We start from the raw sequence: 141,223 nt of genomic DNA, 5'->3' as shown, positions 1-141,223 counted from the left end.
TTCTTCCCAGGCTCAGCCTCACTCCTGACTTCTTTCCCTCCTTCCCCCAAGCAGCACAGGGGGATGGTGAATGCAGGCTGCAATCAGCTGATAATGCTTTGTCTCTGCCGCTCCTTCCTCCTCACGCTCTTCCCCTGCTCCAGCGTGGGGTCCCTCCTGCGGGATCCAGTCCTTCATGAACCTCTCCGGCATGGGTCCCTCCCATGAGCTGCAGTTCTTCACAAACTGCTCCAGCATGGGTCCTTTCCCCGGGGTGCAGTCCTTCAGGAACAGACTTGCTCCAGCACGGGTCCCCCACAGGGTCACAAGTCTTACCAGAAAACCTGCTTCTGTGTGAGTTCCTCTCCACAGGCTGCAGTTCCTCCCAGGAGCCTGCTCCAGCACGGGCTGTCAGTGGGGTTAAACCCCTCTTCAGGGCACTTCCGCCTGCTCCAGTGTGGGGTCTTCCATGGGTTGCAGTGATAATATCTGCTCCAGTGGGGACCTCCAGGTACTGCAGGGGCCAACCCATGTTGTTGGAGGACAATTTCCTAAGCCAGGTAATAGACAGCCGTACCAGAGGGGATGCAGTACTGGACCTGGTGGTCACCAATGTAAGTGAACTCATTGGTGATGTCTGGATTGGAGGCAGCCTCGGCTGCAGTGATCATGCACTGGTTCACAGTCCGGAGACATAAGGGTCAGGTGAAGAGTATAGTCAGGACCCTGAACTTTAGGAAAGCAAAATTCCAGCTCTTCAAGGAGTTAAACAACAGGACCCCTGGGAAATCATCCTCAGGGGCCTTAGGAGCAGAACAGAGCTGGCAGGTCTTCAAGGATGCTTTCCATAGGGCACAAGAGATCTCAGTCCCCAGGTGCAGGAAATCGGGCAAGGGAGGGAAGAGGCCGGCATGGCTGAGCCATGACCTGCGGGGTCAAGCTAAACGGCAAGAAGAGATTGCACAGACAGTGGAAGAAGGGACTGGTAGCTTGGGAATAGTACAGGGATGCTGCCCGGTTGTGTAAGGATGGGATCTGGAAGGCCAAGGCTCGGCTGGAGCTGAACCTGGTGAGGGATGCGAAGAATAACAACGGCTTCTACAGGTACATTAACCAGAAAAAGAAGGTTAAGGAAAGCGGACCCCCTCTAATGAGCAGAAGTGGCGAGCCGGTAACAACAGCCGAGGTGAAGGCTGAGGTACTCAACAACTTCTTTGCCTCAGTCTTCACTGGCAACCTCTCTCCTCACACCTCCCGAGTCGAAGGGTCATTTGATGGGGATTGGGGGGTCAGAGGTCCTCCCACTGTAAGAGAAGATCAGGTTCGTGACCACCTGAGGAGCCTGAAGGTACATAAGTCTATGGGTCCTGATGAGATGCATCCCAGAGTCCTGAGGGAATTGGCTGATGTACTTGCTAAGCCACTCTCCATGATATTTGAAGAGTCATGGCAGTCAGGTGAAGTCCCTGGGGACTGGAAAAAGGGGAATATTGCAGCCATTTGTAAAAAGGGTACAAAGGACCCTGGGAGCTACTGACCTGTCAGCCTCCCCTCTGTGCCTGGGAAGATCACGGAACGCATCCCCCTAGAAGCTATGCTAAGGCACATGGAGGACAGGGAGGTGATTTGGGACAGCCAGCACGGCTTCACCAAGGGCAAGTCTTGCCTGTCCAACCTAGTCGCCTCTGTGATGGAGTGACTACATCAGTGGATGAGGGAAGAGCTACGGCTGTCATCTATCTGGACTTCTTTAAGGCCTTTGACATGGTCCCCCACAATCTCCTTTTCTCTAAATTGGAAGGCTATGGATTTGATGGGTGGACTGTTCGCTGGATAAGGAATTGGCTGGATGGTCACCTCCAGAGGGTAGTGGTCAATGGCTCGATGTCCAGATGATCAGTGACGAGTGGTGTCCCTCAGGGGTCCATACTGGGGCCAATGCTGTTCAAGGTCTTCATCAATGACATAGACAGTGGGATCGAGTGCACCCTCAGCAAGTTTGCAGATGACACCAAGCTGAGTGGTGCAGTTGACACACCTGAGGGACGGGATAGCATCCAGGGACAAGGGATAATGGTTTTAAACTAAAAGAGGGTAGATTCAGACTAGATATAAGGAAGAAACCTTTTACAATGTGGGTGGTGAAACACTGGAAGGGGTTGCCCAGAGAGGTGGGAGATGCCCCATCCTTGGAAACATTCAAGGCCAGGCTGGATGGGGCTCTGAGCAACCTGATCTCATTGTAGATGTCCCTGCCAGTTGCAGGGAGGATGGACTGGATGGCCTTTAAAGGTCCCTTCCATCCCAAAGCATTCTAGGGTTCTATGATTCTTCATAGCAGCCATATGGGGCCATGCTTTGGATTTGTGACCAAAACAATGTTGATCACACAGGGATGTTTTAGCTGTTGCTGAGCAGTGCCTGCACATTGTGAAGGCCTTTTCTGCTTCTCATCCCACCCCACCAGCGAGTAGGCTGGGGGTGCACAAGAATCTGGGAGGGCACAGAGCTGGGACAGTGGACCCCAACTGACCAAAGGGGTATCCCATACCATGTGATATCATGTTCAGCAAAAAAAAGCTGGGGGAAGGAAGGGGGAACATTCTTGGTAACTTGGGAAGACAAATGCTTCCTAACCTAACCCTGAACTAACCCTTTTACCTTAAACCTTACCCTAACCATTACCCAAAACTAGACGTACCCCAATCATAAACCTCAACTCTAGCCCTAACCCTAACCCTAACCAAACACTGCCCACAACCTAACTCTAAACCATGTGTAACCGTTACTCTAACTGTAACTCTTAATCCAACCCTAACTCTAACTCTAACTCTTACCCTAACCCTAACTCTAATTCTTACTCAAACCTGAACCCAACCCCTGACTAACCTAACAGGTATCCTGAAGCATCTTGCAAGGCAAACAGCACCTGTGTAACAACATCTGTAATATCGTCTCAGGCAATGATTACTATGGTAACAGCATTAGAAAGAAAAGATAATTTGGGTAGATGGGATGGACAGACGAGCATCCTGGTATCATCCTGTCAGTGCTGGTTCAAGGCCTGGCAGCATGAGCAGCTGCCCTCTGCTTCCTCATGAACTGGAGGCACCGTGGCTGTGGGCACCACTGTGTGTCACCCAAATCAGACTCAGGTCAGACGAACCATTTTGTATTTCTCATATACCATATCCATTGTTTCTCTGTTGGGCTCTAATCAGAGCTTAGATATGTAGATAACCAGGCTTTGGGTGGGATATTTCTCCTGGAGTAGCTTTGCTGACCCCGGTCTCTCTCCATATTTACAATCCTACAGCTCTGACAGGAGGAAGGCACCCTGCAGTGCCTGGATTTGTCCAAGCCACAGCACTTCATAGCCTTTCTGACCATTGGGTCCTTTGGTCCTGGTGGGAGATGATCTTCTTGCCTTAATCCTGACTTTGTTGGGTAACCCGAAAGGACAGACTGGAGGCTGTTGAGTCACATGTCGGGTTTCAGAGCAAGGAATCAGGGACTGCATTTACCTCACACAGTGGTGGGAGATCCTTTCCTCTGGAGGGGTTATTTGTGCTATTGGCTATAAAGCCACCAAGTCTACCTAGGTCAGAGTCAGTCAACCATTCCTGAGGCATTGGGGCCAAATTATTCTGTACAGATACAGAGATTTGCAGCGTAGTGCCATGACACAATCCTTTTTTCCTTCCCATGCAGATGCCCCAAACCCAAGCTTCCTCTCCAAGCTCTTTCTGGATGTGAACCAGCATGCAGACACCACAAGCAGTCAGAGTTCAACCTCTCAGGGCCACCTCCGTCTTGAGGATAACATGGGCCTCAGGCACGGGTTGGGACCCAGAGAGGTGGAGGTACAGGGAAGCCTTTTCTGTTGCTGCACAGTGAAGTTAAGCACAGACTGAAAAGGCTTACGTTCTGCTTCCCTGCTTGCCTTTTTTGTATTTTTTGTTTTTCCTCCCACAAGATTAGCACTTGTCCTTTGAGCAGCTAAACCTCATGTCTCAGTTTTTCTCTTTCTAAAGACCTATAGTTATGGTGGAAGTTGCTTGTCAGGCTGGCGCCCGTGATTCTGACAGTCTTTCTAAAATAGTTCCTGGTGCCGTGGGTGTCCAGGGAGGAGCAGTGGCAGCACCAGCATCCCCACCTTCTCTCCTGAGGCTGCTTCCTAACTGTCTCATAACCAGGTGAGAGTGACAGAGACGTGTCCGGAGAGCCATGGCCAGGTGGTTTTGAGGGGAATGGAGGAGAGAAAAAGAGGTCACCACTGCCTCCTGCAGCACCATGGACTGAGGAGGGTGTTCCTGCCTCTTGGCTCCTGGCAACAGTAAATCCCTTTTGGCATGCCCTGAAATGCTGAGATAGTGTGGCAGCACAGACACCGCCAGAAGCAGCTGCAGGCATCTGTCCAGCTTGGTTGGGCATGGAAATGGGCTTCCTTCAGCTTTGAAAAGTGCCGCCCGTGAGATAGTCACCATCTAAGAAGTACTCTGGCGGTTTCCCATGAGCAAAGCTAGCCTGAACCATGCTGCACCCATGATCTTGTGAAGCACTGAGACATCGGAGAGTTAAAAAGAACAGGCTGTATGTTTGAGGACATTTTGAAACAAGCAGGAAATGCTGGTATGTGGGTAACCTGCAGGTAAATGGTTGCTTTGAGTGAAAGCCTTAATTTAAAATAAATGTGGGTATCAGAGAAGTATTTTATTTTTCTGCACATTTATACGAAAAAGTAGGTAGGTTAGAAAACAATCATGGTGACTTTTCACTCATGCAAACCCTAATTTTATCTTGGAAATTTTGAATGGCACCTCTATGAGATGGAAAAAACTCACAGGAAAAAGGCAGGAACACCTTGGGAAAAGGATCACACCGTTAGGACCATGTGTTTCTGTGAATTTGGGTTTTTCTCTTGAGAAAACCGCCCTGTGTTTTTCACTTGGCTAATCTGAATGCTTTTATCACATGTTTTCTGACCGGCTGTTCTCATCCTTAGTACACCCGAGTTGAAGAAGACTCCTCAAAGGGAGGTAGTGATAGACATGGCCAGCATCCTCAGTCCTCTGCCTGGAAGAGGGTATTCTTTCCCCATGTCAAGCTGAGAATATAAAACATCCTTCAGCTGAGTCTCTTCTGCAGAAGCAGCAACCTGCTCTTGCAGCACTGCTTGCTTGTAGCTCCCATCCCTCAAGTGTGCCCAGCACGAAGTCTTTATGCTCTGGGAAGGTGGGAAATGCCAAGGGAAGGCTCAGTTCCCCAGGCAGCAAGAGCATCGCTCTGCTTCTGTGAGGGCTTGCAGGGGAGTGGGAAGCATTGCAGGGTTGGGGTCAGAGCGAATGGGCCCTCGGCTGGATTTCTAAGCTGTCAGAAATCCAAGCGACAGAGCAGCAAGTTCAGGAATGCTGAATTATTCAGGGCTCATTCAGAAGTTATAAAAGCCTGGCCTGCTCCGGAAAATTGGATATCGTAAGGAGATTGCCAAATTTTAATCACTTTCTTCTCTGCATAACTGAAAAGTGCATCAAGCAGTTTGATTGCTTGCATAAAGATGTCTTTTAGGACCCTGAAAACTTGAGATTTATGCATAAACTGCGGCTTATCTGTCTTGTTCAAATGTCCCCTGGATGCACCAGTGTCACTCGATTCATTGGCAGACAGAAGCCTGTTGTACTTCTGATGGGATTCACCCTTCGCCATGTAAAAAGTAATGATTCAGGTCTCAAATAGTCTCCAAGATGCTTGTGTGCAGACACGGCGTCAGGGGATGAGCTCTTACATGTGAGGAGAGCTGGGATGAGTCTCTCTCGTTGAGATCTAAGAATCAAGTCAGGCCTTGCCTCGCTTTCTTTTGATTGCCTCTCCTTGCCTGGCCTTGCCTTGCTTTGTCTTCCCCTTTTCATCCCTTTCCTCCTTTTCACCCTATTCCTTCTTTCTGTTCTTACATTCAATGCAGCTCTTACAAGATCTGGACAAGGAACGTAAGCAAGACTGTTCTTAAAGGGGTGAGTACTTATCCTTTTTCTTTCTTTTTTTCTCATCTCTCACCAGGTATTCTGTTTAAGAAAATCAACTCTGAAAAAGAAAGTCAAGTTTCTTTTACCCATATTAAAAAATCCCAGTCATTCAGGCTGAAGGATTCTGTTCTTTCCTCTTTTTAACCCTCCCCCTGCAGCAAGCAAACCATGTTAGATTTCCAAACATTCAGGCAGATCTTGGTCCAGCTCGCCTAATCCTGCAATCACGTGCATGCTGATGTTCATAGGCTTTCTCTAGGCTTGAAGTGTGTGGGATGGTGGACAAGCCATTAGCATCCTCTAAGAGCCTGTTGTTTGGATTGCTCTGTCTAGGGAAAATGCCCCAAAGAAAAGGCTCGGAGAATCACACCGTTGGATCCGGATTCTTTCTTCTGGGATTTTCTGACCACTCCGGCCTGCAGGGCCTGTGCTTCACAGTATTCCTGGTCATATACCTCATGCTCCTCACAGGGAACAGCCTGATTGCACTCATCACAGTGGTGGACTCAAGCCTCCACAGCCCCATGTATTTCTTCCTGAGGAACTTGTCCATCCTGGAGATCTGCTACACATCAGTCACTCTGCCAAAAATGCGGGTGGGTTTCCTGCGGGCGGATGGCAGGATCTCCTTCCTGGGCTGTGCTGCCCAGCTGTATTGCCTGGTTTTGCTGGGCAGCATTGAATGCCTTCTCCTGGCTGCCATGGCCTACGACCGCTGCATAGCCATATGTGACACCCTGCACTACACCCTCGTCATGAGCAGGGGTCTCTGCATCAGACTGGTGGTGGGGTCCTGGGTGGCTGTCATACCAGTGCAAGTAGGACAGACCTACCAGGTGTTCACTTTGCCCTTCTGTGCATCCCATGACCTCCATCACTTTTTCTGCGATGTCCCCCCTCTGCTGGAACTGGCCTGTGCAGACACGTGCTGGAGCCAAGTGATGCTGTACACCATCATCCTGCTCTTCGCAATCCTTCCCTTCTCAATCATAGGTACTTCTTACATTCAAATTATTAGGGCAATTCTGAAAATGCCTTCAGGTCGGGGCAGACACAAAGCCTATTCCACCTGCTCGTCACACCTCGGGGTGGTGACGCTCTTCTATGACTCGGCCACAGTCATCTACTTAAAGCGACGGTCAAGGGATTCAGTAGACACCGACAAATACCTTGCCCTGTTTTACACAATTGTGACCCCCATGTTTAACCCTGTCATCTATAGCCTGAGGAGTAAGGAAGTGAGAATTGCCTTGAGGAGACTCCTATGGACAAAGTGATGCTACCGAGGATGTAAAATAATCCCAAGCAGTACCAAAAGTCCCACTGGGTTATGTGGTTGCCTGAACAAAGCATCCCATATTTGCTCAGACAAAACCATGTGTCCAGCCTGGCTTTCATCCTGCTCAAGAAGGGGAGAGGTCTCCTGAGGCATTCCTGTTACGCCATGCCCCACCATGATATCTTTGTACTCTAGGGCACCTTCAGTGCCCCTCAAGAGTGTGATGCCAATAGCTACTTCAAGCTGCATCTGACCAACGTAACGTTCAAGGGAAAAGAGTCAAAGCATGGTCAGTAGTCAGTAGGGCCCAGAGGGTGACACAACCGATGAAGAGATGACTGCCCTCAGGCTTGAGAAATCACTTGCTAGATGCCACAGACTATCTACAGTGTCCCCGTGTGGAATCAGCTTAAAAAAGTTAAAAGACATGAAGGTCATCTTCCCCTGCTATGATGTCTTGCACTGAGCTGTGTAATGCTTGACTAACTTGACATAAAGAATAAAAAGAAAAAAAAAATCACCACGGGGCCAGTCCAGCACTGGAACAGGGGCCCAGAGACCTCTGGAGTTTCTGTTTGTCGTGGTTTAACCCCAGCCAGCAACTAAGCACCACACAGTCGCTCGCTCACTACCTCCCTCGGTGGGATGGGGGAGAGAATCAGAAGGGTAAAAGTAGAGAAAACTGAGGGTTGAGATAAAGACAGTTTAATAGGTAAAGCAAAAACCGTGTGTGCAAGCAAAGCAAAGCAAGGAATTCATTCCCTCCTTCCCATCGGCAGGCAGGTGTTCAGCCATCTCCAAGAAAGCAGGCCTCCATCACGCGTAACGGTGACTTGGGAAGACAAACGCCATCGCTCCAGACATCCCCCTGTTCCTTTTCTTTATGCAACTTTTTAAAATCATGAGCACAATTGGGAATGGTTGAAACTGTGGGGGATAAATGTGTTTGATACGCAGACAATCCAAAAAGGTTGTGAAGGTGAATGGGCAGAAGAAACAGGAAAACTGCCCATCCCATGGAGCTCTGCAGAAAGCGGACGGAGCTGTACCCAGCAGGAGGTGATACCAGTGGGATTAGCATGTAGAAAAGGCTTTTGTGGGGAAGGCTTTGCAAAGGAATACCCTGACTTCCCCCAGATGAAAAATAGAGACCGGGCAGTGTATTGAAGTGATTGTGAGAAGTGTCCTGGGGTAAAAGACCTTTGATGAGAGAAGGCTGGAGACATTTGGGTCGCAGAGATTTGAGGTAGTCCTTTGATGATCTGAGTAGGTGGAGCTTTGGAAATGAGAAGAATAAAGCAGCTCTCAAGGCTGTTTAAGGAATGAGCGGTACTATCACTATAATAACAGGAACAGCACAGTGCTGTAAGGGAGTTCCTTCTTATTCATCATTATGATTAATTAAAGCACTTTAATTTCATTCCAACATTCATTTTGACTTGAGAAAATAGCCATAAGTGCTCAGTAGTTAGCTTCTGGCACGAAGTTCTTAGAACAGTGCTTTTTCTCTCACTGCTAGCTCTCTGTTATCATTTAAATATTACATTTAAATATTACACTTCTTAGACAGTATTGCCCTTAAATTACCCCTGCTTCCTATCTTTTCTCCCTGTTTTGTGGAGGAGGGGGTGAAAGAGGGCAGCTGTTTCTTCTTTAGCCAAAGGCGGCTGAAGGACACATCCCAAATTAGTGCAAAGGCACAAAGGAAGCCAACATTTCCATGTGCTGGACACTGACACAACACTGTTACCTGTATTTCTGGTCTCTGAAGTCCTAACTGGGCAGCAGAGAGCCTGGAAGCTCTGAGCTCCCTTCATCTGCCCTGCATTTCAGCACGAAAAATGAACCTAACCTGGTCAAAAAGATTCTTTTGATTCTCTCCACAGCCTAAAGCACCGCATTTGCCAGGAGACTGGCAGGACACCAAAGGAGGACTCACACTTGTCGGCACACAAAGCTTAGGTGTCCCTGGGAATCTCAGGAGGCATGGCATACCCATTCCTGGGTTCAAGGAGCTGGTCAAATGCCTCATCTCCGTTTCCATAATGGTGGCAGACTTTGTACAGGGGTGCTGACATTTATGGAGCAACCTGCTCAGACCTCAGAGCTGGCCCTGCTTGGAGCCAAAGGTAGAACTAGAGACCTCTTGAGTACAAGACCATTCCACCCTGAATTGTCCTATGACAATTGCAGACGACACCAAGTTGGGTGGAAGTGTTGATCTGCTGGAGGGTAGGAAGGCCCTGCAGAGGGATCTGGACAGGCTGGATCGATGGGCCGAGGCCAACTGTATGAGATTCAACAAGGCTCCATGCTGGGTCCTGCACTTGCGTCACAACAACCCCATGCAACACTACAGGCTGGGGGAGGAGTGGCTGGAGAGCTGCCTGGCGGAAAAGGACCTGGGGGTGTTGGTTGACAGCTGGCTGAAGATGAGCCAGCAGTGTGCTCAGGTGGCCAAGAGGGCCAATGGCATCCTGGCTTGTATCAGGAATAGTGTGGCCAGCAGGACTAGGGAGGTGATAGTGCCCCTGTACTCGGCAGTGGTGAGCCCACACCTCGAATCCTGTGTTCAGTGTTGAGCCCCTGACTCCAAGAAGGACATCGGTGTGCTGGAGCATGTCCAATGTAGAGCAACAAAGCTGGTGAAGGGTCTAGAGCACAAGTCCTATGACGAGCGGCTGAGGGAGCTGGGGTTGCTTAGTTTGGAGAAGAGGAGGCTGAGGGGAGACCTTATTGCTCTCTACAACTACCTGAAAGGAGGTTGTAATGAGGTGGGGGTTGGTCTCTTTGCCAAGTAACAAGGGATAGGACAAGAGGAAATGGGCTCAAGTTGTGCCAGGGAGATTTAGATCTGATATTAGGAAAAACTTCTTCACGCAGAGAGTGGTTAGGCACAGTATTCAAAAAACGGGTGGATGTGGTGCTTAGGGACATGGTGTAGAAGTGGACCAGGCTGTTAGGTTAACAGGTTGGGCTCGGAGATCTCTGAGGTACTTTTCAACCTTAACAATTCTATGATGCTATGATTCTAAGCTTTTAGGAAGGTGAAACCAGTCTTGTAACTGTATTACTGGGCAGGATAATGATCAGCAATCGATAGATATTGAAATAAGGAAGTTTCTGGCCAGAGATAAGGAAATGAGATATCTGCAGGGCATGGGGTGCTTTAGCCTATAAACTGAATGTAAACAAATCCTCTGACTTGGGATCTCACTCAATGGAAATATTCAGTATTTGTCATGACAAGGTCATGAGCACCTGATCCAGCTGGAGCTGTCTGAGAATACGCTTGGCTGAGAAACCAGCTGTGGCAAGAGCTGTGGGACTTGGTGTGTAATGGCTGTGAGGAGGAAACTGCATCCCTTTTTATTAATAATGGCTGTGCAGTTGGGTATGACTGAGCCCCAGAGGAGGATGGGGGTGACCATGCAGCAAAGGTCCTTCCTCAGAGCTGGGATGTATGGCCAGAGACGGAAATGGCTGGTGGGTGGGACTGGTCTGGGACAATTTCCTGCAGCAGCTTCCCCAGGGTTTCAGGGCACATGGCACAGACCAGGACCCTCTCTTCTGCACCTTTGATGCCTTGCTTCCTTCACCATGACACCTGGTTCTGCACTGGGAGTGCTGGCTGCCCCTACCCTGCACACTCACACACCTTAGCTCTACACTGGCATTTTTCTCTCCCGGGCTCTTTCCAGCCCAGCCCAGACCCTCCCCACCTCTCCCCACCTCCCCTGCCCTCTCCCCAGCTCAGCCCAGCCCAGCAGAGCAGCCCAGCCTGGGCTGGCTCCATGGCACTGCCCAGCGCAGGCTGCTGCAGAGCTCTGGGCACTCACCCCACAGCCCCAGCCCCGCTGAAGGCCACAGCAGCTGCTGGGGGGCAGACAGCAGGGTTCAGGCTCCCCATCAGCCCCACGGCTGGTGCTGGCCACATGAGGAAGCAGAGGCTAGGCACTCTCTGGCTCTCCTAAAATCTTATTTTAGTTGATCCCCAACCCCGAATGAATTTGCCCCCTCCTCTGCTCCCACCAGCCTGACTCCCCAGGACAGCACCAGCGTCCTGGCCCTGGGGGTCCTCAGGCAGCTCTGCAGCTCTCCACTCTCCCTTCCCTGTGCCTGCTGAGTCCCCACTGACTCCCATGGCACTGCAGAGTCCTTCTTCGTGGATACTTCGATTTACTGCTTTACTGAGGGGGAACTTCACCTCTGAGGGTATTCCACCTTCTGAGTCTGTATTCATTCCAACCCCAGGGCACGTGGGAAGTCCCCCTCCTCTCCTGACCCATCCAAATTCATTTCCAGAGAGTCTGGTACATGCCATCAGTCCTGTCGTACATGAAGCAACCTGAGGAGATAATGGGGAGCTGATGGAGCATCTCCCCTGCCATTGGACACCAAGAAGAGAGCCTTTAAAACCAGAACTTTTGATCCAATGGAATTCAGTGTTACCAGTTAACGTCAAAACAACTGAGAAGGAAGAACAGAAACTTTAGAAGACCAATTCCTCGGACATTTTCTTGGAAACACCAGTGGAGGAAGAGCCCAGCTTTCAGGCACTGCGCCCAGGAGATGACCTTTTATTGAAGAGCTGCTATCGGACAGGCCACATTGACAGAGTGTTGTGCAAGGGTCAGACACGATAAGATCGAACGTCCACAGAAGGAGAATAAACCAGGCAATTTATCTCTAACTAGAATTATCACGAGAGAAACGATCAGACTCATGGCCTAAGATAAACTCTGGGAAATGTGGAGAGGAGGGGAGGCAGGTTATTGTCAGAGAAACAGCACCCATTGGATAACTTTCCACAAGGCACCCTTGATTTCTTTGTTCCTCATGCTGTGGATGAGGGGGTTCACTGCTGGAGGCACCACTGAGTACAGCACTGCCACCACCACATCCAGGGATGGGGAAGAGATGGAGGGGGGGGCTTCAGGTAGGCAAACATGCCAGTGCTGACAAACAGGGAGACCACGGCCAGGTGAGGGAGGCACGTGGAAAAGGCTTTGTGTCATCCCTGCTGTGATGGGATCCTCAGCACGGCCCTGAAGATCTGCACATAAAACAGCACAATGAAAACAAAACACACAAAGTCCACAAAGACACTGACCAGAGGTAGCCCAACTTCCCTGAGGTAGGAGTGTGAGCAGGAGAGCTTGAGGATGTGGGGGATTTCACAGAAGAACTGGTTCACAACATTACCGTGACAGAGGGGTAGTGAAAATGTATTGGCCGTGTGCAGGAGAGCATAGAGGAACCCAGTGCCCCAGGCAGCTGCTGCCATGTGGACACAAGCTCTGCTGCCCAGGAGGGTCCCGTAGTGCAGGGGTTTGCAAATGGCAACGTAGCGGTCATAGGCCATGATGGTGAGAAAATACAACTCAGCTGAAATGAAAAAGACAAACAGAAAGACTTGGGCAGCACACCCAGAGTACAGAATGGCCCGAGTGCCCACAGGGAATTGGCCATGGCTTTGGGGAGAGTGGTGGAGATGCAGCCCAGGTCAAGAAAAGAGAGGTTGAGGAGGAGGAAGTACATGGGCGTGTGGAGGCGGTGGTCGCAGGCAACAGCAGTGATGATGAGGCCGTTGCCCAGGAGGGCAGCCAGGTAGATGCCCAGGAAGAGGCAGAAGTGCAAGAGCTGCAGCTCCCGTGTGTCTGCGAATGCCAGGAGAAGGAACTGGGTGATGGAGCTGCCGTTCGACATTTTGTCGCTCTGGCCATGAGGATCTGTTCAAGGAGGCAAAGAAAGGGAGAAGTTAGGGCTGACTGCTTCAAGAAAATTCTACCCAGGTTATCATAGAACCCCCCCCAAAGAGCCTTTCACTTTTCAGGAAGAGCTTTGCTGAGCTCTGGTTGGTGCTGGCTGAGGGTGCCCCAGGGAGCAGGAGGCTCTGCTGGGGGCTCTGCAGGACTCAGTCCTGCCCTACAGCAACAGCTAAACAGGAACTCGGGGTGCTCTCAGATTAAATCTAGTCGTGATGTCAAAGAGCTTTTCAGCATTGTCACTCCCAGTTCACCTGACGGCAGAGCAGAGCTGTGGGGAGTTTGGGTTGTGCCTTCTGCTCTAGTTGCCCCAGCACAGCTGAAGAGTGGTTTGAATGCAGCAATGCCCGGTATTTCTGCTGCACTGCAAGGGAAACCTTGTGGGTGCTGAGACTGGGCACAGGGACTGTCCCTTAGTGCAGAGTGAGGACAGCCGCTCTGTCCATCAGCCCTGCTCTCAGCTGCCCTGTGCTGGCAGCTCTTCCACCGGGAGGACTATCGCACTCGGGTGTTCTCCCCAAAAGAAAGAGGCCACTGCTGGGAGCAGAGGAAGCCAGTTTCCCAGTGCAAATCTCCAAACCCCTCACCCCATCCCATCGTACCTGAGGAGGATCTCAGCTCTGCCCTCCCAACCAGGGGCACAGAGGGCTCATGACAGCTGCCCACATGCAGCCACCCAGCAGCATTTCAATGGCCTTAGCACCGAGGTGTCTTCTCCAGGGGGCTCCTGCAAAACACAGAGATGCCCTGGGAGAGCTGTGCCCTACGGGAGGGCAGCCTGCAACCCTGCAGGTGTGAGTGAGGAGACCAGGGGGCTGCTCCTGGGAATGCACCTGCACTGCAGGGGATGGCAGGGAAATGCCTGAATCCCTCCTCCCACAGCAGTTCTGGCAGCAGTTCTCCCTTAATTCCTGCCCATGTCTCTGCTGCCTGGAGCTCTTCTTGGCCACGACCCCTTTCTCTGTCCCCACATCTCCTCCCTCTCCATGCTCACAGACTCCATCCCACCTGCTGTGTGCTCAGCTCTGCCCTGCAGGCTCCTCCTGGCAGCAGGGCACTGAGGAGAAAACCCAGAGCACAGACTCCTTCCCCTTCAGTTGATCTCCTACTTTGACATACATCTTTAAAATGACCCTCTGCAAATGTCCTCTGGATAATGTAGAAGTCTGAACAGCCCTGACCCATGCTGCAGCGTTTCAACAGCAGAAGGACCTCGCCTTGCTGAGGGTCAGTCTTTCCACCCACAGCTTCTCCCTGCAGAACCACGGTGAGCTCCCCGGGCAGGCTGAGTTCTGACCCTGGCAGGCAGCAGAGTCCCTGCCCCAGCACACAGTCCCCTGGGGTGCAGGGACCCTGCTCAGAAGGACAGCCCTGAGCACCCCGGATGCACACCTGGAATAATATCCCTGCTGCCGGGAGAAGGCAGCCGTCATGTCCTGTCTGAGCAACCCTGACCCATGCAGCACCCTGCCCTGCCCTGCTGGGACTTGCTCCTTCCACCCACAGCTTCCCACAGTCCCACAGGGAGCACCGCAGGCAGGCTGGGCACTGACCCTGGCAGGCAGCAGAGTCCCTGCCCTGGCACACAGTCCCCTGGGGCACAAGGGACACTGCTCAGAAAAACAGCCCTGGACACCCTGCCTGCATGCCTGCCTTCATACCCCTGCAGCCATCTCCAGGAGAGTCGTGATGTCCTGTGCCTCTGAAGGTGCAGCAGGAAAGCCCTGCGCTGGAGCATGACCTCCTCCTGCACACCGGAAAACCCAGGAGAGCCATCCTGACAGGTCCTATCCGCTGTGGCATGTGCCAGGTCACAGAGACACTTCCAGGAACCCATCTGCATTGCCCTGCAGCCAGGGACTTACCGTGTCAAGGGCTGTGAGGATCTCTCCCACAGTGAGCTCTCACCTGTCCTCCCACTCCTGATTGCCTTTAACCTCTCTGTTACTTCTCTCCTCACCCATTGGTGCCTGCAGGCAGTGCCCTCAGCCCTGCCGCACTTTGCAGAGGAGCTGCTCCTGGGCAGAGCTGTCTCTCTGCAGTGCTGCCCACTTGCCAGCAGCTCCCTCCATGCCAGGAGCCCAGCCCAGCTCAGCAGCAGAGGCCCAGCCCAAGGCACCACTTTCTCTGCCCCTCTGGGCTCCCTCCAGGTGTCCCTGGGGCTCCTGGGAAACCTGCTGGGAAACAGACTGAAGTTATAACTTGTGGTCCCTCTCCCACCTCTGGAGAGATGATACTTCTTTCCAGCAATTTCTCATATCAGAGAGAGAGAATTGGGCATGAGAATCACCTTTCCTTACTTCTGGTATGGGACAGGAAACCTGGACAGTGACAGAGCTCCTTTACCCCTGCTGAGGGAAGGGATTCAGCTGAGTCAATTGAGGCTTCTCATCCTTTGATTGTAGTCCTGGGGCTGGAAGGGACCTCAGCTCTCACCTGCGGCTGCCACAAACCAACAGGAGGTGGGATTCCTCTTGCCTCCGTTCAGGTGGACACAAAATAGGAACCTGGTGCCTGGGAGCCTCTTGTCTCAGCTCGCATGGTAATTGCTGGGGATGGAGGCAAGGAGTGAGCTGCTCAGACTCAAACACCTGGTGACATCTGAGGTGCCAGAGGTGGTCCAAGGTAACTGCAAGCTGTAATGCAGCGGTTTAGAGAGAGGGCAGTATCTGGAGGCATCATCTTTGAGCTTAGTGGGGACTTCCTTTGGCCAACAGCAGATGCCCATGTTTAGGACATCTGAACTTTTCCCTACTCCTTATGTTCAGGGCAGCCTATTGAGGTAGTCGGGGGGGCAGATGTAGCCATTGCCATAGCCATCAGCCATCTTCTCCATCAGCTGCATATACTAGATCACCATGGACTGTAATGGCAGAAGTCTCATGGACATCCCTACGTTGCCTAACCTAATTCAGGGCAGCTACTCAACAGCCAAATACAGGCCTGTAGTGCTATGCGAGATGCCAGGGCTCTCCAGCACAACTGCGTGTTTGACACCATTTGACTCTGTTTTCCACAGCATTCTTCCGGAGAAACTGGCTGCTCATGGCTTGGACACACTTACTCTCTGCTGGGTAAAAAACTGTCTGGATGGCCAGGCCCAAAGAGTGGAGGTGAATGGAGTTCAATCCAGTTTGCAGTTTGTTACAAGTGATGTTCCCCAGGGCTCAGTACTGGGACCAGTTCTGTTTAATATCTTTATCAATGATCTGGATGAGAGGATCAAGTGCACCCTCAGTCAGTTTGCAGACAACACCAAGTTGGGTGGAAGTGTTGATCTGCTGGAGGGTAGGAAGGCTCTACAGAGGGATCTGGACAGGCTGGATCGATGGGCCGAGGCCAACTGTAGGAGGTCCAACAGGGCTAAGTCTCGGGTCCTGCATTTGGGTCTTGAGTGATGGACGCTCATGGGCCCCTCGTCCCTGCAATCTGGCCTCACACAGAAGAGGAGCCACCCTGCTTGTGAATTAACCATCACCCTCGGTGGTGCACATGGTTTCACTCTTCCAGTCCAGGTGGATGTGTGTAATATGGACAATTACTCACATCACACTCTCCGCATTCTTCACTTCCCCCTACTGCCAACCCTTCGCAAACAAAGTGCTGTGGTCAAAATGGGTCTCGAGATGTGGGAAGACTGGCTAAACATCTCTGTGTGCCAGCTCGTCACAAAGTGGCACGTTGGCTGGAAGTGCAAAGACATGGGTCCATCTTTCCTGGAAGACTTGTGAGGAAATGGAGGGAGCAGTGGGTTCTATCAGCCCCTGCTCTACACCCCCTGCCTGCACTGGAAATGAAGAATGGGTTGGAAGGAGAAGTGATCTGGGGCCCGGCTTAGACAAGTGCAGGGTCATCCAGTCCACTGCGAAGTCGGGAGATCAGGAAGAAGTCCATGGTGGGCAGAGGTTTGTGCTCTGCCAGACAGCGCCAGAGGATGGGGCTGGCCTGCCTACACGGAATGCAAAGGAGGTCCTATTTTCATGAGCCCTGTGGAGAAAGGGGGACTAAGAGGCCATCTGTACTCAGGGAGAAGGAAAGTCTTCTTCCATGTCATCAGGGAGGAGACTCCCAAAGCCTTGAAGAATGAGATTCCTCTCTCTCAGCTTTAGGGGAACAATTCCATCCAAAGAGAGATACCTTGTCCTATTTCAGATGCACTAAGATGGGCAGAGAGGCCTTCACAATGTTGCCAGTTTTAGCACCAAACCCTCAGGACATCGGCTTCCTTCTGGACTGGAAGGAGACAGTCAGGTGGCCCCTAGACAGCAAGGAATGATCTCTGCAAATCTCCCAGAGGTCTGCAATGAAGAGGCCAGGTGTCAACTTGTCAGTCAGGGCTCCCCTTGCAAGTGCAGAAGAGGAATCGACTCCTCTCCTCTACCTTTAGAAACCCATTTCTGCAATAAGTTGAACTGTGTCCTGAACTTCATTGGCAAACCCAAGGAAAACTAAGGAGATTACTCTGACACCTATCCTGTCCAAAAAGACAAGGCAGGTAGCATGGAAGTCACTCCACAGAAGCTGCTTTCACCGTTAAACATCTCTTGACAGCACCTGTTAAGATTTGGTGCTTCTCCCTCACAGAATACTTCACAGAATGGGTCTCGACTTCTGCAGGGGTTAGGTCACCGCGCTGCCAGCTATCACTGTCATTAATCTCCCCTCACTCTCTCAGAGCTGCTCTGCTGAGGAACCCTTTAGCACCCAAGGCCACGACTCCTCGGGGAACATACCGAAGGCCTTAGAAATGTTCTCCACAAAAGGGGAAGAAAAATGGGAGACTCCTTCGGTCTGGAGGAAGTGCCTCAGCACAAATGGCATTCCCAGCTCACCCACAAAGGCTTTACAAGGGCCTTGAGAGGAGCCCTGATAGACTGTTCTTTAGGGGTTGTGGGAGGAAAGGAGATGGTGCTTCACACAAAGTCTGCTGGGCTTCTCTTTCCCCCCGCTAATGCTCCCAGCACATCATAGATTCATGTCAGTGGTTTGTCACATTTCACCTCGATTTTCATTGATTTGGCTGTTTTTTAATTCCTGGCCTGCCTGCCTTCTTACCTGCTAACCTCCTTTGACATTCCTCCTTTCCCTGTGATATTTCTCGGGAAGCGAGACCTGTGTCAGGATCTCTGCCCCTTCCTTTGATGTGGGCTTGTTGGCCCATCTCAGCTAAGCTGCACAGAGCCAGATGGGTCTAAGGTTTTCAGGCTTGTGTAGGTTTTGTGAGCAAAACCAGCAGGACAGGAAGGAGATGGCCCGCATAGGGGAAGGCTGTTTGGAAAGAAGCGCTGCACCAAGAATTCAAACTTTCCAAGCCCTCAGATAATAAATTCTTGACTTGGTAAGGATGAACTCCTTACCAAACCAGGCTTCATTCCACAGGAAAGAAAAGAAAAACAGAAAAAGAAACAAAACCCCAAACACCACAGGAGAGAGAAGGCTCAGTCTCTCATTAGTTTGTTTAGTTTCTTTATTTGTTTGCTTTACAAGGTAATTTTTATCCCCCAACTGAATGAATTTCCCTTCTCCACCTCCCTCTCCCCCCATCTTTTTAAATCTTGTTATGCTCTTAGGTTTTTCCTTTGTTTGTTCCCCTCTTCTCTGCTGCTTTTCAAATCTTCTTTTCTTTTTCCCTCCGACAGCCAGAAAGGTTTATCAAAACTGTTTTTCAGCAAGTAAGTTGTCAGTGACAGAGGAGGAATCTGTTTATAAAGCTTTCTGTTCTACCCGACAAAGTTCAAGCATGGATGGAAGGACAGTCCTGGAAATGGACTAGTTTTAAACACGGGATGTTTGTCTTCTCCCTCTTTGGCTCTGACTTTCCCTGAAAACCAAACCTTTCCCAGGGAATAAAACTTCCCTCTTCTCTCACTCGCCTTCTTACCTTTACTTCCCACACGCCTCTGCATTTCTCACCATCTTCATGCCGCCTTCTCTCTCTTTCTGTCCTAATCAAAAGGTTAAAGGCACTTGGCTGAGCTGTTTTATCTTGCACTAGAATGCATTGTAGTTCATCCTAAAAGATACCTTTAAACAGACTAGAATAAAACCGGTTGAGAAACATCTATTTCTTCCCCACTGCCTGTAAAGGGACTGTTGGGTAGAGAGCTCAAATACAATAACTTGCATCGTGTTTATGGTGGATTCCTGCTCTAACCCCCATACTACATTTGCTCCTAGGGCATAAAATGGGGCCTTCTTGCTCTAGGTTGATTCTTCTCTCCTCTCTTCTGTTTTCCTTCCAGCCTTTGCGTGAATGTCTCCGTGAATGCCTTTTCTCGTCCTTCTACATACTTTCGCTCTGTCTCATCTTCTTGTAACCTCCTCAGGCGTTGTTTCCTCCACTGACCATCTGCCCTTGCTCACTGCAGCTCCGATGCAGAAATGTTGAACCACACAACTGTCACAGAGTTCCTTCTCTTGGGCTTCCCCTCCCTCCACCATCAGCAGCGCCTAATGGCAATCCCTCTCCTGGCTTCGTACCTGGTGATCTTAGTGGGAAACTTACTCATCATTGCCCTTGTTCTGCCTGAAAGAGACCTCTGCAGGCCCATGTACTTTTTCTTCTGTAACCTCTCCTGCTTGGACATCTTCATCGCTACATCCATCATACCCAACACCATAGGAAACTTGCTGATGGGCAGCAAAGCCATTTCCTTCCCAGGCTGCTTAACTCAGGGCTACTTCTACTCCCTTCTGGGCTACATCAAGTTTGTCCTTCTGGCTCTCATGTCCTATGACTGCTATGTGGCCATATGCCACCCTCTGCAGTACCCCATGCTCATGAATGGTCAGCTTTGCCTTCAGCTACTCTTGGGCTCGTGGGCTGCAGGCTTCCTGGCTGCTGTGGTCTCCACTGTCCTGGTTGTCAGGATGCCCTTCTGCAATGCCAATCATATTGACCACTTCTTCTGCAGCAGCGTGCTTTTGATCAAGTTGTCCTGGGCGCAAACACAGATTGTTGAGCTGATCACCTTCATGGCCTCATCCATCATCCTACTTGGCTCACTGGGCATGACAGCAGTGCCCTACCTTTACATCATTAACACCATACTTAGGTTGCCTTCAGCTTCCTCATGGCACAAGGCATTCTCTACATGCTCCTCTCACTTCACCATTGTCATCTTGGGCTACGACAGCTGCACATTCATGTATGTCCAGCCTTCAAGTCACCACATTACCTACAACAAGGCAGTGGTCCTTCTCAACACAGTGGTAACTCCTTTGACGAGTGCCTTTCTTTTCAGCCTGAGGAACCAGATGATGGAAGATGCTCTCAAGGCACGCTTGCAGAGAAGGGTGATCATCTTCAGGAAACACTTTTTGCATCTAAGAAGAGTTTTTGTAAGTGGATTTTGAAAGGGGACAGGGGTGGGGAGGACAAACACATGATGATGACATATTTGCAGGAATGAGACCTTTCTTCCTTAGCAGTGTAAAGTTTCCTGAAATGAGTATCACACCAGGTTCTCTCCTGCAATACATCACCATAAGAAGGCCTTACCTAGCAATGCCTTTCAAATGACCTACAAGCACTTTACAAACCCTGGTGAATACCACAATGGCATTTTCTACGTGTGGAAACCGAGACAGAAAGCAACAAGCAGAGGGCTTCAGCCCTCCATTTCCCTCCCTCCCTCCATGGCACACCCAAGTCTCAATAAGCTTCACCCTCCTCCAGTCCTGATGCAACTTCTCCTTGCTTCTAAATCTGGTTTCCTGATTATTTTGGTGGCAGATCTTTCTTGAACCTCTTCATCTTTAGGAAATGACAGAAAAGAGGTGGAACACAATGAAAAGAAGAATAATGGCTTTATTTCTCTACCAAGTGGCGCTTACATCTCCATTAACCTCCTGGTTAGAACAAAAACATGCCTGAAATCAAGTCCAGTTTAACTGCCTCAGATTACCTCTCTTCCGCTTTGGTGCAAAATCTTGAATATTGGTCAGAAATGTAGTTTTGAGTAACAAGGCAGCTGTCTCCAGATCAGGTCTGCTGAAGTAAATGTCCAGTCCTTGACGCAATGCTCCCACACCCAATACTTCAGCTGATCTAGCAAATTCAGGGGGATTAACTTATTCCAACATAGACTTTTATGACTGCAATGTCTAAAATGATGAGTTCATTGCCTGGTCTCCTTTGACAGCGGGGAGGAAGGAGCAGTACAGAGGACGGTGTCATCTCCTCCTATAGAGGTCTATAGCACCTCAGGGGAACTGTACTTAGCACAGGCTCGGCAGCTTCACTTTTCAATACCTAATGCCAGGTGCACTGACCCACGTGCTGGGCAACGTCTGGTGATTTGCACAAGCGAGGGACTCTTGCTCAGTGGGGGTCATCCTTTGAAGACACGGGGGTTACAACTGTACCTTAAGATCTCTCCAAAAGTAAACAGAAACATCGCCTCTAATCCCTGCCACAGTGTTGCCATTTTGTAATTTTCCTGGATTACTTTTCACTCATGATTCGCAAGAAAAATATTCTCTTTTGGAAAGAGGATCAAAACCATGATTTGCTCCTTCAATTACGTGAAAATATGGGATTGTCATGCAATGTGAGAGATTTTTTTGCATTTGAACTGAGAGAGTTTTCTTGCATTGAATAAATAACTTCCCTGCCAAGCCACGGAAACACTGAAATACATAAACGATTCCATCAAGATGGCACATGTATTACTAATACAGAAAACTAAGATGGATGAGTGTAGGCTGAAATGCCTAAGTTAGGGGGATGAATCCTATCCCATCCAAGCTGGCAATGAATGCCACCAATGTTTCTTCAGTGAAGAGATTTTGAAATTACAGGTGATGATTTAGCTTAGCTGTTTCAGGCATGTTATTGTGATAAATCCTACCCACAGCCACTTGTGCATCAATGGCTCTGATATTTTGGGGTAGATAGCTTAGGTTTGACTGAATCCCCACTGGTACCTCTAGGCAGCAAATACCTGAGGCCCTTGTCTTGCTCTAACGGCATGTCCTCCAGACTGATCACCTTATCCACCTCCTTCACGCCAGGGAAAGGGCTGGGTGCAGCTGTGGGCATCGTTCCTTCAGGAAAGTGCTCCCTAGAGTTAAGGCACAGCTCCCTCCAAGAGCTCTTCCTTACAAGGCGTAGGAACAAGGCTGTGCCAGGCGCTGCTTCCTCTAGTCTACGCAGACACCAAACTGTATTTCACGCCACACGTGCATGCAGAACATCCTTACTGGCAGCCTACAAAACAAAACAAAGCACACCATACAGACCTCACTTGATTTCATGTACTCGGGGTGGATGAAACACAGAAGTACAGGACTATGTGTCTGGGCTGCAGGGAATGCTCATGAGGCCAGATGAGACCCAGGAGACATGGAACTGGTGCGCTATGAGCAGCATGGCCTGAGGAACAGCGTCTCCTCCCTGTCATGGATGTGGACAGCAAATACCACACTTCCTTAAGTGGATAGAAGTCCCCTAAATAACTGTCCACCTCCCTGGCAATTGAGCAGGATGAATAATGGAATTTTTTTTTTTGGTTTTTTTTTTTTTAGCGACTAAATTGAAAATGCACATAAATAAAGAAAAGAAGCATCCCAGTTCACGTTGAGGACTTTATTAAAGGAACAAAGAACTCTTCTGCTGCACTTCAAACCAGTTCTTTCTTTTGTACAGCCAGGAGGTTAGTACCTGTTCTGTAGGTTGCCAGTGACCTGAAGACAAAACCCGTCTTAGTCAGCTCAGACAAATTTTACCTTGAAAGTACCTCTTTCTTTTGATTGATGAGACTGACTCATTGCAAATGGCTTCTGTGGAGACATTTACAGCTGTCTGAGATGAATCCCTCCCAAATCACCTCCTCTTGGTTCCTCCTGCTACCCAGGGGAAGAGCAACATTTCCCTTTCATGATTCATGATCTCCTAAGGTGAGTGACCGTATGCTCACCACTTAACAGATCTCTCTCCACTGGCCACAGAAAGGGGCCTCAGATCAGAGGCTTAATTTAGAGATTAGATGTGAGCTTAGGTCTTCATGTAGGTTAAGTTCAGACCTAAGATTTTGACCTTTAGACTATTACTTTCCGATTCATCTGTGCAGAACATCTCTGATAAGCTACCCCCTTCCTAATCTTTTTTTCTGTTAGCCAAGGGGACCATGTGTTCATACGGAGGAAGAAAGATGCAGCACAGCACTAACTGCTTTATGCACAATGGTCTTCTCATCAGCAGCACTGCTCAGGTTTCCCTGTGAGAAGTCTGTGCCCCACTAGCGTGCCACAACTGAGGCGCTGCAGCCCAACTGTGCACTGCCAGGAGGAGCTCCATGTCTTGCCACAGGACTGTGACATTTTTGGATTACATGAGATGTGATGGGACAGCTTGCTGAGCTGCGGTGCTGCAGTGGAAGGATACAGGTTCTGCAGGAGGGAGCGGTGGGGAGGATGAGGGTGGGGGGATGCCCCCTGTGTGAAGGAGCAGCTCAGATATATGGAGCTCCTCTACGAGCTGGGCAACAGGTTGAATTAACTTGTGTGAGTGAGGATGAGAGGAGGAGTGAGTAAGGATGACAGTGTCGGCAGTTACCAACTACTTGACCAGGCAGAGTAGGCAGAAAAAATCTTCTGACAGCAACCACAACAAGTCTCCAGGTTAATGCGCAGGTTTCTATGGGGAGCTGTAAGTGCCCTGGCATTCAGTGGCCAGGCAATGCAAGAGGGTGCCAACAGTCCGGAGGATCTTGGGATGACTTAGCATAGCTGCCAGGTGCGCCAAGAAGGGTGATGCTCGCCTGGACCTGGTCCTGGCCAACAAGGAAGAGCTGCCCAGGGATTTGATCATCAGTATCTGCCTCGGCTGCTGTGACCAGGAAATAGGGGAGTCCCAGATGTCAAAAGAAGACCAGCAGCAGAGCACAGGCTGTTGGACTCCACAGAAGAAGACTTTATGTTGCTCAGGGACTGATACAAGTGGTGCCATGGGGAGCAGCTCTGAAGGGTGAAGGATCTGAGGAAATCTGACAGGCATTACAGAACAGACTCTTCCAAGGACAAGAATGATCTCTCTGAGTTGCCATGAAAAAAAACATTCATCTTGTGAGGCTGCTTGCCTGAGCTGTTGGAGCTCCAGGGCAAAAAGGCAGCACCCAGGAGCTGGAAGCAGGGAAAACTGCAAAGAAGGAATTAAGAAACCTTGCCCCAGGATGTAGGGAGGATGCCAAAGCCAAAGCTCCCATAGGCTTGAGACTTGCAGGGATGGGTAGCAAAAGCAAAATGAGCTTATAGATGCATGCCTCAGCCTAGCAGATGGGGATTCCCCCTGCTGGGGCTGGCTGTGCCAGTCCATCCCCATGGGTCTCAATGGTGCAGACTCTACTTGAAGACATTCCTGTAACCCAAGTACGTTGGGATTCATGCATACTGGCTATTCTAAATCAAGCATTTGATTCACTTTGCCTCTTTGCTTTGACGTCTTTTCACTGTGACCACACTCCTGAAATCTCTCTGATAAGCCACATAAGAATTGACGACTAAAGGAAAGTTATGCCCAAAATTGGCTCCTCGAGGTGCTTTATGTGGCAATGAGCCCTCTGGTGCCGAGTTCCTAAACTGCAGCTCCTGAAAGACTGACCAAGCCTCCAGAGAAGTAAAAACATCACAGCTGAAGGTTTCGGAGAGTGTTAGCAGGCCCTGCTGCAGTCTGTCAGTAAAGAGACCATCTAGGGAATGAGCAGACAAGGCTCCTGTCCCTGGGGGCTGGTGGAGACATGAAGTCACAGGCACTTGGCACAGAAGGAAATTTCGATGTGAGGTGTTTTCTCACTGTGAAAGCCCTTGGTGTGCTTCACCAAGCAGGATGGCCAAGCCCTGACCCCCATCCCCTGCAGAGGGGGCTCCTTTCCCTCTTGTGATGCTCTGGGCTCTGCCTGGGGGCATTGTGATGTCGGAGTGTGTGACGGCAGGTGCAGGTCAGTGGTAAGACACCTGCCAGGCTCTATGGAGGGTGGGTGAGGAGGAGGCAACGAGGTGCTGGAGCTGTAAGGACCTCATGTCCTCTCGTGGGTCTCAGTGGAAGAGACAGAAGCCATAGCTGAGTGGACAAGGGTCCCAGTTCTGTTGGGGTGTCAAAGCCCCACCAAGGCCCTTGGCCCTCCCCACCACAGCTACACTGACCTGTGCCTGTGCCTGCTTCCTTGCTTCCAGCACCAAGCTCTGTGTTTCTGAGCATTTGCCAATGCCTCTGAGTTCCCCACAACCCATCCCGTTTCTTCCAAAGCCTTGCTAGTGCTGCTTTATCACCCAAGAGTTCCAAGGCCCAGACATGCTAGAATCTTCTGTTTAGTTCCCCATCCCAGCACTCAGCTGCCCATCCTCCTTCTGCTGCTGCCTCCAAATCAAGACTCAACCTATTTCACTTCAGCATGACAGCCCCCGACATGTCAAGTCTTCTTCCTGCCTTCAATGCACTCACTGCTGCACCTGCACTGCTCTCTCCCTGCATGCCCCTGTGTCTCACCAACCCTTCCTCTTCCCCCGCAGTGGTGGGACCTCACCCCAGGAGGGCTGTGCATCCTCCAGGCTCAGGGAGGTTTCCTGACACCCACCCAAGTGTGAGGAGTGAAGGAGGGGAGAAGAGCCAGGTCAGCTCATGGGGCATGAGTGAGCACAGACACCCCAAGCAGTGGGCATTCCCCATCTGTCAGGCTGAGCCATGCACATGCGATGGAAATGCCTGTAGCATCCCTGATTTGCACAGGAGGGGCCTTCCTTCCTGCCATCTTCCCAGGACAAACTTCTTCTTCCTCCTCCACCATCAGACATCCACTGCTTTCCATTGCTGGTTTCAGACATGGTTTTAAGGATTCGCAGAAGCCATCAGCCACCCTCTCCTTTCTCACTGACATCCCCCGACCTCTCTCCCAGACCTACACATGGCCAATCACTGCTGCTCAGGGCCACTCACTCTTCAGAAGAGGCGTTCAGCACTTTGGATCATCCTGGTGCTTTTTATAGCCTTCCTCTCTCCCTCCAGATCTCGTGGTGAGCTTTCTGGACCATGACTGGGCTTTTTCACCATCTCTTAGGAAAAAGTTTTGTTTTGTTCTTTTTTCAAATAGCTACTGCTGCTTTTAGGGAAATCACAGAAACACCTGGTGGATTATTGGTGCATCATCCGCAGAAATCTCACCAGCTTTGCATCTCAAGAAATGGGATGCCAGAGGCCAAGGGAAGGATGGTCTGCGCACTGTCATGGCATTTGGGTACCTGAAGTGTGCTCTCTTCTCCCTGTCTCCCGGACAGCTAAAGAGGACTCACACTTCTCTGCACTTCAAGTTCAGGTGTTCCTGGGAATCTCAGGAGGCATGGCATACCGATTCCTGGATTCAAGGAGCTGGTCAAATGCCTCTGGTCTCTTTCCGCAATGATGGCTTCAATGCCAGGCTCATTTGTAGACTCTGTACGTGGATGCTGACATTTCTTGAGCAACCGGCTCTGAAAGGATTAACACAGTAGGCTGTTATTCTTGGAGGGTATAAGGATAGGAAAAGAGAAGAAGCTGGCTTTGGGCAAAGGAAAAGGGAAGCAAAGGATGTGCTCAGGGCTGTTTGGGGACACCTGTGAAGCAGCCCTGAACCTGATGTGAATGACTCCTGGGGTCAGGGAGAACCTGAGAGCTCTCCCGAATTGGAAAACATGAAGGGGAAGGAAGGACAGCATCATTCAGGCTGGAAGGGACCTCGGGAGGTGTCTGGACCAACCTCCTGCTCAAAGCAGGCTCAGACAGAGTACTCAGGCCTTTATGCAAACACATCTTGGTCACAGTCCAGGACAGAGCCAGTGCACGCTCCCTGGGAAACAGCTTCCAGCACTTGACTATCCTTATGCTGGAAAAGTTTCTCCCTCTATCTAGGCTGACCCTCTCTTCTTTCAGCCCATTGCCTCTTGTCCTAGTGTCATGGACATGAGCCTGACTCCATCTTCCTGGGAACCCTGCAATGCTGCTGCATGTTTCCCACAAGATCCTCTTATCTCCTGTCTGAACAAGCCCAGCTCTCAAGCCTCTTCTCACAGTACAAGTTCTCCCACCCTACTGACCTTGGTGGCCCTTCACTGAACTGGCTCCACTATGTCAAGGTCTCTCTGGCAGTGTGAGATGTCAAAACCTAGGAAAATGTTCTGGATATGGTGTCTAAACTGCTCAGCAGACTGGCTGTGCTCCAGCTCCTACAGCCTAGGATGCTGTTGGCCTTCTTTCCTGATTGCTCCTCTTTTGCCTAATGCAACCCAAGGACCACCAAAGCCTTTCCCACAGAGCTGCTGCCCACCTGGACAGTCCCTGGCCTATGCTGTGTCATGGGCTTAGTCGACCTCAAGGGCACAACTTATTGGCTATCCTGAGGTTCCTGTTGGCTCATCACTCCAGCTTGTCATTGTCCTTTGGGATGGCCACCCTGCCCTCCACTGTAGTGTCTGCTCTCCTCAATGTGTTGTCTTCTACAAATGTTATGAAAAAGCACTCTCTCATCTCCTCCAGATCATTAAAAACACATTAAACAGGGCGAGTGGCAGGACCCTGCTAGCTAGATGCCTCCAGGCACAGTACCACACTTACCACGTCCCTCTGAGCCCGACAATCTGTCTGGATAATTACCCACCTACTTATCCACCCAGACAGAGCATAACATCCGAAATTGGGCACAAGAATATTGTGGAGAGGTAATGTTGAAAAGTTCACTGACTTCTAGGTCAAAAGACAACCACTGCTCTCACTGGGCCCAGAAATGCTGTGAGGATGGTGAGAGACAATCTCCCCTGGGTAAAGCCAGTCTCCTTCTTGTTCAGAAACACAGAAATAGGATTTGAGTGATTACGATCTGGGCCTTTCGCTCCTCTGCATATCCTTTGGGCATTTTTGAAAGGTGCTTGCAACGTTTGGATTCTGTGGGTCATCAGGGAGTACACACAGCCTCCATGACCATTCAAAGATGCTGGAGAGTGGCCTGGCTGTGCCATTGGCCAGCTTACTCAGCTCCCTGTGATGCTGCCCCTCCTGTCCCATAGACTGGGAAGGATGGAGTTTGCTCAAATGATCCCCGACTTGATCCCCATCCACCCCTGGCTGTTCTCCTCCAGAGTCCTGTCCTGAGTCACAGAGGCCTGGGAGACCTTGCTAGGGAAGACTGAGGCAAAGAGGACACACAGAATCTCACATCTATCTACACCTGCTCTTCCTGAATTCAGCAGTGGCTACACAGGATCTTTGTTTCTTCTTTAACTGTTCCTGAAGCAGTAAACACTCCTTATGGTGCCCTTCAATTGCCTTTCAAGTTTAGACTGAGTTTTGATCTGGACCCTTGCTGAGCTTGGAGGATGCTGTCCTTGAAGAGCAGCTGTCCTGAGCTCTGCCACCATGTCACAGCTCTGTCTGCTCAGAAACAGCTCCAGCCCCTCCTGCCTGTGCCCCTGGCTGAGGGCACCGCTGCACATTTGGGCTGAAGCACTGCAATGTGCAACCAAGCAAGCTCTGATTTGTCATAAGGAATCCTGGTGCCAAGTGTCCAAGACACTTTGAAAATGCTTTTCATCAGAGCAGAGACAAGGCATGGAAAAAAGAGAGCTGCATGTCTTTCTAGCACCAGGTCTAAACACCCAGCATGAAATGCCTGTTTCACTCAACTGAAGATATCCCCCTGGCTTGAAGAAACTAGATCTTTCATTGTCACCTTCCTGGGTGTCCTGCCTAATGATGGGACAAAAAAAGGGGATTCTCATGCCCAAATATTTCTGATAGGAGAAATGACACTGAGGGAAGTAAGTGTCTCTCTCTGCAGCAGAGGGAGGGAAAATCAGTGATGCCTTCAGCCTGTTTCACAGCAGGTTTCCCTGGAGCCCCAGGGACACCTGGAGGGAGCCCAGAGGGGCAGAGAAAGTGGTGCCTTGGGCTGGGCCTCTGCTGCTGAGCTGGGCTGGGCTCCTGGCATGGAGGGAGCTGCTGGCAAGTGGGCAGCACTGCAGAGAGACAGCTCTGCCCAGGAGCAGCTCCTCTGCAAAGGGCAGCAGGGCTGAGGGCACTGCCTGCAGGCACCGAGGGGAGATGGGAGAAGTAAGAGGGATGTTACAGGCTGCATGAGGTGGAATGATGCTGAGAGCTCACTGAAGGAGAAGTCTTCACAGCCCTTAACACAGTAAGTGTCTGGCAGTAGGGAAATGCACATGACTGTCTTAGAAGTGTCTCCTAGACATGGCACATCGTGCTGCAGACAGCTATTGGCAGGATGGCTCTCAGGAACATGCTCCAAAAGAGGGATACCCTGCCACACTCTCAGAGGACAGGACATGATGAGTGCCTTCTCTCAGCTGCAGGGATGTGATGCTGGGTGTGCATCCAGGGGTGCCCAGGGCTGTCCTTCAGAGCAGGGTCCCTGCACAGCAGGGCACTGTGTCCTGGGGCAGGGACCCTGCTGCCTGCCAGAGTCAGCATTCAGCCAGACCATGGAGCTCCCCATGGTTCTGCAGGGAAAAGCTGTGGGTGGAAAGAGTGATCCCCAGCAAGGCAGGGTCCTTCTGCTGTCCAGAGGGTGCAGTGTGGGTCAGGGCTGCTCAGATTTCTACATCACCCAGAGGACATTTGCAGAGGGACATTTTACAATGGATGTCAAGGTAGGGGATTGCCTGAAAGGGAAGGAGTACGTGTTTTGCGTTTTCTCCTCTTGGTTGGCTGGGTGGGCAGCGGGAGATGGGCATTTATTTCTCTGCCCTGGAGTAGGCAATGAGACCCCAGTTCTCGCTAGGACTTGTCTGAGCTGCTCCTTAGCCCCTGCACACACAGAGATGCCCCTGGGCAGTGCCCTGCTGCCAGGAGGTGTCTGCAGATCAGGGCTGAGCATGCAGCAGGTGGCATGGGTTCTGTGAGCATGGAGAGGGAGCAGAAGTGGGGACAGAGAAAGAGGTCATGGCCAAGAAGAGCTCCAGGCAGCAGAGCCATGGGCAGGAAGGGAGACAGGTGTGGGAGGTGAGGATTCAAGTGCAGCTCAGACACCAACACTGCGTGTGCTGTCATGCACATATGGCCATGGAGGAAAAGCATCCAGCTCGCACCCTGTTCACCTGTGGGGCTCTGGGGACTGCACTGTGTGCGGCTGGCAGGGATCTCAGCCTCCCTTCAGGACATAACAAATTCAGGAGAGTTGACTCTGTCCTTGGGAGGTCCTGCAGGGCTGCAGGCTGCCCTCCCGTAGGGCACAGCTCTCCCAGGGCATCTCTGTGTTTTGCAGGAGCCCCCTGGAGAAGACACCTCGGTGCTAAGGCCATTGAAATGCTGCTGGGTGGCTGCATGTGGGCAGCTGTCATGAGCCCTCTGTGCCCCTGGTTGGGAGGGCAGAGCTGAGATCCTCCTCAGGTACGATGGGATGGGGTGAGGGGTTTGGAGATCTGCACTGGGAAACTGCATTCCTCTGCTCCCAGCACTGGCCTCTTTCTTTTGGGGGGAACACCCGAGTGCGATAGTCCTCCAGGTGGAAGAGCTGCCAGCACAGGGCAGCTGAGAGCAGGGCTGATGGACAGAGCGGCTGTCCTCACTCTGCACTAAGGGACAGTCCTTGTGCCCAGTCTCAGCACCCACAAGGTTTCCCTTGCAGTGCAGCAGAAATGCCGGGCATTGCTGCATTCAAACCACTCCTCAGCTGTGCTGGGGCAACTAGAACAGAAGGCACAACCCAAACTCCCCACAGCTCTGCTCTGCAGTCAGGTGAATTGGGAGTAACAATGCCGAAAAGCTCTTTGATATCAGGATTAGATTTAATCTGAGATCACCCCGTGTTCCTATTTACCTATTGCCGTAGGGCAGGACTGACTTGTGCAGAGCCCCCAGCAGAGCCTCCTGCTCCCTGGGGCACCCTCAGCCAGCACCAACCAGAGCTTGTGACAGGGAGCTGCCAAAGGTCTTCCTGAATGGAGTGAGAAAGTGTGCAGAGGGGTTTCCATGAGAACTGGCTTTGATTATCCTCAGAGAAGTCTCCCATAACTTGTCGCTGTCCTTTCCTCCTTGGCAGTGCCCCATGCCCATAGACAGCAGATGTCCAACAGCAGCTCCATCACCCAGTTCCTTCTCCTGGCATTCGCAGACACACGGGAGCTGCAGCTCTTGCACTTCTGGCTCTTCCTGGCCATCTACCTGGCTGCCCTCCTGGGCAACGGCCTCATCATCACTGCCATCGCCTGTGACCACCGCCTCCACACCCCCATGTACTTCTTCCTCCTCAACCTCTCTCTCCTCGACCTGGGCTCCATCTCTACCACTGTCCCCAAAGCCATGGCCAATTCCCTCTGGAACACCAGGGCCATTCCGTACTATGGTTGCACTGCACAAGTCTTTCTGTTTCTTTTTTTTATTGCAGCTGAGTTGTATCTTCTCACTGTCATGGCCTATGACCGCTATGTGGCCATCTGCAAACCCCTGCACTACAGGACCCTCCTGGGCAGCAGAGCTTGTGTCCACATGGCAGCAGCTGCCTGGGGCAGTGGATTCTTCTATTCTCTCCTTCACACTGTGAATACATTTTCACTACCCATCTGCAGAGGCAATGCTGTAGATCACTTCTTTTGTGAAATCCCCCACATCCTCAAGCTCTCCTGCTCACACTCCTACCTCAAGGAACTTGAGCTTATTGTGGTTAGTGTCTTTGTGGGCGTCGGGTGTTTTGTTTTCATTGTGCTGTCCTACGTGCAGATCTTCAGGGCTGTGCTGAGAATCCCCTCACATCAGGGACGCCACAAAGCCTTTTCAACGTGCCTCCCTCACCTGGCCGTGGTCTCCCTGTTTTTCAGCACTCTAGTGTTTGCCTACCTGAAGCCCCCCTCCATCTCCTCCCCATCCCTGGATCTGGTGGTGGCAGTGCTGTACTCGGTGGTGCCTCCAGCAGTGAACCCCCTCATCTACAGCATGAGGAACCAGGAGCTCAAGGATGCCTTATGGAAACTGATCCAATGGATGCCGTTTCACTGACAATAACCTGCCTCCCCTCCTCTGCATGTTTCCCTAAGTTTATCTTAAGCCACGATTTTCCTTTTTTTCTCCTGTGATAATTCTAATTAGGGACAGTTTTCTGGTTTTATACTCCTGTGGAAGTTTGATTCTGTTGTGTCAGACCCTCGCACAACACTGTGTAAGATGTGGCCCATCAAATTGTAGCTCTTCAAGAAAAGGGCACCTCCTAGGTGCAGTGCCTGAAGGCTGGGCTCTTCTTCCAAAGTTCATTCCAAGAAAATGTCCAAGGAATTTGTCTTTTAATGTTTCTGTTCTACTTTTGTTCTCGGTGGTTTTGGGGTTAAGCTCAGGGTAACACTCGGTTCCAGTGGATCAAATTTTCTGGCTTTAAAGGCTCTCTTCTTGGTGTCCAATGGCAGTGGAGACGGTCCATGAGCTCCCCGTTGTTTCCTCAGTTTGCTTCATGTATGAGAGGACTGATGGCACGTACCAGACTCTCTGAAAATGAATTTGGAGGGGACAGGAGAGGATGGGGCCTCACCACATAACTGACGTGGGATTGGAATGAATGGAAATGCAGAAGATGGAACACCCTCAAAGGTGAAGTCTGTTCAAAAGTAAAGCACTAAACTGACATATCCACGAAGAAGGACTCTGCAGTGCCATGGGAGTCAGAGGGGACTCGGCAGGCACAGGGAAGGGAGAGTGGAGAGCTGCAGGAGCTGCCTGAGGACCCCCAGGGCCAGGACTCTGGTGCTGTCCTGGGGAGTGGGGCTGGTGGCAGCAGAGGAGGGGGCAAATTCAGTCGGGGTTGGGGATCAACTAAAATAAGATTTTAGGAGAGCCAGAGAGTGCCTAGCCTCTGTTTCCTCATGGCCATGGTTCCAGCACCAGCAGATAGGCTGATGGGGAGCCTGAACCCCGCTGCCTGCCCCCCAGCAGCTGCTGTGGCCTTCAGCGGGGCTGGGGCTGTGGGGTGAGTGCCCAGAGCTCTGCAGCAGCCTGCGCTGGGCAGTACCATGGAGCCAGCCCAGGCTGGGCTGCTCTGCTGGGCTGGGCTGGGCTGGGCTGGGGAGAGGGGCAGGGGAGGTGGGGAGAGGTGGGGAGGGTCTGGGCTGGGCTGGAAAGAGCCCGGGAGGGAAAAATGCCATTGTAGAGCTAAGGTGTGTGAGTGTGCAGGGTAGGGGCAGCCAGCACTCCCAGTGCAGAGCCAGGTGTCATGGTGAAGGAAGGAAGGCATCAAAGGTGCAGAAGAGAGGGGCCTCAATTGGACAGGCAACATGTTAGGTGAGAGCTTGTGTTTGGGTCAAGGGAGAGACCAGAAAGAAGGACATTGGTGTAAGAATTAGCTTTCGTTTGACCCTGGCCAGACAATGAATACCCAGAATCGATTGCTCACTCACCGCTTACACTCCCAGCAAGATGGGGGCCAGAATCAGAAGTGACAAAAGCAAGAAAACTCATGGGTCAAGACAAAGACAGCTCAATATGGAAAGCAAAAGCTGTGTGTGCAAGCAAAGCAAAATGAGGGATTAATTCACTGCTTTCCATGGGCAGGCAGGGGTTTAGCCGTTTACAGGAAAATGGGGCTTCATCACGTGTCTCAGTGACATGAGATGACAAACATCATGACCATGAATGTCCTCTTTTCATCCTCTTTTCCCTGAGTTTTTATTGCTGAGCACGACATCTTGTGGTATGCAATATGCCTTTGGTCATTTTGGGTCAGCTGTCCCAGCTTCTTGTGTCTCCCCAGCCTACTTGCTGTGCAGGCAGAGTGTGAAAGGAGAAAACCTTCATGCTCTGCAAGGAGTGCTCAACAGGAGCCAAAACGCTGGTGTGTTATCAGTACTGGCTTAGCTACAAACCCAAAGCAGATCCCCTCATGGTCTGCTATGAAGGGAGTTAACTCCATACCATAGCATCCACAGACCTTCATGGCCATGGTCACACCTCTGTCTGTGGGCCAGGGAGACCACTGAACCCCAGGCCTGAGTTTCAGCCCCAGCTGGCAGATGTTCCCAGGAATCTCAGGAGGCATGGCATACTGATAGCTCTGTTCTGCGAGGTGGTCAAATGCATCGTCTCAATTTCCGTAACAGTGGCTTTGATGCCTGGATCGTGCGTAAACTCTCTCTGTGGATGCTGCCATTTACTGAGCAACCTGGTCTGGCCTCAGAGCTGGCCCTGCTTTGAGCTAGGCTTTGGACTCGAGAACTCCTGAACTCCCCAACACTCTGAAATGTCATATGATGTAGAGACCCTCACCTCCAGCTTCCTCTCTTCTCGTCCAGCACGTGGCAAGGCACAGGTTCTTGGAAGGGTTGGTGAGGAAAAGACTGCTGGCGTTCTCTAGTCCAGCCTCCAGGCTGGCTGTGACCTTGTGGAGCTGAAACCTGAAGAACTCCAAAAGTCAAGATCACAGCAATGCTCCTCCGAGTCCATTTTATTTTTCCTAAGGCTCAGCCTAAAGCTCCCAAGAAACAGTTTGTGGCTGTTGCTTCTGTCCTATCATTGGCCACTGAAGAAGGGAGCTTGGCTCCGTCATCTCTCCAGGTTGTTAAGAGGGTTCCCCATGCCTCCACTTGAGCAGGCTAGAGAGGGACAGACTCTCCTCACAGCTCGTGCTTTAGGCCCCTAGCTCCAACTTGGCAGACCTCCTCTCAACTCTCTCCGGTTTATCCACTTTTCTTTTGAAATGTGAGGCCCACTGATGCCTCTGGACTGAACGTCCAACAGTCCAGCTTTTGAAGTCCGTGTGCTGATGTTCATCCTGAGTCGTGGTGCCTCTAACAAGATCAGAACTTCAGTAGCTGCAGGACACTACAGCTAAGAAGACGGTACTAGTGTAATGGGGTTGCTAATCAAGGTAGAAAGCACTGTGGTAACCATCTCAGACACCAAAGGAAGGTGCAAAGCGAGCAAATCTAGGGTCAGTGAAGAAATGGTGAAAAGGGGTTGCATTTTTGCATGGGAGGGGATAAGGATGGTTAAAGAGCAAGACTTGAGTGAAAAAGGGAGTGAAAGGTGCAGCAAAGGAAATGATCAGTGCTGTTTGGGGATACCTGGGAAGCACCCCTGCGTCTGAGCAATGCTGCGTAGAGGAGGACAAGAAAGCTGCAGCCGGTCTGACTGGACTAACATCTGACTTACTTCCATGGTCACAGGGAACCTGAGAGCTTTCCCTACTGTCCTCAAGGGCGGGCCCAGAGGGGAAGGAACCACAGCATCCTTTATGTTCCCAGTCTCCTGAATGAGACTTCAGGAGGTCTCTGGTCCGGCCTCCTGCTCACAGTGGGATCAGCTGTGGAGTCACAGCACGTTGCTCAAGGCTTTATCCAGTGGGAGCTGGAAAACACCAAAGGACAGAGAAGGCACAGTGTCTCTGGAAAACCTGCTCCAATGCTTGGACACCCTCATGGAGAAAGAGATTTTCCATATCTCCATCCTGAACTATCCTTATTTCAACATCTGACTGTTGTCCATTATCTTTCTGCCCAGCACCACGGTGACAAGACTGCTGCACCTTCCTGAAATCCTGCCCCTAGGGAGTGGCAGGCTGCTACAAGGTTCCCAAGGCCTTCCTTTCTGCAGGCTGTGCAAGGTCCTTTCCCTCCATTTCTCTTCCCAGGCAAGTGCTCCAGCCCCTGGGCAGCTCTCTGCTGAACCTGCTCTGAGTTATCAGCATCTTTCCTGTTGTGGTGGGTTGACTCTGGCCAATAGCCCAGCAGCCACACAGCCTCTCACTCTGTTCCATTCCTCAGTGGGATGGAGCTGAGAACAGGAAGAAATAAAGTGTGAAAAGTTGTGGGTCAAGACAAAGACAGTTTAATAGCTGAAGGAAAGAGATAAAAACCCAACCAACCATGCAATGCAAAAGCAATTACTCGCCGCCTGCTACAAGCAGACTGATGCCTAGCCAGTCTCCCAGCAAGAGAAACCTGGAACGACATAAAAAGCCCACCTCTTTCTTATTCTGCCCCAGTTTTTGTTGCTGAGCACAACATCATACGCTATGGGATATCCCTGTGGTCAGTTGGGATCAGCTGTCCTGGCTGTGTCCCCACACCAAACTCTTGCCCACCCCCAGCCTACTCGCTGGGAGGGAGCAGAGTGAGAAACAGAGAAGAACTTGATGCTGTGTAAACCCTCTTCAGCAACAGCCAAACCACTGGTGTGTTATCAACAGTGGTTTAGGCACAAATACAAAACATATCGGCATTCTGGCTGCTATGAAGAAAGTTAACCCCATCCCAGCCAAACCCAGCACACTTGAACTGGGGGCCCACAAACTGACACAGTTGTGTACTGGTGGTCTAACAAGTGATGAGCAGGGGGAGACCATCACTGCCCTCACTCTTTTGGTGAGGCTCCTCTTTATATACTCCAAGACTCTGCTGGCCACCTTTGCTACCAGGTCGCACTGCTGGGTCATGTTTTGCCTTCTGTCCCCCACCACCACCAGGGCCTTTTCCACAGAGCTGCTCCCCAGCCAGGCAGTTCCCAGCCCCTGCCACTGCAGGCTGTTAGGCTGTCCCAGGTGTAAGACCTGGCCTTTGTCCTTCTCTCTCATGTAGTTCCTGACAGGACAGTCCTACTGCCTATCAGGTTTGCCCTGGACGGCATCCCTAAGGAATAGGAATGGTCTTCCCAATTTAGTGTCATCAAGAAACGTGGTGAGAATTGCCTCCTCTGGGTCATGGATACAGGTGTTAAACTGCACAGGGCCCAGGCGAGTCCCCTGTGCTGCCCCGCAATGCCCCAGTATGGCCCACTGGCCTCCAGGTAGGGTATGACCCCTTCAGTGCTGCTCTCTGCGCCTCATCATCCAACTGGGGTTACACCCATCTGTTTGTCGACCCATCCAGACTGTAATGGCCTAACGTGGGTACGAGGCTATCGAGGGAGACCATGCCAAAAGTCTTTCTGAAGCTGAGGTAAACGACATCCACTTTTTATCTCCTCATGCACAACTGCAGGCTGTCAGGTTGGCGAGGCATGATTTACTCTTTGTAAGTCCCTGCTGACAGCTGTTCTCTTTTAGGTGCCCAGAAATGTCACCTAAGAGGACTCTAACTGATGGCCCACTCCTCAACAATGGGAGCGCGTACAGCCTGGGGCTCCCTGGGCTCCACTTTTTCAAAGATGGGTGCAACATTTGCTTGTCCTCTCTCCCAAGAGACCTCTGCCAATCCAATGGCCTTTCAAAAGGGATGTCCCAAAGAAAGGTTGATTTTCCCTTGTAACTTCACTATCACTATTCTGCCTGATACGCCACGTACTGAATTTCTCCAATCTTTTGTATATTTTCCCCTGCCCAGGATACAATGACCATCTCTAAAGGCATCTTTTTAGCAGGCCGTCTACGCAGAGGCCCTTTCCGTTATTCTCCAGTTTTCTCTTGCCCTTACTCTTTGTTCATTCAGATTCCTCTCACTTATACTGCTGCTTTGAGCTTCGGGGAGTAAAAGCTTACATGTCTTCCAACAGCCTAATTGTCTCCTTAGACAAACATCCTTAAATGATGTTTATATCTATCTTTTTGTATCTATCTAAAGCATTTCCCATAAGATTATCCCTTGCAGGAACGTAACCTCATTAGAGGCAGCTTGTACTTTGCATGTGGTTGCAGAGTGTATTTTCTTGTTTAGGAAACTTCATCATGCTTTACTTTTCCTTGCTTGCAAATAGGAAAAACCCTGCTGTGCCTGTGCGCAGCTGGTGCAAAGGAGCTGTAACAACCAGCTGCAAACTTAAGTGGAGAAGTCTGATGTAAGGAAAAGCGACGCAGGTCCCAGGTGGCCGATGCGAGAAATATTGGGGCTGGGGAGGTGAGGAGTAAGGTTGTCTGTCAGTGTTGGACCTTAAGGGCCTACTTTTCCTAACTGTCCAGGCCCCTTGAAGAGACTCTCTCGATCAGTATCAACTGAATATAAATTTCTAAACTGAAAAGTAATAAAATAGACCCTTTAAAATAATTTTTGTTAGGTGCTCTTTGCAATCTTTCTCCACTATGAAACCTCCCCCCTTAGCTGTACAAGTCTTGAAGACGTGAAAAAAATGACTGGCTGAGACATGGCTTGTCAGTATTTTAACGAGCCCCATGGTGTATTTGGGGCTGAGTCCATGAACCTCAGGTGCTGTCAGGCAATTGAACAAAGCTCTCAAGAAGTCCAAGTCAGAAGCAAAACCCAAAGTACCCTGAAGCATTAATGGGCCCCACTGAGGGCTCTTACTGACAAGGCTTCCCCAGGGACTCGTTAGAGCGAGTAATTGGAGGCTGTGATTATAGGTAGACAAAGGCAAAATGCAGGTGTCCCTGATGGTGAGAAAACCTTTGGTTAGTTTTATGAAGCAGAAAGGCCAAGCCCTGACCACAGCCCTTGGGAAAGCAGAGCCTTAAACCCTCAAAATAAAGGTTCTCCTCATAGGCCTCAGTGGCAGAAGCAACTGCCACAGCCAAGGGGACAAAGACCCTGGTTCTATTGGGCCTTTCAGCCTTGCCAGAGCCCTCAGTCTGCAGGCTGCCCTACCCTGTCCCATGCCTGCACCTCTTCCCCTTCAGGCTGCTGACATCCATCTTGCTTTCCCACTTAGCCCTCACCCTGGCATTTCTATACCTTCCCTGATGGCTCTCCACCCATCGCTGGCTGTTGCTTGAAACACAAAGCCATGGGCTGATCCAGACTCTCTCTGGGGGACCTCTTGCACCACAGGTCTACCTTTTGAGTGACATTTCTTTTTCCTCACCTCCAGTCTGAACCTTCCAAGCTGCACTTTATGCAGAGCTTTCCTTCTCTTACCACTACCAAGAAAAGATCCATCATCTCGGAAAGCACCCTTCAAGTAGCTGTAGGCTACTCCTATAGTGTCACTTCACCAGGTTGAAGAATACCCCTCAGCCTCTCCACACAGGCCTCAAAACCCATCCTGGCAGATCTCCTCTGGAGCCTCTCCAGTTCCTGCTCTTTCCTCCAGAACAGGGAGCCTTGCACGCAGACAGACTAGTCCAGGTTTTGTTACACCAGTGCTAGGTCTAGGGGGATAGTAACTCCCTTGTCTGGGTGGCCATGCTCCCCCTAAAGCAGCCCTAGATGCAGTTGGCTTTATTAACTTTGAGCATGCGCCACTGTGTCATATGGAGTCCCTCGTAATGCCCAGGCCCTTCTCCTCAGGGTCACTCCTGAGCTGTTGAGGTCCCAGCCTGCTCTCATCTATGGGGTCATTCTGCCCCCCAAAGAAAGGACTGGCCACTTTGCCTTGTAAAACTTCTTGAGGTTTCTATTGCCAAATCCCAGTGTTTCTCAGGGTCCCCTAGGAGTGAATGTCAATTGGGCCAGCTGTTAATGTGTGCATGCAGATGGCTCACCTGACTCTTGGTGCCTCAAACAGGATAACAGCATGAGGAACTGCAGGGCACTACAGTTAACAGAAGAAGGTACGAGTTTAATGGACCTAGGTAGGACCTAGGTAGGAATTGCCATGGCGCCAAGCTCAGAAACACCAAATGAGGGCACAAAGGAAGCCAAACTATGGCCAGGGAGGAAAGGGTAAACAGAGATGGGCTGTCTGCACGGGAGGGTACAGGGATGGTGAAGGGGAAGAAATTGAGGTGGGAAAGAGGGAAAAAGAAAAGAAAAGGTGAAGCAAAGGAAATGATTAGGGCTGTTTGGGGGTACCTGCCAAGCAGCCCTGCCTCTGAGCAACCGTCGTTATCTGACCAAACTTCTTTCTGGTTGACCTCAATGGCCACCAGGAACCTGAGTGTTTTCCTTCCCATCAGGAATGAAGATCATTGGTGGATGGAAACAGAATCATTTCTGCTGGAGCCAGCCGCATGAGGTCCCTTCCTTCACAGCAGGGTCAGCTATGGGGTCAGACCAGGCTGCTCAGGGCTTTATTCCTGTTGCACCTCAAAAGCTCCAAGGATGGAGATGACACAAGCTCTCTGGGAAATCTGCTCTTGAGCGGCTTAACAGATTTTTTGAAGTTTTTCCATATTTCTTTCAGCTGATGCCCTTTGGCCTTTGTCTTCCCATCATGCACATCAGTGAAGAGCCTGGATGCATTTTCCTGATGACATCCAAGAAGATATGGGAAGGCTGTTCTTAGGTCTCCCCAAAGCCTTCTCTTCTCCTGGCTTTGCACCTTTGCCGCAAGGAAGTCCAACAGCATCCTGGGCTGCATGAGGAAGAGCGCTGCCAGCAGGTTGGATGAGGTGATCCTTCCTCTCTGCTACAATTTGCACTGCTACAATTTGTCTTGCTCCCTTCCCACAGGGTTTTCTACCCTTTAACCTCACTCACACTGCAGCCAAAGCTGCCCTCCAACTCTTCCACCAGTCCTGCCTTCTTTCCCTGGGAAAAACAAGTCCAGGAGAGTATTCCACCATGCTGGGTCATGGAACACCTTCGACCTTCCCTTCAACTGAGGCCTTCTAGGTCTTCAAAGTCCCCAGTGACTAACAGGGCCTAAAACTGTGTCCTTTCCTCCAGCTGTCTAAGGGAAATCTCATCCTCTTCCCAACCTTCCTCAGGCAGTTCAGGGATCCTGACCAGAAGACTATGGTACATGGAGGAGGGAGTGATTCCAGTAACAGTAAACCTGAGCAGACACAGGCCTGTGCTGTGCTCCACGTACAGGCTGACCTTCAGGCTGTGTTGTGCTGAGCATATCCCTATGCAGGATAAACTTGGTTGTAACAGAGAAGCCTGCAGGAAGCTCCCACCTGGTACCAGCAATCAGGCCACCTGCATGTCCTTACCTGTATCTAAAACTGCAGAAACAAACATCCCCTTCTGGGATAGTAGCAAGGATGACTAGAATTGTTTTCTTGTAAGAAACCACTGCAAGAGCTCACAGGACCAAAATGGGATAAGCCTTACATGGGTGGGATCTGCATGGCTTGGTGCACAGTGATCAAAGGCACCTCCTGATGCAAAACGACACACGAGTCTGCTGCGAGCCTATCAGGGATGCTGGCAGATGTGACCTCACAGCCACCTTCACAGCCATTTGCCTCCTGCTGGCCCATGAGATCCTGAGGCACCGCTGACCTCATCATAGCATTTCCATCCATCTCTTCCTGGTGGCCTAGGAGCTGATGAGATCCAGGTCAGCTCACATTCCCCTTCCAACGCCATGGGACTGCTTTGGGACCTCACCACCCCTGCCCTGTCCCAAGGGGCCAAACAGCATAAGTTAGGGCTAGGAGAGGGGTTCAAGGTGAGGGGGTAAGAGCATGGGAATGAGGGCTTCAGGTGTTGGGTGTTCAGGTTAGGGTTCAGGGATTAGAGCTGACCTTTCCGGGTTAGGGACTGGGAAGGGCTTAGGGTGATGGTTTGGTGTCCTGCTTAGGGTGTCTGGTCAGTGCTTAGGGTATGGGCTCACTTTGTGGATTAGGGTTTTTTTAGGGCAGGGGTGGGGGCTAGGCTTAAGGCCAACTTCTTAGTGCTAGGGATATGGGCTTAGGGATTATCATGAGCAGTAGGGTAGCAGTCACAGGGTAAGAGTGATGGTAGGGAGTTAGGGTCTTGGGATTGAGCTCAGAGGTAAGGTTTGAGGTAAGGGATTAGAGTAGCAGATTCCCAACAGGGTGAGCGGTACCATGTAGGGGTACGATTGTGAGCTAATGTAGTAGATGGTTAGAAATAGAGTAAGGGCTCAACAGAAATGGGGAGACAGGAACCTCATGAAATTCAACAAGGGAAAGTGTAAAGTTCTGCCCCTGGGGGCGCAATAACTCCAGGCACCACGATGTGCTGGGGGCAACCCAGTTACCTGCAAAGCTGGAACAGAGTTTTGGAGAAAATGTCCTGGTGGGCACCAAGTTGACCATGAGCCAGCAATGTGCCCTTGCTGCACAGAAGGCTGGTATGCTGGCTTGCATTAGGCAAAGTATTGCCAGCAGTGCAAGGGAGGGGATCCTTCCCCTCTGCTCAGCACTGGTGAGGTCACACCTGGAGTACTGTGTCCAGTTCTGGGCTCCCCAGTACAAGAGAGACATGGACATACTGGAGAGACTCCAATGAAAGGTCACTAAGATAATGATTAAGGGACTGGAGCGCCTCTCCTGGGAGGAAAGGCGGAGCAAGCTGGGACTATTCAGCCTGGAGAAGGGAAGGTTCAGGTGGATCTAATCAACCTTAGAAGTACCTGCAGGGCGGGTGCAAAGAAGAGAGAGCCAGGCTCTTTTCAGTGGTGCCCAGTGACAGGACGAGAGGCAACAGGCACAAAGTGAAACACAGGAGGCTCCCTCTGAAGATCAGGAAACACCATTTTTGCTGTGAGGGAGACCAAGCACTGGCACAGGTTGCCCAGAAAGCTTGTGGAATCTCCCTCCTTGGAGCTATTCAAAAGCCATCTCAACACTGTCCTGGGCAAGCAGCTCTAGGTGGCCCTGCTTGAGGAGGGGTTTGGACCAGATGACCCCCAGAGGCCCCTTCTATCCTGAGTCATTCTCTGATTCTGTCACTCTGTGAAATGCTGTTAAGGATGTCTTAGATCTGCATGACAAGTCCCACAGGATGAGCAAGACCATCTAAATGAGCCTTCTAGATGAATGAGTGATGCCACCAATGCAGAAAATTAAGCACCATGGGAGAGCAATGGGGAAAGCCAATGGTCCAGATTAAGAACTTCCTGGAAAGAGCCAATGGGAAAGGCTGGGTCCTTGGGTGCAAGGTACCTCATGCTCTGGGGGCAAGGTCCCTCATTTGGGACAGCTTCCTTAGCAACACCTGCATCCCTGGAGGGTGATTCCCTGGACATGCACCAGGCAGCAGCTGTGTTTGTCAGGAGCACTTTCTATTTCCTCCTCTGGTAATGACCTTGTCTCTCCAGTCCACATTCATGGACCCCAAACTACCAGTTGGGGAAGCACATTTTGGTGAGGGGAGGACCTCCCTGAGGCACATCTGCACTTTGTGAGTTCCAAGGGCTTGTGCAAGGCTCGGGGTGGAGCTCATTTAGTACTCACGTTTGTACTGCAGATGGTTGGGGAGCACCATTACCAAGCAGGAAGCGAGAGATTTGGTCCCCAGACAAGATCTGCCTGATGGAGGTGGAGCTTACAGCTGCAGTGTCTCGGAGTCATTGCCCCACATAGCGTGTTTGATAAATGGCTGTGTTTCTATAAATAATTCAGTTTGGGTGACAGTCTCACCATTAAAACTAGGCAGGATGAATCCCATCCCTTGCAAAGAGCGTGCATAAACTGAAGGAACTCCCCTCCAGCTGCCTATCTTTGGCCTTGGCATGGTGAGCTCCTTCTGGGACCAAATGTACAAGCACTGCTGTACCCTGCCTGCAAAGCTGAGGAACTGTTCTCAACTTCTAAAGAAAACGCAAACACATGTTTTGTAAGCTGAAATGCATCGAACACTCTTCCTCCAGAAACAATGTTTTCCCATGATGCCAACATGGACATTTCCAGCCCATGTACTACACTCGGGAGAAGAAATATTGATTTTCCCCATTACACCCCTGACCCTGCTCTGCCCAGCGTACTGTGTGTGACTCTCAACACTCTTTCACATGTTTCCACATGTCCTGCTTAAACTGACCACTTCTAAAGGCATCAGCTCAGCAGGCTGCCTGGGCATACGCATTTTCCAGTGTCCACCCAGTTTTTCTCCTCCCATTACTCCTTATTTGTTCAGACACCTCTCAGCTGCCCAGGTGCTGCTCTGAGCTTCAAGGAGTTCAAAGTTTGCCATGTCTGTCAGTAGTCTGTCTGGTGGTCTCTTTAGCCAGCTCTTTAATTGGCTTAATTGTACCTCTTCTTTCCTAGGTATCTCACTTAAGATTTTCTACTGAGGTTATCCACTGTGGAAAGGGGACTTCAAAGGAAGCAACTTGGACTTCATATAGAGCAATGTGTTTTATTTTTTAGTGAACTATTACTTTCTTTTTCTTTTTTTTCTTGTCAGTAAGAAACATCCTTCTGTGACTGTGCACAGCTGGTTTTCCAAATAAAACAGGTGGGAAATTTTCCCAAATGGGGGAGTGGGGCTGATTTACAACAGTTAGGGAATCATTGATGGAGGTATTAGCAAAAGTGGTTTTAATGTGATGTTGTAAAAATGCGACTTTACAAATTTTGATGGCAAGGTTCACTCTATTAATTACTTCAAGAAGAATCATACAGAGGGAAACGGAGTTACTCCAGTTATCAAACTCCAGTTTGATTCACAGAGAGACTGAAGATGCAGAGAGTAAGGAGGACCGTCCCATTGAGTCATGAGGTTAAGAGTAGACCCCCTTGCTTTCTAAACGCCTGATGGAGCTTAGGTGCAGCTGGATCCAATCCTAGTCTCAGACTTGGTCAATGGTTTATGTCTAAAGGATTATACATGCAAAGCTTATAGAATGTTTCATTAGCATCATTCAGCATACAATCAAAGTTACCAAGGCAAAAGTTTATGCATGATATCGGTCGCTTACCAAAGATCCATCATTGGTAAAAGGTCTCTCTGCCTCGAGGAATGACCTTGAGAGGTGTCCCAGGGAGGGGAAGATCATGGCCAGGGATCTCTAGCAGGGAGAGCTCCAAATAGGCTCCCTTAGGCCGTCATATTTATAGGATAACATGGTTGGTTTGTAGTCAAATTACAAGAGATAGAAACGGTATTCAGGACACTCCTTGTACCCACAACTTTCTTTGCTCCTTGAAAAATGAGTCACTCTGTTCCTTTGCGTGTTTTCAGAAAACAGATTGAAACTAGAGGAATTCATGGCCTGTTGAAGCTCAGGCCTTTCACTCTTTTGGAGCCTGCACCAAACCACCGCCAGTCCGATCAAGGGGTTGAGCATATCTGTCACACTCTGCCCCACTGTCAGCCCACAGGCACCACCTCAGTCCCTCTGTGCTGGTTGTTGGGTGTCTCCACGGGCCCTCCCCGTGGTTATAATTGTTGTGGTGGGTTGACCTCAGCCAGACCCACCCTGGTTTTCACTCACTGCCCTCTCCTAGAGGATGGAGAGAAAACACAAGGAAGGCGAAAAGTCTCATGGGTCAAGAGAATGAAACCTTAATAAGAAAAGAAACAGCTATGTGTGCAAGCAAAGCAAAAAGAGGAATTCATGCACCAGTTCCCGGGGGCAGGCAGATGTTTAGCCACTTGCTGGGCGGCAGAGCCTCAGCACACATGACACTGGCTTGGGAAGACAAACACCGTAACAATGAACAACACCCCTTCCTCCTGCTTTTGCCAAGGTTTTATCACCGAGCAAGACATCCTTTGGTATGGAACAGCCCTTGGGTCAGTTCGGGTCTGCTGTCTGCTGTCCCAGCTCTCTTCACTCCCAGTTTCTTGCCCCGACCCCCCACCCCCCCCATAGATCTGACTTCTGTGGGAGGTGTCTGAGAAAGCCTTGATGCTCTGCAAGCAGTGTTCAGCGATAGCCAGAACCCTGGTGTGGTATCAGTGGCAAAGGGTGTATTTGGTGTGAGGAATAGGTTCTCTTGCATGATCTCCATGACAACCCTTTGTGCCCTGTCCCACTTCTGTTCCTCCTACTTGACACAGCCTCCCCCACGTCCTGGAACCTACCCAGCCCTATGCACACCGCATGTAAGATTTTGCAGACATCACTGCTCCGGGGTCTGCCAGGGTCTGGACAAGGAGAGAGGTCGAGCAGGGCTGGCCATTCCCCCAGTGCAGGCCCTGAGCCCAGCAGGAGGAGGCAAAAATGACCATGCAGCAAAACTCACCCATAAACCTGTGGAGAGTGGCCAGTGCTGGACGTGGCCAAATAGGGAGGCCACCACTGAAAGCTCCCTCCAGTCCCATGCCCTAACACATTGCCCTGAGCTCTGCTGCCCTCAGCCCATGAAGAACACCAGCACAACAGCATAGACACACGGGCGCAATCCCTTTAGCCTGTTCCTGACCTCAGCTTTGGAAGAAGAGCCCAACTTCCAGATTCTGGCACTGAGGAAATCCCCTTTTATTACAGAGATGTGACATGGGAGGCCATCTCTACCATCGGGCCAGACACATGTGCAAAGACTTTTTGGGTCAGACAGACTGGGTTCATGCCTCTGGAGAAGCGGACTGCATGCAGATATTCCTGGAGAAACACAGTTATCACAGATAAAATGCCCAAAGCACAGGAGGTTCCCCAGATACGTTGGAGATCACTTGGAAAGAGACATGGGCAGCTTATTGCTGCTGAAAGACTACGGATTGAATGAGCTTCTTCAGTGCGTCTTTGAGCTCCTGGTTCCTCATGCTGTAGATGAGGGGGTTCACTGCTGGAGGCACCACTGAGAACAGCACTGTCGTTACCAAGTCCAGCGACGGTGAGGAGGTAGAGGTGGGTTTCAGGTAGGTAAATATGGCAGTGCTGACTAACAGGGAGACCACAGCCATGTGAGGGAGGCACGTGGAAAAGGCTTTGTGTCATCCCTGCTCAGAGGGGATCCTCAGCACGGCCCTGAAGATCTGCACATATGACAGCACGATGAAAACAAAACAACCAAAGTCCACAAAGATACTAACCACAAGAAGCCCAGCCTCCCTGAGGTAGGCATCTGAACAGGAGAGCTTGAGGATGTGGGGAATTTCACAGAAGAACTGGTCCACAGCATTGCCCTTGCAGATGGGTATGGAAAAAGTATTGACAGTGTGCAGGAGAGCATTGAGAAACCCAGTGCCCCAGGCAGCTGCTGCCATGTGGACACAAGCTCTGCTGCCCAGGAGGGTCCTGTAGTGCAGGGGTTTGCAGATGGCAACGTAGCCGTCATAGGCCATGATGGTGAGAAGGTAATACTCTGCTACTACCAAGAAAGCAAACAGAAAGAGCTGGGCAGCACATCCTGTGTAGGAGATGGCCCTTGTGTCCCACAGGGAATTGGAGAGGGATTTGGGAATAATGGTGTAGATGCAGCCCAGGTCGAGGACGGAGAGGTTGAGGAGGAAGAAGTACCTGGGGGTGTGGAGGTGGTAGTTGCAGGCAATGGCAGTGATGATGATGCCGTTGCCCAGGAGGGCAGCCAGGTAGATGGCCAGGAAGAGCCAGAAGTGCAAGAGCTGCAGCTCCCGTGTGTCTGCGAAGGCCAGGAGGAGGAAGTCGGTGACAGAGCTGGTGTTGGACATTTGCTGCTTCTGTGCATGGGGTCCTTTTCTTAGAGGAAGAGGCAATGAAGCGTTAGGGGAGACTTCTCTGAGGAAAATGAAAGACTTTCTCCTATACTGTCATCCTGCTACACTCTGCTCCCCGCCCCGTCCCCCTCCACTTACTCCTTTTCCAAGAAGACCTTCCTTCAGCTCTGTGGCTGCAGCTCTGGATGAGTGTGCTGTGAGGAGCAGGGCCTCTGCCCGATGGCTGCCGAGGACTCAGTCCTGCTCTGCAGCAGTGAGATCATGGGAACGGTGGGGGCAGGGGTCAGTCCTGTCATTCGACTTTCTCAGATGAAACTGCTCGTAATGCAGAAGGGCCTGTCAGCATCTGCACTCCCAGTGCTAAGGAACAGGGATAGCAGAAGGCACTTTGGGAGGTTTGGGGATTTTAATGCTCCACCCCCATCTCACCTGGGCAGTTTTCATGGATTTCAGAAAACTTCAGCGTTTTGCTGCACTCAGGGAGAACAGAGGGAGTCCTGGGAAGCAAAAGGATTGCCTGGGGCTTAGTGTAGAAGGAGGGGAGCTGATCTGTCTCTCTGTCTCGTTCTGAGTTGCTGTGGGCTTGTTCTCCATGAGATGCGGGGTGATCACACTGTTTTGCTACCCTGAAAACCAACCAGAGATTGCTGAGAACAGAAGTATCCCCCAGAGACCGCTCTTTCTCAAACTCTCAGCACCCCACTTCTAGCCCAGGACACACAGGGCTCATTTCACCAACCCAAGAGCATTTCCGCCATTGTAGCATCTCTACACTTCTGCATGGGGCTTTCAGATAACACAAGGGTGCTAGGGGACAGGTTTGCATTCTGGAGGGACATCTCACAGCTTGAAAAGAGAAAGCTTCTCAAGCACAGCTTCTCAAGGACACAGCCAAGTATCCTAACGATACCATCTGAATAAGGAAAAAACAGCTTATTCTCCAGCCCCATAGACCATATTGCCCACAGCCCCACACGTGAGATGAAAGCTGGGACACTTGTTCCCATGGACACAGCTGCGTGAAAGCACCCACAAAATCAGTGTGTGACTCTGCAGCTGAAACTCCACCTCCCCAGAGAGCCTGGCAGCAAGAACAAGATAACAATAGCAATAACACAGACCAGTGGAGGAACAAGGGAAAATCCAGTGAGGGTGTGGCTGAGAGAGGCCAGGGCAGAGGCATTGGGGCACTCAGACAGCGTTCCCCTTCCCCAGCTGTGCACGCCACCTCCCAGACACCACCATTGCCGCGCAGCTGCTCTCAGCCCCTGCGCCCTGCAGAGGGAACTGGGCCCGTGGCTGCAGAGCTGCACCACGTCTCTGCTGGAGCTCTGGCTGCAGAGGAGGTGGTTCACGCCTTGGAGCCCCCAGCCCTGAGGGCAGAGGCTTTGGTGGGTGGGAGAGGAGGCAAGGGGGCTTGCTCAGAGGAAGGGGTCTGCATTGGGGGGGATCATACGGAGGTTTCTGAATTCTCCCTCCCAAAACATTTCTTGATTTAGTTTGCTCTCATTCCCAGATCATATCCCTGCTGCCTGGAGATTTTCCTGCTGGGAGGTGTTTCCCTGTCCCATGTCTTTTCCCTGCCAGCAATCACAGACCCCATCCCAACCTCTGTGCACTCACCTTGGCCCCACAGAAACCTGCCTGTTTGCAGGGCACTGGCTGGGTGCATGTTCCTGTTTGCAGGTGGAAAAGGGCAGGTCAGAAGAACCCTGAGGGGTCCAGCAGAGGTGATGCTGGTGCTGTCCATAGGCAGAGCAGTGGCTGAGGGCACTTCAGGAGGCTCCTATCAGACTTAGTGATCACTCGCTCAGCAGTCTCAGTGGCTTCTTCAAAGTTGACAGCTCCTTTTCCATTTATCCCTTTTCCACTACACCACCACTCCAAACAGGAAACTGAAAACACAAAGTGAGGAAATCTTCATTATCTTTATGGCAATCCCTGCCAGGACCTTCTCCTTGAAACATCCCTTAGGAAATATTCTGGGGCTGAACTGGAGCTGTGAGCAGCCCTGACCCATGCAGCACCCTCTCGACAGCAGAAGGACCCTGCCCTCCCAGGGGTCCCTTCTTCCACCCACAGATTCTCCCCACAGCGCCGTTGGGAGCTCCCTGGGCAGGCTGAGCACTGACCCTGGCACACAGACCGCTGGGGCACAGGCACCCTGCTCTGAAGGACAGCCCTGGGCATCCCTGGCTGTGCACCCGGCTTAACATCCTTGCAGTCATCCCCGGAGGAAGGCAGCCATCATGCCCTGTTCCCCTGATGGTGCAGCAGGGAAAACCTGCTCTGGAATGTGCCTTCCTCCTCTGCACTAGAGAAGCCATGAGAATACTCCCTAAAGATCCCACAGGCTGTGGGATGTAGCAGCTTTTGGAGATCCCACCCGCAACTGCAGCTTCACTGCTCTGCTTCCAGAGACTTACTGTGTCAAGGGCTGTGAAGATTTCTCCCACAATGAGCTCTCAGCTCAAAGCATTCCCACTCCAGGCTGAATTTAGCCTCTCTCTGCCTCACTCCTCTCCCCTCACTGCCTTCAGGCAGTGCCCTCAGCCCTGCTGCCCTTTGCAGAGGAGCTGCTCCTGGCCAGAGCTGTCTCTCTGCAGTGCTGCCCACTTGCCAGCAGCTCCCTGCATCCCAGGAGCCCAGCCCAGCTCAGCAGCAGAGGCCCAGCCCAAGGCACCACTTTCTCTGCCCCTCTGGGCTCCCTCCAGGTGTCCCTGGGGCTCTAAGGGCTGACAGCGCCTGAGAGGCAGCAGGGTCTCTCCTGCAGAGCGAGGGCTGACACAGACTGATGTCATCACTGCCTGTCCCTCTCTGAATGCTGGAGAGATGCATTTTAGAAGTGGCATTTTCCCAAACATGGCGTGGTGGTCTACGAGAGGCGGAAATGTTCCCGTCCCTTTACCCCTCTCCCCATCCCATTGCCAGGCGGGACACCTCGGCAGTGGCAGGCAGAGATCACTTCCCCCCAGCACAGGGCTGGGATTCAGCAGAGCCCTTAAGGTGTCTCCGCTCTGGTGAGGAGGCCAGAGACTGCAGTGGGGTTCAGCTCTCCCCCATGCACCCCACAGACCCACAGCACCTGGAATTCCTCTTGCTTCAGCTCAGGGTGCACAAAATAGGTGCCTGCAGACCAGCCCCTGCCCTGAGCACCCCCTGGGATCCATGGGGATGGGGGGTGGCAGTCAGCTGCTCTCACACAAACTCCTGGTGGCATTTGAGGTGCCAGGGGTGGTCCAAGACTTGTGGATGTGTCTGCAGGCTCTGATGGAGCATACCTGGGACACCCACACCTGCCTGAGCATCAGCTGTGGGGCTGGTGAGGAGGGTGCCTTGGCCACCTCACATTACACCCAATGTTTAGGGCATCTGAATGTCTATCAGACCCACATTTCCATGGCAGCTGCTGGACTTTCAGCTGACCAAGCGGAGGAGTGCACGAGAAGGAGGGTCAGACCTGCCTCGCAGCACCATCCTCTGCACTCCCTAGAGCTCAGCTCACTGCAAAATTCAGGCACGTGCACATCCCTGCAGTGAAGGCACCTACCTTGTTTCTAGGCTCTGTTTTAAATGGCATCAGAAAGGCCTCTAGTGCCATGCCAGGGGAGGCTGGGGTGCCCACTGAAACTGCCTGTGGCTGGCAAACATGGCACAGGACCTCCAGGAAAGCCATGTCCCACTGGAGGGGGGTCTGGGCAGACACAGCAGGGCCTCCCAAAGGAGTCCGGTGCCTTTGTGCCAGCACCTGAATGCCAACACCCCGGCAAGGAGGCAAGGTCCATCTCGTCTACACCCACATGTGCTGCAAGACTGGGAGGCACATCACACCAGGGTCTCCACTCATGTCCCTGTACTCTCAACCCCTGACAGTTCTCTTCTCCCCTCTCCTCTACCCGCCTACCTGATGATACTGAAAAAACCCCATGCCACTGATGACCACAGACTGGCTGGAGTGCAGGCTTACCTCACCTAGGGACTTTCTCAGGGGTACCTTGTGTTCCTGATGATTGGCACAAGGTGCTGCCGAGTCAGCTCAGGCAGCAAACTTCTCTCTTGCAAGGCCATCATGGCCCAGGCCTGCGTTTCTCTGCCTCGGGGACTGCAGGGCTTGTTGTCTTCATGAGCATCTCATTTCATCATTACATTGCCACCTGCCATCCTTCCCAGCCCATCTTTGCTCTGAAGGAAAGCCTTTGCATACGCGGGGTCCTGGGTGCTTGGTTCCAGTTTTCTCCATGAGAAGCCTTTGCTGAGCTGCTGCAACCAGAGTGTGCACCAATGCCCTCATCCTGGGACACAGGCAGGAGCATCTGGAGCCCCTTATTCCATCACGGAGCTTCTGAGGGAACCATGGCGGTGACGTGGTGGGAGAGGTTGCACAGCGTTGGTACTGTCATGGCTAGATACAGGCTCTTTAGGAGACACTGAGGGTGATTGATGAAGGTGGGAGAATGAGACCGGGGCACGCCCTCTATGAAGGATGGGGCAGGTCGAATGTATGGTGGGGCAGAAGACAGGCTGCATGAGCATTTGTGGGTGAGGAACAGAGGAGAAACCAGTGAAGGTGACATGAAGGTGGGAGTTAGACCCACTCAGTCAGGGTGAGGAAGTGGACAAAGTCTTCTGTAGGCAGCCCGAGGAAGTCCCCATATCAGCGACCCTTGCACTCACTGGATGGGCAAAGTGCTTGGGTGCAAACAGTCCCATGGGGTCCTGGAGAATCTCAGGTCAACTTCTTTTCCCAGCTGCCAAGCTGGCCAAGAGGGTGAGTCAGGGCCGGTCAGGGATGTTGAAGTGTCAGCCTTGGCTGTGATGACCATGAAAATGTTGCGTCCCAGTTCCCAAGGGATGTAAGGCAGGAGACCATCAGAGCTCAGGTTTGGGATCTCTCTCTGAGAGAAGCAGACATTGTCCTGCTCAGAGCTCTGGTAGCAGGAGATCCCATGTAGAGGAAGCCCTGAAAGGGAATAATCTACGAAAGCTGAGAGGCCGTTAAGGACATCTTCCTCTGGGCACAGGAAGGGTCTGTCCTCATACGCAGGGAAACAGCCCTTCACCTCAGGAAACCCACTGAGCTGAACAGGAACCTCATGGCTGAGGTTCTGCGTCAAAGGCAGCACAAAAGGAGGCAGGACGTGGAAGCAGGGAGAGGCTCCAAAGGAGGAGTTTAGAAATGTTGTCTGGAGAAATAAGGATTGTGTTAGGAGAGTCTAAGCTCCCCAAAAGGTCAAGCTTGCAAGGGATGTCAAAGCTGCTACATCTTCCTTAACCATGACAAAACCAAAGAAAGGTGAATTTAGGAAGAGTTGATAAAGCTCGGTCTGAAGTACACGATGTCTTCTTTTCCTCTGTCTTCACCAGCAAGCTCTCCCAGGTCTTTGTGCCCTCAGGCAGGACTCAAGGAGGAGGAGAACAACCAGCAGTGGACGAGGATCAGGTCAGGGGCTCCTTAAGCAAACTCACCCCTTCGGAGTCTACTGAGCACATGGGCTGCATCCAACGTTTCTCTGCCGTCCCAGGATGGGCTGTTAGCAAGCAGAAGGCCAAGGGACGTGACACTGGAGAGTGATCCATGACACCCTAGCTGAAACACCCCATGTCAAGTTTAGTGCAGCAGCCAAACGCAGAGGCATATGGAAATGTGTCAGGGTCCTACTGAGCACTTTCCTTGGTCACAGGCCAGTTGGGAAGTGGAAGAGGGAAAGGGGCTGAGCAGCAGTGATCCCTGCCTGGCTGGGTCTGCTTCTCACCCTGACCAGCATGGCCAGTGCAGGGCCACCCCATGGCCCCAGGGCACCACAGTCCCCTCGCTCTGCAGAGCAGCACCACCAGCTCAGGGCCCTGTGGGGAGCGTGGCCAGGGGTGCAGGAATGGCCGGCCAGGCCAGCATGGACACACTCCCCTGGGGAAAGGCTCTCTGGGGAGAAGGGGTGTCCAGGGAGAAGAGCAGGGCACCAAGGCTGTGGAGGGGAGAAATAAAAAGAGCACCCCATTCCTGTGTGTCCAGCTGGGGCAGGCTGCTGTGCTGCTGGGGCAGCAGGAGCTACTAGGGGAGCCCCAGGGCCAGGACCCTCGCACTGTCCTGGGGAGCAGGACTGGCACAGGGGGGAAGCAGGCTGCTGGTGGTGGGGATCTCCTGAGCATGACGGCAGGAGGGACACTGTCACAACCTTCTGTTTCCTGCTGTCATGGCCAGCCTCCAGGCCTGGGGCTTTTGGGGAGGCTGAGACACCTCTCTGCCCTGTAAAAGCTGCTGTGCCCTTCAGAGGGGCTGGGGCTGTGGGGTGAGTGCCCAGAGCTCTGCAGCACCCTGTGGCTGGCATTGCCATGGGGCAGCCCAGGCTGGGCTGCTCTCCTGGGATGGGATGGGGAGAGGGCAGAGGAGGTGGGGAGAGCTGGGGAGGGGCTGGGCTGGAAAGTTCCCAGGAAACAAAAACACCAGCATACAGCTCAGCTGTGTGAGTGTGGAGGGTGGGGGCACGCAGCAGTGTCCTCACACAGCCAGGCCTGGCAGAGACCTGAAGGGCCAGCAGAGCAGGACCCGGTCTGTGCCATAGTCCCTGCACACCGCGAGCAAGCTGCCCCAGGGCGATCATCACAGACCTCCACCTATTCTGTCTTCAAAAACCTCTCCAAGGGAAAGATTCACTGAGCCATAGAATAAATCGTGTCTGAAGAGAGCCCTGAACATCATCTTGCCTCACTCTCCTGCTCAAGGCAGGGTGAACCAGATGAGGTTGTTCAAGGCCTCCGCCCAGCTTTACATCATCCAGAAAGGAGCTGAAAGTGCGCTCCATCACATCATACAGGGGGATAATAAAGACGTTCAAGAGTGTTGGCCCAAGTGCTGGTCACTGAGGGATGCCATCAGTAGCTGGCTGCCCAGAGGACTTTGTACCACTGGTGACATTTGGGCTTGATCATCCAGCCAGATTCCTGCCCAATGTCCGCTTCTTCAGCCCGGATAGCACTAATCTAGCTACAAGGACACCACGGGAGACCAAGGCCTTGCAAAATTCCATGTACACAACACGCCTTTCTTTCCCCTGCCCTTTTTGGTTCAGCAATCCCTTTCTTGTCCTTCAAGTGCCTGGAAACCGCTGCAGGAGGACGTCTCCCATCCCCTTCCCAGGGACAGAGGTAGGCTGACCAGCCTGTAATTCTCCCAGTTCCCATTCCTGTCCTTCTTCAAGATGGGATTGATGTCTGCCTTTTTCAGGGACCTCAGAACCTCTCTGATTGCTCTGGCACTTTTGAGAGCACAATCCAGAATCACGGGCAAGGGTGACTTAGCAGACAGGAGCCCTTGCAAGGAGCCTGTCCCAGGCAGCTGAGATGAATCTTGCTGGGCCAGTGGGGTTTGTTCCTGGAGTCACACACAGAAAGAGCAGTGTTATTTCGGGCGTCCACATCTGAGCTGGCCTCGTGGACTCCTTATGCACCCAGGGGTGTTCAGAGACACAGTCTTTCCCTCTTAAACACAGAGGCAGGGCACTGCAGGAGTCATAGGGACTCTCTGGCCTCCTGCTGCCACTGCCAGAGGCTGGGAGGCACCTCAGCCCTGTGGTGTATCACCCTGCTCTGCACTCACCTGAGATGCCCCTCGTCATGAGGAATGGACACAGGGACCTCGGCTCAAGGAAGCACATCCCAGTGCTGCATTCAGGTGGTTTCCCAGGGGATGTTGCTCCCAATGAGAAGTGACCTGGAGGCGCTGTCTGTCCCACAGGCCTTCATGGAACCCCAAGGAATAGCAGATCGCATTTCTGCTCACTCAGGTTCATCTCAGCTCATGTATGTGATGTGCATGCTTACATTTCCTCTGTACAATGCAAACATGGACTGCTGACCTACTCCTTTGGTGACCTTCCACGGAGGGACAAAGAACCTGTTCAGGCTGGGGTGAGAGGCCAGTGCTGGCAATGGTGGTTGTGAGGGGCTAGTGCAGGATGACTGCCCTGGCGCAGCTTCCCCAGGGTGTCCAGAAAACACGGGCACAGACCAGACCCAGCTCTGCTGGTCCTTCAGGTCTCTCACAGGGGGCCCGGCTGTGCGAAGACACTCCTGTGTGGCCCAACCCTGCACACTCACATTGTTTAGCTGTATACTGGTGTTTTCATCTGCGGGCTGCTTTCTTGGGCATGATCTTGAGAAAAACTTTGTAAGAAGACCTAAGCCTTCAGGCACTGTCTGAGGAAATCACCCTTCTTTATGGAAATGCTGTTATGGAGGCCAGCTCTGTCACAGAAGTGTCCATTGCCTGTCCCTGCCTGCAGTCAAAAGACTACCATGCAGCACAACTGTGACCAAGCTGCCAGAGCTCTCAGGGCTGGCACCAAAACAAGGGATCAGAAATAGTGTGTGGAAGTGGAAAGAGAACAGCCCTGGAAGACAAAGTGTTGGTGCTCCCTGGCAGTGCTGCCATGCTGGGACTCTTTTCCCCTCCACCCATGCATAAAGGAACTGTCCCTGCAGCTCCAAAAAGTCCTTGGAGGAAGGATCTCAGGAAATAAAAAAAAAAAGTCACTGAAGGACCCTTTATTTTGTTGAAACACACAGAGACCATGGCTCCTCATTCAAACAACCACTCAGTCAGAAAAGAAAAGCAGAAAATGAATTATAAAGGTGAGGACAACATTATCACAAGTAAAAACCCACCACAAACAACACAAAAGACAGAAGACAGGCTGGGCCTGTAATGAGTTACGTTATAATTGCTATGCAGAAGATGATGGGCAATTTATTGCTCCAGAAAAACATCCTGTTATCAGTTTCCACACTGCATCCTTCAGCGCCTGGTTCCTCATGCTGTAGATGAGGGGGTTCACTGCTGGAGGCACCACTGAGAACAGCACTGTCGTTACCAAGTCCAGCGACGGTGAGGAGGTAGAGGTGGGTTTCAGGTAGGTAAATATGGCAGTGCTGACTAACAGGGAGACCACAGCCATGTGAGGGAGGCACGTGGAAAAGGCTTTGTGGCGTCCCTGCTCAGAGGGGATCCTCAGCACGGCCCTGAAGATCTGCACGTAGGACAGCACAATAAAAACGAAACAGCTGAATGTTACTAAGAGACTAACCACAAGAAGCCCAGCCTCCCTGAGGTAGGCATCTGAACAGGAGAGCTTGAGGATGTGGGGGATTTCACAGAAGAACTGGTCCACAGCATTGCCTTGGCAGAGGGGGAGTGAAAATGTATTGGCCGTGTGCAGGAGAGCATTGAGAAACCCAGTGCCCCAGGCAGCTGCTGCCATGTGGATGCAAGCTCTGCTGCCCAGGAGGGTCCCATACTGCAGGGGTTTGCAGATGGCAATGTAGTGGTCATAGGCCATGATAGCGAGAAGGCAATACTCTGCTGAAATGAAAAAGACAAACAGAAAGAGCTGAGCAGCACATCCCAAGGAGGAGATGGCCCTGGTGTGCCAGAGGGAACTGGCCATGGATTTGGGGACAGTGGTGGAGATGCAGCCCAGGTCGAGGAGGGATAGGTTGAGGAGTAAAAAGTACATGGGGGTGTGGAGGCGGTGGTCGCAGGCAATGGCAGTGATGATGAGGTCGTTGCCCAGGAGGGCAGCCAGGTAGATGCCCAGGAACAGCCAGAAGTGCAAGAGCTGCAGCTCCCTCCTGTCTGTGAATGCCAGGAGAAGGAACTCATTCATGGAGCTGCCATTGGACACCTGCTGTCTCTGGGCATGGAAACTGCCAAAGGAGATAAACCAGAAAAATTCAGAGAAGCTTCTCTGAGCAAAATTTGATTCATTCATTCGAAATACCTAAGGCAGCTTTTCTTTCTTGGGGGACTGTTATGCAGCTCCGAGGCTTCAGCTGTGGTTTGTGCTGGCTGAGTGTGCTGTGCAGAGCCGTGCCCTCTCCCCAGGGGCTCCTGGAGGGTCAGCCCTGCTTTACAGCAATGACCCATGGAGGCAGCAACAGCCCAGTGTGTTTGGAGGGAGGCTTCCTGGGGAGGAGTTCCCTGTGCTGCACTAGAGCGCAGGGTGAAAGCTCTGAAGGACACTTTTCGCACAGAGGCAGGTGGGAGATGAGGTGCAGGAAATGTGTCTCGTTACGCTGTGGTTTAGTATTCAGACACCCCCATCCCACTTGGGGAATATTCTGGAAAGCATAAAATTCCCTTGTTGCCCGGTTGCTCTCAGTGTAAACCTGCATCAGTGCTCCCATGCAGGAGGGCTGCTCTGTCCATCAGCCTGGTGCCCAGCTGCTCTGTGCTTGCACCCCTCCCAGCTGCAGGAGGACTGCACCCAGAGGTTGCTCCAACAAAAAACCCTGGACTGTCCTGGGAGCAGAGGGGTCCTGTTCAAGGTGCAGATTTCAAAACACCTCTCCTTTCCAGCACAGCTCTGCAGAGTATGATGGAGAGCACAGGACAAGGATGCTGATTGGCATGGGCAGATTGGGCGCTCTCAGATATCACCAATGTCCTACAGGAGAGCTGTGCCCTTCTGGAGTGATGCTCACAGCCCCGCAGGACTCCCTCTCCAGCCTGATCAGGTGTCTGAAGGTGCTGTCTGCTAAGGGAAGCAGTGTCTCAAGCCTGGAAAATGAAGAGAGGGCTTGGGCACCTTGGTCCCATGGAAACACCTCCAGGGCAGTGCCCTCCAGGTCAGGGCCAGAGCAGGCACTCAGCACCCCCACCCCTTGCCCCACACCACCACTGTTACTGCCAGGGAGCCCAAGAGCAGGAAGAAGAGCAGCACAAGCATGTGGAGAAACAAAGGAAAACCCTGTGACTCTCCTCCTAAGGGAAGCAAGGAGAGGAGAGGCAGCCAGGCACTCAGGAAAGCCTTCTGCTCACCCAGCAGAGCACAGCACCTCCCGGTTAGCAAAAGCCCCGGGCAGTCGCTCTCAGCCCCTTTGCCCTGCAGAGGGAAGCGGCCCCGTGTCAGGGGAGATGCCCCTCTGCTGTGCCAGAGCTCTGGCTGCAGAGGAGGCACCTCCTGCCCTGGACCACACAGCCTTGAGGGCAGAGGCTGTGCTGGGTGGGAGACGAGAGCAGGGGTCTTGCTCAGAGGAAGGTGTCTGCATTGGAGGGGATGACAGGGAGCTTCCCAAAGGCTCCCTCCCATGACATTGCGGGTTGGAGTTTCCTACAACACTCTGCCCATGTGTTTGCAGCCTGGAGCTATCCCTGGTGGGAACTGTTTTCTTCCTCCAAGTTTTCCCCGTCAGGGATCACAGACCCCATCACCAAGTCCCGTCTGCTCAGCTCTCACCTGAAGAAACCTCCCCGCTGCAGGCACTCTCTAGAGGTACTCCCCGTTTGCAGGCAGTGAGGAGCAGGTCAGACAAACCCTGCTGAGGAGAGCAAAGGTGATGCTGGTGCTCTCTGGAGGTAGAGGAGGGGATGGAAGCAGTTGACTTGCCTCCCACCAGACCTACTGATCTCTCAGTGTAGCAGCTCAGGACTCTCAGTCTCCCTCTCCAAACATAGCAGTGCCTTTTCCCTTTTTCCTGAAACAGCAGGAAACTGAAAGCATAGACTCAGGAAAGCTCTTTACCTTCAAGGGATCCCCTGCCACGGTCTTCCTCTGGAAAAGTCCCCTCTGAAATGCCCTGGGCAGCTCTGGATGCACAACCTGGCATCACCCATTCCCCCTTGTCTATCATGAGCCCCTGGGCTGGGAGGCCTCCTGACAGATCCCGTAGGCTGGAGGCTCTGATAGCTTTAGGAGACCCTTCCAGGAACGGCAGCTGCATTGCCCTGTACCAAGAGACTTACTGTGTCAAGGGCTGGAAAGATTTCTTCCCTTGCAGCTCGCCTCTCTCCTCCCCCTCCAGGCTGCCTTTAATCTCTCTCTGCCCTACTCCTTTTCCCAGAGCCCTGCTGCGCTTGGCAGAGGAGCTGCTCCTTGGCAGAGCTGTCTCTCTGCACTGCTGCCTGCTTCCCATGAGCTCCCTCCATCCCAGGAGCCCGTCTCAGCCCAGGAGGAGAGGACCTGCCCAAGACATCACTTGCTCTGCCCCCCACCCCACTCGGCGCTCCCTCCAGGTGTCCCTGGGGCTCTCCAGGAACCTCCTTGGGAAGAGACTGAAGGAATCACCGATGCTGCCTGTCTCACCTCTGCAGAGACGTTTCTTTGCAGCAGTGCCCTTTCTCCTCTCCGAGACACAGTTAGGTCTGAGACTCCCCCTTCCTTGGCCCATCATGAGACAGGACACCTGGGCACTGGCAGGGAGGCATCTCCTTTACCCATGCTGAGAGAAGGCAATCAGCTGAGGCAATGGAGGCATCTCCTCCTGGATTTGTAGTCCTGGGGCTGGAAGGGACCTCAGCTCCCTCCCATGCCTGCCACAAACCCACAGGAGGTGAGATTCCTCTTGCTTCAGTCATGGTGTCTACTAAAAATAGGCACCTGCACTCCTTTTCTGTGGTCCCATGGTCACTGATGGAGATGGAGACCAGGAATTCACCCACAAACACCTGGTGACATCTGAGGTGCCATGTGTAGTCCATGATAAAGGAGCAGTACTGAGAGACTGGGAAACATCTGGTGGCAGCACCCCGCAGCCTGGTGAGGATGCCAGCTGAAATGATGGCAGATGCCCACATTTAGGACATCACCACCCGTCCCTACTCACACTGTTCAGGGCCGCCTAGAGAGGTGTCCAGCTGACCAAATGGAGGTCTGTGCCAGAGGGAGAAGGAAGTCTTTCTCTTTCTCCCCTCCTTTAGCTGTATTGACTAGCTGTCCATTGCCTGTAACAAGAGCTGTCTCACACAGCCCCATGGAGCCTAACCTAATTCAGGGCAGCTGCTCGTTGAATGGCCAAACACAGGCCTGTATGGCTCTGTGAGACGCCAAGGCTCTCCACCAAACCTGCCTGTGGCTGGCAGGGACAGCACAGGACCTGCAGGGAAGCCATGTCCCCTCCGAGCGGGTGCGTGACAGACACCCCAGGCGCCATCTCAGATTCCTTCGGTGCTTGTGTGCAAGTGACTGATTGCCACCCCTGCAGTGAGGCCAGCCCTGTCCCATCTCTGTTCAGCAGATGCAAGGCACTGCATGAATAAGAAACACATTGCACTGGGCTCTCCACTTGTGGGCCTATGTTCTCAGCTTCTCCTTGTTCTCCTCTGCCCCATCCTTTACTCACCCTCTGGACGATACAGTCTTCAAAGAGCCCAGTGAATTTGGAGTGTGCCTAGATCACAGGATGTCCACACCCAAGGACGCTTTCAGCAGCACCTTGTCCTTCCAGGAGATCAGTGCCTCTCTCCACCAGAGTCCCTCCAGGGCTGCAAAGACACCACAGACAGCAATGGCCTCTCCTGCCAGGGCTGCCCAGCCCAGCCCTGTTGCTCTCTGACCTTGGGGACAGCAGGCATTGCTCTCTTTTGGGGCACCTCAAGTCTGTCTTACTATGCCATGTCTCTGCCATGCAGCAAAGCTTTTGCGCACATGGTGTCGTGGTTTAACCCCAGCCAGCAACTAAGCACCACGCAGCCGCTCGTTCACTCCCCCCCAGTGGGATGGGGAGAGAATCGGAAGGGTAAAAGGGAGGAAACTCGTGGGTTGAGATAAGAACAGTTTAATAATTGAAGTAAAATAAATTAGAACAGTTAAATAGGCAAAGCAAAAAACCGTGCACGCAAACAAAACAGAACAAGGAATTCATTCACTACTTCCCATCGGCAGGCAGGTGTTCAGCCATCCCCAGGAAAGCAGGGCTCCATCACGCGTAACGGTTACTTGGGAAGACAAACGCCATCACGCCCAATGTCCCCCTCCTTCCTTCTTTTTCCCCCAGCTTATATATATTGAGCATGACGTCATATGGTATGGAATAGCCCTTTGGCCAGTCTGCGTCAGCACCCCCGTGGCTGTGCCCCCTCCCAGCTTCTTGTGCCCCCGGCAGAGCAGGGGAAGCTGAAAAGTCCTTGACCAGTGTGAGCGCCACTTAGCGCCTATTTAGAGACAGCTTAGCACTACTTAGCAAGAACCAAAGCATCAGTGTATCATCGACATTGTTTCTCATCCTAAACCCAAAACACAGCCTCATACCAGCTACCAAGACGAAAATTAACTCTATCCCAGCTGAAGCCAGGACACATGGGCTCTTGGGTGCTTGGTGTCCCTGTTCAGCATGACAAGGCTGAGCTTGGCCTGGAGCCACGGCTCAGGGGCTGCAGCCCAGATGTGCAACACTCTCCTCTGACTGGGAACAGCCAGGAGGAGCTGGAGCCCCGAGGTCTGTCACAAGCTGTGACTTCTGAGGCACAGTGGGACACCTCCCACAGCTGGCGTGCTGCGATGGATGGATAAAGGTTCTTCACGAGACACAGGCTGGGAGCACCAGAAGAGGAATACTTTCTGTGTGAAGGAGTTGCTTGGATGTATGGAGCTCCTTGCTGGGAAAGTCAACAGGTTGGGTGAGCCCTTGTTGGTGAGGATCGGAGGAGAGGCCAGTTAGGGCGACATCGTGATGGGAGATAAAGAACTGGTGATCAAGGGGAGGAGGTGGACAGGCTCTTACTTAAGCAACCTATGGAAGTCTCCAGATCAGTGACATGGGGCTCTTTGAGGGGACTTTAATGACCCTGACATTCATTGGAGGGGGAACACAGCACTGTGAAAACAGCCCAATAGGTTTCTGGAGGGTGTTGGAGCAATTTCTTTGCAAAGCCACCAGCTGGACCAACAGAGATGATGCTCACCTGGATCAGGTCCTTGCAAACCATGAAGAGTCAGGAACTGAGCTTGGCCTGCAAAGATGAGGACATTTTCTCCACATTTATGTAGTATGGGAAGATTTTCATCAGCTGAAATGTTTGAGTACTGTTCATAGAGAGAGAATGTTTTCCTGTGCTGCCATCATGAAACTCTCCAGGATGTGTACTGCTCTCGGGAGAAGAAACCTTGATCTTCCCGGCACTTGCTTGGCCACTGCTCTGTCCAGTATGGAGTGTACTGAATCTCACTAATCTTCTAGGTATTCCCACATGTCCTGATTCAACTGACCCTTTCTCAAGTCATCTTCTCCAGCAGACTGTCTGCACAGATGCCTTTTTGAGTGTCCCTCTGGTTTTCCTCCTCCCATTACTCTCCATTCCCTCAGACCCCTCCCAAGTACCCAGGTGCTGCTTGGAGCTTCAGGCAGTTGAAAGCTTGCTGCTCCTGTCTCCTGACTGTCTCTGTAGCCAACTCCTTCATTACCTTTCTCTCTGTGCTTTTCCTACTAATCTCACTGAAGATTTTCCCCTCAAAAGTACAAGTGGGATTTAGTGGAGGCAACTGGGACTTCATGGACAGCTGAGGAATGTAATTTATTTTTTTACTGAACTATTCTTTTCTTTTTGATTTTTGTTGTTTTTGTTCTTGTTAACTAAGAGAAATGCTGTGTGTCTGTGCAGCCACTTGTCCAAGGAAAGCAGAAGGAAATGGAGGTTGAGACATCAGCTCCAGCCTGAGTGGGAAAAGCTTCCATTTGAACATGAGTGATGTGAGTTTCAGGTGACCGGTGAGAGAAATGGCAGGTTGGGGTGGGGTGGGGTGGGATGAAGAGTGTCTCTAGAGTGTCTGACAGAAAGGGTCTTGTTTTTCCTGCATGTTCATACTTCATCTTGAGACCCTCGGGATCAATATGACTTGGAGACTGTCTATATCATTTATTCTGTAAGCAGAAAAATAATGAAAATGCATAAATCTTTTAAAAATGTTATTTCTTTTTGACATCTTCTCATTTAGACTATACTTCTGAACTCTCCCTAATGAACCACACAAGAAGGGAGGCATTAAAGAAAACTGCAGAGGGCCATGGCATGTTAGGGTAGCTGCATTTCCGTGAGCCCTCTGCTGCCAAGTTCCCGAACTGCAGCTACCGAAAGGAGATGGAACAAGCCGCTGAAGAAGCCTTTAAAATGTGATTCAAATCTCCAGGACTCTGAGGGTGTCAGTGACCCCCCTGAGGGCCATCACAGGTGAAGCCATGAAGGGAAGCACGGGTGGAGGTACCCCTCCCTGGGGGCTGCCTTAAACTGGCAAGAGGTCAGCACTGGTTCCAGGTGACAAAGGCAATGTGCAGGTGGCTCTGCTGCCACGTCAGCCCTTGATGGGTTTCATCCAGAAGGATGAGCAAGCTCTGATCCCTGGCACCTGGGGAGGGAGATCCTTTTCCTCATGCGTTGCTCAGGGCTCTTGATGGAGCAGTGTGATGTGGGGGTGTGCAATGATGAGTGCAGGACAACCCTAGGAATGCCTGGACTCTAGGGGGGATGAGGAAGCATCGAGGCCATGGGGCTGTAAGGAAATGGTGTCCCCTTGTGGCTCTTGGTGGCAGTGACAATACTCATAGCTGAGAGGAGAGAGACCTTGGTTGTGTTGGGCAAGTCCCAGCCCCACCAAGGCCCTCAGTCATCTCCACCATGGGCTCTCCCGTGCTGTCCCATGCCTGCAGCAGTTCTCCTGCAGACTTTGGCCACCCCCCAGATTCCCCACCTCACTGTGTACCTAGGCTTTACATATGTCTTTTTGTGCTCCCTGCCTTTTGCTTCTAACACAAAGCAGTGGTTTTCTGGGGATTTGCCAAAGCTGTGAATCCCCAAGCAACACTTCCAGCTGCTTTCAAAGCTAATGCTCCTCAGTCACCTAAGATATCCCAGCACCGTACTTACTTATCACAGAATCATAGAAAGAATCATAGAATGGTTTGGGTTGGAAGGGATCGTTAAAGGTTATCTAGTCCAACCCTCCCTGCAGCGAGCAGGGCCATCTTCAATTAGATCAGGTTGCTCAGAGCCCCGTCCAACCTGACCTTGAATGGTTCCAGGGATGGGACATCTCCCACCTCTCTGGGCAACCTGTGCCAGTGTTTCACCACCCTCATTGCAAAAAAAGTTCTTCCTTATATCTAGTCTCAATCTACCCTCTTTTAGTTTGAAACCATTACCCCTTGTCCTGTCACTAAAGGCCCTACTAAAAAGTCTGTCCCCATCTTTCATGTAAACCCCCCTTTAATTACTGAAAGGCAGCAATAAGGCCTTCCCTGAGGCTTCTCTTCCCCAGGCTGAACAACCCCAACTCTCTCAGCCTTCCCTCACAGCAGAGGTGTTCCATCCCTCTGATCATTTTCGTGGCCCTCCCTAGATTCACTCCAACAGGTCCATGTCTATCCTGTACTGAGTGCTCTGGAGAAAAATGAGAAAAAACTTATTTTTTTCACTAATTTTCCAGGAGAAAAAAATTGCTTGGGGGTTATTATGAATGTGCATAAATATCTGATGGGAAGGAATGAAGACAAGGGAGCCAAACTCTTCTCGGGCCACTGTCAAGATAAGGGCTGATGGACACAGATAAAAACCCATGACATTCCCTCTGAACCCAAGAAAACACTTTTTCACTGTCAGGGTGCTCAAACACTGGAACAGGTTGCCCAGAGAGACTGAGGAGCCTCCATCCATGGAGGTATTCCAAACCCACCTAGACAAGGTCCTGAGCAACCTGCTCTACTGACCGTTTCTCAGCTGGGGAGTTGCACTTCATGAACTCCAGAGGTGCCTTCCAATCTCAATATCAATACACTATATAACAGGCAGAATAGTGGTAATGAAGTGACACTGGAAGATCGATATTTCTTTGGAATATCCCTTTTGAAAGGTCACAGGATTGCTAGAGGTCTCTTGGGAGTGAGGACAAGCCAATGTTGCAGTCATTGTTGAAAGAGGCCAAAAGTGCAGCCCCGGGAACGCCAGGCTGTACAAGCTCACTTGGGGGAGGAGTGAGCCTTCCCATGAGTGCTCTTGGGGGACATTGCTGGGCACCTCAAAGAGCAGAAGGTGTCCAAATGCAGTCAGCATGGATTAGCCAAGGGTAAATCCTGCCTCACCAACCTGATGGCCTTCCTGATGAAGGAACTGCTTTTATGCATGAGGGGACAACAGTGGATGTCCTTTACCTCCACTCCAGCAAGACTTTTGGCATGGTCTCCCTCGATATCCTGGTACCCACATTGGGCCATTACAGTCTGGATGGGTCAACAAACAGATGGGTGAAACACCAATTGGAGGATGAGGCTGAGAGAGCAGTGGAGAAGGGGTCATAGCCTACCTGGAGGCCAGTGGGCCATACTGGGGCATTGTGGGGCAGCACAGGGGACTCGCCTGAGCCCTGTGCAGTTTAACACCTGTATCCATGACGCAGAGGAGGCAACTGTCACCACGTCTGTGGATGGCACTAAATTGGGAGGACCATTGCTGTGCCCTAGGGATGCCATTCAGGGCAAACCTGACAGGCAGAAGGACTGTCGTGTCAGGAACTTCAGGAGATAGAAGACGGACCACAGCCTAACAGCCTGCAGTTGCAGGGCCTGGGGAGGCCTGGCTGGGGAGCAGCTCTGTGGAAAAGGCCCTGGTGGTGGTGGGGGACAGAAGGCAAAACATGACCCAGCAGTGAGACCTGGTAGCCAAGGCAGCCAGCAGAGTCCTGGAGTCTCACCAAAAGAGCGAGGGCAGTGATTGTCTCCCCCTGCTCATCGCTCCTTAGACCACCTGTACACAACCGTGTCCATTTTTGGGCCCCCACTGGGGAAGGGGAGGAGGGAGGGAGCGCCTGTGGGGCTGCTGGGCTCTTGGCCAGAGATCACCAGCACAGCAAGGGAGGTGTTGGTAAGTGGCAGGGAGTTGAGTGGAGAGTCATCGAGCTGCTGAGGGGCTGGAGCACTTGCCTGGGAGGAGAAAGTGGAGGAAAGGGCCTTGTTCAATGTGCAGAAGGGAAGGCATTGGGAACCTCATCGTGACCTTCCAGTCCCCATGGGGAGGCTTTCAGGAAAGTGAAACCGGTCTTCTCATGGTATTGCTTGGCAGGAGAATAATAGGCAAGAGTCAGATGTTGAAATGAGGAAGTTTCTGGCCAGAGATAAGGCAATGAGATATCTGCAGAGCATGGGGTGCTTTAGGCTGTAAACAGAATGTAAACCAATCCCCTGACTTGGGATCTCACTCAATGGAAATTTTCAATATTTGTCATGACCAAGCCATGAGCAGCTGATCTAGCTGGAGCTGTCCGAGAAGAGGCTTGGCTGAGAGTCCAGCTGTGGCAAGAGCTGTGGGACTTGGTGTGTAATGACTGTCCCGTAGGAAACTAGTTCCCTTTTTATTATTAATGGCCAGAGATGGAAATGGCCGGTGGGTGGGACGGGTCTGGGACAATTTTCTTGGAGTAGCTTCCCTGGGCTGTTCAGGACACATGGCACAGACAAGGACCCTATCTTCCACACGTTTGATGCCTTGCTTCCTTCACCATGACACCTGGCTCTGCACTGGGAGTGCTGGCTGCCCCTACCCTGCACACTCACACACCTTAGCTCTGCGCTGGTGTTTTTCTCTCCCGGGCTCTTTCCAGCCCAGCCCAGACCCTCCCCACCTCTCCCCACCTCCCCTGCCCTCTCCCCAGCCCAGCCCAGCCCAGCAGAGCAGCCCAGCCTGGGCTGGCTCCATGGCACTGCCCAGCGCAGGCTGCTGCAGAGCTCTGGGCACTCACCCCACAGCCCCAGCCCCTCTGAAGGCCACAGCAGCTGCTGGGGGGCAGGCAGCGGGGTTCAGGCTCCCCATCAGCCCCACGGCTGGTGCTGGCCACAAGGGCATGAGGAAACAGAAGCTAGGCACTCTCTGGCTTTCCTGAATTCATCTTGTAGGTGAGCCCCAACCCTGACTGAATTTTCCCCCTCCTCTGCTGCCACCAGCCCCACTCCCCAGGACAGCACCAGCGTCCTGGCCCTGGGGGTCCTCAGGCACCTCCTGTAGCTCTCCACTCTCCCCTCCCTGTGCCTGCTGAGTCCGCACTGACTCCCATGGCACTACAGAGTCCTTTTTCGTGGATACCGCGATTTACTGCTTTACTTTTGGGGAACTTCACATTTGAGGGTGTTTCACCTTCTGAGTCTCCATTCATTCCAACCCCAGGGCACGTGGGAAGTCCCCATCCTCTCCTCACCCCTCCAAATTAATTTCCAAAGAGTCTGGTACATACCATCAGTCCTGTCATACATGAAGCAACCTGAGGAGATAATGGGGAGCTCATGGACCATCTCCCCTGCCATTGGACACCAAGAAGAGAGCCTTTAAAGCCAGAACTTTTGATCCAATGGAACTCAACATTATCATGAGCTTAGCCTCAAAACCAGTGAGAACACAAGGAGAACAGAAACTAATTCCTTGGACATTTTCTTGGCACTGCACCCAGGAGATCTCCTTTAATCAAAGAGCTGCTATCTGACAGGCTACATGTGGCACAGTGTTGTGCAAGGGTCAGGCACAACAGGATCAAACCTCCACAGAAGGAGTATGAACCCAGACAATTATCTCTAAGTAGAATTATCACAGGAGAAGAAAGCAGACTTGTGGCCTAAGATAAACTCTAGGAAACATGCAGAGAAGAGGAGGCAGGTTATTGTCAGGGAAACATGATTTATTGGGCCCGTTTCCATAGGACATTTTTTATTTCCTTGTTCCTCATGCTGTAGATGAGGGGGTTCACTGCTGGAGGAACCACCGAGTACAGCACTGCCACCACCAGGTCCAGGGACGGGGAGGAGATGAAGGGGGGCTTCAGGTAGGCAAACATGGCAGTGCTGATAAACAGGGAGACCACGGCCAGGTGAGGGAGGCACGTGGAAAAGGCTTTGTGGCGTCCCTGCTCAGAGGGGATCCTCAGCACGGCCCTGAAGATCTGCACATAAGACACAATGAAAACAAAACACACAAAGTCCACAAAGAGACTAAACATAATAAGCCCAACCTCCCTGAGGTAGGAGTGTGAGCAGGAGAGCTTAAGGATCTGAGGGATTTCACAGAAGAACTGGTCCACAGCATTTCCATTGCAGAGCAGCAGTGAAAATGTATTGGTAGTATGCAGGAGAGCATAGAGGAACCCAGTGCCCCAGGCAGCTGCTGCCATGTGGACACAAGCTCTGCTGCCCAGGAGGGTCCCATAGTGCAGGGCTTTGCAAATGACAACATAGCGGTCATAGGCCATGATGGTGAGGAGAAAATACTCTGCTGAAATCAAAAAGACAAACAGAAAGAGCTGGGCTGCACATCCTGCATAGGAGATGGCCCTGGTGTTCCAGAGGGAATTGGCCATGGATTTCGGAAGAGTGGTGGACATGGATCCCAGGTCGAGGAGGGAGAGGTTGAGGAGGAAGAAGTACATGGGGGTGTGGAGGTGGTGGTTGCAGGCTACGGTGGTGATGATGAGGCCATTGCCCAGGAGGGCAGCGAGGTAGATGCCCAGGAAGAGCTAGAAGTGCAAGAGCTGCAGCTCCCGTGTGTCAGTGAATGCCAGGAGGAGGAACTGGGTGACAGAGCTGCTGTTGGACATTTTATCACTCTGGGCATGAGGATCTGTTCGAGGAGGTAAAAGAAGTGAGAAGTTAGCGCTGACCGCGTTCAGAAAAATCTATTCAATTTCTTATAGAAAGCCCCAATACCGCCCTTCACTTTTCCAAAAGTCCTTTGGTGAGCTCTGGTTGGTGCTGGCTGAGGGTGCCCCAGGGAGCAGGAGGCTCTGCTGGGGGCTCTGCAGGACTCAGTCCTGCCCTACAGCAACAGCTAAACAGGAACTCGGGGTGCTCTCAGATTAAATCTAGTCGTGATGTCAAAGAGCTTTTCAGCATTGTCACTCCCAGTTCACCTGACGGCAGAGCAGAGCTGTGGGGAGTTTGGGTTGTGCCTTCTGCTCTAGTTGCCCCAGCACAGCTGAGGAGTGGTTTGAATGCAGCAATGCCTGGCATTTCTGCTGCACTGCAAGGGAAACCTTGTGGGTGCTGAGACTGGGCACAGGGACTGTCCCTTAGTGCAGAGTGAGGACAGCCGCTCTGTCCATCAGCCCTGCTCTCAGCTGCCCTGTGCTGGCAGCTCTTCCACCTGGAGGACTATCGCACTCGGGTGTTCCCCCCAAAAGAAAGAGGCCACTGCTGGGAGCAGAGGAATGCAGTTTCCCAGTGCAGATCTCCAAACCCTCGCCCCATCTCATGGTACCTGAGGAGGATCTCAGCTCTGCCCTCCCAACCAGGGGCACAGAGGGCTCATGACAGCTGCCCACATGCAGCCACCCAGCAGCATCTCAATGGCCTTAGCACCGAGGTGTCTTCTCCATGGGGCTCCTGCATAATACAGAGATGCCCTGGGAGAGCTGTGCCCTATGGGAGGGCAGCCTGCAGCCCAGCAGGACCTCCCAAGGACAGAGTCAACTCTCCTGAATTTGTTATGTCCTGAAGGGAGGGCGAGATCAGTGCCAGCCACAGACACTGCAGTCCCCAGAGCCCCACAGGTGAACAGGGTGCGAGCTGGGTGCTTTTCCTCCATGGCCATATGTGCATGACAGCACACGCAGCGTTGGTGTCTGAGCTGCACTTGAATCCTCACCCCCCCACCAGCAGCAGTGAGTGTAACAGTAAGAAGAAGGGCGTCAGGGAGAAGAGGAGAACATGCCAAAGGAGCCCTGCCAGGGGAGGCAGGAGAGGAAGACACAGTCAGACCCTTGAATTTTAACTCTCTTTGGTCGTCAGGCTGATGGGAAGGCAACCCATGGCCAAGTCTCCATGCCATTAAGGGCAGAGGCTCTGCTGTGTGAGTGAGGAGACCAGGGGATTGCTCCAGGAAAGCATCTGCAGTGCAGGGGATGGCAGGGAGATGCCTGAATCCCCACATTTCCTCCCTCTCTATGCTCACACAGCCCATTCCACCTGCTGTGTGCTCAGCTCTGCCCTGCAGGCACCTCCTGGCAGCAGGGCACTGCCCAGGAGCATCTCTGTGTGTGCAGGGGCTAAGGAGCAGCTCAGACAAGTCCTAATGAGAACTGGGGTCTCATCGCCTGTTCCAGAGCAGAGAAATAGATTCCTATTTCCCACTGCCCACCCAGCCTATCAAGAGTGGATAAACTCAAAGCACAGATTTCTTTCCTTTCAGGCAATCCCCTACCTTGACAGCCATCTTTAAAATGACCTTCTGCAAATGTCCTCTGGGTGATGTAGAAGTCTGAGCAGCCCTGACCCACGCTGCACCCTCTGGACAGCAGAGGGATCCTGCCCTGCTTCCACCCACAGCTTCTCCCTACAGCTTTGAAGGGCGCTCCCTGGGCAGGCTGAGTGCTGACCCAGTCAGACGGCAGAGTCCCTGCCCCAGCACACAGCCCCCTGGGGTGCAGTGACCCTGCTCTGAAGGACAGCCCTGGGCACACACAGGTGCACACTGATCTTCAAAACCCCAGAAGGCAGCAGCTGTATTGCCTTTTCTTTCTGATGGTGCAGCAGGGAAGTCCTCCTCTGCAGTATGTCCTCCTCCTTTACCCCTAGGGGAACTGCGAGAGTCCTCCTGAATGATCCCATAGGCTGTGGGATGTAGCAGCTTGTGGAGATTCCTCCAGGAACACCAGTTACATTGTCCTGCAACCAAGGACTTACCATGTAGAGGGCTGTGAAGATCCTGCTGTGAAACAGAACCTGCTGTGAAACAGGCTGAAAGAAAACACTTCTTTTCCCTCTCTCAGCTGGGGAGACACAATTATTCCCAGCACTGTCATTTCTTCTATCAGGAAAAGACTTGGGCAGGAGAATCAGCTTACCTTGTTCCATCATGACACAGGACAAGCAGACAGTGACAAGGAGGGATCTGCGTTACCCCTGCTGAGGGAAGGGATGCAGATGAGTCAATAGACACATCTCATTTGTGGGTTTGCAGTCCTGGGGCTAGAAGGGGACTTAGCTCCCTCCCACGCACAACACAAACCAACAGGAGGTGAGATTCCTGTCGCATCGGGTGTTCAGGTGGGCACAAAAGAGGCACCTGTGTGTGAGCTCCTTATCGCAGTTCCCATGCCTGTTAATGGGGATGGAGGGCAGGATTGGGCTGTTCAGACACAACACCTGGTGACGCTGAAGGCGTCAGGGGTGGTCAAAGATCTGTGCAGGGAACTGCAAGCTCTAATGGAGCCGTTCATACAGACAGGCCAACATCTGGGGGAATCCTCTTAGAGGCTGCTGGGAATTTTCTTTGGCCAACTGAAATGACAGCTGATGCCCCAATGAGGGCACCTGAACCTGCCCCCACTCATTACGTTCAGGAGCCTTGAGAGGAGACATGTGCCACAGGGAGAGCTCAGGGTCCCTCTTTCTCTTCTCCATCAGCTGTATTCACTAGGTCTCCACTCACTCTACTGGCAGTTGCCTCATGTTCATCCCCACATTGCCTTACAGAGATCCGGGTGTCTACTCAATTTAATTTATAAATCCAGGCCCACAGAGCTCCATGGGATGCCAAGGCTTGCAGAGACAGCACAGGAGCAGTGACGAGTGGTGTTCCTCAGGGGTCAGTCTTGGGACTGGCGCTGCTTAACATCTTTGTCGGTGACTTGGACAGTGGGATTGGGTGCACCCTCAGCAAGTTTGCCAACGACACCAAGCTGTGGGGTGCAGTTGACACGCTGGTGGGAAGGGATGCCATCCAGAGGGACCTTGACAGGCTGGAGAGTTGGGCCCGTGTGAACCTCATGAAGTTCAACAAGGCCAAGTGCAAGGTCCTGTACATGGGTCGGGGCAATCCCAAGCAGAAATACAGGCTGTGCCGAGAATGGATTGAGAGCAGCCCTGAGGAGAAGGACTTGGGGGTGTTGGTTAATCAGAAACTCAACATGACCCAGCAATGTGCTCTCGCAGCCCAGAAAGCCAGCCGAATCCTGGGCTGCATCAAAAGAAGCATGACCAGCAGGGCGAGGGAGGTGATTCTGCCCCTCTACTCCACTCTTGTGAGGCCCCGCCTCAAGTACTGCATTCTGGTCTGGGGTCCCCAATAGAAGACGGACATGGACCTGTTGGAGTGAGTCCAGAGGAGGGCCATGAAGGTGATCAGAGGGCTGAAGCAGCTCTCCTATGAAGACAGGTAGAGAGAGGTTGTTCAGCCTGGAGAAGGGAAGGCTCCGCGGAGACTTCCCAGTACCTGGAGGGGGACTTTATATAAGGGTATGTAGTGCTAGGACAAGGGGTAATGGCTTTAAACTGAAAGAGGGTTGCTTTAGATTAGATACAAGGAAGAAATTCTTCTCTATAAGGGTGGTGAGGCACTGGAAGAGGCTGCCCAGGGAAGTTGTGGATGCCCCCTCCCTGGAAATGTTCAAGGCCAGCTTGGATGGGGCTTTGAGCAACCTGCTCTCGTGGAAGGTGTCCCTGCCCATGGCAAGGGGGTTGGAACCAGATGATCTTTAAGGTCCCTTCCAACCCAAACCATTCTGTGAATCTATCATGATTTTATGACCAATAGGAAAGCAATTCCCGTTCAGGGTGGGTGTGTGACAGACACCCCAGATGGCATTGCAAGCAGTGTGATTTGGTGCCTGTGTGCCATTGACTGATGCCATCAGTCAGAGGCATCAGTCATCAGATGCCATCAGAGAGGCAAGGTCCCTTCTCTTCCCAAGAGCTGCAGGCATTGCCTGAACACAAAGCACATCACACTGGGGTCTTTACTCACACCCACGATGATACAGCCAAGGAACAGATGAACCATTTTCACCGTGTGCCTGGATACACCTTGTCTTCAAAGAAAGTATCCCCCAAGCACAGCAATACGTCCTACTCAACTGAAACTGAAAAGGGCATGCAAGGGCACCAAGATGAGCTGTTTCTACTTCAGGAACAGAAGCTACAGAGGAATCAGAAATACTGTGGGACCACTGCTAAATGTAGTAAGAGTAGGTGTAGGTAGGCTGAGATACTCTAACACGCTTTGCCTCAGTTGCCACCAGCAAGATCTCCCAGGCCTTTCCGCTCTGAGGCAGAACTCTGGAGAAGAACCAGCAGTGGATGAGGATCAAGGCAGGGGTTACTTGAGCAAACTACACCCTTACCAGTCCATGGGACCAGAGGGGCTGCACTCAAGGGTGCTGAGAGAGTGTATTTCACCAGGAGGCACTGGTTCATTGTAATTCCAGTAAGAAAGGCACTCGGACGCTGTGAGGGATCTTGTAAAATGCTGCTCATTAGCACTAACCCTGTAAGCAGAGAATCATGCAGATCATCTCAGGTGCCTTTAGATGGTGGGAACCCCAAGTGGCGTAGCACTGAACAGGCCTCTGACCCCCCCACAGCATGCCCTGCAGACCCACCCATAGAAGACAGTCTCCTGGTTTGGTCATTCAAGCTGCTCTTAAATTTTCTTACAAGAAAACAACTCTTTTCCTCATCTCTACAGTCAAAGAGAAAGGAAGTTCTCATGAGAACTCCTTGCTGCACTGTTAGGTACAGACAAGGCCACGCAGGAGGCGTAAGGGCTGGTACTGAGTGGGAGCTGCCTGCAGGCCCCTTGGGACAATGAGCTGCTGAGGTTGTCCTGTGGCCAAGGGATCTGTGCAGCACAGCACAGGCGTGAAGGCCAGGCTGTACGTGCAGTGCAGCCCAGCTGGCTGTACCGTGGTCTTCTGGTCAGGGTCACTGCTCAGGTTTCCCTGTGAGAAGTCTGCGCTCCACCCAGGTGCCACAGCTGAGCTGCTGTGTCCAAACCATGCACAGCCAGGAGGAGGTGGATCAGAGGCAGGAGGAGCTGGACCCCCATGGCTTGTCACACAACTGTGATGGTTTGGGATGAAATGAGATGTGGTGGGACAGCTTGCTCGTGTGGGGTTCTGCAATGGAGGAAAACAGGCTCTGCTGGAGAGACTGGCAGAGAGGATGAGTCTGGGGGATGCTTGCTGTGTTGAGGGGATGCCCCCTGTGTTCTCCGCCATTGGAGGACAAGAACCAGCAGTGGATGGGGATTGACCCAAGGGTTCTTTCAGTAAACTCAAGCACCGTTACAGAAATGGAGATGGGTCAGTTGACCAGGTCCCTGAACACAAGTATTGGTATGCCCTGATCCCTGAGATTCCACTTTTTGGTCCAGAGGAATATGATGCCCCTTGAGAAGTCCTGGAATATCCCCTGACCCATGTGGTGGTTTAGGCTGTGAGGGGAATCCAAACAGCACCTCTGACTGGAGCAATTTCACCTTCGATGCTGACGCACAGGGCAGATGGAGGGACTTCAGACCTTCCAGGCACTCTGTGCAAGGGTTAGGCCTTCAGGTATCCAAAATGAAGATAACGGTGTTGTGTCAGTGTCCACCACAGAAAAATTTGCCTTGCTTTCTCCATTTCACCAGTTTGGGATCTGCCCCTTGACATTTTTTGGTAAAACAATGAACTCCTCACACACACACACACACTTGAAAGAAGGATGAAAGACAGACAGCAGAAATGAATTAAGGGCAACATTGTCAGACAGGTATTGCCATGAAATGGTAAGAAAGTGTTAGCAATGAGAGAAAAAGCAGTGTTCTAAACACTTCATGCCAGAATCTACATACTCTTAAGTTAGAGCGACCTTGTGAATTCAGAATGAATGACAAAAATAAAATGAAAGGAATTAAATTTATCATCATGAAGAAGAAGAGGAAATTTTAGAGCATGGTACTGTTACTGCTTTTAATGAAAACAGAAATAAGTCTGTAATGTGGCCTCTAAGCCCCCAGCCAGTCACTCACTCACTCTCGTCTCCTGAGGGATGGGGAGAGAATTGGAATGGCAAAGTGAGGAAGAACTCATGGGTCAAGATGAGGAGACTTGAACAGGTAAAGCAAAAGCTGTGCCCACAAGTAAAGCAAAATCAGGAATACATTCGCTCCTTCCCATCGTCAGGCAGGTGTTTAGTCACTTCCAGGAAAGCAGGGCTCCATCGTGAGTAACAATTACCTGGGAAGAGAAATGCCAAAACTCCAAACGTCTTCCTCCTTCTTCCCCCAGCTTTTATTGCTGAGCATGATGTCATATGGCGTGGGACATCCCTTTGGTCAGTTGGGGTCAGCTGTCCTGGCTGTTTCCCCTCCTAACTTCTAGCGAAAAACCCAGCCCACTCATTGGAAGGGCAGCGTGAGAAACAGCATGAAAAGGCCTTCCTGTTGTTTAAGCACTGTTCAGCAATAGCTAAAAGAGTTTTCATCAGAAATCTGAAACTTGGAGTCCTACGGGCTGCTATGAAGACAATGAACTCCACCCCAGCCAGCCAGGGCAGGCTGGCCTTTTTGGAAGGTGTGAGAATGAGAACAGTGAAGAATTTGAGAGGGGGAAAAAGGGAAGCAGTAAATTAAAGGTGAGGCCAGGGATGGCCTCGGGACTGTTTGGGGTGCCTGTGCTGCTGCCTTGTACCTGATGTGAATTATTTCCACAGTCAGAGGGAACCTGAGGGCTTTCCCTCATGTTGAGGACACGGAGAGGTGAGAAATGAGAGTGTCATTCAGGCTGGTAGGGACCTGGCTAGATAGCTGTAGAAAACATCCTCCTCAAAGCAGGATCACACCAGGTTACTCATGGGTTTATCCGATGGGTCTGAGAAACTTCCAGGGATGGAAGCAGCGCACACGCTCTGGGAAACAGCTTCCCATGTCTGGCTGTCCTCACATTGAAAAACTTTCTCCCTATATTGAGCCTGACCCTCTCGCGTTCCAGCTCATTGCCTCCTGTGCTCCTGCCTTGCACCACGGTGTCTTCTTGGGAACCTCACCGTAGGCAATGCAAGTCTGCTCCATCCTCCCCACAAAGCCCTCCATTCTCCAGGGTGAACAAGCCCAGCTCCCTCAGCCTCTCCTAACAGGACAAGTGCTCCAACCTTGACCATCTCTGTGGCCATCCACTGAACTTTTGTGGCCCTCCAGCTCTCCAGTGTCCCTCTGGTATAGCAGGGAACTAAAACCTGGGCAAGTATTCTGGATGTGGTGTCACAAGTGCTGATCAGAGGGAGAGATTCACTTGCCCTGGCTGTGCTCCGGCTCACACAGCCCAGGCTGTTGTTGGCCATTTTGCTGATGGCTCATCTTTTGCCTAATGGAACCCAAAGACCAGCAGACCCATTCCTGTGGAGCTGCTACCTGCCTAGCCAGTCCCTGTCCTAGGACATTTCAGGGCCTACATCCACTTCAGGAGCAGGACTTTGGTGGAATCTTTACTGGATACCATGAGGTTTCTATGTTCTTTGGGATGGCAGCCCTGCCCTCCAGCCCTGCCCTGCTCTCCTCACTGGGATGTCTTCTACAAATGTTATCAAAAAGTACTCTCTCCAATCCTCCAGGTCACTCAAAAGATGTGAAACAGGGCAGGTTGCAAGCTAGACCCCTGCAGGACCCTACTAGCTAGATGGCTCCAGGCAGAGCACCATGCATGTACCACACTCCTCCAAGCCCAACTGCTCTCCAGCTGGTTTTTTACTCAACGACTTGTCCACCCAGGCAGCCCATACTGTCCTAACTTGGACACCAGAAATTTCTGGAGGGATGATGCTGAAAGCCTTGATGACTTCCAGGTAAAAGACCATCTCTGCTCTCCCCGCATCCAGCAATCCTGTCCTTTCATCACAGAAAGCAAAGAGGATGGCCAGGAACAAGCTCCCCTGGGTAAATCCAGTCGCCTTCTCTTTCAGACACCCAGAAATGGGATCCGAGTGGACATGCTCTGGGGCACAGCCTTTCATTCCCCTACTCATCGTTTGGGCATTCTGGAAAGGTGTATGCATTGTGCAGGTGCTGCCAGTGACCAGGGAGTTCCTAGAGTCTCTGTGACCTATCAATGATGCTGGAAAGTGGCCTTGCTGTGCCATTGGCCTGCTCACTCAGCTGCCTGCGATGCTGCCCCTCCTGTCCCATAGACTGGTAAAAGATTGATTGTTCAAGGGACCCCTGACTTGATCCCCATCCACTGCTGCCTGGTCTGCTCCAGAGTTCTACCTCAAGGCACAAAGGCCTGGGAGACCTTGCTGGGGAAGACTGAGGCAAAGAGGACACAGAGATTCTCAGATCTCTCTACACCTGTTCTTATTAAATTCAGCACTGGCCGCACAGGATCTTTGTTTCTTCTTTAACTGTTCCTGAAGCAGTAAACACTCCTTATGATGCCCTTCAATTGCCTTTCAAGTTTAGACTGAGTTTTGATCTGGACCCTTGCTGAGCTTGGAGGATGCTGTCCTTGAAGACCAGCTGTCCTGAGCTCTGCCACCACACCTTGGCAGTTTATTCCATCAGCATCACAGCTCTGTCTCTGACATTAACGGCTCCCACTCATCCTGTCTGTGCCCCTGGCTGACGGCACTGACACACATTTGGACTGAAGCAACACAGCTGTGGAACCAGGCCAGCTCATATTTGCCATAAGGAACCCTGGTACCAAGAGTCCAAGACCTCGTGTGTGCAAAAGCAGAGATGTGGCATGGGCAAAAGAGAGCTGAGTGTCTTTCTAGCCCCAGGTCTAAGGACCCAGGATGAAATGCCTAAATTCACTCAACAGAACACATCCTCCCAGCTTGCAGAAGTTAGATCCTTCCCTGTCACCTTCCTGGGTGTCCTGTCTAAGGATGGGACAGAAAAAGTAATTCTCATGCCCAATTATTTTTCTAATAGGAGTAATGACACTGCAGGGGAGAAGTTGATGGAGGGAACATCAGAGATGAGTTCAGCCTGTTTCCCAGCAGGTTCCCCTGGAGCCCCAGGGACACCTGGAGGGAGCCCAGAGGGGCAGAGAAAGTGGTGCCTTGGGCTGGGCCTCTGCTGCTGAGCTGGGCTGGGCTCCTGGCATGGAGGCAGCTCATGGCAAGTGGGCAGCGCTGCAGAGAGACAGCTCTGCCCAGGAGCAGCTCCTCTGCAAAGGGCAGCAGGGCTGAGGGCACTGCCTGCAGGCAGTGAGGGGAGAGGAGTGAGGCAGAGAGAGGTTAAAGGCAGTCTGGGGTGGGAAGGCTTTGATCTGAGAGCTGACTGGAGGAGAAATCTTCACAGCCCTCTACACGGTAAGCCTCTTGCTGCAGGCCAATGTAGCTTTTGCTCATGGAGGAAAATCCAAAATGCAGCACGTCCCACAGCCTATGGGATCTTTCAGGAGGCTTCTCACAGTTTCTCTAGTGCAGAGGAGGAGGACATGCTCCAGAGCAGGGACTCCCTGCTGCACCGTCAGAGGGACAGAGCATGATGGGTGCCTTCTCCCAGGGATGGCTGCAGGGTGTGAAGGTGGGTGTGCAGCCAGGGGTGCCCAGGGCTGTCCTTCCGAGCAGGGTCCCTGCACCCCAGGGGGCTGTGTGATGGGTCAGGGACTCTGCCACCTGCCAGGGTCAGCACTCAGCCTGCCCGGGGAGCTCCTCATGGTTCTGCAGGGAGAAGCTGTGGGTGGATAGAGTGACCCCCAGCAAGGCAGGGTCCTTTTGCTGTTGAGAGGGTGCTGCATGGGTCAGGGCTGCTCAGGCAGCACCGGAACCTCCTTTGCAGCCAGAGCTCCAGCAGAGCCGTGGTGCAGCTCTGCAGCCACGGGCCCAGTTCCCTCTGCAGAGCACAGGGGCTGAGAGCAGCTGCGCGGCAATGGTGGTGTCTGGGAGGTGGCGTGCACAGCTGGGGAAGGGGAACGCTGTCTGAGTGCCCCAATGCCTCTGCCCTGGCCTCTCTCAGCCACACCCTCACTGTGTTTTCCCTTGTTCCTCCACTGGTCTGTGTTATTGCTATTGTTATCTTGTTCTTGCTGCCAGGCTCTCTGGGGAGGTGGAGTTTCAGCTCCAGAGTCACACACTGATCTTGTGGGTTCTTTCATGCATTTGTGTCCATGGGAACAAGTGTCCCAGCTTTCATCTCACCTGTGGGTCTGTGGGCAATGCTGACAGGCCCTTCTGCGTTGTTTTCACCTGACAAAGTTGAACACCAGCACTGGTGCCTGCCCCTCCCTGCTTCTGCAGAGTAGCGCTGGCTTATCAAGAGCCCATGGGCAGAGGCTCTGCTCTTCATTGCACACTTGGATAGCACGAACCTGAGCTCCAGCCACAGAGCTGAAGGAAGCTCTCCTAGAGAAAGAAATGGGTGTCTGTGTGTGCAGGGGCACGGTCTATTGGAAATGGCTTTGATTTTGCTCAGAGACATCTCCCTTAACTTGTCACTGTCTTTTTCTCCTATAACAGTGCCCCATGCCCAGAAGCAGCAGATGTCCAACAACAGCTCCATCACCCAGTTTCTCCTCCTGGCATTCACAGACACGAGGGAGCTGCAGCTCTTGCACTTCTGGCTCTTCCTGGGCATCTACCTGGCTGCCCTCCTGGGCAATGGCCTCATCATCACCACCGTAGCCTGCGACCACCGCCTCCACACCCCCATGTACTTCTTCCTCCTCAACCTTTCTGTTCTTGACCTGGGCTCCATCTCCACCACTGTTCCCAAATCCATGGCCAATTCTCTCTGGGACACCAGGGACATCTCCTTCTTGGGTTGTGCTGCTCAGCTCTTTCTGTTTGTCTTTTTCATTTCAGCAGAGTACTGTCTTCTCACCATCATGGCCTATGACCGCTATGTGGCCATCTGCAAACCCCTGCACTACGGGACCCTCCTGGGCAGCAGAGCTTGTGTCCACATGGCAGCAGCTGCCTGGGGCACTGGGTTTCTCAATGGTCTCCTGCACACTGCCAATACATTTTCACTCCCTCTCTGCCAAGGCAATGCTGTGGACCAGTTCTTCTGTGAAATCCCCCACATCCTCAAGCTCTCCTGCTCAGATGCCTACCTCAGGGAGGCTGGGCTTCTTGTGGTTAGTGTCTTTGTGGGCTTTGGGTGTTTTGTTTTCATTGTGCTGTCTTATGTGCAGATCTTCAGGGCCGTGCTGAGGATCCCCTCTGAGCAGGGACGCCACAAAGCCTTTTCCACGTGCCTCCCTCACCTGGCCGTGGTCTCCCTCTTTCTCAGTACTGTCATATTTACCTACCTGAAGCCCCCCTCCATCTCCTCTCCATCCCTAGATCTGGTGGTGGCAGTGTTGTACTCGGTGGTGCCTCCTGCAGTGAACCCCCTCATCTACAGCATGAGGAACCAGCAGCTCAAGGGTGCAGTGTGGAAACTGATAACCAGATGTGTTTCTGGAGCAATAAACTGCCCATTGTCTTCATAGCTGTTATAACGTAACTCACTGCAGGCACAGCCTGTCTTCTGTGTTTTTTGTTATTGTTCTGGTAGTCCTGTGACCGCAGGCAGGGACAGGCAATGGGCATTTCTATGACAGAGCTGGCCTCCAGAACAGCATTTCGAAAAAGAAAGGTGATGTCCTCCGGGCAGTGCATGGAGGCTTAGGTCTTCTTCCAAAGATTCTCTCAAGAACAAGCTCAAGACAGTGCCCTGGTGAGGCAAACACCAGTCAACAAGTGAAGCGTGTGAGTGTGCAGGGCTGGGGCACACAGCAGTGTCCCTCGCACAGCCAGGCCTCCAGGGACAGACTGGAAGGACCAGCAGAGCAGGGTCTGGTCTGTGCCCATGTTTGCCTGACACCCTGGGCAAGGTGCCCCAGGGCAATGGCCACAGACCAGCCCCTTGCAACCACCATTCCCAGCACTGGCCTCTCACTCCAACTCAGGGAGGTTCTTTGTTCCTCCATGGAAGGACACCAAAGGAGTAGGTCAGACTTCCATGTTTGCATTGCACAGAGGAGACTGAAGCATGCACACCGTGTGTGTGTGGGGAGATGAACCTGAGGGAGCCCAAATGCCGTCAGCTGTTCCTAGAGGTGCCGTGAAGGCCTGTGGGACAGACAGTGCCTCCAGGTCACTTCACTTTGAGAGTAATGTCCCCTGGGAAAGCACCTGAATGCAGCAGTGGGATGTGCTTCTGTGAACCGAGGTCCCTGTGTCCATTCCTCATGACGAGGGGCATCTCAGACAGGTGCAGAGCAGGGCGATACAGCGCAGGGCTGAGGTGTCTCCCAGCCTCTGGCAGTGGCAGCAGGAGGCCAGAGAGCCATTATTCCTGCTGCAGTGCCCTGCCTCCGCACGTGCAAGGGAAGGACTCGTGCCTCTGAACACCCCTGTGTGTACGAGGAGTGCATGAGGCCAGCTCAGATATGGGCACCTCACAGGGCCCTGCTCTTTCTGTGTGTGACTCCAAGAACAAACCCCACTGGCCCAGGGAGATTCATCTCCCCCGCCTCGGACAGGCTCATTGCAAATGCTCCTGTCTGGTCTCGTTACCCTTTCTGGATTGTGCCCTCAAAGGTGCCAGAGCCATCAGAGAGGTTCTGGGGTCCTTGGAATAGGCAGACAACATCACCTCAGTCCCTGGGAAGGGGATGGGCCAAATACTGCTGCAGCCATTTCCAGGCACTTGAAGGACAAGAAAGGCATTGGCGAACCTGTGTGGGTAGGGGAAAGAAGGGGATGTTTTGATCCTGGACCTTAGCAAGGGTTTTGACATGGTTTCCCATAGTCTCTTTATAGCCAGATTGGTGATATCTGGATTGAAGAAGGGGGTGATGTAGTGGGTAGGAAGGTGGCTGGTGGATCCAGCCCAAATGTCAGCAGTGGTAGAGTCCTGCTGGTGGCCACTTCCCAGTGGCATCCCTCAGCGCAAGCACTGGGGCCAACACTGTTGACTGTCTCCATTAACTGCCTGGATAATGTGCCAGAGTGCCTTTTCTCCTCCTTTGTGGATGATGCCAAACTGGGCAGACCCGTTCCACAACCTCATCTGGTTCACCCTGCCTTGAGCAGGATAGCTGGACAAGGTGATGTTCAGGGGTCTCTTCCAAGCTGAGTTATTCCAGGATTCAATGACTCTTTTCCTTGGAGGGCTTTTTGAAGACAGAAGAGACAGAGGAAGAAGGAGAAACAGAGAGGCAGAAGTAGAGGCATAAAATGGACCGATATAAATACAGCAGTTCCTCTGAAGAACGTTTCTCCACTGAAACTGTTGGTAGGAACTCTATTAGATAAACATGACGAAACAAGCTTAGTTTTACCTGCTCATGTACATATATATCTGCTGCGGAAGGGTGATGGCTGGATACGGTATCATGTGGTCAAATGTGTCTCGGGAACTCATAATCCATTAGGAAGCCAATGGCTGTGAAGGGGGCTGTGAGGTCACTTCTGCCTCTGGAGGTGAGAGGCCAACCGCAGGAATGTGTCTGGGAAAGGCACTGTGAGGTCACTTCTTCCTGAAACAGCCGATAGGTCAGCCCTTGACTCATGGCTGGGATATGTGCTTCTAAACTCACCTCTGCCAGTGTCTCTGACAGGCCAGCAGAAGGCACCTGGTTGGCACATTGGCTGGGAGACCCCCTCTGCCGAAGGACCTAGGCTCAGTGCAGGAAGGGGGCTTGTATTTTGGCTGTCCTGTCTCTTCTGCCTGAGTACAGGATGGGACAGCAGCAGGCACACAGCTCTGTCTTGTCTATCCGAGAAGCAGAAAGGCTTGCAGCCTCACAAGGGGTGAGGTTACTTCTGTCTGTTCAGGTGAAGGGCTGCAAGAAGGCTGGTGGGTTTGGATGCCTGTTTAGAAGGGTGGTTTCCCAGATGCTGGAACTTTCCTTGGATGTAGGGAAGAGCAGGAGAGAGAAACAGTTACACACAGTACAGCTTGGATGGTGGGGACTGGACATGAAGAGGAAGAAATGTCACTCCGAGGGTAGTGCTGTGGTACATGAAGTCCTCCAGAAGGAGTATGAGGTCAGTCCATCTCCTTGTGTTTCAAGGAACAGAGTGTGAAGGGTGGACAGCCGTCGGTGAATGTACGGAAACAGCAGGGTGAGAGCAGGGTGAGGAAGTAAGATGGGTGTCCTTTACCTCCACTCCAGCATTCTCCAATAGATATTGCTGCAGGGTGTCTCCTCAGGACGTCTGGACTGGTAGGAGAAGCTGTCCCTTGAGCTCTGACAACCTCCCACCTCACCTCCCTAACCCCACCATTTCTCTCCTTGCCCACCTGGGACTTTTCCTTACAGCAGACTTCTCCACTGATCTCTGCAGCTGGATGGTACAGCTCCTTTGCACCATCTCCCCCCTGTTCTCCTTAGAGACCTGGCTGCACACAGGCACAGGAGGGTTTTTCCTATTTGCAAGCAAAGGAAAAGTCAAGCATGGTCAAGTTCCATAAAGAAAACGCACTCTGCAAGCACATGCTAAGTCCAAGCTGCCTCTAATGAGGTTGCCTTTCTACAGGGGATAATCTTAGGAGAACTATTTCAGGTAGGTAGAGTGAAAAAGATAGATATAAACATAATTAAAGTCTTGGTTAAGGAGACAATTAGACTGCTGAAAGAGAGGCAAAATTTTAAGTCCCTGATGTCAAAGCAGCAACTGGATGGGTGAGAAGAATCTGAATGAACAAAGAGTAAGGGGAGGAGAAATCTGGAGAAAAAGGGAAAGGGCTTTTGTCTAGGCAGTGTGCCTGTGAAAAGATGATGTTAGAAATGGCTCTTCTATCAAGAGAGGTGAAAACATATGAAAGATAAAAATTAAATTTATATAAATAATATTAATTTATTTTAATAAATTAAATTTAATTTTAATTTAAATTCAATACACTATATAACAGGTAGAATAGTGGTAATGAAGTGACGCTGGAAGATTGATATTTCTTTGGAATATCCCTTTTGAAAGGTCACGGGATTGGTAGAGGTCTCTTGGGAGTGAGGACAAAGCAATGTTGCAGCCATCGTTGAAAGAGGCCAAAAGTGCAGCCCCGGGAACGCCAGGCTGTACAAGCTCACTTGGGGGAGGAGTGAGCCTTCCCATGAGTGCTCTTGGGGGACATTGCTGGGCACCTCAAAGAGCAGAAGGTGTCCAAATGCAGTCAGCATGGATTAGCCAAGGGTAAATCCTGCCTCACCAACCTGATGGCCTTCCTGATGAAGGAACTGCTTTTATGCACGAGGGGAGAACAGTGGGTGTCCTTTACCTCCACTCCAGCAAGGCTTTTGGCATGGTCTCCCTCGATATCCTGGTACCCACATTGGGCCATTACAGTCTGGATGGGTCAACAAACAGATGGGTGAAACCCCAGTTGGAGGATGAGGCTGAGAGCAGTGGAGAAGGGGTCATACCCTACCTGGAGGCCAGTGGGCCATACTGGGGCATTGTGGGGCAGCACAGGGGACTCGCCTGAGCCCTGTGCAGTTTAACACCTGTATCCATGACCTGGAGGAGGCAACTGTCACCACGTCTGTGGATGGCACTAAATTGGGAGGACCATTGCTGTGCCCTAGGGATGCCATTCAGGGCAAACCTGACAGGCAGAAGGACTGTCGTGTCAGGAACTTCAGGAGATAGAAGACGGACCACAGCCTAACAGCCTGCAGTTGCAGGGCCTGGGGAGGCCTGGCTGGGGAGCAGCTCTGTGGAAAAGGCCCTGGTGGTGGTGGGGGACAGAAGGCAAAACATGACCCAGCAGTGAGACCTGGTAGCCAAGGCAGCCAGCAGAGTCCTGGAGTCTCACCAAAAGAGCGAGGGCAGTGATTGTCTCCCCCTGCTCATCACTCCTTAGACCACCTGTACACAACCGTGTCCATTTTTGGGCCCCCACTGGGGAAGGGGAGGAGGGAGGGAGCGCCTGTGGGGCTGCTGGGCTCTTGGCCAGAGATCACCAGCACAGCAAGGGAGGTGTTGGTAAGTGGCAGGGAGTTGAGTGGAGAGTCATCGAGCTGCTGAGGGGCTGGAGCACTTGCCTGGGAGGAGAAAGTGGAGGAAAGGGCCTTGTTCAATGTGCGGAAGGGAAGGCCTTGGGAACCTCATCGTGACCTGCCAGTCCCCATGGGGAGGCTTTCAGGAAAGTGAAACCGGTCTTCTCATGGTATTGCTTGGCAGGAGAATAATAGGCAAGAGTCAGATGTTGAAATGAGGAAGTTTCTGGCCAGTGAAAATGAAATGAGATATATGAAGACCATGGAGTGCTTTGGCTGTGAACTGAATGTAAACCAAACTTCTGACTTGGGATCTCACTCAATGGAAATGTTCAATATTTTTCATGACAAGGCCATGAGCAGCTGATCCAGCTGGAGCTTTCTCAGAACAGGCTTGGAAACTGCGGCAAGAGCTGTGGGATTCCTCCTAGACGCTATGCTAAGGCACATGGAGGACAGGGAGGTGATTCGGGACAGCCAGCACAGCTTCACCAAGGGCAAGTCCTGCCTGACCAACCTACTAGCCTTCTATGATGGAGTAACTACATCAGTGGATGAGGGAAGAGCTACGGCTGTCATCTAGCTGGACTTCTCTAAGGCCTTTGACACTGTCCCCCACAATATCCTCCTCTCTAAATTGGAAGGATATGGATTTGATGGGTGGACTGTTCAGTGGGTAAGGAACTGGCTGGATGGTCACATCCAGAGGGTAGTGGTCAATGGCTTGATGTCCAGATGGAGAACGGTAACGAGTGGTGTCCCTCAGGGGTCCGTTCTGGGGCCAGTGCTGTTCAATGTCTTCATCAATGACACAGACAGCGAGATCAAGTGCACCATCTGCAAGTTTGCAGATGACACCAAGCTGAGTGGTGCAGTCAACACGCCTGAGGGACAGGATGCCATCCAGAGGGACCTGGACAAGCTGGAGAGATGGGCCTGTGTGAACCTTACGAGGTTCAACAAGGACAAGTGCAAGGTTCTGCACCTGAGTCAGGGCAATCCCTGGTATCAGCATAGGCTGGGGGATGAAGGGATTGAGAGCAGCCCCGAGGAGAAGGCCTTGGGGGTACGGACAGATGAAAAGCTGGATGTGAGCCAGCAATGTGCTCTCGCAGCCCAGAAAGCCCACTGTATCCCGGGCTGCATCAAAAGAAGTGTGGCCAGCAGGGCGAGGGAGGGGATTCTGCCCCTCTACTCTGCTCTGGTGAGACCCCACCGGAGCACTGCGTCCTGCTCTGGGGTCCTCAGCACAGGAAGGACATGGACCTGTTGGAGCGGGTCCAGAGGAGAGCCACAGAAATGATCCAAGGGCTGGAACACCTCTGCTATGAGGGAAGGCTGAAAGAGCTGGGGTTGTTCAGCCTGGAGAAGAGAAGGCTGTGGGGAGACCTTATTGCGGCCTTTCAGAACTTAAAGGGGGCTTAGAAGAAAGACGGGGACAGACTTTTTAGCAGGGCCTGTAGCGATAGGACAAGGGGTGATGGTTTTAAACTAAAAGAGGGTAGATTCAGACTAGATATAAGGAAGAACTTTTTTTGCAATGAGGGTGGTGAAACACTGGCACAGGTTGCCCAGAGAGGTGGGAGATGCCCCATCCTTGGAAACATTCAAGGTCAGGTTGGATGGGGCTCTGAGCAACCTGATCTGATTGAAGATGTCCCTGCCCATTGCAGGGGGGATGGACTGGATGGCCTTTAAAGGTCCCTTCCATCCCAAAGCGTTCTAGGATTCTATGATTCTTCATAGCAGCCGTATGGGGCCATGCTTTGGATTTGTGACCAAAACAATGTTGATCACACAGGGATGTTTTAGCTATTGCTGAGCAGAGCCTCCACAGTGTCAAGGCCTTTTCTGCCTCTCACACCACCCCACCAGCAAATAGGCTGGGGGCGCACAAGAAGCTGGGAGGGCACAGAGCTGGGACAGCTGACCCCAACTGACCGAAGGGATATCCCATACCGTGTGATGTCATGTTCAGCAAAAAAAAGCTGGGGGAAGGAAGGGGGAACATTCTTGGTAACTTGGGAAGACAAATGCTTCCTAACCTAACCCTGAACTAACCCTTTTACCTTAAACCTTACCCTACCCATTACCCGAAACTAGCCCTACCACTACTCCAATCATAAACCTCAACTCTAACTCTAACCCTTACCTAACCCTAAACGAACATCAGCCACAGCCTGAAGTCTAACTCTAAACCAGGTGTAACCATAACTCTTACCCTAACCCTAACTCTAATTCTAACTCAAACCTGAACCCAACCCCTGACTAACCTAACAGGTATCCTGAAGCATCTTCAAGGCCAACTGCACCTGTGTAACGACATCTGTAATATCGTCTCAGGCAATAATTACTATGGTAACAGCATTAGAAAGAAAAGATAATTTGGGTAGATGGGATGGACAGATGAGCATCCTGGTATCATCCTGTCAGGGCTGGTTCAAGGCCTGGCAGCATGAGCAGCTGCCCTCTGCTTCCTCATGAACTGGAGGCACCATGGCTGTGGGCACCACCGTGTGTCACCCAAATCAGATTCAGGTCAGGTGAACCATTTTGTATTTCTCATACACCATATCCATTGTTTGTCTGTTGAGCTCTAATCAGAGCTTAGGTATGTAGATAACCAGGCTTTGGGTGGGATATTTCTCCTGGAGTAGCTCTGCTGACCCCGGTCTCTCTCCATATTTACAATCCTACAGCTCTGACAGGAGGAAAGCACCCTGCAGTGCCTGGATTTGTCCAAGCCACAGCACTTCATAGCCTTTCTGACCATTGGGTCCTTTGGTCCTGGTGGGAGATGATTTTCTTGCCTTAATCCTGACTTTGTTGGGTAACCCGAAAGGACAGACTGGAGGCTGTTGAGTCACATCTCAGGTTTCAGAGCAAGGAATCAGGGACTGCATTTACCTTACACAGTGGTGGGAGATCCTTTCCTCTGGAGGGGTTATTTGTGCTATTGGCTATAAAGCCACCAAGTCTACCTAGGTCAGACTCAGTCAACCATTCCTGAGGCATTGGGGCCAAATTATTCTGTACAGATACAGAGATCTGCAGCATAGTGCCATGACACAGTCCTTTTTTCCTTCCCATGCAGATGTCCCAAACCCAAGCTTCCTCTCCAGGCTCTTTCTGGATGTGAACCAGCATGCAGACACCACAAGCAGTCAGAGTTCAACCTCTCAGGGCCACCTCCGTCTTGAGGATAACATGGGCCTCAGGCACAGGCTGGGACCCAGAGAGGTGGAGGTACAGAGAAGCCTTTTCTGTTGCTGCACAGTGAAGTTAAGCACAGACTGAAAAGGCTTACGTTCTGCTTCCCTGCTTGCCTTTTTTGTATTTTTTGTTTTTCCTCCCACAAGTTTAGCACTTGTCCTTTGAGCAGCTAAACCTCATGTCTCAGTTTTTCTCTTTCTAAAGACCTATAGTTATGGTGGAAGTTGCTTGTCAGGCTGGCGCCCGTGATTCTGACAGTCTTTCTAAAATAGTTCCTGGTGCCGTGGGTGTCCAGGGAGGAGCAGTGGCAGCACCAGCATCCCCACCTTCTCTCCTGAGGCTGCTTCCTAACTGTCTCATAACCAGGTGAGAGTGACAGAGACGTGTCCGGAGAGCCATGGCCAGGTGGTTTTGAGGGGAATGGAGGAGAGAAAAAGAGGCCACCACTGCCTCCTGCAGCACCATGGACTGAGGAGGGTGTTCCTGCCTCTTGGCTCCTGGCAACAGTAAATCCCTTTTGGCATGCCCTGAAATGCTGAGATAGTGTGGCAGCACAGACACCGCCAGAAGCAGCTGCAGGCATCTGTCCAGCTTGGCTGGGCATGGAAATGGGCTTCCTTCAGGTTTGAAAAGTGCCGCCCGTGAGATAGTCACCATCTAAGAAGTACTCTGGCAGTTTCCCATGAGCAAAGCTGGCCTGAACCATGCTGCACCCATGATCTTGTGAAGCACTGAGACATCAGAGAGTTAAAAAGAACAGGCTGTATGTTTGAGGACATTTTGAAACAAGCAGGAAATGCTGGTATGTGGGTAACCTGCAGGTAAATGGTTGCTTTGAGTGAAAGCCTTAATTTAAAATAAATGTGGGTATCAGAGAAGTATTTTATTTTTCTGCACATTTATACGAAAAAGTAGGTAGATTAGAAAACAATCATGGTGACTTTTCACTCATGCAAACCCTAATTTTATCTTGGAAATTTTGAATGGCACCTCTATGAGATGGAAAAAACAGGAAAAAGGCAGGAACACCTTGGGAAAAGGATCACACCCTTAGGACCATGTGTTTTTGTGAATTTGGGTTTTTCTCTTGAGAAAACCGCCCTGTGTTTTTCGCTTGGCTAATCTGAATGCTTTTATCACATGTTTTCTGACCTGCTGTTCTCATCCTTAGTACACCCGAGTTGAAGAAGACTCCTCAAAGGGAGGTAGTGATAGACATGGCCAGCATCCTCAGTCCTCTGCCTGGAAGAGGGTATTCTTTCCCCCATGTCAAGCTGAGAATATAAAACATCCTTCAGCTGAGTCTCTTCTGCAGAAGCAGCAACCTGCTCTTGCAGCGCTGCTTGCTTGTAGCTCCCATCCCTCAAGTGTGCCCAGCACGAAGTCTTTATGCTCTGGGAAGGTGAGAAATGGCAAGGGAAGGCTCAGTTCCCCAGGCAGCAAGAGCATCGCTCTGCTTCTGTGAGGGCTTGCAGGGGAGTGGGAAGCATTGCAGGGTTGGGGGCAGAGCAAATGGGCCCTCGGCTGGATTTGTAAGCTGTCAGAAATCCAAGCGACAGAGCAGCAAGTTCAGGAATGCTGAATTATTCAGGGCTCATTCAGAAGTTATAAAAGCCTGACCTGCTCAGGAAAATTGGATATCATAAGGAGATCACCAAATTTTAATCACTTTCTTCTCTGCATAACTGAAAAGTGCATCAAGCAGTTTGATTGCTTGCATAAAGATGTCTTTTAGGACCCTGAAAACTTGAGATTTATGTATAAACTGCTGCTTATCCGTCTTGTTCAAATGCCCCTGGATGCATCAGTGTCACTCGATTCATTGGCAGATAGAAGTCTGTTGTACTTCTGATGGGATTCACCCTTTGCCATGTAAAAAGTAATGATTCAGGTCTCAAATAGTCTCCCAGATGTTTGTGTGCGGACACGGCATCAGGGGATGAGCTCTTACATGTGAGGAGAGCTGGGATGAGTCTCTCTCGTTGAGATCTAAGAATCAAGTCAGGCCTTGCCTCGCTTTCTTTTGATTGCCTCTCCTTGCCTGGCCTTGCCTTGCTTTGTCTTCCCCTTTTCATCCCTTTCCTCCTTTTCACCCTATTTCTTCTTTGTGTTCTTACATTCAGTGCAGCTCTTACAAGATCTGGACAAGGAACGTAAGCAAGACTGTTCTTAAAGGGGTGAGTATTTATCCTTTTTGTTTCTTTTTTTCTCATCTCTCACCAGGTATTCTGTTTAAGAAAATCAACTCTGAAAAAGAAAGTCAAGTTTCTTTTACCCGTATTAAAAATCCCAGTCATTCAGGCTGAAGGATTCTGTTCTTTCCTCTTTTTAACCCTCCCCCTGCAGCAAGCAAACCATGTTAGATTTCCAAACATTCAGGCAGATCTTGGTCCAGCTCGCCTAATCCTGCAATCACGTGTATGCTGATGTTCATAGGCTTTCTCTAGGCTTGAAGTGTGTGGGATGGTGGACAAGCCATTAGCATCCTCTGAGAGCCTGTTGTTTGGATTGCTCTGTCTAGGGAAAATGCCCCAAAGAAAAGGCTCGGAGAATCACACCGTTGGATCCGGATTCTTTCTTCTGGGATTTTCTGACCACTCCAGCCTGCAGGGCCTGTGCTTCACAGTATTCCTGGTCATATACCTCATGCTCCTCACAGGGAACAGCCTGATTGCACTCATCACGGTGGTGGACTCAAGCCTCCACAGCCCCATGTATTTCTTCCTGAGGAACTTGTCCATCCTGGAGATCTGCTACACATCAGTCACTCTGCCAAAAATGCGGGTGGGTTTCCTGCGGGCGGATGGCAGGATCTCCTTCCTGGGCTGTGCTGCCCAGCTGTATTGCCTGGTTTTGCTGGGCAGCATTGAATGCCTTCTCCTGGCTGCCATGGCCTACGACCGCTGCATAGCCATATGTGACCCCCTGCACTACACCCTCGTCATGAGCAGGGGTCTCTGCATCAGACTGGTGGTGGGGTCCTGGGTGGCTGTCATACCAGTGCAAGTAGGACAGACCTACCAGGTGTTCACTTTGCCCTTCTGTGCATCCCATGACCTCCATCACTTTTTCTGCGATGTCCCCCCTCTGCTGGAACTGGCCTGTGCAGACACGTGCTGGAACCAAGTGATGCTGTACACCATCATCCTGCTCTTCGCAATCCTTCCCTTCTCCTTCATAGGTACTTCTTACATTCAAATTATTAGGGCAATTCTGAAAATGCCTTCAGGTCGGGGCAGACACAAAGCCTATTCCACCTGCTCGTCACACCTCGGGGTGGTGACGCTCTTCTATGGCTCGGCCACAGTCGTCTACTTAAAGCGACGGTCAAGGGATTCAGTAGACACCGACAAATACCTTGCCCTGTTTTACACAATTGTGACCCCCATGTTTAACCCTGTCATCTATAGCCTGAGGAGTAAGGAAGTGAGAATTGCCTTGAGGAGACTCCTATGGACAAAGTGATGCTACCGAGGATGTAAAATAGTCCCAAGCAGTACCAAAAGTCCCACTGGGTTATGTGGTTGCCTGAACAAAGCATCCCATATTTGCTCAGACAAAACCATGTGTCCAGCCTGGCTTTCATCCTGCTCAAGAAGGGGAGAGGTCTCCTGAGGCATTCCTGTTACGCCATGCCCCACCATGATATCTTTGTACTCTAGGGCACCTTCAGTGCCCCTCAAGAGTGTGATGCCAATAGCTACTTCAAGCTGCATCCGACCAACGTAACGTTCAGGGGAAAGAGTCAAAGCATGGTCAGTAGTCAGTAGGGCCCAGAGGGTGACACAACCAATGAAGAGATGACTGCCCTCAGGCTTGAGAAATCACTTGCTAGATGCCACGGACTATCTACAGTGTCCCCGTGTGGAATCAGCTTAAAAAAGTTAAAAGACATGAAGGTCATCTTCCCCTGCTATGATGTCTTGCACTGAGCTGTGTAATGCTTGACTAACTTGACACAAAGAATAAAAAGAAAAAAAAAAATCACCACGGGGCCAGTCCAGCACTGGAACAGGGGCCCTGAGACCTCTGGAGTTTCTGTTTGTCGTGGTTTAACCCCAGCCAGCTACTAAGCACCACACAGTCGCTCGCTCACTACCTCCCCCGGTGGGATGGGAGAGAGAATCAGAAGGGTAAAAGTAGAGAAAACTGAGGGTTGAGATAAAGACAGTTTAATAGGTAAAGCAAAAACCGTGTGTGCAAGCAAAGCGAAACAAGGAATTCATTCCCTCCTTCCCATCGGCAGGCAGGTGTTCAGCCATCTCCAGGAAAGCAGGCCTCCATCACGCGTAACGGTGACTTGGGAAGACAAATGCCATCGCTCCAAACATGCCCCTGTTCCTTTTCTTTATGCAACTTTTTAAAATCATGAGCACAATTGGGAACGGCTGAAACTGTGGGGGATAAATGTGTTTGATACGCAGACAATACAAGAAGGTTGTGAAGGTGAATGGGCAGAAGAAACAGGAAAACTGCCCATCCCATGGAGCTCTGCAGAAAGCGGACGGAGCTGTACCCAGCAGGAGGTGATACCAGTGGGATTAGCATGTAGAAAAGGCTTTTGTGGGGAAGGCTTTGCAAAGGAATACCCTGACTTCCCCCAGATGAAAAATAGAGACCGGGCAGTGTATTGAAGTGATTGTGAGAAGTGTCCTGGGGTAAAAGACCTTTGATGAGAGAAGGCTGGAGACATTTGGGTCGCAGAGATTTGAGGTAGTCCTTTGATGATCTGAGTAGGTGGAGCTTTGGAAATGAGAAGAATAAAGCAGCTCTCAAGGCTGTTTAAGGAATGAGCGGTACTATCACTATAATAACAGGAACAGCACAGTGCTGTAAGGGAGTTCCTTCTTATTCATCATTATGATTAATTAAAGCACTTTAATTTCATTCCAACATTCATTTTGACTTGAGAAAATAGCCATAAGTGCTCAGTAGTTAGCTTCTGGCACGAAGTTCTTAGAACAGTGCTTTTTCTCTCACTGCTAGCTCTCTGTTACTTTTAAATATTACACGTCTTAGACAGCATTGCCCTTAAATTATCCCTGCTTCCTATCTTTTCTCCCTGTTTTGTGGAGGAGAGGGAGGTCGAAGATGGCAGCTGTTTCTTTTTTAACCAAAGGCAGCCGAGGGACACATCCCAGATTAGTGCAAAGGTGCAAAGGCACAAAGGAAGCCAACATTTCCATGTGCTGGACACTGACACAACACCGTTACCTGCATTTCTGGTCTCTGAAGTCCTAACTGGGCAGCAGAGAGCCTGGAAGCTCTGAGCTCCCTTCATCTGCCCTGCATTTCAGCATGAAAAATGAACCTAACCTGGTCAAAAAGATTCTTTTGATTCTCTCCACAGCCTAAAGCACCGCATTTGCCAGGAGACTGGCCAGGACACCAAAGGAGGACTCACACTTCTCGGCACACAAAGCTTAGGTGTCCCTGGGAATCTCAGGAGGCATGGCATACCCATTCCTGGGTTCAAGGAGCTGGTCAAATGCCTCGTCTCCATTTCTGTAATGGTGGCAGACTTTGTACAGGGGTGCTGACATTTATGGAGCAACCTGCTCAGACCTCAGAGCTGGCCCTGCTTGGAGCCAAAGGTAGAACTAGAGACCTCCTGAGTACAAGACCATTCCACCCTGAATTGTCCCATGGCCCTCTGCTGCAGAGACCCCCACCTCCAGCTGAATCCTTTCTCCTGGGGCACACTGCACAGCACAGGCTCACGGAAGGGTTGTTGGGAAAGGGAGGGCTGGGATCTCTGGTCCAGCTTCCCAGCATAGGGTGGGGTATCACCAATCCCAGGTTGACTGAAACCTGAAAACCTCCAAAAAATGGAGATCACAGAGAGGCTCTGGGGGTCCTGCTGCAGGGTAGCATCACCCTCCTAGTCCATTTTTCCTGAGGCCCAGCCTGAAGCCCCCGGGAAGAAACTTATGGCTGTTTTCTCTGCCAGGATTCAGTTGCTTTTAGACTGCCCTGTGCCTCTCCTTCAGCAGACTAAAGAGACCCGGTTCCTTCCAGCACTCCACACAGCTCATGTGCTTTAGGTCCCTAACCCCACCATGACAGACTTCCTCTGGACTTTCTCCAGTTTCTCCATCCCCCTTTCAAAATGGGAAACACACTGGCTCCTACGGCATCCATCATAACTCCCATGCCCTTCTCCTCAGGACACTCCTCAGCCAGTCACGTCACAGCTGCTCCTCGTGCATGGGCTTTATCCCGCTCCCTATGCAGACCTTGCCCCCTTCATCTTGAAAAACTTCAAGAGATTTCTGTTGGCCAAAGTCACAAGGATGTGAAGGTCCCTCGGGACTGAAACTCCAACATGTCAGCATTTAAGATTTGTGGGCCAACGCCTCCAGCAGGAAAGCAGCATGGGGAATTGCAGGACACCACAGGTAATGGAAGAGAGTGATGTGTTCAACTGAGTCGCAACCCGTGGTCAGAAACACTACAGCAACCACCTCAGACGTACCATGAGAGGGTACAAAACAAGAAATGCAGGGCCAATGGGGAAAGGATGAACGTGGTAGGCTGTTCTTTTGGAGGGTAACAGAGAACAACTTGGGCAGGGGGAAATGAAAACAGAAGGAAAGGATGGGGTCAGGGCTGTTTGGGGACACCTGTGAAGCAGCCCTGAACCTGACGTGAATGACTCCTGGGGTCCGGGAGAACCTGAGAGCTCTCCCGAATTGGAAAACATGAAGGGGAAAGAAGGACAGCATCATTCAGGCTGGAGGGGACCTCGGGAGGTGTCTGGACCAACCTCCTGCTCAAAGCAGGCTCAGACCAGATTACTCAGGGCTTTATCCAAACACATCTGGCTCACTTTCCGGGACAGAGCTGGTGCACACTCTCTCGGAAACAGCTTTCAGCATTTGACTATCCTTATGCTGGAAAAGTTTCTCCCTCTATCTAGGCTGACCCTCTCTTGTTTCAGCCCATTGCCTCTCGTCCTTGTGCCTTGTACCATGGCCACAAGCCTGACTCAGTCCTCCTGGGAACAGTGCCATGCTGCTGCACGTTCCCCTAGGATCTTCCCTTCTCCCAGCTGGACAAGCCCAGCTTTTTAAGCTTCGTCTCGCAGAACAAGTGCTCTGACCCTGACTACCTTGGTGGCCCTCCACGGAACTGGCTCCAGCTTATCAATGTCTCTCAGGCATTGCAGGAGGTCAAAACCTAGGGAAGTATTCTGGATCTGTTCGAAAATGTGCTGACTAGAGGGCAATAATCACTTCCACTGGCTGTGTTCCTGCTCACACTGCCCAGGATGCTTCTGGCCTTTGCTGATGGCTTGTGTTTTGCCTAACGAAACCAAAGGACCAGCAGAGCCATTCCTGCAGAGCTGATACCAACCAAGGCAGTCCCTGCCCTCTGTCACCGCAGGGCCTTAGTCAACGTCAGGACAGGACTTTAGATCTTTCCTTGTTGGATAACATGATGTTACTATTGGCCCATCCTTCCAGCCTGTCTAAATCCTTTGGGACGGCAACCCTGCCGTCCAATGTAGTGTCTGCGCTCCTCAATGTGCTGTCATCTACAAATGTTATGAAAAAGCATTTTCTCAACTCTCTTGGGTAATTAAAACCCCTTGAAACATGACAGGACCCTACCAGCTACAGGCCTCTGGGCAGAATACTACGCATTGACCACGTTCCTCCGAGCCCGACTGTCCAGCTGAATTTTTACCCATCTCCTCATCCACCCATGCAGACCATAATATCCTAACTTGGATGCAAGAATATTGTGGGGAATGATGCTGATAGCCTTTCTGCCTTCCAAGTAAAAGACAAGCACTGCTCTGCCCACATCCAGCAATCCTGTCCCTTCATCAGAGAAAGCAAAGAGGATGGTCAGGCACAACCTACCCCGGGGTAAATCCAGTCCCCTTCTCTTTTGGACACCCAGAAATGGGAGCCGAGTGGACACGGTCTGGGGCACAGCCTTTCGTTCCCCTGCACATGAGGCATTTTTGAAAAATGCATCCTACATTTGCATTTTGACAGTCATCAGGGAGTTCCCCCAGTCTCCATGACCTCTCAAAAATGATGGAGAGTGGCTTCGCTGTGCCATTGGCCTGCTCTCTCAGCTCCCTGGGATACCGACCCTCCTGTCCTGTACACTGGGAAGGATTGCGTTCGTCCAAGCGACCCCTGACTTGATCCACATCCACCGCTAGTTCTTCTCCTCCAGAGTCCTGCCTCAAGTGACAGCAGCCTGGGAGACCTAGCTGGGGAAGACAGAGGACAACATGACATAGAAAATCTGAGATCTCTTTGTTAACTAAATTCAGCACTGGCCATCCAGTAGCTTTCTTTTTCTTTAACTATTCCTGAAGCAGTAACAGCTTGTTATGGTGTCCTTGAATTGCCTTTCGGGTTTAGGCTGAATCTCAGTCTGGACTATTGCTGTGCTTAGAGGATGCAGTTCTTGAAGACCAGCTGTCCTGAGCTCTGCCACCACGCCTTGGCAGTTTATTTTACCAGTGTCACAGCTCCATCTCCAACAGTAATGGCTCCAGCTCATCCTGGCTGTGCCCCTGGCTGAGGGCATTGCTGCGCATTTGGGCTGAAGCACCTCAGCGGTGGCACCAGGCAAATTTAAACTTGCCAGAGGGAAACCTGGTACCAAGTGTCCGAGACTTCATGTGTGCAAAGGCTTTGCTTCAAAGCGAAGACATGGCAAGGACAAAAGAGAGCTGCATGTCTTTCTAGCCCTAGCGTATTATCTGTGATAATTCTGTTTCTCCAGGAATGTCTGCATGCTCTCCGCTTCTCCAGAGGCATGAACCCAGTCTGTCTGACCCAGAGGTCTTTGCACGTGCCTGGCACGATGGTACAGCTGGCCTCCCGTGCCACGTCTCTGTAATAACATGGATTTCCTCCGTGCCGGTGTCTGGAGGTTGGGCTCTTCTTCCAAAGCTGAGGTCAGGAACAGGCTGGAGAAATTGCCCCCACGAGGCCGTGCTGCTGTGCTTGGGTTCTCCATGGGCTGAGGGCAGTAGGGCACGTGGCAATGTGTTAGGGCATGGGCTTGAGCTGAGCCTTCACCTGTGGGTGCCCAGCACCCCTGGAGATGGTGAGTGATCCACAGGGATCTGCCTGGGATTGTCTCTCTGTGGCTTTTGGGCACCACAGCCCGCTTGCTCTGCAGAGCAGCGTTGCCAGATCCGGGCCCTGTGGGAAGCACAGGGAAGGGGCAGGAGTGGCTGCATGGACACAGTCCCCTGGGGAAAGGCTCTCTAGGGTCAGGGATGTCCCTGGAGAAGAGGAACGGAGCAACTCTGTGCTTTCCTGGGGGAATAAGTGACCTAAAGAAACCTATGGCTGCACACACCAGCTCAGGGCAGGCTGCTCTTTCACTGGGGCAGCAGGAGCACCCTGGGGAGCCCCCGGGCCAGGAGCCTTGTGCTGGGGAGAGGGGCTGGCTCAGAGGGGCTGTCGGCAGTGCGCAATAGGGATCTCCTGGAGACAGTGGCAGGGGACACAGGCAAATACTGACCTCCATCTCCTCATGCCGTGGCTGGCCCCAGCCCGGGGACTGATGGGGAGGCTGACCCTCTGTTGTGAATCCTGATTTAGGATCCTGCCGCCTACGCCAATTTGTCGCAAATGGGTGATTTAGGTCGCTTAAGGAATCACCAACAACGGTATTAGCAAAAGTGGTTTTAATATGGTGTTGTAAAAGTGCAACTTAACAAAGTTCGATGGCAAGGTTCACTCTATTAATGACTGCATGGAAGAAATGTACAAAGGAAAACTGAGTTAGACTTGCGTTAAAATGATTTACAGAGAGTCCGGGGATACAAAAGATTAAGGAGGACCCACCCATTGAGTCATGAGGTTCAGAGTAGACCCCCTTGCTTTCTAAACTCCTGAAGGAGCTTAAGTGTGGCTAGGTCCAGTCTCAGTCTCAGACTTGGGGAGCGGTTTATGTCTAAGGGATTGTACATGAAAAGTTTATGTAACGTTTCATTAGCATCAATTCAGCACGCAATCAAAGACAAAATCAAAGTTACCACACTACAAGGTTATGCACAATATCAGTTGTTTACCAAAGATCTGCCATTGGTAAAGGTCTCTCTGCCTCGAGGAGCAACCTTGAGAGGTGTCCCAGCGCCAGGGGAGATCACCGCCATGCTGCCACGCTGCCGAGCAGGGAGAGCTCAAAGAAGGCTCACTTAGGCTGTCATATTTATAGGATAAAGTGGTTGGCTCGTAGTCAAATTACATGTGATAAGAAAGGTATACATGAGGCTCCCTTGTACCCACAACTTTCTTTGTCCCTTGATAAATGAGTCTTGGAAAAGCCACCCATTATTCACGTGTCAACCGCATGTGTCTCTGTTCTAAGCTCATATGCATCGACGCTCACTGTGCCACTCTGCTCTTTTGTGGGTTTTCAGAGAACAGATTGAAACATGAGGAGTTCATGGCCCTGCTACGGCTCAGGCCTTTGCCTCTCCTGGAGCCTGCACCAACTGTAGAGAACCGGTACCAAATGCGGTTTTGTCTCGACATTGCTGCTGTAGCGCCATCCAGCGTAGCGCTTCGAGAAGACCATCTTCTCCACAGCTTTGAGAAAAAACAACCTCGTGCGCCTGCGCAGGGACTAAAGGCGCGAAAAGAGCTGAGGCGGGGACAAAAAGGCGCGAAAAGAGCAGAGGCGGGGGCAGCACGGCCGTGGCGAACTGCACGTACACATTTGTGATTTGCGCATGCGTGGGAGCCCCTATATAAGGAGCGCACGTGCCCCTCGGCGGGGGCGGCAGCGGCGCGCGCGAGACCACTCCTTCTGTTCCTGCACCCTCCAGGCTCACACCCCCCCGCTTCGATCCCCGCCGGAACCTGAGGCCACCGAAGACCCTGCGGAAGATCTCCGGACTCGAAGTGGTGGTGACAAACTCCTCCTTCTCCTTCTCTTTCTCTTTCTCTCTCTCTCTCCCCTATTCTTTTCCTCTCCTCCCTTGCCCTCCCTCCTCCCTCCGTCCTCTTCTCCCCTCTAATAAAAGTAAAAGGTTGTACGGCATTTGACCTCGTTTGCGTCTTAATCTCGTCCTTGGGATCGTATCGAAACCTCTCCCGACATTGGATCGGGACATTTGAATTGGCGTCACGGACAGGATCCCTTGAGACGAGAGTGTCATACAACCTTACAGTGTGCTGAGCGAGTGTGTGTGAACGAGACGTACAAATAAGTACGAAGCGAGTGCGGAGTTCCGATCCGCGGTTCTGCTCTCCCGCGAGGGAAGCAGCCGGAGACGAACGAAGCGCAAGGACGGAGTGGGTGTTGAGATGTTTGCACTGAAACGCGCGTAGCAGTTTGTGATTTGAGCTCCTGAGGGCGTATAGGGGAGACTTGAATTTTATAGTGTGACCCCCTCAGGAGGATATCCCCTGTGTAGGCTCTGCTCTGTCTTACAGTAGTTTATGGTCTGGCCTCCTGGGGGAGTATAGGGGAAGTTTGGATTGCACGGTGTGACCCCCTCAGGACGATATCCCCTTTGTAGGCTCATCTTTGTCTTGTAGTAGTGTGCGGACTGGCCTCCTGGGAGTGTATAGGGGAAACGTGTTTTTTTTTTCTAAGGTTTGACCCTCCCGGGACGAACTCCCCTTTGTAGGATATGGCCGCCCAAAAGGCAGGCGATTTTTGTGAAGAGACAGAGAAATTATATGAGTTTTTAGAAACGTACCACTCTCGCCCCTCGCCCCCGGGACGAGATTGGGCACGGGACCACTGGTTCCAAGTGCAAAGTGTTATGGACCGAATAGCGGTTTTGCATAAAGAAGCTAGGGTGAAGAAGGGAAAAGGGAAGGCTATTGTTTGTGCAGTGTTAGGAGCGTGTCTGGCAGCGGCTGTGGAGGACAAGAAACGAGTGCCCTGCCAATCGGAGGCTGTGGCCGCTGCGTTGCAAGCGGCGATAGCGCCGCTGCGAGAGCAACTACTAGAGACCAAACGGGCGCTAGAGGAGGAGAAGCGCCAAAATAGGATTTTGAAGGAGGAGCTGAGGGTTCAGCTCCTGAGGGAGGCAGACACCCTCGCTGAGGCGGAGGTAATGTTGGAGGAGAAAGGCGTACGCCAAATCTACCCCCAAAAAGACCTAAAGCAACTAAGGGAGACGGTGGATAACGCCCCCCATATGTGCCCGCTGGTAAAAACGGAGTACATATATGAGGACGATAGCGACAACCGTCCCCAAGTTGTAACCAAAGAAATCCCTTTTACTGCCACCGAACTGGCTAAACTCCGAAAGGATTTTGCTAGGACGGCGAGGGAGTCCGAAACCGAGTATGTGTGGAGGATATCCCTGTCGGGGAGGGACGGGATCATGCTATCAGAAAAAGAAGCAGAGGGGTATTGGGGCCCCGGCGTCTTCCTCACAACAGGCAATCGCCGGGCCCCATGGTCTCTGACCCAGAGGGCAGCATATTGGGCGGGGGGGCTGAACCCATTAGAAAGGGGGGATCCCCTAGCTATAACTGGTTCGGTTGAGCAACTACTAGAAAACGTACAAAAGGCAGCATGCCTGCAAATGATGTATGACCGGGAACTTAAACCAAATTTAAGCTCTCCGATGTTGTTACCGGTAGACCCCGAGCGGCTGACACCGCTAATAAGAGGACTCCCTGACTCGCTAAAACCTATCGGGATCCAATTACAGGGGAGAATCCAAAATGTGCCTCGTGAAGCGCGAATTGCAGCTGCCCTGGAGGGAACAGTAACACCGGAACAGCGGCAGCGGGGGAGGAAGGTGTGGACTTGGGGGGAGATAGCTCAGGAACTGATAAACTATGGAAGGAAATACGGGCCAGTAGGCAGAACTTACCACAAGGTGGAAACTAGGGCCGTGCGGGCAGCGAGGCCGGCAAATAAATCGCTGGCTTTTTCGGGGGGAAGCCCCGCCCTAACACAAAGGGAGAAACCCCCATTCCGACAAGGATTGTGGCAAATGGGACTGCAAAAGGGTGTGCCCCGAGACCTAATGGATGTGCTCCCCACCAAAAAGTTGAAGCTCTTGGTGCGGAGGTGGTCCAGGCAAGGACCCCCTCCCAAACCGAACCCACCTTCTGCGCCAGTGTTGGACAGGGAGGAAGTGTTTAAGAAGGATGAAAAGAGTGGCGGGAAACTAAAACCTCCGCCCCCTCAGGGTGAGGAGGGAGGCGGAGGGCGGATGTTTATCAGGCAACTCGCCTGTAATAATAAGGGAGATCTACTAAACCCCACCAACCGGGATGGGCCGAGCAGGTGGGGGAGGCAGTGGCCAATGTCAATAATCACTGGGGCACAAATGGGTGCCCGAAAATTGCGGCATTTTGTCCACAGGGGCCAACCATGGTACCCGTCTCTCGAAACCCCACTTGCCCTGGTGCATCATCTTACTCTCCCAGCCAGCCGGTTCTGGTCGAGCTTCCCACCGTGGGAGCTGTGCCTCTCATATTAGATACCCCTGCTAAACAAATATACATGGAAAGCAAAAGGTACCAGTGGGAGAACCTACAAAATCCACACCAAATGGATTATTTCCTCCTCTTAACCCAAAGAGCAAGTGTTGTTCCTATTTGTTTTTTAAGGGCGGTGATATGACCACGATGCACCTGCTACTTTGGATCATTTTAACTCAGAGACACTAATCCATTACAATATTCCACTGTGTATATCAGTTTTTATAATTGGTGGTACATATGTGTGCATACATGTTTGTACTTCATTGCAGCTCTATGAATAATTCGAGATTTAATATCTATGTCAAACAGGCTAAGTATTAGATGTTTCAGTGCACTACAGTCTTTAGGCAATAGTACAAAGACACCTAATTGTCTGGTGCGTGTTTAAGCATATATATGTGTGTGTGCTTATTTAAGAAAAAATACCCAATAACTTTCCAATGATACCTATTTATGTTGGACATCTCAAGGATTTCAACCTATGATTTACTATATATATAATTCTTACTTTTTTTGATCTTCCTCTATTTTTATCATTAAATAGTCCTGTATATGGGAAAACTTAATAGCCAAGTAACATGAAATGTTGTACTTGCTTAGAAAATGTAATTGTCTAGTTTTCTTTGTAAAAAGTAAATATTGAATGTTCAGTACTTACAGGGCTTGGTATTGTACCGGCCGAATAAGGGATGGGGCAACGACCTTTTTCAGCCCTCTGGGTGACAAAGACACAACTTATTTTCAATTTCCACCAGGGAAAGATGGGCCATTTTCTCAAGGAAATAAAGCCAGAAAAGGGCATTATTGGATTTGTGGAAACACGGCATACAAATTCTTACCCGCGGGGTGGTCGGGAGTTTGTTATATAGGGATCATAAGACCCCTATTCTTCCTCCTGCCAGAAACTGGTGGACCCCAATTAGACGTAAAAGTGTATGATAACCTCGGACATAGAAGTATTGCCCGTAAGACGCGATCTACCAAGGTAAATTTAGGTGGGACACAAAAATGGGGGAATGACGAATGGCCCCCTGAGCGAATAATTGAACATTATGGACCAGCAACCTGGAATCCGAACGAGCCCATTGCAGGGGCAAGAGAACCAGTCTATGATCTAAACCGAATAATCAGACTACAGGCGGCCCTAGAAATTATCACCAACAAAACCGCTGACGCCATAGACCTATTAACTCGGCAGTCTCAACAAATGCGCACGGCAATCCTTCAGCACCGCATGGTTCTAGATTATTTACTGGCTGAGGAGGGAGAGGTGTGTGGAAAATTAAATATCTCTAACTGCTGCCTAGAAATAGATGATGTGGGAGAAGTGGTTCTCCAACTGATCCAAGATACCAGGAAAATAGCCCATGTCCCTGTTCAAACCTGGAGTGGTTGGAATGGTGATTTGTGGTCCTGGTTACCAGGGGCACCGTGGGTCAAACAATTAATATTGTATTTGCTATGTGCAACTGCCACCTTACTGTTCCTATGCTGTATAATTCCAGGTTTTATTCAATTAATTCGACACATTGTGTCAAATATGCAATTTGTTCCTAATGCTCCACCTGATAGTGTAACAAAAATCTGTACCATCCATCAGCCACAACCAACCTCAGTTAACCTGTGTTAAGACATTCCTTCATCCGAAACAATGTTATTCCCTTTTTTCCTCCCCACAATTTTCCTCCACCCTTATCCCCACCTCTTTCAACTCTGCGCTTTCTTTCTTTCTCCTTTGTTTTCTCTTTCTCTCTCTGTCTTATGCCACCAAGCTGCAATGTCGAGCCACGGGGTGGTGTAGAGAACCGGTACCAAATGCGGTTTTGTCTCGACATTGCTGCTGTAGCGCCATCCAGCGCAGCGCTTCGAGAAGACCATCTTCTCCACAGCTTTGAGAAAAAACAACCTCGTGCGCCTGCGCAGGGACTAAAGGCGCGAAAAGAGCTGAGGCGGGGACAAAAAGGCGCGAAAAGAGCAGAGGCGGGGGCAGCACGGCCGTGGCGAACTGCACGTACACATTTGTGATCTGCGCATGCGTGGGAGCCCCTATATAAGGAGCACACGTGCCCCTCGGCGGGGGCGGCAGCGGCGCGCGCGAGACCACTCCTTCTGTTCCTGCACCCTCCAGGCTCACACCCCCCCGCTTCGATCCCCGCCGGAACCTGAGGCCACCGAAGACCCTGTGGAAGATCTCCGGACTCGAAGTGGTGGTGACAAACTCCTCCTTCTCCTTCTCTTTCTCTTTCTCTCTCTCTCTCCCCTATTCTTTTCCTCTCCTCCCTTGCCCTCCCTCCTCCCTCCGTCCTCTTCTCCCCTCTAATAAAAGTAAAAGGTTGTACGGCATTTGACCTCGTTTGCGTCTTAATCTCGTCCTTGGGATCGTATCGAAACCTCTCCCGACATTGGATCGGGACACCAACCCACTGCCAGTCTGGTCAAGGGGTTGAGCACACCCATCACAGGCCATAGAGAAACCAAGAGGTTTCCCTCCTTATCAGGGTACAGAGCATCATTTTTAGCATCCAGCCCATCAGTTTTAGTACCCAAATCCTCATTTTTAGGGCCAAAATCCTCATTTCTAGGGTCCCAACCTGTCTTTTATTGCCCATAGCCTTTTTGTAGGGCCCACAGTTTAATTTTTAGGGTCTAAGCCCTCATTTTTAGGGCAGAAAGGGTCCTGCACTTGAGTCACGACAACCCCATGCAACACTACAGGCTTGGGGAAGAGTGGCTGAGAAGCTCCCAGTGGAAAAGGACCTGGGGGTGTTGGTCAACAGCCGGCTGAATATGAGCTGGCAGTGTGCCCAGGTGGCCAAGAAGGCCACTAGCATCCTGGCTTGTATCAGGAACAACATGGCCAGCAGGACTAGGGAAGTGATCGTCCCCCTGTACTGGGCACTGGTGAGGCCACACCTCGAATCCTGTGTTCAGTGTTGGGCCCCTCACTCCAAGAAGGACATCAAGGTGCTGGAGCGTGGCCAGAGCAGGGCAGCGAGGCTGGGGAGGGGTCTGGAGCACAAGGCTGGTGAGGAGCGGCTGAGGGAGCTGGGGTTGTTTGGTCTGGAGAAGAGGAGGCTGAGGGGAGACCTTATTGCTCTCTACAACTGCCTGAAAGGAGGTTGTAGCGAGGTGGGGGTCGGTCTCTTCTCCTAAGTAGCAAGTGATAGGACCAGAGGAAACGGCCTCAAGTTGCACCAGGGCAGGTTTAGACTGGATATTAGGAAAAATTTATTCTCTGAAAGGGCTGTCAGGCAGTGGAACAGGCTGCCCAGGGAAGTGGTTGAGTCCCCATCCTTGGCAGTACTTAAAGACATGTAGATGTAAGGCTTAGGGACATGGTTTAGTGGTGGACTTGGCAGTGACAGGTTAACGGTTGGACCCGATGATCTTAAGGGTCTTTGCCAACCTAAATTGTTCTATGATTCTATGACTCTATGATTCTATGGCGACAGTTGTTAATTGGGGAGCAGACTGGGGCAGAGAAGGGGTAGATTGGGAAGAAGAAGAATGTGTATGGGGAGAGGAGGGGTATGCAAGGGGCTGGCTGCATGTGGGCGGGGGGCTGACTAGGGCTGGTCTGGCCAAATCTGTGCCTAATCACCATGGTCTGGCCATCTTCTTAAACTCTGCTCCTGGCTGTTTGATGCATGAGTGTGCTCACTGTTGGATATGTGTTTGGGCTGAATTTATGGACGTGCTATGCTGGCCAAATCCAAGATGGGCTGGCTGCAGAAAGAGGACACGAGGATCTGGAGACACCCAGGGTTCCAACTGCCAAGTGGGTAACGGCCCCGAGACTGGGGCAGGGGATCTGAGCAGACCCAGAGGATGCACAGACCACTTGTGACCTTCACAGCAGATCTGCCTGAGAGGGGGAATGGGCTAGAGACGTTTGTGTCACTCATGGTTGTGTGATTGCTGCTGGTGGCGTGGTGACTGTAAAGGTGCTGTTCCCTGTTGGAGCTGGTCTGTGCAGGGTTGGGGTGTCCATCTTTGCTTCTTTGCACCTTCCATTTTGGTGACTCCACCTTGTGCGATCTCCCACTTTGTGGGGCTCCAGCCACTGCCCGCCCCAAGCACATGCTCTCCCTGTAGAAACCCCAGGCTCTCCAGGAAGCTCCGGACCCCCTCCTGGAGGGTGTCTTCTTCCCTGTCATATGGGGGACAACCCTGAGTATGCACCTCAATGAGCATTCACCACCTCCATGGTCACCACACACCAATGGGTGAGTCCAAATTCCAACCCTTGGTCTCCAACAGCTACCAAAGTGACAATGAGCTTTTCTCTCCCAGTTCCAAGGAGAAAAAGGCCCTTTTTGGGGTGAAATACCTTGGGCCTGTTGTGGATATTAGCTTTGGAAAAGGGCCCAGCCTTCAGACTGGGAGATCTTATTTTCTAACAGAGATGCTATGAGAGTGTCAGCTCTGTCCCAGAAAGACAAACTTTTATATCAGATCCAACTGAGATGGATCAGGTTTATTCCTCAGTAGCAGTAAGATGAATCCAAACATAATAATCACTAATACCCATACAGATAATGATAACAAAAATGCTAAAACAAAAACCCAAAAGACAGACTTGCAATGGGATACTCTGGGTATCATTTGTGAATAGTAATGGAAAACTTATCACTGTTGAAAAACATTCCTGAAGTCACTTTCCTAACGGCCTCCTTGAGCTCCTGATTCCTCACGCTGTAGATGAGGGGGTTCAAAGCTGAAGGAACCACTGAGTACAGCACTGCCACCACCAGATCCAGGGATGGGGAGGAGATGGAGGGGGGCTTCAGGTAGGCAAACGTGGCAGTGCTGACAAACAGGGAGACCACGGCCAGGTGAGGGAGGCACGTGGAAAAGGCTTTGTGGCATCCCTGCTCAGAGGGGATCCTCAGCACAGCCCTGAAGATCTGCACATAGGAAAGCACGATGAAAACAAAACACCCAAACGCTAATGGGAAAGTAACAAGTACAATAAATTCCTTGAGGTAGGAGTGTGAGCAAGAGAGCTTGAGGATCTTGGGGATTTCACAGAAGAACTGGTCCACAGCATTGCCTTGGCAAAGGGGGAGGGAAAATGTATTGGCAGTTTGCAGGAGAGCATTGACAAAGCCAGTGCCCCAGGCAGCTGCTGCCATGTGGACACAAGCTCTGCTGCCCAGGAGGGTCCTGTAGTGCAGGGGTTTGCAGATGGCAACGTAGCGGTCATAGGCCATGATGGTGAGGAGACAGAATTCTGCTGACATCAAAAAGACAAACAGAAAGATCTGGACAGCACATCCTGCATAGGAGATGGCCCTGGTGTTCCAGAGGGAATTGGCCATGGATTTGGGGAGAGTGGTGGAGATGGATCCCAGGTCGAGGATGGAGAGGTTGAGGAGGAAGAAGTACATGGGGGTGTGGAGGTGGTGGTCACAGGCTATGGCAGTGATGATGAGGCCGTTGCCCAGGAGGGCAGCCAGGTAGATGGCCAGGAAGAGCCAGAAGTGCAAGAGCTGCAGCTCCCGTGTGTCTGTGAATGTCAGGAGGAGGAACTGGGTGATGGAGCTGCTATTGGACATGTGCTGCCTTGGGGCATGAGGGACTGTCCAAGAGGAAAAAGACAGTGACAAGTTAGGAGAGATTTCTCTGAGCAAAATAAAAGTCATTTCTCATAGACACCTCCTGCCCGCCCGAATGTCTCTCTCTCCATTCAGGAAGACCTTTGGCAGCTCGCTTTCATAAGTTCTGGTTGGTGCTGGCTGAGGGTGCCCCAGGGAGCAGGAGGCTCTGCTGAGGGCTCTGCAAGGGTCAGTCCTGCCCTACAGCAACAGGTAAATAGGAATTCAGGGTGATCTCAGATTAAATCCACTCGTGATATCAAAGAGGTTTTCAGCATTGTCACTCCCAGTTCACCTGACGGCAGAGCAGAGCTGTGGGGAGTTTGGGTTGTGCCTTCTGTTCTAGTTGCCCCAGCACAGCTGAGGAGCGGTTTGAATGCAGCAATGCCTGGCATTTCTGCTGCACTGCAAGGGAAACCTTGTGGGTGCTGAGACTGGGCACAGGGACTGTCCCTTAGTGCAGAGTGAGGACAGCCGCTCTGTCCATCAGCCCTGCTCTCAGCTGCCCTGTGCTGGCAGCTCTTCCACCGGGAGGACTATCGCACTCGGGTGTTCCCCCCAAAAGAAAGAGGCCACTGCTGGGAGCAGAGGAATGCAGTTTCCCAGTGCAGACCTCCAAACCCTCACCCCATCTCATGGTACCTGAGGAGGATCTCAGCTCTGTCCTCCCAACCAGGGGCACAGAGGGCTCATGACAGCTGCCCACATGCAGCCACCCAGCAGCATCTCAATGGCCTTAGCACCGAGGTGTCTTCTCCATGGGGCTCCTGCAAAACACAGAGATGCCCTGGGAGAGCTGTGCCCTATGGGAGGGCAGCCTGCAGCCCAGCAGGACCTCCCAAGGACAGAGTCAACTCTCCTGAATTTGTTATGTCCTGAAGGGAGGGTGAGATCCCTGCCAGCCGCACACACTGCAGTCCCCAGAGCCCCACAGGTGAACAGGGTGCGAGCTGGGTGCTTTTCCTCCATGGCCATATGTGCATGACAGCACACGCAGCGTTGGTGTCTGAGCTGCACTTGAATCCTCACCCCCCACTTCTGTCTCTTTTCCTTCCTGCCCATGGCTCTGCTGCCTGGAGCTCTTCTTGGCCATGACCTCTTTCTCTGTCCCCACGTCTGCTCCCTCTCCATGCTCACAGAACCCATCCCACCTGCTGCATGCTCAGCCCTGATCTGCAGACACCTCCTGGCAGCAGGGCACTGCCCAGGGGCGTCTCTGTGTGTGCAGGGGCTAAGGAGCAGCTCAGACAAGTCCTAGTGAGAACTGGGGTCTCATTGCCTTCTCCAGAGCAGAGAAATAAATTCCCATTTCGCACTGCCCACCCAGCCTATCAAGAGGAGAAAACTCAAAACACGTACTCCTTCCCTTTCAGGCAATCCCCTACCTTGACATCCATCGTAAAATGACCCTCTGCAAATGTCCTCTGGGTGATGTAGAAGTCTGAGCAGCCCTGACCCACACTGCACCCTCTGGACAGCAGAAGGACGCTGCCTTGCTGGGGATCACTCTTTCCACTCACAGCTTCTCCCTGCAGAACCATGGGGAGCTCCGTGGTCTGGCTGAGTGCTGACTCTGGCAGGCAGCAGGGTCCCTGCCCCAGCACACAGTGCCCTGCTGTGCAGGGACCTGCTCTGAAGGACAGCCCTGGCCACCCCTGGATGCACACCCAGCATCACATCCCTGCAGCTGAGAGAAGGCACCCATCATGTCCTGTCCTCTGAGAGTGTGGCAGGGTATCTCTCTTTTGGAGCATGTTCCTGAGAGCCATCCTGCCAATTGCTGTCTGCAGCACGATGTGCCATGTCTAGGAGACACCTCCGAGACACTCATGTGCCAGAGACTTACTGTGTTCAAGGCTGTGAAGATTTCTTCTTCAGTGAGCTCTCAGCATCATTCCACCTCATGCAGCCAGTAACATCCCTCTTACTTCTCCCATCTCCCCTCGGTGCCTGCAGGCAGTGCCCTCAGCCCTGCTGCCCTTTGCAGAGGAGCTGCTCCTGGGCAGAGCTGTCTCTCTGCAGCGCTGCCCACTTGCCAGCAGCTCCCTGCATCCCAGGAGCCCAGCCCAGCTCAGCAGCAGAGGCCCAGCCCAAGGCACCACTTTCTCTGCCCCTCTGGGCTCCCTCCAGGTGTCCCTGGGGCTCCAGGGGAACCTGCTGGGAAACAGGCTGAAGGCATCTCTGATGTTCCCTCCCTCAACTTCGCCCCTGCAGTGTAATTATTCCTATTAGAAAAATAATTGGGCATGAGAATTACTTTTTTTGTCCCATCCTTAGACAGGACACCCAGGAAGGTGACAGGGAAGGATCTAACTTCTGCAAGCTGGGAGGATGTGTTCTGTTGAGTGCATTTAAACATTTCATTCTGGGTGTTTAGACCTGGGGCTAGAAAGACATGCAGCTCTCTTGTCCATGCCATGTCTCCGTTCTGAAGTAAAGCCTTTGCACACACCGGGTCTTGGACACTTGGTACTAGGATTCCTTACAGCAAGTCAGAGCTTGGCCTGGTTCTTCTGAAGCTGCAGTGCTTCAGCCCAGATGTGCAGCAATGCCCTCAGCCAGGGGCACAGACAGGATGAGCAGTAGTCGTTAATGTTGGAGACAGAGCTGTGACATGCCAAGGCATGGTGGCAGAGCTCAGGACAGCTGGTGTTGAAGGAGAGCATCCTCAAGCTCAGCAAGGGTCCAGACAAGAACTCAATCTGTGTGACCACTGTGGAATTTAGTAAGAGCAGGTGCGTTTTTTTAATGACCTGGAGGATATGAGAGAGTACTTTTTCATATACATTTGTAGAAGACATCCCATTGAGGAGAGCAAGGCAGGGCTGCCATGCCAAAGGACAGAGACAGTCTAGAGGGATGGGCCAATTGGAACCTCATAATAGCCACTAAACATTCCACCAAAGCCCTGCTCCTGAAGTGGATGTAGGCCCTGAAATGTCCTAGGACAGGGACTGGCTAGGCAGGTAGCAGCTCCACAGGAAAGGGTCTGCTGGTCTTTGGGTTCCATTAGGCAAAAGATGAGCCATCAGCAAGGATGGCCAACAACAGCCTGGCGCTGTGTGAGCAGGAGCACAGCCAGGGCAAGTGACTCTCTCCCTCTGCTCAGAACTTCTGACACTGCATCCAGAATAGTTGCCCAGGTTTTAGTTCCCTGCAATGCCAGAGAGACATTGGCAAGCTGGAGGACCTGCAAATTTCAGTGGAGGGCCACAGAGATGGTCAAGGCTGGAGCACAGGACCTGTTAGGAGAGGCTGAGGGAGCTGGGCTTGTTCACCCTGGAGAATGGAGGGCTTTGCGGGGAGGAAGGAAGAGACTTGCATTGCCTATGGTGAGGTTCCCAAGAAGACGCTGTGGTGCAAGGCAGGAGCACAGGAGGCAATGAGCTGGAACACGAGAGGGTCAGGCTCAATATAGGGAGAAACTTTTGCAACATGAGGACAGCCAGACATGGGAAGCCATTTCCCAGAGCGTGTGCACTCTCCATCCCTGGAAGTTTCTCAGACCCATCTGGATAAAACCATGAGTAACCTGGTGTGATCCTGCTTTGAGGAGGATGTTTTCTACAGCTATCTAGCCAGGTCCCTACCAGCCTGAATGATACTCTCATTCCTCACCTCTCCATGTCCTCAACATGAGGGAAAGCCCTCAGGTTCCCTCTGACTGTGGAAATAATTCACATCAGGTACAAGGCAGCAGCACAGGCACCCCAAACAGTCCCGAGGCCATCCCTGGCCTCATCTTTAATTTACTGCTTCCCTTTTTCCCCCTCTCAAATTCTTCACTGTTCTCATTCTCACACCTTCCAAAAAGGCCAGCCTGCCCTGGCTGGCTGGGGTGGAGTTCATTGTCTTCACAGCAGCCCATAGGGCTCCATGTTTCCCATGTTTCGGATTTGTGACCAAAACTCTTTTAGCTATTGCTGAACAGTGCTTAAACAACAAGAAGGCCTTCTCTGTTTCTCACACTGCCCTTCCAATGAGTGGGCTGGGGTTGGGCAAGAAGCTGTGAGGGGACGCAGCCAGGACAGCTGACCTCAAATGACCAAAGGGATATTCCATGTCATAGGGTATCACACTCAGCAATATAAGATCAGGGAAAGGAACAGGAAGGGGGGACAGTTGTGGTTATGACATTTGCCTTCCCAAGTCACCCTTACGTGTGATGAAGGCCTTTTTTAATTCCAACCCATGAGCTTTTCTCACTTTTACCTTTCCAGTTCTCTTCCCCAGGCTGCTGTTGGGGGAGTGAGCAAGTGACTGGGTGGCTGATTAGTTACTGGCTGGGGTCAACCCACCACGCTTGTTAATCCTTTGCACATTGACCATGCTTGTCTTCTTTTACATCCTCCTGTGGTGTTTCTGAGATGGCTGCTGAGGTACTTTCTACCTTGGGCAGCAAATCCATGAAACAGGTCACCCCTTACCTTACCTGTAGTGTCCTGCAATTGCTCACAGTGTTATCTTGTCGGAGTGTCGGGCATCTGCACACATACCATGACGTTGGAGCCACTGCCTTGCAGTGTTCCCAAAGAGAAGAAATTCAGCTGAAGCTGAGGGTCTTGACATCAGGCACTCATGGGAGCAGAATTCAGTCACTGGCACCCAGGAATGTCACCTTTATTCATTTCTTCTCCTCCCAAGACCTGAGCAAGTGATGGGGAGAAAGGAAGAAAGGAGAGGGTTCCTCACTGCTTTTGCAGTCCACACACAGAGCTGAATTTTGTCCTACTATCAAAGGTTTAGTTCAGGTTAATGTTGCTACCAAGCAGGATTTTTTGAAAGTGTTCAGATACTGTGTGCTTCTCTTTTTAAGGAATAGAGAGTCTAGCAAAGCATCATCCAACATAAACAGCTGTCCTACAGACATGTGTGGAGAAGAGGGGAATTTTACTCATGAAGATTATTAACAAAGGAGTGCAAACCCTCAAATTAACATAAGGAGACTGAGGCATGCACATGCTGTTATGGATGTCATGGATCCGCATGACACAGGATGAGTGAGGCCACCTAAATGAGGCATCTGGCAGGCTGGCTGTTGCTGTCAATGAAGAAAATTAAATGCTATTGGAGAGCAGTGAGGTAAGCCAATGTTCTGAATCAAGAGCTTGCTGGAAAGAGCCAAAAGGCTGGGTCTGGGTGAAAGCAACCCCATGCTCTGGGGGTAATGTATGGAGTTCGGACAGCTTCCCTGGCGGCTGATTCTCTGGACCTGCACCACGCAGCAGCCAGGTTTCTCAGCAGGGCTTTCCATTTCCACTTCCAGAAATGACCATGACTCTCCAACATTCATGGACCTCTGCCTACAACTTGAGAAAGCGCATTTTGTTGAGAGGAAGACCTCCCTGAGGCACATCTGTCCTTGAGGTCCAGGGGCTTGTGCAAGGCTCGGGGTGGATATTATTTGGTGCCGATATTTCTATTGCAGAGCACCTTCTGAGCATCGCTGCCTGGACAGGTGAGGAATGATCATCAACATTTGAAGAAAATATGAGCACAGTTTCCAGCAGCTGAAAGGCACTGAACAGTTTTCATCCATAGACAATGCATTCTCGTGATGCCAACATGGACTTTTCCAGCCCATGTACTACACTCGGGAGAAGAAATACTCATCTCCCCTGTTACACCCCTGAGCCTGCTCTGCCCAGCGTACTGTGTATTGCCTCTCAGCACTCTTTCACATCTTTCCACACATCCTGCTTGAACTGACCACTTCTAAAGGCATCTTTTCAGCAGGCTGCCTGGGCGTACGCATTTCCCGGTGTCCATCCAGCTTTCCTCCTCCCATTGGTCTCTACCCATTCCCACACCTCTCAGCTCCCCAGGTGCTGCCCTGAGCTTCAGGCAGTTTGAAGCTCGCCTTGTCTTTTAGCAGGCTGCCTGATGGCCTCTTGAGCCATCTCCTCGCTTGTGTTTCTACCTGTTTTCCCATGTATCTCACTGAAAGTGTTCCACTAAGGTTACCGACAGTGGGAAGTGGACTTTGGTGGAGGAAACTTAGACAGCATCTAATATTTTTTACTGAGCTATTCTTTTCTTTTCTTTTCTTTTCTTTTCTTTTCTTTTCTTTTCTTTTCTTTTCTTTTCTTTTCTTTTCTTTTCTTTTCTTTTCTTTTCTTTTCTTTTCTTTTCTTTTCTTTTCTTTTCTTTTCTCTTTTCTTTTCTTTTCTTTTCTCTTCTTTTCTTTTCTTTTCTTTTCTTTTCTTTTCTTTTCTTTTCTTTTCTTTTCTTTTCTTTTCTTTTCTTTTCTTTTCTTTTCTTTTCTTTTCTTTTCTTTTCTTTTCCCTTTCCTTTCTTTTCCCTTTCCTTTCTTTTCCCTTTCCTTTCCTTTCCTTTCCTTTCCTTTCCTTTCCTTTCCTTTCCTTTCCTTTCCTTTCCTTTCCTTTCCTTTCCTTTCCTTTCCTTTCCTTTCCTTTCCTTTCCTTTCCTTTCCTTTCCTTTCCTTTCCTTTCCTTTGTTTTTGTTTTTTATTGCGAGGTAAGAAACATTCTTCTGTGACTGTGTGCAGCTGGTTCTCCAAAGAAAGCAGGTGAGAATGTGTGTAGATGAGCTGAAGCATTGAGCTACAGTCTTTAGTGGAAAGAGCTTAGAGTTGAGAAATCCTGATGCAAGTCCCAGGTGGCCACTGAGAGAAATGACCAGTGGAGGGGGTGACAGGGGGACCAAGGATGACGATGGGACACAGGACAAAGATGGGCTGTAGAGTGTCTGACAGAAAAGATCTTACCCTTCCTACATCTGCAGACTTCATCAGGAGATGCTCTGGATCAATCTGAATTGGAGAAGGCTGGTCTCACTTGTTCTGTAAGCAGAAAAATAAAGAAAACTGGAAAAAAGAGGAAAAATTGATTTATTGTTCCTTCTTATTTAAATCTTCTCTCCTTGGCTACACTCCTGAAATTTCTCCAATTACCCACAGAAGACCTCATGCCCAGTATATAAACTGGGGGAGCTGGCTGTGGGCAGCGATTGCTGCTCAGGGATGGGCTGGGCATCAGTCAGTGGGTGGTGAGCAATTGTACAGTGTATCACTTGCTTTGTATATTATTATTGTATTATTATTATTACTACTACTACTACTACTACTACTACTACTACTACTATTACTACTACTACTACTATTCTGTTTTATTTTACTTCAATCATTAAACTGTTCTTATCTCAACCCACGAGTTTTCTGACTTTCACCCTTCTGATTCTCTTCCCCATCCCACCGGGGTGGAGGGGAGCGAGCGAGTGGCTGTGTGGTATTTAATTGCTGGCTGGGGTTAAACCATGACAGTAGTTTTCCATGGGCAGGCAGGTGTTCAGCCATCCTCAGGATAGCAGGGCTCTATCACACGTAACGGTTACCTGGGAAGACAAATGCCATCACACCAAACGTCCCCCCTTCCTTCTTCTTCCCCCAGATTTATACTATTTATTACTATATAAATATAAACACTTTATATTTATACATGATGTCATATGGTATGGAATAGCCCTTTGGCCAGTCTGGGTCAGCTGTCCTGGCCGTGCCCCCTCCCAGCTTCTTGTACACCTGGCAGAGCATGGGAAACTGAAAAGTCCTTGACTGCTGTAAACTCTGCTCAGCAAGAACCAAAACATCAGCGTGTTATCACCATTATTCTCATCCTAAATCCAAAACACAGCAAAGAGCTACTAAGAAGAAAATTAGCTCTATCCCACCTGAAACCAGGACATTCGCCCTTGTTCTCACTGTTACACTCACTGGTGTGGGGAGTGAGGATTCAAGTGCAGCTCAGACACCAACGCTGCGTGTGCTGTCATGCACATATGGCCATGGAGGAAAAGCATCCAGCTCGCACCCTGTTCACCTGTGGGGCTCTGGGGACTGCACTGTGTGCAGCTGGCAGGGATCTCAGCCTCCCTTCAGGACATAACAAATTCAGGAGAGTTGACTCTGTCCTTGGGAGGTCCTGCTGGGCTGCAGGCTGCCCTCCCATAGGGCACAGCTCTTCCAAGGCATCTCTGTGTTTTGCAGGAGCCCCATGAAGAAGACACCTTGGTGCTAAGGCCATTGAGATGCTGCTGGGTGGCTGCATGTGGGCAGCTGTCATGAGCCCTCTGTGCCCCTGGTTGGGAGGGCAGAGCTGAGATCCTCCTCAGGTACCATGAGATGGGGTGAGGGTTTGGAGATCTGCACTGGGAAACTGCATTCCTCTGCTCCCAGCAGTGGCCTCTTTCTTTTGGGGGGAACACAACCCAAACTCCCCACAGCTCTGCTCTGCAGTCAGGTGAACTGGGAGTAACAATGCTGAAAAGCTCTTTGATATCAGGGTTGGATGTAATCTGAGATCACCCCGAGTTCCTATTTACCTGTTGCTGTAGGGCAGGACTGACCCCTGCAGAGCCCCCAGCAGAGCCTCCTGCTCCCTGGGGCACCCTCAGCCAGCACCAACCAGAGCTCATCAAAGGTCTTCCTGAAAAGTAAAAGGCGGTTTGAGGGGTTTCTATAAGAACCTGAATAGCTTTTTCTCAAAGAAAGCAGTCTGCCCTAACTTTTCACTTCCTTTACCTCCTTGAACAGATCCCCATGCCCAGAGGGACAAAATGTCCAACGGCAGCTCCATCTCACAGTTTCTTCTCCTGGCATTCACAGACAGGCGGGAGCTGCAGCTCTTGCACTTCTGGCTCTTCCTGGCCATCTACCTGGCTGCCCTCCTGGGCAATGGCCTCATCATCACCGCTGTAGCCTGCAACCACCACCTCCACACCCCCATGTACTTCTTCCTCCTCAAACTTTCTTGTCCTGACCTTGGCTCCATCTCCACCACTGTCCCCAAATCCATGGCCAATTCCCTCTGGGACACCAGGGCCACCTCCTACTCGGAATGTACTGCACAGCTCTTTCTGTTTGTCTTTTAGATTTCAGCAGAATTGTATCTTCTCACCATCATGGCCTACGACCGCTACGTGGCCATCTGCAAACCCCTGCAGTATGGGACCCTCCTGGGCAGCAGAGCTTGTGTCCACATGGCAGCAGCTGCCTGGGGCACTGGGTTTCTCCATGCTGTGCTGCAGACAGCCAATACATTTTCACTACCGCTCTGCTAAGGCCATGTTGTGGACCAGTTCTTCTGTGAAATTCCTCAGATCCTCAAGCTCTCCTGCTCAGCCTCACACCTGAGGAAGGTTGGGTTTCTTGTGGTTGGTGTCTTTGTAGACTTTGGGTGTTTTGTTTTCATTGTGTTGTCCTATGTGCAGATCTGCAGGGCTGTGATGAAGATCCCCTCTGAGCAGGGGAAGCACAAAGCCTTTTCCATGTGCCTCCCTCACCTGGCCGTGGTCTCCCTGTTTATCAGCACTGGCATGTTTGTTTACCTGAAGCCCCCCTCCATCTCCTCCCCATCGCTGGACCTGGTGGTGGCAGTGCTGTACTCAGTGGTTCCCTGAGCAGTGAACCCCCTACAGCAGGAGGAACCAGAAAATCAAGGATGCCTTATGGAAACTGATCTGATGGATGCTGTTTCACTGACAATAACCTGCCTCCCCTCCTCTACACGTTTCCCAGAGTTTATCTTACGACACAGGTCTGCTTTTTTCTCTCGTGATAATTCTACTCAGAGAAAATTTTCTGGTTTTATACTCCTACATTTGATCCTGTTGTATCTGACCCTTGTACAACAGGGTGTCAGATGTGGCCTGTCAGATAGCAGATCTTCAGTAAAAGGGGATCTCCTGGGTGCAGTGCCTGAAGGCTGGGCTCTTCCTCCAGCGTTGATGCCAAGACAATGTCCAAGGAATCGGTCTTTTAAAATTTCTCTTCTCTTTGTGTTCTCAGTGGTTTTGGGCTTAACCTCATGGTAACCTTGGGTTCCATTGGATCAGAAGTTCTGGTTTTCAAGGCTTTCTTCTTGGTGTCCAGTGGCAGTGGAGATTGTCCATGAGCTCCCCATTATCTCCTCAGGTTGCTTCATGTATGACAGGACTCATGGCATATACCAGAGCCTCTGGATATGAATCTGGAGGGGTCAGGAGAGGATGAGGACTCCCCATGTGCCCTGGGGTTGGAATGAATGGAGACTCAGAAGGTAAAACACCCTCAGAGGTGAAGCCCCACAAAAGTAAAGCTCTAAATTGACATATCTATAAACAAGGACTCTGCAGTGTTGTGGGAGTCAGTGGGAACTCAGCAGGCACAGGGAGGGGAGAGTGGAGAGCTACAGGAGGTGCCTGAGGACCCCCAGGGCCAGGACTCTGGTGCTGTCCTGGGGAGTGGGGCTGGTGGCAGCAGAGGAGGGGGAAAATTCAGTCAGGGTTGGGGCTCACCTACAAGATGAATTCAGGAAAGCCAGAGAGTGCCTAGCTTCTGTTTCCTCATGCCCTTGTGGCGAGCAGCAGCCCTGGGGCTGATGGGGAGCCTGAACCCCGCTGCCTGCCCCCCAGCAGCTGCTGTGACCTTCAGAGGGGCTGGGGCTGTGGGGTGAGTGCCCAGAGCTCTGCAGCAGCCTGCGCTGGGCAGTGCCATGGAGCCAGCCCAGGCTGGGCTGCTCTGCTGGGCTGGGCTGGGCTGGGGAGAGGGCAGGGGAGGTGGGGAGAGGTGGGGAGGGTCTGGGCTGGGCTGGAAAGAGCCCGGGAGAGAAAAATGCCAGTGTAGAGCTAAGGTGTGTGAGTGTGCAGGGTAGGGGCAGCCAGCACTCCCAGTGCAGAGCCAGGCGTCATGGTGAAGGAAGCAAGGCATCAAACGTGCGGAAGATAGGGTCCTTGTCTGTGCCATGTGTCCTGAACACCCCGGGGAAGCTACTCCAAGAAAATTGTCCCAGACCCGTCCCACCCACCGGCCATTTCCATCTCTGGCCATTAATAATAAAAAGGGAACTAGTTTCCTACGGGACAGTCATTACACACCAAGTCCCACAGCTCTTGCCACAGCTGGACTCTCAGCCAAGCCTCTTCTCGGACAGCTCCAGCTAGATCAGCTGCTCATGGCTTGGTCATGACAAATATTGAACATTTCCATTGAATGAGATCCCAAGTCAGGGGATTTGTTTACATTCTGTTTACAGCCTAAAGCACCCCATGCTCTGCAGATATCTCATTGCCTTATCTCTGGCCAGAAACTTCCTCATTTCAACATCTGACTCTTGCCTATTATTCTCCTGCCAAGCAATACCATGAGAAGACCGGTTTCACTTTCCTGAAAGCCTCCCCATGGGGACTGGAAGGTCACGATGAGGTTCCCAATGCCTTCCCTTCTGCACGTTGAACAAGGCCCTTTCCTCCACTTTCTCCTCCCAGGCAAGTGCTCCAGCCCCTCAGCAGCTCGATGACTCTCCACTCAACTCCCTGCCACTTACCAACACCTCCCTTGCTGTGCTGGTGATCTCTGGCCAAGAGCCCAGCAGCCCCACAGGCGCTCCCTCCCTCCTCCCCTTCCCCAGTGGGGGCCCAAAAATGGACACGGTTGTGTACAGGTGGTCTAAGGAGCGATGAGCAGGGGGAGACAATCACTGCCCTCGCTCTTTTGGTGAGACTCCAGGACTCTGCTGGCTGCCTTGGCTACCAGGTCTCACTGCTGGGTCATGTTTTGCCTTCTGTCCCCCACCACCACCAGGGCCTTTTCCGCAGAGCTGCTCCCCAGCCAGGCCTCCCCAGGCCCTGCAACTGCAGGCTGTTAGGCTGTGGTCCGTCTTCTATCTCCTGAAGTTCCTGACACGACAGTCCTTCTGCCTGTCAGGTTTGCCCTGAATGGCATCCCTAGGGCACAGCAATGGTCCTCCCAATTTAGTGCCATCCACAGACGTGGTGACAGTTGCCTCCTCTGCGTCATGGATACAGGTGTTAAACTACACAGGGCTCAGGAGAGGCCCCTGTGCTGCCCCACAATGCCCCAGTATGGCCCACTGGCCTCCAGGTAGGCTATGACCCCTTCTCCACTGCTCTCTCAGCCTCATCCTCCAACTGGTGTTTCACCCATCTGTTTGTTGACCCATCCAGACTGTAATGGCCCAATGTGGGTACCAGGATATCGAGGGAGACCATGCCAAAAGCCTTGCTGGAGTGGAGGTAAAGGACACCCACTGTTCTCCCCTCGTGCATAAAAGCAGTTCCTTCATCAGGAAGGCCATCAGGTTGGTGAGGCAGGATTTACCCTTGGCTAATCCATGCTGACTGCATTTGGACACCTTCTGCTCTTTGAGGTGCCCAGCAATGTCCCCCAAGAGCACTCATGGGAAGGCTCACTCCTCCCCCAAGTGAGCTTGTACAGCCTGGCGTTCCCGGGGCTGCACTTTTGGCCTCTTTCAACGATGGCTGCAACATTGGCTTGTCCTCACTCCCAAGAGACCTCTACCAATCCCATGACCTTTCAAAAGGGATATTCCAAAGAAATATCAATCTTCCAGTGTCACTTCATTACCACTATTCTACCTGCTATATAGTGTATTGAATTGAAATTAAAATTAAATTTAATTTATTAAAATAAATTAATATTATTCATATAAATTTAATATTTATCTTTCATATGTTTTCACCTCTCTTGATAGAAGAGCCATTTCTAACATCATCTTTTCACAGGCACAATGCCTAGACAAAAGCCCTTTCCCTTATTCTCCAGATTTCTCCTCCCCTTACTCTTTGTTCATTCAGATTCTTCTCACCCATCCAGCCGCTGCTTTGACATCAGGGACTTAAAAGTTTGCCTCTCTTTCAGCAGTCTAATTGTCTCCTTAGCCAACTCTTTAATTATGTTTATATCTATCATCTTTTTCACTCTACCTACCTGAAATAGTTCTCCTAAGATTATCCCCTGTAGAAAGGCAACCTCATTAGAGGCAGCTTGGACTTAGCAGATGCTTGCAGAGTGCGTTTTCTTTATGGAACTTGACCATGCTTGACTTTTCCTTTGCTTGCAAATAGGAAAAACCCTCCTGTGCCTGTGTGCAGCCAGGTCTTTAAGGAGAGCAGGGGGGAGATGGTGCAAAGGAGCTGTACCATCCAGCTGCAGAGTTCAGTGGAGAAGTCTGCTGTAAGGAAAAGTCCCAGGTGGGCACGGAGAGAAATGGTGGGGTTGGGGAGGTGAGGTGGGAGGTTGTCAGAGCTCAAGGGACAGCTTCTCCTACCAGTCCAGACGTCCTGAGGAGACACCCTGCATCGATATCTATTGGAGAATGCTGCCGTCACCTCTTCTCTAAACTGAAAAATAATAAATTACACCCTTGAAAATAAACCCTCATTTTAATTAGAAGCTCTTTGAAATCTTTCCCCATAACTATGCTAGGAAACAGGTCCAATTATCTGTACAACTCTTGAAGACTTGATGAAAATGACAGGAAGAGACATGGCTCGTTAGGGCTTGCTTTATTTCAGTGAGCCCCATGGAGTATTTGTGCTGAGTCCTTGAACTTCAGGTACTGAGAAGAGATTGCACAAACCTCTCCAAGAGTCAGCATCACAAGCAAAACCCAAAGTACCTTGAAGTATTAATAAGCCCCCCTGAGGGCCATTACTGGCAAAGCCTCCCCAGGGACTCGTTAGAGCAGAGAATTGGAGGCCAGGATTGCAGGCAGGTGTCGTGGTTTAACTCCAGCCAGCAACTATGCACCACACAGCCGCTCGCTCACTCCCCCCCCCGCCCCGTGGGGTAGGGGAGAAAATTGGTAGGGTGAAAGTCAGAAAAACTCGTGGGTTGAGATAATAACAGTTTAATAATTGAAGTAAAATGAAATAGAATGGTAGTAATAATAATAATATAATACAATAATAATAATGTAAAGCAAGTGATATACGACACAATTTCTCACCACCCACCGACGATGCCCAGCCCGTTCCTGAACAGCAATCGCCCCTTTTTCTCCGGCCAGCTCTCCTCAGTTTATATACTGAGCATGATGTCATATGGTATGGAATAGCCCTTTGGCCAGTCTGGGTCAGCTGTCCTAGCTATGCTCCCTCCCAGCTTCTTATGCACCTGGCAGAGCACAAGAAGCTAAAAAGTCCTTGACTGGTGTAAACTCTACTCAGCAAGAACCAAAACATCAGTGTCTTATCAACATTATTCTCATCCTAAATCCAAAACAGAGCACTCTACCAGCTACTAAGAAGAAAATTAACTCTATCCCAGCTGAAACCAGGACAGCAGGCAAAGGGAATGTGCAGGCAGCTCACCTGCTGAGAAAACCCTGGCTTTGTTTTATGAAGCAGCAAGGCCAAGCTCTGACCCCCAGCCCCGGGGAAGGCAGGTCCTGTCCCTCACGCATTGCTCAGGGCTCTTCCTGGGGCAGTGGGATGGGGGGGGGTGATGCTGAGTGCAGGACAAGGCTATGGCAGCTCCCAGCCTTACTGGGGGTGTGCAAGGAGGCAATGAGGCCCCCCCAGTGCCTTAGGACACCATGTCTCCTCATAGGCCTTGGTGGCAGGGACGATTGCTATAGCCAGGGGGACAAAGCCTTGGGTTCTCCTGGCCACTTCCAGCCTTGCCAGTGCTCTTTGCCATCTCCACCAGAGCTTGTCCTACGCTGTCCCACAGCTGCCTCTTTTGCCCTGCAGGCTGCAGACACCCATCTCGCTTCCTCACCTTGCTCTCACCCTGCTGTTTCCGTACATTCACCGACGGCTGTCCACCCTTCACACTCTGTTCCTTGAAACACAAGGAGATGGACTGACCTCATGCTCCTTCTGGAGGACTTCATGTACCACAACACCACCCTCGGAGTGACATTTCTTCCTCCTCATGTCCAATCCCCACCATCCAAGCTGTACTGTGTGTAACTGTTTCTCTCTCGTGCTCTTTCCAACAACCATCTGGGAAACAACTTTTCAAGCAGGCACCCCAACCCATCAGCTTTCTTGGATCCCTTCATCTGAACAGACAGAAGTAACCTCACCCCTTGTGAGGCTGCAAGCCTTTCTGCTTCTCGGATAGACATGACGGAGCTGTGTGCCTGCTGCTGTCCCATCATGTACTCAGGCAGAAGAGACAGGACAGCCAAAATACAAGCCCCCTTCCTGCACTGAGCCTAGGTCCTTCGGCAGAGGGGGTCTCCCAGCCAATGTGCCAACCAGGTGCCTTCTGCTGGCCTGTCAGAGACACTGGCAGAGGTGAGTTTAGAAGCACATATCCCAGCCATGAGTCAAGGGCTGACCTATCGGCTGTTTCAGGAAGAAGTGACCTCACAGTGCCTTTCCCAGACACATTCCTGCGGTTGGCCTCTCACCTCCAGAGGCAGAAGTGACCTCACAGCCCCCTTCACAGCCATTGGCTTCCTACTGGATTATGAGTTCCCGAGACACAAGTGACCACAGGATACTGTACCCAGCCATCACTCTCTTTGTGGCCCAGTACGTGAGCAGATAAAAGTAAGCTTGTTTCATCATGTTTATCTAATAGAGTTCCTACCAATGGTTTGAGTAGAGAAATGTTCCTCAGAGGAACTGCTATATTTATATTGGTTCATTTTATGCCTCTACTTCTGCCTCTCTGTTTTTCCTTCTTCTTCTCTCTCTTCTGTCTTCAAAAAGCTCTCCAAGGAAAAGAGTCATTGAATCCTAGAATAACTCAGCTTGGAAGAGACCCCTGAACATCACCTTGTCCAGCTATCCTGCTCAAGGCACGGTGAACCAGATGAGGTTGTGGAACGGGTCTGCCCAGTTTGGCATCATCCACAAAGGAGGAGAAAAGGCACTCTGGCACATTATCCAGGCAGTTAATGGAGACAGTCAACAACGTTGGCCCCAGTGCTTGCACTGAGGGATGCCACTGGGAACTGGCCACCACCAGGACTCTACCACTGCTGACATTTGGGCTGGATCCACCAGCCACCTTCCCACCTACTACATCACCCACTTCTTCAGTCCAGATACCTGGACTGGGAACCAATCTGGCTATAAAGACACTATGGGAAACCATGTCAAAACCCTTGCTAAGGCCCAGGATCAAAACATCCCCTTCTTTCCCCTACCCACACAGGTTCACCAATGCCTTTCTTGTCCTTCAAGTACCTGGAAATGGCTGCAGCAGTATTTGGCCCATCCCCTTCCCAGGGACTGAGGTGACGTTGACCAGCCTGTAACTCTCCCAGTCCTCCTTCTTGCACTTCTGGCAGAAAGGTTTGATGTCTGCCTTTTCCAAGGACCCCAGAACCTCTCTGATTGCTCTGGCACTTTTGAGAGCACAATCCAGGATCATGGGCAAGGGTGACTTAGCAGACAGGAGCCCTTGCAAGGAGCCTGTCCGAGGCAGCTGAGATGAATCTCCCTGGGCCAGTGGGGTTTGTTCCTGGAGTCACACACAGAAAGGGCAGGGTTCTGTCAGGCATCCACATCTGAGCTGGCCTCGTGGACTCCTTATGCACCCAGGGGTGTTCAGAGACACAGTCTTTCCCTCTTACACACAGAGGCAGGGCACGGCAGGAGTCATAGGGACTCTCTGGCCTCCTGCTGCCACTGCCAGAGACTGGGAGGCACCATAGCCCTGTGGTGTATCACCCTGCTCTGCACTCACCTGAGATGCCCCTTGTCATGAGGAATGGACACAGGGACCTCAGTTCAAGGAAGCACATCCCAGTGCTGCCTTCAGGTGGTTTCCCAGGGGATGTTGCTCCCAATGAGAAGTGACCTGGAGGCGCTGTCTGTCCCACAGGCCTTCATGGAACCCCAAGGAATAGCAGATCGCATTTCTGCTCACTCAGGTTCATTTCACGTCATGTATGTGATGTGCATGCTTACATTTCCTCTGTACAAAGCAAACATGGACTGCTGACCTACTCCTTTGGTGACCTTCCACGGAGGGACAAAGAACCTGTTCAGGCTGGGGTGAGAGGCCAGTGCTGGCAATGGTGGTTGTGAGGGGCTAGTGCAGGATGATTGCCCTGGGGCAGCTTCCCCAGGGTGCACAGCGAACACAGGCACAGACCAGACCCAGCTCTGCTGGTCCTTCAGGTCTCACTCAGGGGGCCCAGCTGTGCGAGGACGCTGCTGCGGGCCCCAACCCTGCACACTCACATTGTTTAGCTGTATATTGGTGTTTCCATGTACAGGCCATATTCCTGGGCATGGTCTTGAGAAAAAATTGGAAGAAGACCTAAGCCTTCAGGCACTGTCTGAGGAAATCACCCTTCTTTATGGAAATGCTGTTATGGAGGCCAGCTCTGTCACAGAAGTGCCCATTGCCTGTCCCTGCCTGTGGTCACAGGACAACCACACAGCACGACTGTGACCAAGCTGCCAGAGCTTAAAGGGCTGACACCAAGGCAAGGGATCAGGAAGAGAGTGTGGAAGTGGCAAGAGAACAGCCCTGGAAGACCAAGTGCTGGTGCTCCCTGGCAGTGCTGCCATGCTGGGACTCTTTTCTGCTCCACCCATGCACACAGGAACTGTCCCTGCAGCTCCAAAAGCCCTTGGAGGAAGGATATTGGGAAAGAAGTAGTCAAGGAAAGGCCTTTATTTTGTTTAAACGCACAGGGCGCACAGGTCCTCATTGACACAGCCACTCAGTCAGAAAATAAAGGCAGACAGTAAATTAGGAGGGGGATGACAACATTATCACAAGCAAAAAACCACCACCAACAACAAAATACAGAAGACAGGCGGGGCCTGTAATGAGTTACGTTATACCTGCCATGAAGAAGATGATGGGCACTTTATTGCTTCAGAAACACAGCCAGTTATCAGCTTCCAAACTGCATCCTTGAGCTGCTGGTTCCCCATGCTGTAGATGAGGGGGTTCAATGCTGAAGGAACCACTGAGTACAGCACTGCCACCACCAGGTCCAGCGATGGGGAGGAGATGGAGGGGGGCTTCAGGTAGGCAAACATGGCAGTGCTGACAAACAGGGAGACCACGGCCAGGTGAGAGAGGCACGTGGAAAAGGCTTTGTGGCGTCCCTGCTCAGAGGGGATCCTCAGCACGGCCCTGAAGATCTGCACATAGGACAGCACAATGAAAACAAAACACCCAAAAGCTAAAGCAAGACTAACCACAATAAGCCTAGCCTCGCTGTGGTAGGAGTGTGAGCAGGAGAGCTTGAGGATGTGGGGGATTTCACAAAAGAACTGGTCCACAGCATTGCCTTGGCAGAGGGGGAGTGAAAATGTATTGGCAGTGTGCAAAGAGACCATTGAGAAACCCAGTGCCCCAGGCAGCTGCTGCCATGTGGACACAAGCTCTGCTGCCCACGAGGGACCTGTAGTGCAGGGGTTTGCAGATGGCAACGTAGCGGTCGTAGGCCATGATAGTGAGGAGAGAATATTCTGCTGACATCAAGAACAGAAAGAGAAACATCTGTGCAATGCATGCTGTGTATGATATGGTCCTGGTGTCCCAGAGGGAATTGGCCATGGATTTGGGGAGAGTGGTGGAGATGGATCCCAGGTCGAGGACGGAGAGGTTGAGGAGGAAGAAGTACATGGGGGTTTGGAGGCGGTGGTCACAGACTATGACTGTGATGATGAGGCCATTGCCCAGGAGGGCAGCCAGGTAGATGGCCAGGAAGAGCCAGAAGTGCAAGAGCTGCAGCTCCCGTGTGTCTGTGAATGCCAGGAGGAGGAACTGGGTGATGGAGCTGCTGTTGGACATTTGCTGCCTCTGGGCATGGGGATCTGTTCAAGAAGGAAAAAAGAGTGACAAGTTAGGGAGATTTCTCTGAGCAAAATCAAAGCCATTTCTCATACACACAGACACCTTTTTCCTTTTCTAGGAGAGCTTCTTTCAGCTCTGTGGCTGCAGCCCTGGTTGGTGCTGGCTGAACGTGCCATGAGGATCAGGGTCTGTGCCCGCTGGCTGCCGAGAGGTCAGCCCTGCTCTGCAGCAGTGGGTTCATGGGAAGAGTGGGGGCAGGGTCAGTCCTGGTGTTCGACCTTGTCTCATGAAACTGCTCCTAACACAGAAGGTCCTGTCAGCATCTGCACTCCCAGTGATAAGGAACTGAGGTGGCAGAAGGCAGGTTGAGAGGTTGGGGTTTTTTACATCTCCTCCTCCCCTCCCACCCTGGGGAGTGTTCTTGGATGTCAGAAAGCCTCAGCATTTCTGCTGCACTCAGGGAGAACAGAGGGAGTTCTGCGAGGCAAGCGGAGTGCCTGTGGCTTAGTGAAGTGAGGGATGATGGTCTGTCCCTCCATGAAGTTCCCAGTTTCTCTGGGCTTGCAGCTTTCTGAGGTGGAGGGTGATCACATTGTCATATAACCCTGAAAAGCCACCAATCACTGCTCTGAGCAGAGGGATCCATCTTTGACCACTAAATGTTTCACCCTTTCTCAAGGTCTCAACGCTCAACATTTAGCCCAGGACACACATGGCTCATTTCACAACCCCATCACCATTTTCCCTGTCATAGCATGTGTGCACTTCTCCATGGGGATTTCAGATAACAGAAAGTTGTTAAGGGCAGGTTTGCATCTTGCAGGGACGCTCACAACTTGGAAGGAATCTTCAAGGAGATAGCCAAATTTGCTGACGATGGCATTTGAGTAAGGGAGGTTCAGCTCGTTCCCCAGCCCCACAGGCTTCAATGTCCATAGCATCAAAGCTGGGACATCTGTTCCCATGGACAGAACTGCATGAAAGCACCCACAAGATCAGTGTGTGACTCTGCAGCTGAAACTCCCATCCCCAGAGAGCCTGGCAGCAAGAATGGAATAACCACAGCAATAACACAGACCAGTGGAGAAACAAGCAAATATACAGTGAGGGTGTGGCTGAGAGAGGCCAGGGCAGAGGCATTGGGGCACTCAGACAGCGTTCCCCTTCCCCAGCTGTGCACGCCACCTCCCAGACACCACCATGGCCGGGCAGCTGCTCTCAGCCCCTGCGCTCTGCAGAGGGAACTGGGCCCGTGGCTGCAGAGCTGCACCAGGGCTCTGCTGGAGCTCTGGCTGCAGAGGAGGTGGTTCACGCCTTGGAGCCCCCAGCCCTGAGGGCAGAGGCTGTGGTGGGTGGGAAAGGAGGCAAGGGGGCTTGCTCAGAGGAAGGGGTCTGCATTGGGGGGGATCATACAGCGTTTTCTGCGTTCTCTCTTCCATAGCACTTATGCTTTTAGTTTCCTCTCATTTCCTGATCATATCCCTGCTGCGTGCAGCTTTTTGTCCTGAGAGGTGTTTCCCTGTCAGTGCTAACAGACCCCATCCCAACCTCTGTGCACTCACCTTGGCCCTCCAGAAACCTGCCTGTTTGCAGGGCACTGGCTGGGTGCATGTTCCTGTTTGCAGGTGGAAAAAAGGACAGGTCCCTAACACCAATGTGTCCAGCAGAGGCGATTCTGGTGCTGTCCATAGGCAGAGGAGTGCCTGAAAACACATCAGGAGACACCTGGAAGACCTGCTGATCACTCAAAGTTACAGTTCAGCAGTCTCAGTGACTTGTCAAAATTAAGAACTCCTTTATCATTTCTCCCCTGCCATTCCCCAAGAGCAGGAAATTAAAACGCAGACTCAGGAAAGTTCCTTATCTTTGGAATTCTTGTCTTGAGCTTCTCCTTGAAGCCTCCTCTTGGAAATATTCTGGAAGTGAGCTGAAGCTCTGAGCAGCCCTGACCCACACAGCACCCTCTCAACAGCAGGACCCTGCCTTGCTGGAGGCTGCTGCTTCCACCCACAGCTTCTCCCCGCAGCACCATGGTGAATTCCTCGGGCAGGCTGAGTGCTGACCCTGGCAGGCGGCAGAGTCCCTGCCCCAGCACACAGCCCCCTGGGGTGCAGGGACCCTGCTCGGAAGGACAGCCCTGGGCACCCCTGGCTGCACACCCACCTTCACACCCCTGCAGCCATCCCTGGGAGAAGGCAGCTGTCCTGCTCTGTCCCTCTGATGGTGCAGCAGGGAGTCCCTGCTCTGGAGTATGTCCTCCTCCTCTGCACTAGGGAAACCCTGAGAGTTGTATTTACAGATACCATAAGCTGTGGGGTTTTGCCAGCTTTAGGAAAGCACTCAGCAAAAGCAGCTGCATTGTCTTGTAGCCAGAGACTTACCATGTAGAGGGCTGTGAAGACCTCTCGCCCAGTGAGCTCTCAGCATCCTCCCACTCCAGGCTGTTTTTAACGTCTCTCTGCCTCGCTCCTCTCCCCTTGGTGCCTGCACGGAGTTCCCTCAGCCCTGCTGCCCTTTGCAGAGGAGCTGCTCCTGGGCAGAGCTGTCTCTCTGCAGTGCTGCCCACTTGGCATGAGCTGCCTCCATCCCAGGAGCCCAGCCCAGCTCAGCAGCAGAGGCCCAGCCCAAGGCACCACTTTCTCTGCCCCTCTGGGCTCCCTCCAGGTGTCCCTGGGGCTCCAGGGGAACCTGCTGGGAAACAGGCTGAAAGAAAACACTTCTTTTCCCTCTCTCAGCTGGGGGGAGACAGTTTTTTTCACCAGTGTCATTTCTCTTTCCAGAGTCAGGTTTAGGTCCTATAATCACTTTGCCTTGTCTCAGCATTAGACAGGACACCCAGACAGTCACAGGGAGGGATTTCCTTTACCCCTGCTGAGGGAAGGGATTCAGCAGGGTCAGCTGAGGCATCTCATCCTGGGTCTGTAGTCCTGGGGCTGGAAAGGCTCGCAGCTCACTCCCATGCAGATCACAGACCCACAGAAGCTGGGATTCCTCTTGCCTCAGTTCCGGTGGGCACAAAATGGGCACCTGCATGTGAGCTCCTTGTCTCAGCTCCCATGGTGCTAATGGAGATGGAGACCAGGAGTGAGCTGTTCAGACACAAACACCTGGCGACATCTGGGGTTCAGGAGGTGGTCCAAGATGTGTGCGGGAGACTGCAAGCTCCAAGGGAGCAGTTCACAGAGACAGGGCAGCATCTGGGGGCATCTTCTTGGAGGCCAATGGGAAATTAATTTGGCCAGGTGGAATGACAGCAGGTGCCCATATTTAGGACAACTCAACCTGTAGATATTTCTTACATACAGGGCAGCCTCTAGAGGTGTTCAGCTGACCAAATGGAGTCATGCATTTGAGCATAGCGAGAGCTCTGTTTCTCTTTCTCTTCACCATCAACTGCATTTTCTACACATCCTTCGAATACAATGTCAGTTTTGTCAAATGCCTCCCTTGCACTCCAATTGTCTAAGCTAATTCAGGGCAGCTGAATCTTAATTTAATTTACAAATACGTGCCTGTAGTGCTACGGGAGATACCAGGGCTCTGCAGCTGTGATGGACAGCACAGGTCCTATACAGGAACCCCACCCCCATTCAGACTAGTTGTGGGACAGGCATCCCCCAGGGCATCTCAGGCAGATTCAGTGCCTTTGGGTCAATGACTGAATCACACTGCTGCTCTGACGCAAGGTTGTTCCCTTCTCTTTCCAGGAGATGCCTGGCAGTGCATGAATACCAAGCACATCACACCAGGGGCTCCACTCATCGGCATTCCCTCCCAAACTCTGCTGCTTCTTCTCTCCCCCATCCTTTAACCATCCCCTCGATGTCACAGTCATGGATCAGGCCAATGATTTTCATTGTGCCGGTATCACAGGATGTCTACAGCCAAGGACACTCTCAACATCACCTCTTCCTTCCTGAGATCAGCTTCAGCTCCACCACAGGCCCTCAGGGCTGCACAGACACAACAGATAGCAAACCCCTCTCCTGCTCACACTGCACAGCCCAGCTCTGTTTCTCTCTGGCCGTGGGGAGAGCAGGGATTGCCTTCTTTGTGGGCACCTCCTATCTTCTTTACATTGCCATCTCCCATCCCCTCCTGCATGTCTCTGCTCTGAAGCAAACCCGTTGCACATACAAGGTCTTGGGTGCTTGGCAGCAGATCTTCCTGTTGCAAGTCTGCTCTCAAGCTAAATGTGCCAAAGCTGAGCTGCTGCAGCCCAGACATGCACCAATGCCCTCCGTCTGGGGCACAGACAGGAGGAGCTGGAGCTGTGTGTGCAATCTCTTCATTCCACGTGAAGGGGTTAACAACTGAGGCCTGTTGGGACAGCTCACACCACTGGGGTGCTGTAATGGGTGGGTACAGGATGATCAGGAGGCCAGGAAGGTCAGGAGGGGGTTGCCCTCAGTTGTGAAGGAGCTGCTTAGATGTGTGGAGCTCCTCTATGGGATGAACAAGGTGGGTGAGCCCTTGTGGGTGAGGGTCAGAGGAGAGGCTGGTAAGGGTGACATTGTTGTGGGAGACAAAGAACCCATGAAAGTCCCCTTGTGGACTTTAATTACCCTGGCATTCACTGGAGTGAGACCACACCAGCATACAAACAGTCCTGGAGGTTTCTGGAGGGTCTTGGGACACAGCTTGCAACACAGGGCTTTATAGCACAGCTGCCAGGTTGGTCAGAAGGGCAGCAGAGCTCAGTACAGCTGGTCTTCAAGGACAGTGCCTTTCAAGTACCAGACTGTGCATACCAATAGTCAGGAAAACAAGCAGAGCTGTCAGGAGAGAAGCTTGGGGAAACAGGAAACTCATGGGGAAGCCCCGCAGAAAAAAGGAAGCGTACAAGAGGTGGATGTTAGGATGAAAACAAAGGAGGAATTCAGAAATATGGTTGGTTTGAGAAAAGCCAGAGCTCTCATAGCGCTGACACTTGCAAGGGAGTTCAAGTGCACAACGATGAGCTGTTACTACTTCAGGAACAGTGAAAGAAGAAATGAAGCTCATGTGTGGCCACTGCTGAATTTGCTAAGAGTAGGTGTAGATAGGTGTGAGGTCTGAATCTGAATCTGAATTCTCTCAGTGCCAGGAGGCACACAAGGCGCGAACATCGTTCTTCCACTTCGATTGGTCTGCGGCTGCGTGCCGTGCCGCTTCCCAAGAGTTCCAGCTTGCACCATTCCTCTCAACCTCCACCATCCGACGCCAGGTCGTTTTTAGGCGACCCCGCTTCCTTCTTCCCTCTGGATGCTCGTCGTTTCTGCAACTTTTTATTTTTTTTCCGGGAGGAGGTAGTTGGCCTCCTGCCCAACCCCCATGACTTGGAGGGCCAGTGGTTTTTCTGTCAGGGTGGCCTTCCCTTAGGCTGCGTTAGTTCGCGGCACCTTCTTCAGTTTTATGCGGTGCACCCTCCAGAGAGGGATCCCCTATCCACCACCCAGGGGACGCGCCTTCTAGCCGTGCAGCCCCAGCCGAAGGGATAGGTGTGAGGTACTCTTGGCCTTTGTCTTCATCAGCAAGGTCTCCCAGTTCCGTGTGCCTAAGAGGCAGAACCCCAGAAACCCAGCAGTGGATGGAGACCGAGGCAGGATTTATTTGGGTAACCTCAACCCTTAGTAGTCCATTGGACCAGACAGGATGAATCCAAGCCTGTTGAGAAACCAGGCCAATGTCATAGCAGGGCTACTCTGATACATTTTGGAAGGTTGTCAGGACTGGAGAAAGCCAAAAGCAAATGTTGCATATATCTTCTCAAAAGACCCAAGGGCTGAGCAGGGAAGTATAGGCTGCAGTGACGGAGGCCAGGAGCTGCGTGGCTGGGCAGCAGCTCTGTGGAAATGGCTCTGCTGCTCCCTGAGTTTCATCAGGCAAGACAGGAGCCAGCAGCGTCCTGGGCTGTATGAGCAGGAGCAGAGCCAGAAGAAGTGATTCTCCCCCTCTGCCCAGCACCTTTTACCCCACACCCTGCACAATGGCAGTGAGACAATGGCAAACAGGAACCAGTTCACTGGAGGACCACTGAGGTGGTAATCCCCCAATTCTCCTTCAAGTGTTTGTGTGATTTCCCTGAGAGGATCAGCATCTACAACAACAACAACAATGACAAAAGCATTGATCCACCTAAATATCAATATCTGCAGGGGAGCAATGTGCATCTGTGGTAGCGCCTCTGGGCAATGCCAATGGGATCAGTATTTGCAAGCTAGGAGGATTGTAATATTCACCAGGAAGATCCAGGAAGCTCAAGGCCTCTTCTGAAGAGTGAGTGGCCCTGAGCAGCAGTGATTGGCCATGTGTAGGTCTGGGACAGGGGGTCAAGGGAATGCCTGTGAGAAACAAGCTGATGGCTGATGGTGTTAGCAAATCCTCACAACCGTATCTGAAACCAGAAATGGAAAGCAGCAGATGTCTGCAGGTGAAAGAGGGGGAGGAAGAAGAGGATTGTCCTGGGAATACAGCAGGAAGGAAGGTCCCTCCTGTGCCAGTCAGGGATGATACAGACACTTCAATCTTGTGTGCATGCCTCAGGCTGGCAGATGGGGAATGCCCACTGCTGGGGGTGGCTGTGCTCAGTCATCCACATGAGCTGACCTTGCTGACCAGCACCCTTGGGTCCAACCTCTCCAGTCCCATGGACTGGTAAGGGTGTGGTTTGCCAGAGGAACCCCTGGCTTGATCCCCACCTACCACTGGCTGTTCCTTTCCAGAGTCCTGCCTCAAAGCTCAAAGGCCTGGGAGACCTTGCTGGTGGAAACTGAGGCAAGGAGGACATAGATCTATCTACACCTACTCTTACTAAATTCAGCAGTGGTCCCCCATTCTCTCTGTTTCTTCTTTAAGCATTGCTGATGTAGCAACAGCTCATCTTGCTTCCCGTTGCATTCCCTTTCCAGGTTCAACTGAGTTTTTGTAAGGATCATTGCTGTGCTTGAAGGATGCTGTCCTTGAAGACAAGTTGTATCCAGGCACACTGTGCAAATGAGCAGTCTGTTCTTTGACTCTGTCATCATCATGGGTGCGATGTGCTTTGTGTTCACACAATGCCTTCAGCTGCTGGGTAGAGGAGGAGCAGACCTTGCCTCTCTGATGGCATCTGATGGCTGATACCTCTGACGGATGGCATCAGTCAATGGCACACAGGCAGCAAATCACACTCCCTGTGATGCCATCTGGGCTGTCTGTCACACACACGCCCTGAATGGGAATTGCTTTCCTGGAGGTCCTCTGCTCTTCCTGCAAGCCCTGGCATCTCCTGTAGCTCTGTGGGCCTGGATTTGAACATTAAATTGCGTTGCTGCCCTAAATTCTGTTAGGCAAGGTGGGGCTGAACCTGAGACAACTGGCAATGTAGTTAGTGGAGATCTAGTAACTACAGCGGAAGGAGAAGAGGGAGACTGAGCTCTCCCTATGGCACATCACTCCAATTGTTCAGATGAATAACTCTGTAAGCTGCCCTGAACATAATAAGTTGAACTGCCCTTCTTTTGGGCGTCAGCTCTCATTTCAGAAGGGCAAAGGAAATTCTCAACAGCCTCCAAGAGGATGCCCCCAGATCCTGCCCTGTCTGTATGAGCTGCTCCATTTCAGTTTACAGTTCCCTGCCCATGTCTTGGACCACCCCTGGCACCTCAAATGTCACCAGACATTTGCATCTCACTCCTCGCATCCCTCTCCAATGATGAGCATGGGAGCTGAGACAGGCCACTCGCATGCAGGTGCCTATGTTCTGCATAGCTGAAATGAGGCAAGAGGAATCCCACCTCCTCTGGGTTTGTGGCAGTCATGGGTGGGAGCTGAGTCCCATTCCACCACCAGGACTACAGACCCTGATTGAGATGCCTCGATTGACTCTGTGAATCCCTTCTATCAGAAAGTGTAAATTTTGATGTCACTGTCTGTGTGTCTTGTCTAATGATGGGACAAGGAAAGGTGATTCCCATGCCCAAATCTTTTCCTGATAGGAGAAATGACAGTGCTAGGAGTAATTGTCTCCCCTCAGCTGAGGGAGGGAACATGAGTGATGCCTTCAGCCTGTTTCCCAGCAGGTTCCCCTGGAGCCCCAGGGACACCTGGAGGGAGCCCAGAGGGGCAGAGAAAGTGGTGCCTTGGGCTGGGCCTCTGCTGCTGAGCTGGGCTGGGCTCCTGGGATGGAGGGAGCTGCTGGCAAGTGGGCAGGGCTGCAGAGAGACAGCTCTGCCCAGGAGCAGCTCCTCTGCAAAGGGCAGCAGGGCTGAGGGCACTGCCTGCAGGCACCGAGGGGAGAGAAGCCAGGAAGAGAGAGGTTAAAGGCAGCCTGGAGTGGGAGGATGCTGAGAGCTCACTGTGGGAGAAATCTTCACAGCCCTTGACACAGTAAGTCTCTAGAAGCAGGGCAGTGAAGCTGCAGTTGCTGGAGGGATCTCCAAAAGCTGCTACATCCCACAGTCTGTGGGATCTTTAAGGAGGATTCTCACAGCTTCTCTAGTGCAGAGGAGGAAGGCACATTCCAGAGCAGGTTTTCCCTGCTGCACCATCAGGGGAACAGGGCATGATGGCTGCCTTCCTCCGGGGATGACTGCAAGGATGTTAAGCCGGGTGCACAGCCAGGGATGCCCAGGGCTGTCCTTCAGAGCAGGGTGCCTGTGCCCCAGCGGTCTGTGTGCGAGGGTCAGTGCTCAGCCTGCCCGGGGAGCTCCCAACGGCGCTGTGGGGAGAATCTGTGGGTGGAAGAAGGGACCCCTGGGAGGGCAGGGCCCTGCTGCTGTTGAGAGAGGGCTGCATGGGTCAGGGCTGCTCACAGCTCCAGTTCAGCCGGAGAATATTTCCTAAGGGATGTTTCAAGAAGGAGGTCCTGGCAGGGATTGCCATAAAGAAAATGAAGATTTCCTGAATTTCTGTTTTCAGTTTCCTATTTTGGGTGGTGGTGTAGTGGAAAAGAATAAATGGAAAAGGAGCAGTCAACTTTGAAGAAGCCGCTGAGACTGCTGACCGAGTTATCAGTAAGCTTGATAAGAGCCTCCTAAGGTGCCCTCAGCCACTGCTCTGCCTATGGACAGCACCAGCATCACCTCTGCTGGACCATCAGGGTTCTTCTGACCTGCCCTTCTCCACCTGCAAACAGGAACATGCAACCAGCCAGTGCCCTGCAAACAGGCAGGTTTCTGTGGGGCCAGGGTGAGTGCACAGAGGTTGGGATGGGGTTTGTCACCACTTGCAGGGAAAAGCCATGGGACAGGGAAACACCTCCCAGGGTGAGGATCTCCAGGCAGCAGGGAGATGATCTGGGAATGAGACAAAACTAAAACCAGAAATGCTGTGGGAGGGAGAATTCAGAAACCTCCGTATGATCCCCTCCAGTGCAGACGCCTTCCTCTGAGCAAGCCCCCTTGCCTCCTCTCCCACCCACCAAAGCCTCTGCCCTCAGGGCTGGGGGCTCCAAGGCGTGAACCACCTCCTCTGCAGCCAGAGCTCCAGCAGAGCCGTGGTGCAGCTCTGCAGCCACGGGCCCAGTTCCCTCTGCAGAGCGCAGGGGCTGAGAGCAGCTGCCCGGCAATGGTGGTGTCTGGGAGGTGGCGTGCACAGCTGGGGAAGGGGAACGCTGTCTGAGTGCCCCAATGCCTCTGCCCTGGCCTCTCTCAGCCACACCCTCACTGTGTTTTCCCTTGTTCCTCCACTGGTCTGTGTTATTGCTATTGTTATCTTGTTCTTGCTGCCAGGCTCTCTGGGGAGGTGGAGTTTCAGCTGCAGAGTCACACACTGATCTTGTGGGTCCTTTCATGCAGCTGTGTCCATGGGAACAAGTGTCCCAGCTTTCATCTCAACTGTGGGGCTGTGGGCAATACGGTCTATGGAGCTGGAGAACAAGCTGTTTTTCCCTTAATCAGATGGTATCGTTAGGACACTTGGCTGTCCTTGTCCTTTTGCTTCCCAGGACTTGCTCTGCTCTCCCTGAGTGCAGCAGAAATGCTGAAGTTTTCTGAAATCCAAGAAAACTGCCCAGGTGAGATGGGGGTGGAGCATTAAAATCCCCAAACCTCCCAAAGTGCCTCCTGCCATCCCCGTTCCTTAGCATGGGAGTGCAGATGCTGACAGGCCCTTCTGCATTAGGAGCAGTTTCATCTGACAAAGTTGAACACCAGGACTGCCCCCTGCCCCACCGTTCCCACGATCTCACTGCTGCACAGCAGGGCTGACTCCTCAGCAGGCAGCGGGCAGAGGCCCTGCTCCTCACAGCACACTCAGCCAGAGTTGCAGCCACAGAGCTGAAGGAAGGTCTCCTGGAAAAGGAATGGGGTGGGTGAGGGATGGGGCAGAGTGTGTCTGAGTGAGGGTCTAAAAGAAAGCTTTGATTTTGCTCAGAGAAATGTCCCCTTCATTGACTCTTCCTGTACGAACAGGACCACATGCCCAGAGGCAGCAACCATCCAACAGCATCTCCATCACCCAGTTCTTCCTCCTGCAATTCACAGACACACGGGAGCTGCAGCTCTTCCACTTCTGGCTCTTCCTGGCCATCTACCTGGCTGCCCTCCTGGGCAATGGCCTCATCATCACTGCTGTAGCCTGTGACCACCACCTCCACACCCCCATGTACTTCTTCCTCCTCAACCTTTCTGTTGTCGACCTGGGCTCCATCTCCACCACTGTCCCCAAAGCCATGGCCAATTCCCTCTGGAACACCAGGGCCATCTCCTACACAGGATGTGCTGCCCAGATCTTTCTGTTTGCCTTGTTGGTAGTAGCAGAGTGTTACCTTCTCACCAGCATGGCCTATGACCTATGTTGCCATCTGCAAACCCCTGCACTACGGAACCCTTTTGAGCAGCAGAGCTTGTGTCCACATGGCAGCAGCTGCCTGGGGCAGTGCTTTTCTCAATGCTCTCCTGCACACGGCCAATACCTTTTCCATACCCATCTGCCATGGCAATGCTGTGGACCAGTTCTTCTGTGAAATCCCCCACATCTTCAAGCTCTCCTGCTCCGATGACTACCTTAGGGAGGTTGCGCTTATTGTGGTTAGTCTTTTAGTAGTATTCAGCTGTTTTGTTTTCATTGTGCTGTCTTACGTGCAGATCTTCAGGGCCGTGCTGAGGATCCCCTCTGAGCAGGGACGCCACAAAGCCTTTTCCATGTGCCTCCCTCACCTGGCCGTGGTCTCCCTGTTAGTCAGCACTGGAATGTTTACCTACCTGAAGCCCCCCTCCATCTCCTCCCCATCCCTGGATCTGGTGGTTTCAGTTCTGTATTCGGTGGTGCCTCCTGCAGTGAACCCCCTCATCTACAGCATGAGGAACCAGGAGCTCAAAGACGCACTGAAGAAGCTCATTCAATCCGTAGTCTTTCAGCAGCAATAAGCTGCCCATGTCTCTTTCCAAGTTATTTCCAATGTATCTGGGGAACCTCCTGTGCTTTGGGCATTTTATTTGTGATAACCGTGTTTCTCCAGGAATATCTGCATGCAGTCCGCTTCTCCAGAGGCATGAACCCAGTCTGTCTGACCCAAAGCACATGTGTCTGGCCCGATGGCACAGCTGGCCTCCCATGTCACATCTCTGTAATAAAAGGGGATTTCCTCAGTGCTGGTGTCTGGAGGTTGGGCTCTTCTTCCAAAGCTGAGGTCAGGAACAGGATAAACCATTGCCCCCGTGAGTCTGTGCTGCTGTGCTGTTCTCCATGGGCTGAGGGCAGTAGGGCTCAGGGCGATGTGTTTGGGAATGGGACTGGAGGGAGCTTTCAGTCACTGGAGTGAGCCTCCCTATTTGGCCACTTGCAGCACTCTCCACTCACCACAGGTTTATGGGTGAGTTTTGCTGCACGGCCATTTTTGCCTCCTCCTGCTGGGCTCAGGGCCTGCACTGTTTAGCACCACCACTGGCTGCTATGGCATCCCTTGTAATGCCCAGGCCCTTTTCTTTGAGGTTGCTCCTCATCCAGCCCAGTCTGAGCCTGCCTTGATGACAACATACTAATTGAATGAAATTGCTGGCCGAAATAGGTATTACTGCAGTGAGCATCCCAGAAACACCACATGAGGGCACAAAACAAGACAAACCATAGCTGATGAGGGAAGGGTAGCGAGAGGTGGACTATTTGTATGGGAGGACATGAGCATGATCAAAGGGAAGAACTTGGGAGGGGCAAAAGAGGGAAAAAGAAAATACAAGGTGAAGGCAAGGACATGGCCAGGGCTGTTCAGGGGTACCTGCCAAGCAGCCCTTCACCTGCAACAGGCTGGAGTGGGACAAGAAAGCTGCACTTGCTCTGACCATAGTTATGCCTGACTGACTTCCATGGTCATGGGGAACCTGAGTGCTTTCCCTCAAATCCTCAAGAGAAAAGCCGTGGTGGCTGGAAACACACAATCGTTCAGGATGCAAGTGACCTCCGGAGGTTTCCAGTCCAACCTCCTGCTGACAGCAGGGTCACCCACGCGGGGTCACACCAGGTTGCACAGGACTTTATTCACGTTGGGCTTCAAACCCACCAAAGATGGAGATGGCACCTCCTCTCTGGGAAACCTCCTTGATCATTGGCCCTCATCATCCCATCATGCACAACAGTGAAGAGCCTGACTCTTCCGGATCACCTCCTGGTAGGTGTGGGAAGGTTGTTCCAATGGTGTCCCCAAAGCCTTCTTTTTTTGCAGAGTCAACAAATCCAGCTTTCTCAACCTACCATGGTGAGAAAGTTGATTTTATGCATTTGACCTGGGTGTCCTGATCTGGACTGAAGAAGTGGATGATGCGGTGGGGCGGGAAGTTGGCTGGAGACTCAGGACCAAATGCCATCACTGGTACCAAGTCCTCCGAGGAGCCAGATACTAGCAGCATCCCTCAGTGATCAGCAAAATTTCATAAAAAGTCATTAAAAGTCTAGCAATGCTGGAAAGGAAGACTTTTTTCAGCTATTACAGAGAGATTTTCTGCATAGGTTTCAAATTTTTCTAAAATTTACATTCTGGGCTTGATTCAGTTGTCCGCACAGAGGTTGCCACTGCATCCAGGGTGCTCTGGGGTAACTGAGGCACCCATGTGGGAAAGGTAATCCAGCAACCCTTCTGGTGCCTGAGCTGGTTTGCAAGCAGGCTGCCTCTGGGATGGTGCAGGGCATCACCTTTCTCCAGTGCTGCTGGGTAGGCTGTGAAGAGGCCTCTCAAGCACAGCAGCACAATGTGTCCCGTGGCATCCTGGCTCTGAGGTCACTTCTGACTGATCAGCTGCAGGGAGAGAGCTACTCGGAGGCCACGAAGGTCATCAGAAAGCTGCCCCCAACAAGATGACACATTTGGGGAGGTCAGGAGGAGCCTGGGCAAGAGAGATGGGAGATTTGGGGGAAGGAAGAGAGGCTTCGCCAACAAACACTAAAGAAGAAGTAAAAGGGGTTATGATGACGTTGCTGTGAAAACATAGACTGTGAAAACATTCATGCTTATCCCTTACACTATCTCTAACCAGTAACCTTAAGCCCTAACCCTACCCCTAAATGCCACTCCCCACCCTGGCAGTAATCCACTCTTACTGACCTAATTGAGCTTAGCCTATCCCTCACCTCAAACCTTCCATCTAAGACAAATCCCAGACCCTTAACTCCTTACCCTTACTCTTACCCTATTGCTTACGCCAGCCCCTAGCCTTTATCCTTAGCATTAAAATGCTAGCCTAAATCCTTGCCCTATCCCCAGCCCTAAACAACGCCCTCAGCCACAAAGCTAGCCCACAGCCTTAACACTAACCAGGCACCCTCAGAAGGACACCAAACCCTCCCCCTAAGACTGCCTAATCCCCAGCACTGAAAGGCGAGCTCTGAGCCCTAAGCCCTACCCTGAACACCTAACTCCCAAAGCCCTCATTCCTGTGCTCTAACTCCCTCACCTTCAACCCCTTCCTAACCCGAACTTAAGCTGTTTGGCCTCTTGAAGGCAGGCCAGGGATCATGAGGCCCTGAAGCAGTCTCAAGGTGTTTGAGAAGGAATGTGAGGTGACCTGGATCTGGTCAGCCCACGGGCCACAGGGAGGAGATGGGTGGGAATGTTATGGTGTGGTCAGCTGTGCCTCAGGATCTCATGGGCCAGCAGGAGGCACAAGGCTGTGAAGGGGGCTGTGAGGTCACTTCTGTCTTTGGAGGTGATAGGCCAGCAGCAGGAACGTGTCTGGGAAAAGGGACTGTGAGGTCACTTCTTTCGGAAGTAGCTGGTAGGTCAGCCCTTGACTGGTGGCTGGGTTATGTGCTTTTTGGTTCACATCTGCCAGCAACCCTGATGGGCCAGCAGAAGGCGCCTGGTTGGCACGCTGATTGTGGAAATCCCTTTCCCTAAGGACCTGGTAGGCGCCTCCAGGAAGAGGCCTTGGGTGTGGGTTGTCGCAACCCTTCCACCTGAGGACCTGATGGGACAGCAGCAGCTACATGGCTTGGTTGTGTCTACCAGAGAAGCTGAAAGGCCAGTAGCAGGCACATGGCTTGGAAGATGATGGTGAGGTTCCTTTTGTCTGGTCAGTTGATAGGCCACAAGAGGGCTGATGGGTTGGGATGGCATTATGACATCAATTGTGTCTGAGAAGCTCATAGACCATGAGGAAGCACATAGAACAAAGGTGAGTGTGAGGTCACTGTAGTCTCCAGTCTCTTTGGGTGATTGCCCATCAAGCAGACACATGGCTCGGATGTTGACTATGACATCACTTCTGCCTGAGAACCTGATAGCCAGCAGCAGGCACCTGACTTGGGTGTTCTGTTGTACCTGGAGGTTCTGGTTTGTTATGTCCCGCGAAGAAAGGCACGCAGGCCCTGTGAAGTATCATTTCAAATGCCATTTCCCAGAGCAAACACTACCCAGAAAGAGTGAGTAAGGCCAACTGCATACAGGGCTGCAGTAGGAGGACTGTGGCCACCCAGGCAAGGGGGCTATCATCCCCCTCGACTCTGCACTGGTGCGGCCATATCTGGACTAGACAAAACTTGATTTTGAGGCTCTGGACTTGGTTTGCCCCTCACCCCTTCTTGGGGATGTCCTGACTTGGCATTGCTCACCTTCACATCCCACTGCCCCCAGGAAGAGTCCTGACCCACACATGAGGGACAGGATCTGCCCTCCCATTGCCTGGAGGTGAGGGTTTGGCCTTGCTGCTTCATTTAAAACAAACAAACAAAAAAAGTTTCCTCAGCATCTGAGCTGCCTGCACATTCCCTTTGCCTCCCTGTAATCATGGCCTCCAATTCTCTGCTCTAATGAGTCCCTGGGGAGACTTTGTCAGAGCTTCTAATAAACATGAGGTTTTATTTCCAAGGGTGTAGTTTATTATTTTTCAGTTTAGAGAAGAGGTGACGGCAGCATTCTCCAATAGATATCGATGCAGGGTGTCTCCTCAGGACGTCTGGACTGGTAGGAGAAGCTGTCCCTTGAGCTCTGACAACCTCCCACCTCACCTCCCCAACCCCACCATTTCTCTCCGTGCCCACCTGGGACCTTTCCTTACAGCAGACTTCTCCACTGAACTCTGCAGCTGGATGGTACAGCTCCTTTGCACCATCTCCCCCCTGCTCTCCTTAGAGACCTGGCTGCACACAGGCACAGGAGGGTTTTTCCTATTTGCAAGCAAAGGAAAAGTCAAGCATGGTCAAGTTCCATAAAGAAAACGCACTCTGCAAGCATCTGCTAAGTGCAAGCTGCCTCTAATGAGGTTGCCTTTCTACAGGGGATAATCTTAGGAGAACTATTTCAGGTAGGGAGATCCAAAGAAGAGAGATATAAAAACATAATTAAAGAGTTGGCTAAGGAGACAATTAGACTGCTGAAAGACAGGCAACTTTTAAGTCCCTGATGTCAAAGCAGCAGCTGGATGGGTGAGAGGAATCTGAATGAACCAAGAGTAAGGGGAGGAGAAAACTGAAGGATAAGGGAAAGGGCTTT

General features: G+C 51.7%; 7 protein-coding genes and 3 pseudogenes across 10 annotated transcripts in view; 5 read left to right on the top strand and 5 right to left on the bottom strand.

Moving 5' to 3' along the window:
* The window catches only part of LOC309603525 (olfactory receptor 14C36-like), a 24,979-nt pseudogene extending 11,989 nt beyond the window's left edge, over positions 1-12,990 (bottom strand). The window contains exon 1 of the transcript in view: positions 12,629-12,990. The product of the transcript in view is annotated as an olfactory receptor 14C36-like (transcript). The remainder of the gene's footprint in view (positions 1-12,628) is intronic.
* Positions 6,341-7,279, top strand: LOC309603529 (olfactory receptor 10AG1-like; the record flags this gene model as incomplete). Its single annotated transcript, XM_082338353.1, has 1 exon — positions 6,341-7,279. One exon carries the CDS (start codon positions 6,341-6,343, stop codon positions 7,277-7,279), a length of 939 nt encoding a protein of 312 aa, XP_082194479.1.
* Positions 12,991-19,430: 6,440 nt separating the features above from the next.
* LOC309603524 (olfactory receptor 6M1-like) lies at positions 19,431-20,405 on the top strand (the record flags this gene model as incomplete). Its single annotated transcript, XM_082338349.1, has 1 exon — positions 19,431-20,405. One exon carries the CDS (start codon positions 19,431-19,433, stop codon positions 20,403-20,405), a length of 975 nt encoding a protein of 324 aa, XP_082194475.1.
* Positions 20,406-31,095: 10,690 nt separating this feature from the next.
* Positions 31,096-32,025, top strand: LOC309603523 (olfactory receptor 14C36-like; the record flags this gene model as incomplete). The annotated part of the gene is made up of 1 exon (XM_082338348.1): positions 31,096-32,025. The coding sequence occupies one exon, from the start codon at positions 31,096-31,098 to the stop codon at positions 32,023-32,025; it is 930 nt and encodes a 309-aa protein (XP_082194474.1).
* Positions 32,026-55,834: 23,809 nt separating this feature from the next.
* On the bottom strand, positions 55,835-56,773 carry LOC309603522 (olfactory receptor 14A16-like; the record flags this gene model as incomplete). Its single annotated transcript, XM_082338347.1, has 1 exon — positions 55,835-56,773. The coding sequence occupies one exon, from the start codon at positions 56,771-56,773 to the stop codon at positions 55,835-55,837; it is 939 nt and encodes a 312-aa protein (XP_082194473.1).
* A 10,761-nt stretch (positions 56,774-67,534) lies between these two features.
* Positions 67,535-68,446, bottom strand: LOC309603520 (olfactory receptor 14A16-like; annotated as a pseudogene). Its single transcript has one exon. The product of its transcript is annotated as an olfactory receptor 14A16-like (transcript).
* A 10,647-nt stretch (positions 68,447-79,093) lies between these two features.
* LOC309603528 (olfactory receptor 14C36-like) lies at positions 79,094-136,670 on the top strand (the record flags this gene model as incomplete). Its single annotated transcript, XM_082338352.1, has 2 exons — positions 79,094-79,972; positions 136,614-136,670. 2 exons carry the CDS (start codon positions 79,094-79,096, stop codon positions 136,668-136,670), a joined length of 936 nt encoding a protein of 311 aa, XP_082194478.1.
* Positions 90,284-91,222, top strand: LOC309603527 (olfactory receptor 10AG1-like; the record flags this gene model as incomplete). The annotated part of the gene is made up of 1 exon (XM_082338351.1): positions 90,284-91,222. One exon carries the CDS (start codon positions 90,284-90,286, stop codon positions 91,220-91,222), a length of 939 nt encoding a protein of 312 aa, XP_082194477.1.
* LOC309603515 (olfactory receptor 14C36-like) lies at positions 105,804-106,760 on the bottom strand (the record flags this gene model as incomplete). Its single annotated transcript, XM_082338345.1, has 1 exon — positions 105,804-106,760. The coding sequence occupies one exon, from the start codon at positions 106,758-106,760 to the stop codon at positions 105,804-105,806; it is 957 nt and encodes a 318-aa protein (XP_082194471.1).
* On the bottom strand, positions 124,371-125,337 carry LOC309603514 (olfactory receptor 14J1-like; annotated as a pseudogene). The gene has a single exon. The product of its transcript is annotated as an olfactory receptor 14J1-like (transcript).
* Positions 136,671-141,223: the final 4,553 nt, after the last annotated feature.

Source organism: Platalea leucorodia, assembly GCF_965183815.1.
Source record: "Platalea leucorodia genome assembly, contig: HAP1_HAP1_SCAFFOLD_119, whole genome shotgun sequence".
Classification (NCBI taxonomy): domain Eukaryota; kingdom Metazoa; phylum Chordata; class Aves; order Pelecaniformes; family Threskiornithidae; genus Platalea; species Platalea leucorodia.
The sequence above is the reverse complement of the archived record's forward strand: the minus strand, read 5'-3'. Positions and strand labels throughout refer to the sequence as shown.